The 133,582-nt window shown below is 38.2% G+C and overlaps 2 protein-coding genes across 2 annotated transcripts; both read right to left on the reverse strand.

Moving 5' to 3' along the window:
* Positions 1-17,251: 17,251 nt before the first annotated feature.
* On the reverse strand, positions 17,252-25,035 carry LOC149842650 (DNA-directed RNA polymerase IV subunit 1-like). The gene is made up of 7 exons (XM_090000711.1): positions 25,017-25,035; positions 24,700-24,950; positions 24,436-24,609; positions 24,165-24,302; positions 22,653-22,897; positions 17,340-17,451; positions 17,252-17,275 (listed from the first exon to the last, which is right to left on the reverse strand). Exons 1-7 carry the CDS (start codon positions 25,033-25,035, stop codon positions 17,252-17,254), a joined length of 963 nt encoding a protein of 320 aa, XP_089856837.1.
* Positions 25,036-57,924: 32,889 nt separating this feature from the next.
* Positions 57,925-119,198, reverse strand: LOC149842651 (DNA-directed RNA polymerase IV subunit 1-like). Its single transcript, XM_090000712.1, has 16 exons — positions 119,172-119,198; positions 112,023-112,028; positions 111,883-111,969; positions 106,114-106,253; positions 105,833-105,997; positions 83,656-83,893; positions 82,944-83,067; positions 82,699-82,835; positions 80,643-80,843; positions 79,770-79,886; positions 77,737-79,668; positions 68,170-68,339; positions 68,010-68,085; positions 67,804-67,922; positions 61,246-61,412; positions 57,925-58,103 (listed from the first exon to the last, which is right to left on the reverse strand). The coding sequence occupies exons 1-16, from the start codon at positions 119,196-119,198 to the stop codon at positions 57,925-57,927; spliced, it is 3,885 nt and encodes a 1,294-aa protein (XP_089856838.1).
* Between the last annotated feature and the right edge of the window lie 14,384 nt (positions 119,199-133,582).

Consider the following 133,582-nt stretch of genomic DNA (forward strand, 5'->3'; position numbering starts at 1 on the left):
TTCTTTTCAGTAGTTTCCCCTTTCAGCAGTATTTTTATTCATTTTTTTTGTTTTCTTCTATCAGTAGTTAAAATACATTAGATTCATTGCATTGTCGTCAGTTGATTACTCATTATTTCAATTCAGTCACTTGTTCAATCGAGGTTTCATTGAAACTAAAGAAAAGAACAAACAACACCCACATTTTGGGTGGCTTTTCTTTTTCTTGTTATCATTGCATATCGCACGATCATAAAGGTCGTGCCAACCATTTCCACGAAGTGTTTTGGCAGCTGATCCTCCCACCCTGCATCAAAAGTCTTTTGGCAGCATCAAATCTTTTGAGAAATAAGTAGAGTCCTTATAGTTTCAATAATGTCTATATTTTTGTTCAGTTAAGCCATTTTGTTGAGGGGTTTTGGGACAAGACCTTTGATGAATGATCCCATTACTCTCTATATAGCTTTTAAAATCATTTGAGAGAAATTCACCTCCTGAATCTGTTCTAAAGATTTGTAACTTCCTATTGAATTGGGTTTTTATCATTACATGAAAATTCTTAAAAGTGGAGAAGACTTCATGCTTATTCTTTAAAAAGTATATCCAACTGTATCTCGAATAGTCATCAGCATAAATAACATAATATGAAAAACCTCCCTTAGACACTACAGGTGCGGGTTGTCCTCGTATATTCGAATGCACAATTTCGAAAGGCTTAGTGAAAACATAGATCTTGAACCAAAAGGTAAGCTTATCGTTTTTCCCATAATACAATCATTACAGCTGAAATTTTCTTTACATAATGTTTTAGCAAAATGAATATTAGAAAGCTTGTCAATATTTGGATGCCCAAGGCATTTATATCAAACATTTATATCTTTATGTTGGACAATGTTAGAAAAGGAGGTTTTTGGAATTTGAAGAAACTCCATAAAATCGAGGTCACCCTTCCTAGAGCCTTCCCCAATCAACTTCCCAGACCAGCGATCCTATATCCAATATTTATGTGATGAAAATTTTATATTACATCCATGATCCGAAAGTTGAGAGACGGAAAGCAAGTTCAAATTTAATTTTAGAATAAATCTAACTTTAAAAACAAAAAAAACTTGTTTTTCAAAGTCTCCAATTCCTTTAATTTCAAAAGAAGCCCCATCCGCAGTATAAACAAAGGATGGTGAGAGGTTTTTAGAATAACCGGTCAGTGTAAAAGCATTTGGAATCATATGAAAGGATGCAGCCGAGTCTAATAGCCAAAGAATTTTACCTGGAGGAGAGAAGGACGCAACGGCTCCAGAGATTGATCCCTTGAGGAGTGGTTAAAGAGCTTCAATAATTTGATTTAGAGATAGATTGGTATTGTTAGAGGTAGACAGCGTCTTCTCTTGGAAGGTTGTCGACATGGCCATCATCTTTTTTCATTTGGGACACACGGGTTTTATGTGCTCGGGTTCTTTACAAAAATGACACACGATTTTACTGTAGTCTCTTCTGTAATGAAATATGCGGAAAAGCAAAGAGTGTATTAAGCACTTACAACATCCACTAATGAACAAACAAAAGGGCTAACACCCAAACCCACAAGAGACAACACAACATAAAAATATAAATGTCTCTTATTGAAAAGAGAGAGAACTCTCAAGAGTGAAAAATACAAGAGGGGTTCACCCCTATTTATACACAAAAAGGAGAGGAGGAGTGGCCTTATGGCCTTAAAAGAAGATCCACCTATGGAGTCGTTGGGAGCCCCCTACGGTCACAAATGTGACCGTTGGGGGCCCCATCGACTCCATGGTGGGTCCCCTTTTAGGTGGGCAAAAATATAAAAAAAAGTAAAAAAAGAAAAAAGAATTTACAAAAAATAAAGAAAAGAAACAAGTACCCCTATCGGGTAATTGTGAAATGACTAAAATACCCCTATCGGGTATTTTAGATAATATATATATATATATAAACATATACATATATATGAATTACATATATTTTAACACCCTCCCTCAAGCTTTACGGGGATATAACCGAAAGCTTGTTAAGGAGAAACAAAAAACGAGGAGCAGCAAGGGCCTTAGTGAAGAAGTCCGTCAACTGGTACTCAGATGTGACGTAAGGTAGTGCTATGGTTCCTCTCAGGTATTCATCACGTACGTAATGACAGTCCATCTCAATATGCTTAGTACGCTCATGGAAGGTGTGATTGCTTGCAATATAAATTGCACTTTTGTTGTCACAACACATCTTCGAAGGAGTAGAGATGACAATGCCCATATCACTGAGGAGACTTCTTAGCCATACAAGTTCCATGGTTGTAGTGGCCATAGCACGATATTCCGCTTCCGTTGAGGACAATGATACTTTGTGCTGCTTCTTGCATCTCCAAGAAATCATAGAGTCACCTAAGAAAACACAAAATCCTGTAGTTGAGACTCGGTCATTGGGATTTCCTCCCCAATCAACATCAGTATAAGCAATTAAATCAAGTGATGAGGAGAAGGAAAGAAAAGCTCCCTTAGTTATGGTGTTTTTGATATATCTGACGATCCTTAAGACTGCACTCATGTGCACGGTTGTAGGTACATGTTGAAACTGACTGACAGAGTGGACACCATGAGCTATGTCTGGCTGAGTAATGGATAAGTAGGTTAGAGACCCAACAAGTTGCCGGTAGGGAGTAGGATCCTCGAGAAGTGTTCCATCTTCCAACCTTAACTTTGCATTGATGACTTCAGGGGTTTCTGTCTTCTTATCATCGGAGGTACCAGATTTAGAACAAATGTCAGCAGCCAGTTTCATCTGAGAGAGAATGTACCCTCAACGAGAGTATGCCACTTCAATCCCTAAAAAGTATCTTAAGAAACCAAGATCAGACATGTCAAAATGTTCTTTTAAAACTTTCTTAATATCATAAATTCCTTGCTCATCACTTCCAGTGATGATCATATCATCAACATAAAGTAGTAAAATAACTACTGAAGACCCTGCACTTTTCACAAACAAAGCAGTGTCAGTATAACATAAACGAAAATTCAAACTTGTCATTACATTACTAAATCTATCATGCCAAGCCTTTGGGGCTTGTTTTAAACCCTATAATGCCTTTTTAAGTTTGAGAATTTTATTTTTACCAATACGTACTCCTTGTGGGGGATCCATGTAAACTTTTTCATTTAATTCGCCATTTAGAAATGCATTCTTAACATCTAGTTGATAGATAGGTCATTTTTTCACTGACGCAATGGCAATAAGAGTCCTAACACTAGTCATTCTAGCAACAGGTGCGAAGGTTTCTTCATAATCTATACCATATTCTTGAGCATATCCTTTAGCTACTAATCGTGCTTTATAACGTTCTAATGAACCATCACTCTTAGTTTTAATTTTGAAGACCCATCTACATCCAATTGATTTCTTTCCAGTGGGTAACGAAGTTATTTCCCAAGTTTTTGCTTTTTCAAGGGCACTAAGCTCTAAGTTCATGGCTTCAACCCATTGGAGAATGTTTTTGGCCTCATTATAGTGTGAAGGTTCATGAAATGAGTGCAATGCAATTAGACACGCTCTATATCTTGGAGTTAGGGACTCATAGGAAACAAACCTATTAGGAGGATTGGAGATCCGACTGGATCTCCTTAAAGAGGTTTCTTCTATGTTGGATCCTTGAGAGTATTTTTCTAAGGCGCTCATTTGAGTTTGTTGACCACGCCTAACATAGGTTTGGATTGGTCTATCACTTTCATCTATAACATTGTCAAGAGGAATATCCTCTAGGTCATTCAAAGACTCATTAGAGATTTCCTCTTCTTGAGGAGTCTCATCTTCTTGAGATAGAAGATCAAATAAAAAAGCATATTCACTTTCGTCAATATCTTTAGTTTTCACAAAACCATTTTCATTTTCCAAAAAGGTTACATCTTTGGATACATAGAGTTTGTTATTTTTCAAGTCAAAACATCTAAAACCCTTTTGATTTTCTCCATATCCCAAGAAAACACATTCAATAGCTTTAGGAGATAATTTGTCCCGTTTATGTGTAAGGACAAAACATTTACATCCAAAAATTCTTAATCTATTGAAATTGGGTGTTCTTTCAAATAGTTTTTCATATGGAGATGTATTTTGTAAGGATGAAGATATCATTCTATTTATTAAGTTGATGTTAAGGACGCTTCGGCCCAAAAACTCTTTGGAATTTCTTTGGAAATAAGGAGTGTCCTAGTGGTTTCCATGATGTTGTTAAATTATGTACATAATCATATAATGTAATATATATATATTTTATATATATATGGTAATACATATACATATATTAATATATATGTATATGTATCTACTCAAATATATATATAAAATATATATTTCTATTTGTTTAGTCCTAAGGGTAGTTTAGTCTTTTCCTCTATTTTTGCGCACATTCACTTTATGGATGTGATTGTAATTATTTTTATTTTCTTTCTTTTTGTTTTTTTATTTCTTTTTGTATGTGTACCAAAAAGGTACCTTGGGGGGCCCACCAACATAGACGTTGGGCCCTCTCCAACGGTCACATTTGTGACCGTTGGAGGGGCTCCAACGTCTATGGGTGGAGCCCCTCCAAGGCCCCTCTTGTGGTGTTATAAATAGGGGTTCTCCCCTTTGTATTTCCTCATGGCTTTGAGTCAAAGCCCAAGTTCTCAATAAATTGATTCCATTGTTTTTATGCCTTTGTGCATTTGTGAGTTATTTGTGGGTTGTGCTTTTTGTGCACAAGTGTTCTAAAGTGTTCTTATTGTGCTTTCGTGGTGGGTTCAATATCAAGAATATTAAAGTCTTGATATCAGTATCTTGTTGGAGATACTTTCACATGGTATCAGAGCCTCGTTGGAAGAAAGAAGATCGTGTATCTCGCCTCTTGTGAAGCACCTCGAAAATCGTGCCCTCAAGCTAGTGAAGTTTTTGAGTAAAGCATTTACTCCGGGCAATATTTTAGAAGCAACTTTTGTCAAGAAAAGATTGAAAATCCGTTAAGGTACGCTTTATTTCTCATCTTCTCCTCTCCATAATGGGTGAAAAAGACTCCCACTTCTCCCTTGGTTTTAAACTTAGTGGTTCGAACTACCATGTTTGGGCCGGCAACATGGAAGCCCATATCAAAGGGAAAGGTCTTTGGTGTTATGTTCAAGGTTCCATATCGGAACCCGAACCCAAGCTTTCTATTATAGAGAAAGGGGAAATCAAAATTCTTGAAGGAGAAGATAGACAAAAGGCCTTATAAGAATATTCCAAAAGGCATGATGAGTGGGAAATGAAGAACTTCAAAATATTGTCTTGGATTTTTTCGTCCGTAGAAACCAAGATCAATGCCAACATCATCAAGTTTAAAAGGGCCTCCGAAGCTTGGTTATACCTTGAAAAAATGTATACGTCAAGGGACTTGTCTCACAAATACTACCTCCAAAAGAAAGCCTTGACTCTTCAACAAAATGATTTATCGATTCGGGAATATTTTGCCGAATTATCATCTATTTGGGACGAGCTTGCCATGCTCGAACCAAAATGGAGCGGAGAAGCTATTGAATTAAGGCACAAACAACTAGAGGAAGATTGCTTCTTCAACTTCTTAAATGGTCTTAGACCCGAATTTGAGCAAATTCGGTCCTCCCTTCTATCAGCTTTTACCTCCCCATCTATTGAAGATATCATCACCAAGCTAAGTAGTGAGGAAACACGTATGGGGATTAGTAAAAATAACCCAAGCATTCTTGCTACACCTTCTCAAAATGACTATGAAGTGGTCAATGCCGTGTCAAGACCCGGTAATAATTTGAAGACCTACAAACCGCACCATTTCAAAAATCAAGGGCAAAATGATCGATATGGCAAGAGAGATTATAGCAAATTAACTTGCCATTTTTGTAAAGAACCGGGACATATCAAACCCAATTGTCCCAAATGGAAGAAATTCCTCGCTGCGGCTTTAGCATCCCAATCGGAGGAACGGCCTTCAACATCAAATGAACCTCTTTCGCTTCATCAAATTATGGATGCTCTTCAACCTCTTCTCAAAGGAGGTACTTCTGGAGTCGCCATGTCATCTTCTTCCTCTCTAGGTAAGACATCTTGGCTACTTGATTCTGGTGCTTCGTTTCATATGACTCCAAGTCATTGTTTTCTTTCTAATTATTCTGAAAATCGCCTTCCATCTTTTGTCTCAACCGCGGATGGAACCCCTCTTGAAATTAAAGGAATGGGCAATTTTGAAAAACAAGACTTCTTTATCTCAAAAATTCGTCTTATTCCAAAACTAAACTTAAATTTACTTTCCGTTTCTCAACTCTCGGACTATGGTTGTGATATAAAGTTCTCTTCTAATAAATGTTGGATACAGGATCGCCAGTCCGGGAAATTGATTGGGGAAGGCTCTAGGAGAGGAGACCTCTACTATGTTGATTTTCTTAAAATTCCCAAGAATCAATTTTGTAATGTTGCTCAAAACAAAGATATTCATGTATGGCATAAGAGATTGGGTCATCCCAACATTGTTAAAATCTCTTATTTGCCTTTTATTAAGCATCTTTGTAATGAAAATTTTGTTTGTAATGAATGTATTCTTGGAAAAATGAGAAGTCTTCCTTTTCCTCAAAGATCCATGTTTACAACAAAACCTTTTGAAATCGTTCACTCCGATGTATGGGGTCCAGCTCCGGTGATATCCAAGGGAGGCTTTTCTTACTATGTTATCTTTGTAGATGATTTCACTAGGTTTAGTTGGATATACTTTCTTAAACATAAATATGAAGTTTTTTCAACCTTTAAAACATTTCATATGATGGTTTTAAATCAATTCAATGGAAATTTTAAAATTTTTAGAACCGATTCAGGTGGCGAATACCTTTCCAATGAATTTAAAAGTTATCTTGAAAACTATGGAATTCTTCATCAAAAGTCTTGTCCCAAAACCCCCCAACAAAATGGGTTGGCTGAACGAAAACATAGGCATATTATTGAAACCACACGAACTTTGCTCATTTCTCAAAATATACCGAAAAAACTTTGGGCGGAGGCCGCTCTTACTTCTGTCTATCTCATAAATAGACTTCCATCTAAAAACTTAAACAAGATTTCCCCGTTTGAAAAATTATACGAAAAAGAACCTGATTATAGTAGGTTAAGAGTTTTTGGATGTAAATGTTTTGTCCTTACTGATAAAAATGACAAACTCTCCCCTAAGGCCATTCCTTGTGCCTTTCTTGGTTACTCTGAAACTCATAAAGGTTTTCGCTGTTATAATGTTAAGAGTGATAAACTTTATGTTTCCAGAAATGTAAGCTTCTTGGAAAATGTTAGTGGTTTCGAAAAACTTGAAACTAATGACGAGAATATAGATTATTCTTTCCTGTTTGATTTATTAACTGAAGATGATGATACTAGCGATGATGAAACAAATCAAAATGATGAAACTCATACTGATCAACCCATTAATGAAGAACCAAATAGAGATCCTATAACCTACTCTCATAGAGATAGGAGTACTTTTAGAAGTGCCCTCGAAAGATATGATAGTGAGTCTACTCCTTCAAGTGAAGGAAATCTTCGTAGGACCGAAAGATCAAGAAAACCCCCTTCTAAGTTCATCTCATATGAGTCTTTTTCACCAAAATATAGAGCATGTCTAAGTGCCATTCACTCGTACATAGAACCTAGGGATTTTGAGGAAGCACGAAAATACCCAGAATGGATAGTTGCTATAAATAATGAACTTGAAGTCCTAAAGAAAGCAAAAACCTGGGAGTTTCAAGACCTTCCTAAAGATAAGAAAGCAATAGGGTGTAGATGGGTATTTAAAGTCAAAACTAAGAGTGATGGGTCTCTTGAGAGATATAAGGCCCGCTTAGTTGCAAAAGGATATGGTCAAAAATATGGGATTGATTATGAGGAGACTTTTGCCCCCGTTGCTCGGATGGTCACCGTTTGATGTCTTATAACCGTTGCTTCAATAAATAAATGGAACATCTATCAGATGGATGTTAAGAATGCGTTTTTAAACGGAGATTTAAACGAAGAAGTATATATGGATGCTCCTCCTGGAATGGAGTATCCTAAAGGGAAAGTGCTTCGTCTTCGGAAAGCACTTTATGGTTTAAAACAAGCTCCCAAAGCTTGGTATGATAGGTTTAACTCCGTGATGTTAGATAATGGTTTTTCATCATGCTTTACTGATACTGCTTTGTTTCTTAGAAAGTCTAATGCAGGGATTGTTATTCTGTTGCTATATGTGGATGACATGCTTATTACTGGGAGTGATTCTAAAGGGATTAAAAGCATAAAGTCCATTTTAAAGGATAAGTTTGAAATGTCTGACTTGGGTTTCTTAACTTATTTTTTGGGTATTGAGGTTGCATACTCTCATAGAGGGTATTTTTTGTCTCAAACTAAGCTTGCATCTGAGATTATTGACAGGTCAGGTATTACAGATGATAAGGTTTGTGAAACTCCTGCTATAGTAGGAGCAAAAATGAAGATTGATGATGGTGTTCCTCTCTCCGATCCTACTCCCTACAGGCAACTAGTAGGCTCATTGATGTATCTAAGTATCACCAGACCAGATATCTCACATGCGGTGCATACGGCAAGTCAATTTCAGCATGCACCAACTTCTGTTCACATGGGTGCTATCTTGCGTGTCGTGAGATACCTAAAGCACACTATTAATAAGGGAGTTTTTCTGTCTTCCTCTTCTGAGTTAAAATTAATTGCTTATACTGACTCTGATTGGGGAGGTGACCCAAATAACCGTCACTCCACCACTGGTTTTTGTGTATTCTTAGGAGACTCATTGATCTCATGGAGATGCAAGAAGCAGCAAAAGGTATCTCTATCATCAACTGAAGCTGAATATCGTGCCATGGCGACTACTACCATGGAAATTGTTTGGATTCATCAGTTGCTGGAAGATATGGGAATCAAAATTGAAGGGCCTACCAAGCTTTGCTGTGACAACAAAAGTGCGATTTATATTGCTAAAAATCACACTTTTCATGAGCGGACCAAACATATAGAGATGGACTGTCACTATGTTCGGGAGGCGTATCTCCAAGGAATCATTGACCTTCCATATGTCACGTCCGAGTATCAGTTGGCGGACTTCTTCACTAAAGCCTTGTGTGCTCCGCGCTTCAACTTCCTTCTTAGCAAACTCTCGGTCATCCTGCCCTAAGTTTGAGGAGGGGTGTTAAATTATGTACATAATCATATAATGTAATATATATATATATATATATATATTTTTTATATATATATGGTAATACATATACATATATTAATATATATGTATATGTATCTACTCAAATATATATATAAAATATATATTTCTATTTGTTTAGTCCTAAGGGTAGTTTAGTCTTTTCCTCTATTTTTGCGCACATTCACTTTATGGATGTGATTGTAATTATTTTTATTTTCTTTCTTTTTGTTTTTTTATTTCTTTTTGTATGTGTACCAAAAAGGTACCTTGGGGGGCCCACCAACATAGACGTTGGGCCCTCTCCAACGGTCACATTTGTGACCGTTGGAGGGGCTCCAACGTCTATGGGTGGAGCCCCTCCAAGGCCCCTCTTGTGGTGTTATAAATAGGGGTTCTCCCCTTTGTATTTCCTCATGGCTTTGAGTCAAAGCCCAAGTTCTCAATAAATTGATTCCATTGTTTTTATGCCTTTGTGCATTTGTGAGTTATTTGTGGGTTGTGCTTTTTGTGCACAAGTGTTCTAAAGTGTTCTTATTGTGCTTTCGTGGTGGGTTCAATATCAAGAATATTAAGGTCTTGATATCAGTATCTTGTTGGAGATACTTTCACAGATGTATCTATGCTTTATTTCGGCCAAGCCGTTTTGTTGGGGAGTCCTAGGATTTTTGAAATTCATTTGATAAATATTCTCTACCCGAATCGGATCTAAGAGTAGAGATATTACTTGAAAATTGATTTTTAACTATCATATGAAATTTTTTGAAGAAGTCAAAGACTTCGGATTTTAAATTGAGAAAGTAGATCCATACATACCTAGTGTAGTCATCAATGAAAGTAATGCAATAGGAGTACCCTCCTTTAGACATGACCGGGAAAGGACCCCAAACCTCCGAATGGACTAACTCAAAAGGTCTTTTGGACACAAAAGTTCGGTTTGGAAAAGTAGTAGATTTATTTTGCCAAAAATACAATTCTTGCAAACAAAATGTTTCTCATTACAAAATTTCTTTCCAAATGGAAAGGAGTACATTTTTGAGAAACTTGGATGTCCAAGTCTTTGATGCCAAATTTCAATATTTTTATCTTGGACATGGTTACAAAAAGAGTTAGTGGGGAGTTTCAAGTTGCTCATGTAATAGAGATCTCCCCTCCTATGGCCTTGCCCAATCTGCTTCCCGGACCGGAGATCCTGTATAGAGCAATCCTTAGTTGAGAAGGAGATTTCACATCCATGATCACATATTTGAGCAACAGAGAGGAGATTTAAATTAAGTTGAGGTACAACTCTCACGTTTGGCACAAAGAAATCTTTTGAAAAGTTTAAAGTTCTAAAACTTTTTACTTGTAAAGATGTACCATCGGCAGTTGAAACATAGGAGTTTTTATAATTATTACACAAATCGAAAAGCTCATTTTCAAGTGGGGTCATATGAAAGGAAGCTCCAGAGTCAAGGATCCAAGAAGACATACCTGGAGGAGAGGAAGAAGCTATGGCGGCACCCGAGGTTGATGGTATCTTGAGTAGAGTTTGTAGTGCTTCCGATAGTTGAGCAAGAGAAAAAGATTTCTTCCCTTTGATGGTTTCCTCTTTCTTTTGAGTAGCTTCTTCAACGGAAGCAACCTTATTTTTAGGTGCTTCATTCAACTTAGGGCAATTAGGTCTTATATGACCCGGCTCTTGACAATGATGGCAAATGGCTTTTCTATAGTTGCCATTATAATTATTTTGCCTTCCAAAATGTGGAGGTTTGTAAGCTTTCATATGGATGTCGGGTTTTGATACGACCAAGACATCATCTCCTCCTTTAATCATGCCAAAACGAGTTTCTTCTTGGCATATTTCGGCTATGGCATCTTCCAATGGAAGAGGCTTAGATCTATGTAGGAGGGAGGATCTAACTTGTTCATATTCGGACCTAAGCCCATGTAAAAATTGGAAAAAGTGCTCTTTTTTCCATTTGTTCTCTCCTTAATTTCGCATCCACACTAGAAACCCATTTTGGTTCTAGTAAAGATAGTTCATCCCATAGGGGACCAAGAGTGCTAAAGTAATCCCTTACACTCATTTCTCCTTGCTTGATAGTCCGGATTTTTTCTTGAAGAAAGAATTGACGAGCAAGGTCTTTTTTAGTAAACATACCTTTCATAAAGAACCATGCTTCATTAGCCATCCGAAACTTGACAATGTTGGCGCAAATCTTGAGCTCCACATTGTACATGAACCAAGCAAGAATCTTGGCATGCTTACTTTCCCAATCTTCCACTTTAGATTGGTGATCTTCAATGGCCTTCATGCGGGCATTTCCTTCAAGGGCTTTTTCTTGATCACCATCCATCTTAGTTAGTTGGAGTTGTGGTTCCGGAATGGTGCCCATAACGTATCCCCAGAGTTTTTTACCTTTGAGGTTGTTCTCCATGGCGGCGGCCCACATCATGTAGTTGGAGCCATTGAGCTTGAAGGAGAGATCATCTTTTGTTCCCCTTCCATTTTAATCACTCACAAGAGGATAAATGAAGAGAGATACAACAAGAAAAAAATATAGCTACACAACTAGCTATATTAAGAAGAAGAGCATACACAAGGCTCTGATACCATGTAATGAAACAAACAAAAGGATTAACACCCACTAATGAACAAACAAAAGGGCTAACACCCAAACCCAGAAGAGACAACACAACATAAAAATATAAATGTCTCTTATTGAAAAGAGAGAGAACTCTCAAGAGTGAAAAATACAAGAGGGGTTCACCCCTATTTATACACAAAAAGAAGGAGAGGAGGAGTGGCCTTATGGCCTTAAAAGAAGAGCCACCTAGGAGCTCCCATGGAGTCGTTGGGAGCCCCCAACGGTCACAAATGTGACCGTTGGGGGCCCCATCAACTCCATGGTGGGGCCCGTTTTAGGTGGGCATAAATATAAAAAAGAAAAAGAAAAAAAGAATTTACAAAAATAAAGAAAAGAAACAAGTACCCCTATCGGGTAATTGTGAAATGACTAAAATACCCCTATCGGGTATTTTAGATAATACATATATATATATGTATATAAACATATATATATATATATGAATTACATATATTTTAACATCTTCTTCCATAATGTCCGTTATTTTCTCTTCCTCCTTGATTCTTGTTGAAGTGGGGAGGTTTATAAGATTTGACATTGCTCCCCGGTCTAAATACAGCGTAAGCTCCCTCATCCTCATTTTTAGAGGGGACGGCCAATACATTTTGATTGGTTTTATTCATTCCCAATCTAGTTTCTTCTCCACTTAATTTGGTAAGAACATCTTCTAAAGGTGGAGAAGAAAAAGAAGATAAAAGAGAGGATCTAGACTATTCGAACTCGGGTCTAAGCCCATTCAAGAAATTAAAAAGTATAATTCGGCAAAATTTTCTCTAACCGACATCTCTCCTTGATGAAGAGTCAAAGCCTTCTTTTGAAGGTAATATTTATGAGACAAGTCTCTTGACGTATACATTTGTTCAAGATACTCTCATACTTTATATGCTTTTTTGAATTTCAATATATTGGCATTAATCTTTGTTTCCACCGAAGAGAAAAAACATGAAAGGATTTTGTAGTTTTTCATCTCCCACTCTTAATGCCTTTTATTGTATTCTTCAAAAGCTTTTTCTCTTTCTTCTCTGTCAAGAACCTTAATCTCCCCCTTCTCAAAGATAGTGATTTTAGGTTCGGGTTCAGGAATAGTTCCTTAAACATATCCCCAAAGACCCTTACCTTTGATATGGGCTTTCGTATTCCCGGCCCATATATGATAATTAGATCCATTTAATTTGAAGCCAAGAGAGAAGTGAGAGTCCTTTTCGCCCATTAGAGAGAAGAAAGAGAAGAGATGTGTACCACAAGGAGATATAAGGTCCTACTCGATGTAGGATGCTTCTAAAATATTGAATGAAGAAACTAGTCTTTACCCCGGTCACCAAAACTTGATGGCACACTTTTCGAGGCACCCAATAGAGAGAACAAAATACACAATCTTCTTTTCTCCCAACCTTGCTCTAATAAAGACATACCAAGAACACTTGAATAAAAGTACACAAAGGTACAAAGAGAACACTTGAAATGCAAAAGATTGAATCTATTGAGCACAAAGGCTCCCAAAAGAATAAATTACAATAGTGGGGATACAACCCTATTTATAATACAAGAGGAGACCAAAAGGAGGGGCTCTTACTAGACGTTGGAGCCCCTCCAACGGTTAGAAATTTAACTGTTGGAGGGGGGGTCCAACATCTCCCCCTCCTTTGACTTTTAGTCAAAAAGGAAAAAGGAAGAAAGAGAAAAAGAATAAGGAAAAGAGAACACAACAACAACTACGCCTTCATCCCAAAACAATTGGGGTCGGTGATATGAACCAACAAAGAAAATCATTATGGGTCTTCCACATGAATCATTCCCCTCCATTCATTTCTATCCAATGTCATGTCCTCGGTGAGGTTCAAAGCATTCATATCCTTTCTTATCACCTCCATCCATGTCTTCCTAGGCCTACCCCGACATCTTTTAACTAATATATTAAAAATGAAGAAATGTTACATGCACATTCACAAGTATGAATATGCGTAAAATGGAAAATGACAGAAATGACCCTGGGGCTACATAAAGAATATATATATATACATGATTTGATACAATTTAACAGACTTAGGAACGAATCAGAAAGCATCTCAGAAGCGACCTAGGAAGTGAACCGAAAGCGACCTAGGAAGCGAGGGGAAAGCGAAAAAAGAGAATAAATAAATAAAAATAAAAATATAAAAAATGAAAAAATGGGGGAAGCGAGGGAAAGCGAGGGGGAAGCGTGCTTCCTATAAAAGGAAAACATGTTTCCCATAAAAGGAAAGCACGCTTCCAAAACGTGCTTTGGGGAAGCGCGCTTCCCCACTTACCTAGGTGTTTCCGGTAACTCTCATCCAAACAAAAATTGGAATAATCGATCTTGTTCCAATTGTTTTTGTCTTAGTTTAACATCCTCCGTAGCAACCCATTTTGGCTCTAAAAGAGCCAACTCATCCCATAGTGGGTTTAATGCACTATAGTAATCTTGAATACTTGAATCACCTTGTTTGGTGGTTCTAATTTTTTCTTGCAAAAAATATGCTTTTGCAAGGTCTTTTTGGGTATACATACCCTTTATAAAGAACCAAGCCTCATTGGCTCGGCAAAATTTAGCTATATTTGCACATACCTTGAGTTCAACATTGTTCATGAAACAAACAAGGATCTTGACGTGATTGCTTTCCCAATCTTCAACTTTTCTTTGGTGGTCTTCAATGGCTTTGAGACGAGCATCTCCTTCAAGAGCTTTTTCTTGGTCTCCTTCAATCTTGGAGAGCTCTAATTGAGGTTTCGAAATAGAACCCATTACATAGCCCCAAAGTTTCTTACCTTTGAGCTATGTCACATGGGTGCGGGTGCGGGTGTGACACAGGTGCAGCGCAATTTCAAAAATTTTGGACACGGGGACTCGGCTATATATATATATATATATATATATATATATATATATATATATATATATATATATATATATATATATATAGGTCAAAGTTGTGCCCATTAGGGGACAGGTGATGAGTTGTGAAGCTTGATTCAGGGTTTTTTTCCTTACAGGAGGGGGGGGGGGGGGGGGGTTCCCCCCGGCATGGGTCCCGCTGCGCGCTTAGCGGGCGGGGGTCCAGGGGGGGCCGCCCCTGGCGGGGGGTTATAGGGGGCAGCGCCCCCCCCACCCCAAGATTTTTTTTTTAATATTTTGTAGCCCAATTTTTTTTTAAAAAAAAATATCCAAAAAATGGGCCAAAATGACCATGGGTGCGTTGACCGCACCCAGGGTCGGGTTGGCCGAGTCCGAGCCGCACCCGTGTCGGTGCATGCCGACGCGGGTGCGTCAACCTTGGAGCCGAGTCCGTGTAACATAGCCTTTGAGGTTGTTCTCCATTGCCGATGCCCACATCATGTAGTTCTTTCCATTGAGCTTGAAGGATAGGTCGATTTTGGATTCCATGATGCCACCAAAGTGTGTGAAGAATAGAGACAATGAATGTAAAGATGAATATCACGCCTTTTCTTTTATGAACCGAATGGCTCTGATACCATGCAACGAAGTATGAGAAAAGATAAAAGAATGCTAAAAAGGCATTCACAATGTCCAATAATGGACAAATACACAAAAGGATAATAGCCAAGTCCACTATGGGACAATACATACACAAGCTTTAAGAAAAGCACAAACAAAAATATAAAATCTCTTTATTGAGAGAGAGAGCACTAAGGCTTAGAAAAAATACAAGGGGTTTCACCCCTATTTATACACATAAAGGGATTCAAAAAAGGAAGCCAAAGGGGGGCTCCCAAAAGTAGTTGGGGCCCCCAACGACTCTATTGTGGGCCCCCTCTTTGGCGTGAAATACAAAACAAAAAAACAAAAAAGAAAAACAAAAATAAAATAAAATAAAAAAGAATATAGTTGTTTAATAAAATAACTATGAAAAGACTATAATACCCCTATCGGGTATTATAATATTATATATATATATATATATGTATTAATACATATGATTTAACAATAAATACTTGTAATATAAAAAGCAATAAGTTCTATACCTAGACTTCACCACATAATGGGCGCCTGAGGAATATTTCTCTAGTAGGATAATTGACACATCAAAGAAATGAAGATAATGTAATGATGTTTTATGTGATAGTAAGTGTTTCTCAAATTGAAAGGCTTCTGTGAAACAGGATAAGACCCAAAAGAGCATAATGTAATAAGCATTATGTGGTCGACGCGTACATGTTAATATAAGGCAAAAATAATAATAATGATATGATCAAAACTTAGTACATCAAAAGAAGTTCAAGGTACCACAAAAAGTAGCATCGTCTGAGATCATTGGGCATGTGATACAAAAGCATTAAATATTTGTAAATTATCATGTCCTTTAATTAACTGACTTGTTTCTGAACGTGCATATATTTAACATAGTTTAATTTATTACAGGACCTTCTTATCCTTAACTTTTGGTTTAAACAGGTGTTTCCTTTATTTTTACATAAACAGGTCCAATTCCTGTTAAATTAATGAAGACATTATTTTTACTTCTTTTCTTACAAGATGAATGGTATCAAAAGATGGCCACAACAAGAAGCTTTTTGATGTTCTTAATGCAGTTATTAGGTTATTTAACTCTTCCTTGCATTGGTATATCTGTCTCTTCACATGACCCCGATTAACAAGAGGACTACCCACCATCATCCTCACAAGTTTATCATGGAGGCCTTTTCTCAAGCCATGACTTATAAGGATAAGTCTGTAATTTTAGTGAGGTTTTGAAGGTTTCCATCACTTTATGAACAAAATAATCTTCAGATATCTGAGCAAATATTTTTTGTGATATCATCAGCTATATACCAAAGTCTTGATTGTTTCGTGTTACATGAAGCCTATGATCAAGAATTAATTTCAGTTTGGTCAGTTTCTATGCTTCTAAAGCGGTAGGTGCCCTTTAGTTTTAAGTATTATATTGAAGACAGCTATATGATTAAATATTTTAGCCCACTCAACCGTTAACTTTAAGCATACATGAGCATTTCTACTAATTATCCAGTCCAGCTAAATTGCAATCCAAAATGACAAAGTCCTCAGTATCATGCATTATTGATTTAGTTTTAGCAGGACTTCCTTGTATCTGTTTTTTACTTTTCCTGCCAATTTAGACTCGCCTGACTTATCTGCAAAGTAATTGTAGGTTTGGGCTAGCTTTGAGCCAAGTCTTCATTTGGTGGATAGTAGCATTTAATTCTGATTAATTTCATGTCAAGCATGCTTCAGTTCAGAGTTGTTAATTCTGAGCATTATAGATGACCTCATTTCTTTCAAGTCATCCTTACCTGGTTTTGCACATTTAGAATGGTATATCTTCAATCTTCTTGATTAAATGCTAATGTTCATTGAAAAAAGCATTCTGATTGACTGTGTTATGCTTTACTATTGATAGTTATGAAGTGGTATATTCAGCAGGAAAGTGTTTCACACTTCCATTCTATCACTTCGCTGCAGACAGAAACCAAAACTAAGAAATACAGTCTGAAACAGGCAAAAGTAAAATCATTTTTACCTTGATATCTTTAACTCCAGATCCCTTTTTTTCCCTTTCTCGAGGGTGATATGATAGAGCTTCCAACAAAATGGCTTTATCTTGTTCAGTTACACAGTCTTTTTTTGGATATCTGCAAAACATAAGTAGATCATAACCAGCTTCACATAGCAATCGATAAATATTGGAAAAAAAAAACGCTAAAGGAAGATGTGTCATATTGCACTGTTAAATTATATGTATGTAATTTTTGTTTCTGAGTAGAGTATTTTCGTCTTTTCCCCTTGTAAAATATCCACTAGGGATAACTGTTTTTAGCATTTTTAATTTTTTTTCTTTTCTTTTGTCTTTTATCTAAAGACTAGGGGATCTTTAGGCATTGACCCAAAGAGTCATTGGGAGTACCCAACGGTCACATATATGACCATTGGGAGGTCCCAACGACTCTTTGGAGCTCCCAACAGCCCCTCCTACATGGGTCTTTTTGTGTATAAATAGGGGTTAAAACTCCCTTGTTCTTTAATGCTTTTTGTTAAGCATTAGGTGAATAATATCCTATATTTTTCACTCTTGTTATTTCCTTATTGGCTTATTGGCTTTTGTTTAGTTCCATAGTGACGTGTAAGTGTAATCTTGTAAGCCCTTAGTGGCTAGTATTTGTGCTTCAGTGTATTTCATTACATGCACTTCCCTGAAACAGTAGAAATACCAGAGTTACCGGAAACTTCTTAGATAGGTGGGAAGATCGCTTCCCGGAAACTCGCTTCGGAAGCGCAATACTCCTCGCTTCCGAAACTTGATGAGAACCTCGATTCCCCCACGCTTCTCCTATGCTTTCCACACACTTCATTTATTCATCTTATATGTTCTCTTACTCAACTTTTCATGTTTTTTATGTGTTTTCTCTCACTCTTCTCACTCACTTCCATGTGCTTTCTCTAAATTGGTAATCATCATTTTTATATTTTGTTAAAAATTTACTTCTTACACTAAAAAATCATGAAATTTAATATTAGTCACTTTTATGTTAGTTTTTATTTGTGTTTCATTATGATTCACATTCAATTATTATATTTCTTTTTTTTATTCCTCGATTCCCGCTTCCCATACATTTTAAAATGCATCGCTTCTTGCTTTCGCTTCCTGTATTGTTTCCCGCTTCCGCTTCCTAGTCTGGCAACCTTGAGAAATACAACACTAAAAACACATGATTCAATATCAGTACTGTTATGGATGAGAATATATCCTATTGAAAGAACAATGCAAATAATTCCAAGACAAATCAATAAAAATAATGCAATGAAACACTACTTTGGTCTTTGGTCTTTGGTCTTTGGTCTTTGATGCTTGACTGCATTTCGAGCATACCAAAGTCTGTTTAGCCTAATTGATCCTACCCTAGCATACTAGTGTCCTTCCCCTTTGGCAACCGATGATCCCATAATTTATTATTGATGATTATAATTTTAACTAAGGTTTCTCGGTTTTAAATCCAACAGGGGGCTGTCCCCAGCTTACACATCAGGGAAAAAAGAAGATGAAAAAAAAAACAAATTGCCTAGATAAAAGTACAAAACAAGCCAATAGAGATGCAGCTATCTACCATAAGCAATATCCAGCATTTGTGAGTGAGTTCATGATCCACAAAGCAGAGAAGTAAAAGAAGCAACTATTTATGGACTAATTTTTGATGAATGAATCAAATAAAAGCAGAACTAACAGAAAGCCAGAGGTTCCAAGTCATCTCCCATCCTCCGTTGGGGTTGAGACCAGGCAATGGTCACTAGGGTACTTGTTACCATGTCACTCTGAAAAGTTTCAGTAAATGATACATCACCAGAAAAATCTATCTTCTTTCCTATTCTGTGTCACATGCATCTCATGTGGCACTGCATCACACCTGGTACGCTAAATTGATCATGCATATATTTTAGGGATATTTCATATAAAAATATGCATGATTTCATGAGAAAATGTTTCAAATACTCAATTTTATGTTAGTTCTCGATTAAATGTGTTAAAATAATTTAAAAATAGAAAATGCATGAAAAATAGTTTTATTTTACATTTTTATGCATATTTTAGTTTTTGTTATAGTCATAGTAGTTTAGTTTTAGTTTTCAAGTAAAAATAAAATAAAAAATAAAGAATAGAGAAAATAGTTTTATATTGTTAATAAAATCATTTTAAATGTTTGTTTTTTTTTTAGAAAAGAAAAAAATTCAATAGAAATAAATAGTTAGAATAGTTTTTTTTAGTTTCTTGATAAGTTTTGATTTTAATTTTCGAAAACTTTAGAATAAACTAGGATTACATAGTTTTTGAATTTAAAAAAAAAAAAACTGAAAAAAAATATAAAATAACAAACCGTTTTACACGGTTTGATTTCTTGAAAAAAAAATAAAAAAAAATATATCACAAACCGGTTTAACCGGTTTGCATTTCAAAATAAAGAAAATAATCCGGTGAAACCGGTTTGGATTTTGTTAAAACAAACAGCAAACCGGTTCAAAACCGGTTTGCTTGTTTTTAAAACCCCCAAATCAGAAAAAATAAGGCGTCTTCATCTTTTGCGCCAGAGCCTTCTCCTCTAACCCCTCTTTTCCCTCCACCTTGTTTTCTTACCTTCTTCTTCCACTTCTCCCTCGATCTCTCTTCTTCTTCCCTGTTTCCGGTGGAGGTGCTTCTTCAACGGCGACGGCGTTGACGGTGGAGGCCAGCTTCTTCCCTAACCCCTCAGGTTCACGGTGAGTGCTGAGTACTCTTCTTCTTCTTCTTCTTCTTCTTCTTCTTCTTCTTATCTCATGCATTCTGATTTTGTTTCTGTTGTTTTTATTTCAATTCGATTCTATGCATTTTTCGATCTGTGTTTGTGTTTAATTTTGTGCCTTTGCATCTGATTCACTTAAGCATTTCATCGTTGCATCTTAGAACTCATATTCTTGATTGTGCGTGGTTGATTTCAATCATCATCATCCTAATCAGATTTGCCAGATCCATCCTGTTTGCCAGAAGTTTTTGATTCAGTTAGAATCCCCATCGCATATGTCAAAATTGTCTCAAACCGACTGTAATTCCTCTCCGGTGAGGCAAAATCCTGTTTAGCTGGAATTCTATTGCTTCAACCTGCATCCTCTGGCTGGAGTCACCTGTTCCGCCGAAAGTTTTACCAGTATTTGAACTTCATCGTGTTCCACCAGATTCAATCATTGTACGCTGAATCTACTTCTCAGCCGCTGGATTCCATTGCTTCTTCCGGTAGATCTGCCGGACTGTATTCATTTTGTCTCTTTTTAATTGTGAAACAGAATTTTCACGGTGAAACGCCTTCATCACTGGCAGAGCAGTCACCAGCGATAAATTCTTGCTGTCAGATCCATTTTGCCTCTGCAAAGTATCTTCACCTTGTCATGGAATCGGCCCTTCTACTGGTCGGATTCCTCTATATTGCTGGATACAATTTAACGTCACCTCTATTTGCTCTCACTGGAGTTCCCCAGTCAGGAAACCTTTGCCTGAGGTCCAGTTCACCGACGGTTACCCATCTAGCTGGCAGTTCCTCTTTCTGAGTCACTGTGGGAGCCGATCTCACCTGTGTGAGATCGGGCATTGGGATTCATCTGTGAAAAATCATTTTCACGATAGTGTTTTTTTTTAGTCTGTTGTTTCTAAGTGTTTTTCACAGATGTGTTGATTTTTAAAACAGATTTTCACGTGTGTTTTTAAAGAAGTTTTTCATGGTGTGTGTTGAAAATCAAATTTTTCGGGGCAATTGTTCTTTAAAAGAAGCATTTTACGGATTGTTTTCAAAGCATGTTCACGGCAATCAAATCTTTAGTCTTTGATTTTTTTTTTTTTTTCGGTGATGTTCATTTCTTATTTTAAGTGTTTTACTTTAGTTTTATTTTTACAAGCATTACATTTAAGTTTTTAGACATCACATTTTATGCATATTAAGCATTTTAGATATAATTTTTTTTACGTTTTGCATATCTTTCATTGTGCATATTGTTGTGCATTTCATATTTTTAGTATAGTATAGTGTTAGTTTTTTTTTTCCCGTCTTTCGCTGCTTGTGGTTTCGTGTTGTGTAGGAAAGAGTGGAGTGAGAACAAGCTAGCAATATTTTGTGGCACGTGTCCGACACACGACACGGAAACATGAAGAGTAGAAGCTTATTTTTACTTTTCAGTTTAGAATTAGGAATTTGATTCTGGGTTTGTAAATATTGCACTTTACGCACTCTGCGAAGGGTATTCATTTGTTGTAATAGTTAGTTGTTTTTACTTTTCTTGAAAACTTTACATTTCAATAATTTGGCAATAAAGAATAGTTTAGACTTGTGTGTTTGAATACAACATATTTCCGTTCCCTGAGTTCGACCCGGTCTCATCCACTAGTGAGAACCGGTTTTTATTATTTGATGTCTGGTTTTCACATGTTTTACATTTAAAAATCTTTTCAAAATTACAACGATTTAAAAGAAGACATCATAAATAAAAGGGCTTCCACACAGATTCCATATTTTCATGAACACATCCATAAGCATATCAATGATGTCACCTTGAAAGAGGTACCAAATACAGCTGCCATGGTATGGAAATTGTTGAGCATGGATAAAGTAGACTTGGCTCAATGATGATATGCAAAAAGGTCTGACTAAAATGAACAAATAAATGAATGAACGCATGCATGCATGCAGATGATTATTCTTACAGCACTCTCACATTATACTAGTCATACCCATGTCATGTCACTTCTCAGTGGTTGATGGCGCACATGCAAATGCAACTGTTCAAATTGTTCTACCAAAGAGTATCATGAACATATACCAAACATGTCCTTATCCAGTTCAAATGAAGAAAAAGAAAACTGGGAAGATCAAGGCTTCTTATTCTATGCACAGTTTCAAAAAAAATGAGCCAAGCCATACACCATAGCAGTATTTCATATCCAGATAATGGCCCATACAACCTGTCATTCCATATGTAGTCAACATCATAAATCTGGATTAAGGATCACTATATATATATAGCCATTGAAATAAAAACAAAAGGATAACATATAAACCATTATAAAGCGACTAAAAACCACAAAAGTTTCTTCATTTCAAAAACGAAGACTGAAACAAAGCACAACTACTGTCATCATTCTACAACAATCAGATATGTTATATTCCATTTATTTTGCATTGTTCCTCTCTTTAATATAATAAAATACCATAAAGCAACATGGCATATAGAAATAAGCCCAATCTAATTAAAACCAAGTAAAAAGAAATAATGTAATTTATATCTTAAGTGAAACAGAAATAAGAAGAAAAGAAACTCTTACTTGTGCAACATACTCTGTAATTTCTGAATCAATTGCAGAAGAAGAACCCAGTGATCAAACTTTTTCAAAGCTGAAAGCCCTGGGTACTTAACATTGATATTTTCTTCAAATATTATATCATTAGGTGCAAGTACAGATTTTGATTGTGCACAAAGTTTTGGCTTTAGTATGGAGCGTTTACAAGAAATTGTCTGAGAGTTGCAGAGCATTTCATATATATTGCTGGACTCCACAGAAGGGTCAACCTGCAAAAGAACATAAGTTAGCATACCTAGAAGGCTTTAACATAAACTGTACTCAATCAGATTGACTTCTGGAAAGGAATAGTGAAGGCAAGATTGGAATCTTTATGAGGTCATTCACATGGACAATAATAAGCATTTATACTAGCGCTATAAACAGAACAAAGCACATCCACATGCACACACACACATATACAGGCATGTAGGGATGCACATGCTCACACACAGGTATATAAAAATTACACAAACAAAAAGAAAGCAGCAAAGCATACAGTAGCAATTAGTTAAAGTGAGAGACAACTATGACACTAACTGACTAGCAGGCATAGATATGATCCCATTATTTGATGCACATACAAAAACTCAAGCATATGGAGTTAAAAGGCATCCTATGAGACTCATAAAAGTAAGTGATGGCACGTGTGGGGATTAGGCTCCTAAACTAGTCTAGATAATGTAGCATTAAAGACCTTTTTTCATCTAACTACAACTGCCATCGCTATAGAATTGTTAATGAATAAACACGTGGACGTAATAAACTATACTTAATGACCTTCATTAAAAGCTCATAGCAAACTACTTTTAATATAGGTATAATGTGTAATGAAAAGAGGCGGAAGCACCAATAGAGCGAAAACACTCTTTAAGAGTGACCACAAGAGCGAAGAACACAAACACCAAAGGTGTACACACAAAACTCACAAAAGTAGAAAATGACTTAAAGTCATAAGTTGAATATTATTGAAGAAAGGAAGAGAAGGGTGAAAACCCAATGCTTTACAAGAGGAGAAACCTCCTCTATTTATAGAGGAGGGAGTCATAAGAAGGGGACCACAAGGGGCTCCCATGTAGTCGTTGGGAGCCCCAACGGTCATAAATCTGACCGTTGGGGCCCCAACGACTACATGTGTGGGGCCCTTGTGGTCTTACAAAAAGCTAAAAATAAAAAGGAAAAAGAGGAAAAAGAAAAAAGGAAGAAAAGAAAAAATATAAAAAAGAAAAAGATTACATGTGGTTTTACCAAAATACCCCTATCGGGTATTTTGAGAAAAGAAAGGGAAAAAACTGTATATATATACATATATGTATATATATACTTATATATATACGTATGTATATATATATAAGTATATGTATATATATATATACATAATTTAACATAATGATCCAGCATGTGGTCTAAGAAAAATTATTCGGTTTTAGAACTTTCCGTGACATGCTCCACATATAGTAATTATGAGTACCAAATCAGTACAAAGATAACATGTACCTTCTTTGAGTACAGAATTTCAAAATTACCCCTTGTTCCATATTTCGGATCCTTTCCCCATGCCACAGCATCTAAGGCCCCAGAAAGATCATCCACAATGCCTCTTTTAGCGGCCTTATTGAACCACTGAAGGGGATTCTGCATTAAAATGACAAGATATATCAGCAATGGAACTGAAAAAGAGTATGGAAAGCAGAGAGAGAGAGAGAGAGAGAGAGAGAGAGAGAAAGAGAGAGAGAGAGAGAGAGCAATTGTCAAAAAGAACACATACAGAAAAGCAGGCTTGCATAAAGGGTGATGAAATGGACATCTGATTCCTTTGCTGCTTAATTCCTTTCCCGTTTAAGCCATGAAACTCTCCAGTAACTGAAAGACAATCTGCAGTAATGAACAGATGCTCCTCGTGGATAGTCTTCCCCAAATCACAGAAAATAGACCTTAGACTCTGCATTTGAGTTTTGCGGCATTAAAACATGACACGCTAAACTAAACATCAAGGCACAAGAATTTCAGAACACAGAATATAATTTCTCACATCAACAAAACAGTTCCAAGCAGCATCTACACCAAATCCATGAAAAACATAACCAATATTATCAGGTTGACTGCGTTTCCAATCAATCAAGTCACTAATAGCAGCGCAAGCTTCCTGAAGAGAACTCCACATTTTCTTTGAGCTACAATTTTCAGATACAACCATTAGACAGAGCTCACCAGAATTCCGAAACCTTGGCATCTTAGAATGATCCTTCCACAAAACATCCACCTTCTTAAACTGTGATGATCCTGCACAACACACAAATATAACCAGTGAATATCACAAAAATGAAAATGCCCGCTTGGCAAAGCTACCCATGGTAAACAGTAACATCCCCGCCAAAACTCTTCCAACTATTTCAACCAGTAATAGATCATGCTAAGGTTTATCACTACATGCAAGGAAAAATTGCAGACGTCAATTACAATGATGGAGTAAGATTAGAGATAGTCCATAGAATGAATCACATGTGGAATGTCACAATTCCAAGGACATTTCAACAGCCACAAGAAGCCTCCCATGCTGCCAACTCCATACAAGGGTTAACCATAATAATGGAATGGACAGCAGATGTATGCAGCTCCATGCATATAAAAGCTAAAAATATATGAATAGGTGTGTCAACACTGCCTTTTCTTTCAGTAGCCTTGCAGGCTTTTCTCTATATTTAATGAAATCAAAATGCAAAATAAAATGATAACACTTTTCAAAAGATTTCCCTTTTTCAACTTCAGAAGGTCGCATGCTTTCCTAAATCCAGTTCTCGTGCAGCACTTTGTTAACAATCACAATTCATGATCATATGTTACAAGCATTATATAAAGCCCAATCTGTTGTTTATACAAGTTATGTGTGATTAGTAGAATGACACATAATCAAAGCAAGGTGACACAGAGTTACTACAAGCAGGCATAAGTAACATCCTATAATCACCCAGCTAGGACAGTGATTGTGAGAGATAGGTCTATATATAGACCCTGTTAGATTCTGTCATAGACATTTCTCCCAAGCTGAAGTGTCGGAGTCGGACACTTCCCGACACTGACACTCCTGGACATGGCACTGATATGCCGTTTTTAAAATTAGGAGTGTCCAAAAATTTGGACACCGCATGTCGAGTGTTCGACACCTTAAAATGTGTTTGGACGTGCCGTATCCAGCGAGTGTCTCGAGTGTCCTGTTTCATGCATCATGGACATGGGTGTCCAACTTTGTGGACACTTGTAGTGTTGAGTATATGATTTTGTAACTCTGTTTTGCCTTAGAAGTGTGGTCGATGATTTGTTTTTGTACTTACAATCTTACATGTTCATATTACATCATTGACATTTGTGTAAATCATCAAGGATCATATTACACATGAGAAAGGAATGTGCATTTTATATTTTATTGTTTTGTTTGCATACTTATTTAAAATTCTCTTTTCTCTTATATATATATATATATAGCAAATTCTCTTTTCTCTTATATATATATATATATAGCCATGTCCAAGTGTCTAGTTTTTTAAGATTTGTCGTGTCTATTACTTCTTTCAGTGTCTGACAGCACCGACACCCATGTCAGTGTCCAAATAACATAAGTTAGATTTCACTCAAGCAGCAAAATCAATAGGATACAGCTTAGTTGTCAAAGACGCTAGGCAGAGCCTAGGCGGTGAGCCCCTAGAAAGGCTAGGTGAGGCCTAAGCTGACTAGGCGGTACTCCAAAAAAAAATTTTAAAAGCATACAAAATATGTAAACAAACTACTAAAATTAACAACAAACATGTATACATCATAAAATCAATCAACAATAAGCAATAGACAAATAATATCATGTTGAACACTGTAAAGCAATTATATTACATAAAAATAGTCAAATAGATAACTCATACGCTTATAGATTATATATGAATCAAGTACACAGATATGTATATATAATTATATATACAATATAAACACATAATATTGAAAATTTATAATATATGTTTATGATGTGTTAATATATACAATTACACAGAAAACATATATATGTGTGTGCAACTGCATATCAGACCGAGAAACTACCTCGGCTAGGCCGCCTAGGTGGCACCTAGTGTAACGACCCCAACTCCTACTTTTGCAAAATGCGGAAAAAAAAAAATTTCTAAGAGTTGCGGAAAACTTCCCAGAGACCTGGGGTCCCTACAGTTCCAATTTCAGTTGGATAACCACACACCACAAACGAAGTTGCAATTATTATCCATATCAACCAACTAAAACTCTTTTATTAATGAGTAATAAAATTTCAAAGACAAAGTTTCCTTCAACTGAAAGTAAAGTAACAATTGCAGAATTTAAAAGAACTGAAAGACAAAAGAAAGAGCCACAATATCCTCTACTGAAGCTGACAAGTCCAAGTATAACTCATCCATCCCCAGATGCATGTCCAACTTCACTGTTCACCATTTCCTGTGAAAAACCAACAAAGTAGGGTGTCAGAACCGAAATTCTGAGCACAGCTACTTCTAAAGAAACCAGATGAGAGAAAGAACATGGATAAGATTTCATGCAGTGATTTGAGTGAGCGCAGATATAAAATTTTCAACATCTAAATTTTCATAACTACCAATGATTTCATTTACTCACCAATCAATAACAGTAAACAGTGTCATATATCAACAACTAAATAACCAACCTTTCAGCATGATTTCACGAAGTAAAGCGTATGCAACCACCAAATGATGTCATGATATCAAGAATGATTCAAACATGCATGATCTAATGCATAACAGAAAAATGCATGATTATGTGCAATGCATGATTTCTTCTGTTATCTTTCATTTAAGTTTCATCTTTCCATATGCATGCCCTATTAGATGCACACATCCTTAAGTTCCTCTTTTTAATTACCGTGGCCCGCGGATACACCAAACGGGTACAAACCCCGAGGTCAAGTAGGTTCCCAGGGTAGCTTAACACACAATTTTTATTTTATTACTAGGTTCCAACTTAGCCCTCGACCGATATCAAGAAACAGCACCATCCATCGGAACATTAGACCTCCACATCTAATGTCGGGGACACAAGGGACACCCCACGCCCACAAGTGCCACTTCCTTGGTACCATAAACTCCCAGCTGTGACTAACACATCACTCCCGGGTAAAGTGGTGGGCTCTCCCTAAAACCGTGGCCAGGAGAAGAACCTCAATATCGGGTTCAGGGGCAACAACGCACACGGAGTTTTTTGTATCCTCACAGTCTCCCCAAGACCGGATATCCAAGATTCTCATACTCCAGATGAGATATCCCAGAATGTATATTACACTGTTCTTATTCATTATTTTTATTTAAAGTTCATTCTTTAAGTTTGCCACACATATGCAAAAGTAAAGTGAAAACCCCGCATCCTCCCTTGCAGGGACCCATTCGGGACTCCAGCCCGTATCCACCACTAGAACAGTGTAGTAATGTGCCAAGTGATGCATTTAAAAACATAATTAAAAGAAAACCAAACCCACGGCTCTTCAGGCCGGTGATGGTCCAATTTGGCCATTAGTGCATCACATAATAAAACCAAGTAGTGTTTCATTCATAACACTAGGCCAAAATGCCAAACAACATATATATTCATGCAAATATAAACCCAAACATATGCATGTCATAATTCATTCATATGCATTTTCAATATGTGTGTGTTACCCACATCACATATGGGTCTTAACCAATCCATGGTTTCTTTAAGTGTGAGTGTACATGTACCAATTCACACAATAATCAAGCGTACATGTTCAAGAAGACTTACCAACAATTGAATCATGCTCACACTCATGCGAACCATAGTCATAACAGTCAAGTGAAAGCATAAATCTCCACGACAAGTGTTTCCAAATGCACATCCATATATGCCAATATAACCATGGACATAAAACAACAACATTCACAAGCACGGTTTCAAAGATTCATGTGCAAGGATTCACATATTTATTCCAAAATGTATGTTGTCATTCCTTGATAATTTTTATTATATCACGTGAACACCCATGCATGTAGATTTAAGCAATAAAACATTACTTTCATGATTGCTCATGCCCATGAAAACAACTAGACAACGATATCCAACTCAAGCATATCAAATCAAGTTTAAGCCTATTCACATTTTCATTCACCTGTATGCAAAGAGCCAGATCTAACATGATTAGCTAGTATTCTGAAAACTTAAGGTATTAAGCTAAGCTTCCATATGAGTCATACTATACATGAACAAGGATTCAATGGACCTGTCCTTTGTCCACAAGCATGGACAGGTTAAGGGAATATCATTTATTATATTTTCCTTTGTAAAAATATAATCCAGCACCAGTCGGCTGGGCTTGGCAGGGTACCACACAACCCATGATCTTATGCTCTCTTTCCACTCAATACTTATAACAAAACAACAAGACTAAAATTGTCAAAAACAGCACAATGGTCATGCTAATAGCAAGCCTGAGCGTAACCCATATGGTCTTGAGAACGTCTAATATATGTATCTTTACAAAGAAAAATGCAAGTCATAATTCATAACTCTAGTAAGACCATATCTGCCTAAGATAAAATTTCAATACCTGAGACAGACCATTAACAATTTAAGAGCAAACTTTGAGTCATAACCTAAGAAATGCTCAAATTCCAAAGACAGAGGATGCAACAACTAATAAACCCCCTTTTTATATAAGAAAAATAGAAATCTCACATCCCCTTCAGACAACGTACATATAAGATTAAGAGTGAAATCATACAGCCTGTGGTCCAGTTCTTGTATATATATATATATATCTTAATCAACATTAATTATGCAAAAATCATAAAGAACGTCCAAATAGAAAACACAGATGGGGAATTTGCTCATGCAGTTCATCAAGAAACAGGGTAAATTTTAATATATTAATGCTAACAAAAACTGCAGACTCCATTTCCATTTGTTTCAATGGAGATTTGGTTTTAAGGCTTATCAAATTCAAATCAATGAAATGGGTACATGAAATATCACAGGATCAGTTTTGTATATACAATCTTTCAAACACCTATCCATAAACATCGGTTCACATGGAATCAACAATGCATGTGAATCATCTTAAAACAATCGATGCCTAGCATAAACCAACAACTCATAAAATTATTACCAATTTATTTCCTAAATAAAACTCAAGATTTCTGTAGCAAATAACGTTGAAACTGGGCATCCTGCTGAAACAAAAACTTAATTGAACCAAGATACAAATTCTTCCATATGGTTTAGCACCCAACATAAGCAAACTCCAATTTCCTCTTTCCCTTTAGTATCTAGGTTATTGGGTCCCAAAACAGAAATCCCCCAAAAATTGGGGTTATCCATTTCAAAGAATCGGAAACCCCACGAATGGGGCTAATTCGATACCACAGCCGAACCCCAAATCGTTTGGGCTAGGGATTTTTGCAATGTAGGGTTAGGTAAGAAAATCCCCAAATCGATTTGGGTTGGACTTTGTTTCAGTTTAGGGTTAGGTACAGTAAATCCCCAAATCGATTTGGGTTTTCGAAATGGGGAAACAACCTAATCCCCGAATCCTCCCCACAAACCCACGCATGGAATCGAACCCATGTTCGATCCCTAACCCGAAATCCAAGAGGCACCGTACCTGTTTCGCTGGTTTTCCGGCGATCGGAGGCTGGAGACGTGCAGGCACGGTCGGCTGGTGTCGCTCCACGCTGCTACCGTGAAGAAGGGTGCTTGCTGGAGCTGCGGTGGCTGTCGCAACTTGTCGGCGATCTTCTACCTCCGGTGCGCGCACGCAGACAGGGAGAGAGACGAGGGAGAGAGAAGGACTGAGTGAAAAGGGAGAGGCGAGTGGAGAGGGCTTCCTCTCCACCTCCTTTTATCGACCCGGACTCCCCCTCCTCTGCCGAGATGGGCGCGGGGTCGTTACGCTCTGCGTAACCCCCTGCGCCCCCTTTTGCTTTCTGCTAGGGTTTCATCGGGCAACCCTTATCGGGTTGCCCTTTTCGTTTAACAGGGCTGAAGAATATGGGGTGGGGCTCGGGTCCGAACCCGAGACCCGCAACCCGACCCCAAGTCAAAATGGATCCACAAGTGGATCCAAATGGATCCACTGTGGATCCTCAGATAAATAAAAAAAAACTTAAAAATTTTATTCATTTTAAATCTCGCATTTTATATAAAACCTTAACCCCCACCAAAATGGATCCAAGTGGATCCAACTGTGGATCCTCGAATCCGCTTAATATATATATATATATATATATATATATATATATATATATATATATATATATATATATATATATATATATATATATATATATATATATATATATATATTTCTATAGTATTACAAATATTAATATTATTTATTTATGATTATACACATATATATATATATATTTAGATATATATAAATATATATATGCACATGGATCCAGTATATGGATCCCATACCCATCTACGCACCCCTATTGAATGATTATTCTCCGAATTATTTAGTTAATTACAAATTATTGTACTTATACGTACATATCAAATTTACGAGGTAAATGTATGCGAAAAACCACTTTATGGGTCCTGGATCTGTAATTTGGATCCAGGCCCAATTTGCAAAATTTTATAAAATTTTCGGGTTTTACACCTAGGCTCCACCTTTGACAACTAAACGAAGGGGTGAAAGGAGGAAAAAGAAAAAAATAAGGTAAAAAAGAAAAACAAAAGAAGAAAAAGAGAGAATAAAGAAAAAGATTTTGGGGTGGGAGGAAGAAGAAAAAGAAAAAAAAAAGAAAAGAGAAAAAAAATTATAAAAACATGACAACTATGTCTCTATGGCTTCGTCATGGACAGTCTAGGTAAAAAAACAGGCTCTGCCTAGACCCATAAGCCTAGGCAGTGGCCCTACGCCTAGCCATCTTAGGCGACCTAGGGAGAGCCTAGGCGCAACTTTTGACAACTAAGGGATACATAAAAGATAGATTAAATCATATCAGGTTTAATAGAAGAAGAAAAGAAGACAAAAAATAACAAAAAATGAAAAAGCGACAAGTTAGGTTTAACAAAGTGCTTGCAATTTCAACAAAAACCAAAAGGATGAAAGAAAACACTTCAAACAATGAAATATGAAAGGAAGTTTCAAAATAGAGCGAATGGTCTACTGGTCTTCTATATCTATCTTTCTATAGATTACTCAAGAAGGCGTCAAATATTTTTCCAGAAGATTTGAAAGAGACCAATGTCGTGAAAAGTGACCACGCTTAGGAGCCAGCCCAACACCTAGGCATAGCCAAACTAGGCAACTTATTTTAAGGGATAACTCACCTAAATGCCCAAGTAGCAAATTAACTTGTATATAGGATCCCCACGTGGAAGAGGGCAACAATTCCAAGAGAAGCACCAACCTCAAAGTAAAATGCTTGGATACAACATAATACTTGTTAGAAAAACCAGGGAAGATGCACACCAAAAATTCAGTGTAATACCCGTAATTTTTTGGTGATTATTTAAATAAATAAAGATAATTTTATTATGGATTTTTATTTATTCAATTATGCATTGAGATTAAAATTGATTGTGTATATTAACTTAAAATTTAATCTCACTTGAATTGAAATTTTAATTTAAGTTAAAATGGAATTCGAATTTAACTTAGGGTTAATTTCATGTAAATTAGAATTTAAATGGAATTTGAATTTGAATTTGGGTTTAGTATGTGGAGTTGGATCCAAATTAGGTATGAAATTAATTGGTTTTGAATTTGGTGTGAAATCCAAGGTTTAATATGGATCAAAAATCCAATTTTGAAATTTGAGAATTAAGCTAAATAGATAAAACCTAATTAATTATTTAATTAAGTCAATCCAAGAGGGCAGGACGCCCCCCTAGTTGGGCCATCTCTTGGCTGGAACTTTCTAAAAATTTTGCACTCATTTGAAATCTCATTAGGAAAAAAAAAGAAAAAAGAATTTTTAAAACTTACCAAAATGGAGACAAGCCTTTGGTAAGGAAGCCTTGAATCCAAGTTGGACCCATCTAGCAATCAAGGCAAGTAGGGAGGACCCACATGGGGCGTCCCTACCTACTTGGATAATATAGGAAATTAAAATAAACAAACAGAGAAATGGCAAGTTTTAAGTGGGGGTTTTGGAAAAAAAATGAGAAAGATCAAGGAGAGGGGGGGTGACCCACCATCTTTCCTTAAGTGTGAGGGCAGCCAAGGAAAGCCATTGGCCTTGCCTTAGCTGGACTCACATGGCCTTAAGTAGGGATCCCCAAGAGGGGCATCCCACATGGTCTTGCCATTCTCTCTCCCTCCAATCACAAATCTCGCTTCTTATCTCCTTCCTCCTCCAACAAAGGGTTGGTTCAATAGTCATTGTAGTTGAAGCTTGGAGGTACTTTACTCGAATTCAAAGCTGGGAGATGAAGGGTTTTGCCAGTTCAAAACTACTTACGAGGTAGGTGCATCAAACGCGTATGCGTGGGTCGATCTAAAGATTCTAAACGCATGGGATATGCGTAGGAGTTATTTCAAGATCTGAACCAAGAGTGGATCAGATCTTGGAACAACCAAAAATGGATTTAGTTTTGGCTTTTTAAATCGGTTTTGGTGAATCCATGTCACCCTATTTGATTTTTGAAAATCGATTTGACAAAAAATAATATTTAAAGCCTTAAAGCAAAAATAAGTTTCGGGGAGGATTAGATCTATGATTGAGTGCTAGATCTCAACTATTTTTTAGCATATTTAATGTTTGAATGATGGGTTTATATGTTGCAAGCATAATTTATACGTTCTCAAATTGATTTGGACTTAGATCTATGTTTAAATCAAGCAAAATTGTTTTATCAAGGGATTTAGGCAAAATCGATACGTGGTTTTATGTCTTATGGTTGAATTAGATTGAAATACATGTTAGTGAGTTAAGTTCATGTTAGTCATGTCAATTAGCATGAATAATACCTCTCTAAAACTGTGATGATCATGCTTTGATTGATTTTTAAGTTGTTTGTCAAATAAGTTTATGTTTTGGAATAAAAAATGAAAGAAGCATGAATTCGAAATAATGAATGTAGTTATGTCGATTGTTAATTTCATGAATTCAAAATAATAAATGTAGTTATTTCGATTATTGATTTCATAACAAAGATTTTATATCATAAATGTATTTAAACATCTGAATGTAAGGTTTATCATGTATTTATGGCTTTCTTGATCTTAGTTACTGGATGGATCATGAATATTGCATTCTACTGTTATGTTGTTCTCATTTTTTTACCTAGCCAGTTTCGAAAAAAAATCTATATCTTTCAGAATATAAATCCAATAAATAAAAATAAAAATACTAAAATGTTCTACACATCCAGGGCTTGATTTTAGAATCTTATTTGGTCCCGTTTTAGTCAGTATTGAGGGCAAAACGACTGTTGCAACAGAGCACAATTTTTCTACCCTGTTTGCAAGACTGTTTCGACCAGTTATTTTGAAAAACCTAAGAACCTGTTCAAAACTACTCAAAATAAATTATGAAAAATCTGAGTGGAAGCCAATACATATAAGAAGACTCTGTAAAAAGGATTTTGTCAAAAGAGTTCACAGTAAATCCCAAAAAATTCCCCAATTTGAGAAAATTTTGTGCAGTGACATAATCTGTCCTGTAATTTTTATAGATAGGGGTATGTTGCAGAATTTTTCATGGATTTATGGAGAACGAATTTGGTGTTGAGATTTTGGGGAATTGTTCCTAACATGTTAGGGCAACTCGAGTTCAATTTTGAAGGCCAAAACTAATCTCTATGATTTTTCCAAATCAAATTCAGATTTGGGTCACCTGAACCAGCTTATACCTAGATTTAAATCAAATGGCCAGAACAGACCTGATTCTGTTTTGATCCAAGTCAAATTCATACCCAAATTGACCCAGGTCTCCAGAACTAAATCAGACATGTTTCTGACCCAGGTCTTAATTGGACCTAAGTCCGACCTATAATGATAAAACCCGATAACACCTAGCTGATATCATATGAGAGAGAAAAAAAGAAGCAAGAGAAAAGGGAGGAGACAAAGGAGAGAAAGTCTCGGCGTATACACAACAGAGGAAGATCAGGAGGCGATGGAGGATGCAGCGATGAAAAAGGAGGAGAAGCTAGAAGGAGCAGACAAAAGAGAAGGAAGAAAAGGAGGAGGAGGCAGAACAAGAGAGAGGTACCTGGATATTGGGGCTCGCCGAAAGGGAACACAAGAGGCGAAGCGGTGCAAAGGATGGGGCTGATCCTTTGCCCCTCTTTTCTTCTTCTTCTTCGTTTTCTTAAGAGAGAGAGAGTGTGGGAATGGTCAATCGGTCGGTCGTCGGAAAGTCTTGTTGTGTCGGTGGAAGAGAGGTGGAGAAGGGAAGACGATGCCCTAAACCTTTTTCCTTTTTAATGTTTTTTATAAAAAAAATTAATAACATTAACATGGTCAAATGAGGCCTTTGACCTCATTTGACTACCTTATGTACGAGGTGTGTACCTGTAATGCCTGTTGAAGAAAAAAACTGTGTCGGATACGTGTCAAACACGTGCCTTGCACGTGTCGGACACATGTCAAAGTCGGTCCATCGTGTCGGACCTGGATCCGAGCTGGACCCGGACCCGAGCCCGAACTCGAACCCGGCTTCTCGATCGTTCGAGAAGTCTGTGACTTTAAAAAGTCACAGGCGTCTCGGGCGAGGGGCAAAACCCTCGCCCCTTCTCTCTCCTCTCGTCTCCATCCCTCTCAGCGGCCTCCGTCAGCCGACGGCGGCCTCCGTCAGCCGACGGCGGCCTCCGAGCGTCGGCGACCTTCGAGCACCGCCACCACCTCTTCGCTTCTGCCGCTTCCCCTGGGGCCACCAGCGACCAGAGCAGCTGTCGATCGTGCCTCTGACCTTCGCGCATCGCTCATCCTGTTTGCTGTCGACTGCGCCAGAGCCCCCCAACGTCGAAGCTTTCGTCCCTCTGCAGACCTCCCGGCGACGCAAGCCCACCTCTTCGCCTCCCCCTTGTTATCTCCTGTGTCGCAGGACGTCGGCGATTCGCCGTCGACCACCACCCTTGGCTCGGCTGCTGCAGGCGTCGACAGCAGTCGTCGGCGATCTTCGACAGCCGGCATCCTCGGCCGACGACGACCTCTGTGACCAGCGACCCCCGATGCCAGCGACTCAGCCGCCGACCACCACTGCCCCTTCTGCCGCCATCGACGATCCAGGCTGCCAACAGTTGTGTCAGCGATCTTCACTTGCGGCAACCCTCATCGGAATCCTGCAAGCCCCCCCTTCTCCTGTCCTTTCCCTTGCGTGCGACAATCACCGACGCCGGCACAAAAAAATCCCCTTCACGACACCGGAGCAGTCGAGGTCGGTGGAATCGCTCTCCTTCTCACGATAGCAGCAACCCTCAAACGTGGATTTTTGAGGTACGGGTTCTCTTTTGCTTCAATTAAGAATGGGAGCATAGGTCTGTATCCCATGCGATAGTTTGGTAGGGATTAATGTTGGGAATGTGAGTTGTGTTTCCAATATATTCTGAAAGGAGGTGAAGGAATCATAGTCATCCATGCGTTTGGGTTTTTCCTCTTGCATGTAAAAGGGATGCCTTAATGTGTTGGTTTGTTTTCATCGATACCTATCTGAGTGAGCTTTTGCACGATCTATGTTTTCGGCTCTGATGTCCAACTGAATGAGCATATCTGTTTATTAACTGGCGTATGTATTATGTTTTTCTGGTGAATTCCATCTAGATAAATCTCTGCATGTTTAATAGTCATTCGATGTTGCTTTGAAATCTCTGTAGTCTTAATAAGTATTGGAATAGGCTCAACGCTTGCTATATACCGAAGTCTGGAAATTTTATGGACTAATTTCTGAAAGTACATATTCATTCGTTTGTGTTATGTTTTGAGGTTAATGAACTCTGTGGGAAACAACTAAGATAAATTGCAAACATGCTGAATGGTACACTCTTGTGATCAGATATCAATTATAAAAGCAAATTTTAATTGTTAGTATGTAAATAGGTTTTTGATCCTCGTATGCAGGGGTTGTTGAGAATACCTATTGTACAGGCTCAACATTGGGAGTTTCTTCTCTTGTCTACTGAGATGGTTAATTGAACAGGAAAATAGATAGATAATCTGAGTGGTGTGCTTTAGTTATTAACATGTAAAGTCGTGGTATAAATTTTTAACTCCTGCCAATGAATATAAAACATATGTTTTGAAGCTTTGATATCCAGACCCTTGCAGGAGCTGATTAACAACCCTGCTAGAAATCACATATGTTCTGAATTCTTTTACATCCTCAGATTATTACATGCTCATGGTGTGGGAATAGTACCTATCTAGTGTGGCTTATTAGAGCAGGTATAAATATATAGTTGATTAATGAAATCCTAATCACTATGGCTTTGTTGTGTTCATCGTTCCAAGGTTGTTATGGTGTGTATCAATGATAACCCGCAGGTCAATACCAAAATTTTTCTATTATGTCAAACTTTGGGTTGAAACATGGTTGTCAAACAACTCAAGGGTTTTATCTGCATTATGTTTAGAAAGCCTATTATGGTCGAGATAGGTTTTTGTTTAGCATAGGCAATTTATATTGGAACTGTGAAAAACCAAACATATGAGATTGCTAATGCATCTTTAAATCTGCCTAAAACTCTGCAAATTCCTTGACGTGAAAAGTCTTGTTGTTTCTTTTAAACCCATGGCAATATCTGCCAAGAATGCATAGGATGTGAGCACTGCGCACCCTAATATGATCTGTCTTTTCTGTTATCATGGGTGCATCGATTCTTTTACAAAAAGAGAAATATATATAATATGCAATTTGGAGGGGATCTGTCCAAATTTTCTTTGCTTATGGGAATAAAATATGCCAAGTGTATTAGACTTAATCATATGCATACAAAGGGGTGATATTTCTTATGTGCTTAAACTTGATAAGTAATACTTGTTCGAAATTATTGTTGTAAGCGAGTGTACTTGTGCATATACACATATGGAATTTAGATGCCTTCGTAGGGTCAGAATGGCATGGTTGTTTGCATGTTTTAATTGGAATGATTCATGAATGAACTCTTGCATTTGACATGAGTATGTGCATGGCATGAAAGCATGCATTTAATGTAAGTGTGAATTTATGCTTATGCTTATGAAATTATTGTTTCATGCACAACTTGCATACATGAATGTGCATTAAAAAGCGTGTGAAAAGAATGCATAAGTGGCATACTCTTTATGATTTTTTTTTTGCTTCTGAGGGCATTGATGGTCAATTGGATCATCAGGGGCTGGGTGAGCCTCGAGAACCAGTTGTTCTCTGTTTTAGTTATTTTGATGCATTGCGCAAATCAAAAGTGATATTATGGTTTCCACTGCATTGTTCTTTGTTGCTACGAATTATGGTCCCGTGAAGAGCTTGGCATGCTGTTTTGCAAGCTCATGTTATTAATGTTTGCACGTTGAATTGTAAATGTAAAAGAGATAAATTAATAACAAGACAAAAAAAAGTAAAGAACAGTGTAATTCATTTCTCCTTGATGTACCTGCTGTAGTATGGGAATCTTGGATGTTGCGGTTTGGGGGAAACCGTGAGGATACAAAAACTTCGTGTGCGTGTTGTTGCCCCTGAACCCGATATTAAGGTTCTTCTCCTGGCCACGGTTTTAGGGAGAGTCCACTACTTTTCCTGGGGGTGGTGTGTTTTGACACAGTTGTGGTTGTTTTGGTATACCAATAAAGTGGCGCCAGTGGATAATGTTTTTCATGGTGTCACCGACTTTGGATGCGGTTTTCCAAGGTTCCGATGGATGGTGTTGTTTCCTGATATCGGTCGAGGGCTAAGTTTGGAACCCGATAATAAAATACAAATTGTGTGTTAAGCTACCCCGGGAACCTTACTTGACCTCGGGAACTGTACCTGTTTGGTGTATCCGCGGGCAATGGTAAATTAAAAAGAGGAATTTAAAAATTGTGTGCATTTAATAGGACATGCATATGGAAAGAGGGGAGCTTAAATAAAATATAATAAAGGGTTCATGCATCGCACATAAATCATGCATATTCTTGCTATACATTAGTTCATGCATTTATCTGTTCACTTGGTTGTTATATGTTGATCATTGCATGATGTTGATCTCTTTTGCATTTAATTGTCTTATTGATTAAATTTTGATCAATGTTACTTATTTCGTGTTCCCTCATGCTTAATGTTTAGTTTATTTCTGCATGGATGGTTCATTGTCTTATGAATTGCTTATAACAGTATTCCTCAAAAATATTATATGGATCTTATTTATGCTCTTTTTTTTATTTGATTCATTAGGAGAACCTGTACGCAGAATTCTTCGGATTTCTGACCTTCTCCTTTTATTGGTTTTTCCCAGACACAGGTGATCAATGAAATTGACTTGCTTTTGAGGGGATACGAGGGTCACATTTGCTTCAGATTGCTTCACTTACGGACAAAGTGGTTCTACTTTTGTTTTCTTTTAGTTCTTCTTATTTCCTGCAAGTTGTTATTTCACTTTCGACATTAAGTATGAGACTCTTATTGATTCATTAATAAAAGAGTTTAGTTGGTTGGTTATGGATGATAAATGTAAGTTTGTTTGTGGTGTGTTGTTATCCAACTGAGATTGGAACTGTAAGGACCCCGGGTCTCAGGGAAGTTTTCCGCAACTCTTAGAAAAAAAATATCGCATTTTCAAAGGGGATGAGTTGGGGGTCGTTACAGTACCTCAAGTCAAAAGTGTGCCTCAAGGAGCATGAGGCGCACACCTAATACCCTAAGTGCTTCATAGTTGAGAACCGAGGCATAGAGTGTTGCGCCTCTCTTCGAGGCACGCTTTAAATGCCTTGAAGCACGCTTTTGACAACATTGGAAGAAATGAATTGATGCTTAAGAATTTCTTTATAAGATGTGTGGAGAACTTTACTGGAGTCAACAGGAGCCGAGGCAGAGAGAGAGGGAAAGAGAGAGAGAGAGAGAGAGATCGGCTGAGAAAGAATGTAAACTCGTTATTTGATTAGGGCTAATATCTATGTTAAATAGAGAGAGGCCAATATAAAAAAAATTACATACAAGTCCCTTATTAAACAAGAAATATCAAATAGCCTACTTTTAAGAAAACTTAAACTTAAAACCTCTTAATCTTAACACTCCCCCTCAAGCTGGAGCATAGATATCAATCATGCTCAGCTTGTCACAGCATTTTGAGAAATTTGGTCTAGCAAGAGGCTTTGTAAACATATCTGCAACTTGGTCCTCCGACTTTAGATATTTGGTAGTGATATGACCAGCTTGAACCATATCTCTTATATAGTGGCAATCAACCTCAATATGCTTTGTCCTCTCGTGAAAAACAGGATTGTTCGCTATACATGTGGCAACCTTGTTATCACATATCATGGTCATAGGAGAGGAAACCTTCACCTAAAGATCATTTAGAACCGTACGAACCCACATTAATTCAGCAGTTGTTTGGGCCATAGCCCTATATTCTGATTCTGCACTCGACCTAGCAACTACATTTTGCTTTACTTCTCCATGAAATTAAGTTATCTCCCAAAAACACACAGAATCCTGTGGTAGATTTTCTATCCACTACAAATCCTACATAGTCAGCATCAGAGTAAGCCACTATCTCCAGAGTTCTACCTTTCTTTAATAATAACCCTTTTTCAAGAGAAGATTTTAAATACCTGAGAATCATTATAGTTGCATTCCAGTGTACCTTAGTTGGTTTGTCCATAAATTGGCTAACTTTGCTTATTGCTAAAGCAATATCAGGCCTGGTCATAGTTACATATAGTAACTTACCTACTAGTGAGGTATAGCTTTTGCTATCAACCGGTTTCGACCCTTCTTCAAACAACTGAACTTTATGGTCCATGGGAATATTTGCTGGTTTAGCTCCCAACATTCCAGTTTCCTTTAATAAGTCAAGAACATACTTCCATTGAGATAAAACCATCCCTTCACGGCTCCTGGCAACTTCTATACCCACAAAATAACTAAGTGAACCAAGATCTTTTGTAACAAAGTGTTTTTGAAGATGAGCCTTTGTAGCTTCAATATCTTTCATATCATCTCCTTTAAGAATGATGTCATCCACATATACCACAATAACAACTATGCCTGAGTTAGTGTCTTGATAAATAATATATAATCTGCCATTGACCTATTAAAGCCAAAACTTGACATCACCTCAAACAACTTTTGAAACCATGCACATGAACTTTGTTTCAAGCCATATATCACCTTTCTCAATTTACACACCTTCTGACACTCCCCCTCAACCTCGAATCCAAGAGGTTGTTGCATGTAAATTGTCTCAGATAGATCCCCATATAGAAATGCATTTTTCACGTCTAATTGACACAAACTCCAACCATGATGAACAGCTACTTAGAGAACGAGACGAATGGTGTCCATCCGTACAACAGGAGAAAAAGTTTCAAAGAAATCAATTTCATAAGTCTGAGTATACCCTTTTGCTACTAATCTGGCCTTGTACCTTTCAATAGAACCATCTGATTTGTACTTTATTGTATATACCCATTTGCATCCAACAATGTCAGCATCCACTGAGGAATCAACTAGATCCCATGTATGCTGAGACAATAAAGCATCCATTTCTTCTTGCATAGCCAGCTTCCACCTGTTATCTAACTCTGCCTGTTGATAGTTCAGAGGAATAGTTTCAGCAGATAAGGCTGAAATAAAAGTTTTCATGTGATTTCCAATTCTGACATCGGACACAAAATGAGATATGAGATATAAAGTACATTGTTGTGTCTCCTTTCGTAGAGCGATTGGCCTGTTATCATCATCATAAAGATCACTGTCATCAGTAGTACTTACCTCAGGAGAAGAAGAAGATGAAGGCACTGAGAGAGGTGAAGCTCTACGCACATATACTAATGAAGGATTATTAAATCGTGAAGATGATGAAGTTTGAATCGGCAATGAGGGCACAGATTCCAAAGGAAAATGAGGTATAGGTAATGAAAAAGACTCAGTTGGATCTACTTGCATCTGGGAACCGGTACTAGAGTAATAAGGAATGGATTCCAAGAAAGATACATCCGCACTGACATACTCTCAGCGAGAAATTAGATCATAACATCGATATCCCTTTTGATTTTTTGGATAGCCTATAAATACGCATTTTGTAGCTTGAACAGCTAATTTATCACGGTCAGGGCCAAGTTTGTGTACAAAACAAACACATCCAAATATTTTAGGTGAGAAAGAGAAGAGTGGGGCATTAGGTTTTAGGATATGTAATGGAATTTGATCTCCCACAGAAGATGAAGGCATGCGGTTGATCAGATAACAAGCAGTGATAACTGCATCACCCCAATATAACGCAGGAACATTGGATTGTATCATAAGGGTTTGTGCGACATCAAGTAGGTGCCTGTGTTTTCGCTCAGCCACACCATTTTGTTAAGATGAATAGGCACAAGTAGTTTGGGGTTGAATGCCATGATCTAGGTAAAATTGTAACAGGGGTTTTGATTTAAACTCAAGAGCATTATCAGTGCGAACAATCTTGACAACAGATTCAAACTGAGTTTTTAATTCAAGAATTAAGGATTTTATAATACTTGGAACTTCAGATCTTTCTTTTATTAAAAACACCCATGACAACTTAGAGAAATCATCAACAATAACAAGATAATATCGACACTGAGTCCTAGTAGGGATCTTACTAGGACCCCATACATCTGCATGAAGAAGTTCAAAAACTTTATGACTGGACTGACTCTGACTCGAAGGGAACGAACTTTGATGATGCTTGCCCAACTGACATGCTTCACACTGAAATGATGTAGTAAAAGGAATTTGAGGAAAGACATAACGAAGCTTTGACAATGAAGAATGACCAAGACGACGATGCCACTGAACAGGACTGGATGAGTGTTCCACCGCAGCATAAACATTACCCACTGGATGATGTAGGTAGTAGACTCCATTTTCTTCATAGCCTCCACCAATCTTTTTCCCCGTCAACAAATCCTGAAAATGACAACCCATCGGATCAAATATCACTCTACAGTTTAGTTCTTTGGTAAGACAACTAACAGAGAGTAAACTTTGAGGAAAATTGGGAGCATGAAGAACATTTTTCAACTGTAAGGAGGAGGATATAGAAATATTTCTCTGACCAACAACTGGTGAGGAACTCCCATCTGCTAATGAGACTCCTCGATGAGCAGTAATATCCTTATGATCTAAATAGAAATTAGAATTTCCACACAAATGTCTAGAGGCACCAGAATCAATAATCCACTTACTATCATTTTTATGAAGATGATCCCCTGTTGAGTAGGCAACACCAGCTACAAGAGAAGAAGATGAAGCCCGACGGGCTATCAGTTCATCATATTCTGCTCGACTAAGAGTAATACAGTCGCTGGTAGGAGTAGTTTCATTTGCATTTGCTACCTCTAGAGTTGTAACATTCGCTTTTGGAACATTAGGCTTTGATGAAGAGAAGGTTGGTCGTCCATGTTTGTCCCAGCAACGATCTTCTAAGTGTCCTGATTTTTCACAGAAAGTACATTGAAGTCTACCTCTACCTCCCATACCTCTTCCACGGCCTCGACCTCTAATATTTTGAGTATTTTCACGTCCATAACCTGATGAGACAGCTAGAGCAGATGTCTGAGATATAGGATGAGATTGTGGAAGAGAAAAAACAAGTCTACTTAAGCGATTGTATGCATCAGCAACCGTAGGTATATCAGATCCAGTCAACATTTGAACTTTAGCAACAGAGAATTCTGAAGATAAGCCTGTGAGAAACCGAGCAACCATAGTATGTTCTTGATGATCCTTTTGCTTCGAACAACAAAGAGGCATGTGAGCATTAAGTCTTTCAAATGCTGATTTGACAGAGGCATAGTACTGGGCCAAGGTTTGATCTCCCTGCTGCAAATTATATATCTCTTGTTCAACTTGCAGGATACAACTCACATTAGTCTCTTGAGAGTACGTATCTCGAATATTGTCCCACATCTATTTAGCTGTATTATAGTAAATTAGACCATCTGCAATATGGGGTTCGACACTATTCATAATTGATGACATAACAATGTCATTATCTTCATCCCAAGTGATATATTTTTGTAAAACTCGAAATTTTTATTATAAAATATTTCAAATTATGCAATTTGGGCCTAGATCCACATTACGGATCTAGGACCCATAAAGGGGGTAATTAGGATTAATTGTTTTAAACCTCGATTTAATAATAATAAAAACAATAAATAAATAAAATTTTAAGTTTAAAAAAGAAAATTAATCCGAGGATCCACAGTTGGATCCATTTGGATCCAACTTGTGGATCCATTTTGACTTGGGGCCGGGTTGCGGGTCTCGGGTTCGGACCCGAGCCCCACCCCATATTTTCTGCCCTGTTAAATGAAAAGGGCAACCCGATAAGGGTTGCCCGATAAAACCTAACAGGAAAAAAAGGAAAGGGGGGAAGGGGGGGTTACGCAGGGCGTAACCGACCTCCCCCCATCTTGGCTAAGAAGGAGGGGGCTTGGGGCTAATAAAGGGGGGAGTGGAGAGGGGGTCTCGCCCTCTTCACTCAGTCCCCCATCTCTCTCCACTCAGTCCTTCCCTTCCCCCATCTCTTTTCCCTCGTTTCTCTCTCTCCCTGTCTGCGTGCGCGCACCGGAGGAAGAAGGGGTCGCCGGAAAAAAAGCTGCGGCAACCCACAGCCACCAAAGTCTTCCAGCAAGCTCCCTTCTTCACGGCAGCAGCGGGGAGCGACACCAGCCGTCCGTGCCTGCACGTCTCCAGCCTCCGATCGCCAAAAAAGTCTTCTCGAGGTACGGTGCTTCTTGGATTTTGGGTGGGGGATCGAACCTGAGTTCGATTTCGGGTTGCGATTTGAGAGGTGGGGGTTCTTGGCTGCCGGAAAATCCTTAGGTGGTAAGGGTATCGGGTTTTTCGGTGGTTACGACCCAGATTTGGGGGTTTTCGTGTATAACCCTAACCCGAAGGTGGGGTGGGGGTTATGGCTTCCGAAAACCCCACTGTGTGTGATTTGAGACATTGTCCACAGGAAACCCCATCGATGCATGTATCTTTCGTTTTTAAAAGGGTGGCAAGGGGTTTTCGGTAGTCTAGTAACCGATTTGGAAAGAAAAAAAATGTAGAGTGCAGCCCTAAATCGATACCGTGAACATGCATAAGATGAGAAAAAGAAAGGTGAAATCTCAAGCCGGAGGTTCTTGAATGATTTTAGTAAGTTGGCAGGATATAACTTAAATGGCGGAATTTCTGTTAGCTAAATTGCTTAAATCCATCTATGTAAATCTTTAAATCTTTGGATCGTTGATAGCTATTTACAGACCTGTTGCTACTCGATTATTTCGGGTTGAATCATTACCTGTCTTTCCTATTACTGTTTGTTTATGCACTCACTGTTTTTTTTTGGGACATAGTGTCTATGCCTGTATTTTGAAAGGGGGAAAAAGGGGTTGTCTGATGGCCTGCATATAGGAAATTTTTGTTGATTTCCATTAAATTTGGAATTTGTGCTATCCTTAAAATCGAACGTGTTGCTGGGTATATTTTTGTTAATGAGTTGTAAATCGTTTTATGCATAGAATTCTTTTACATTTGACTACAGTAGGCTAGATCAATGGCTTTATACTAAGTGGCAATATTAAAGAAAAACTATTATGCTTGCATTGCATTTTTGGTTTCTTGCAATACTGTTGCCAACCATGCATCTTTTCTTTTTACAACAAATTAAGTAGTTGTAAAATACACTCTTGGAACTTACTTGGAAGCACACCTCTTATCATACTAAAGTCAAAGTTTCAAAAATATTGTTTATATTCTCTTAAACTTCATTTGAACTTGTTGAAAAAGCTTTCCATCAGTTGAAAAGGGAGAGGAAAGAAATTCAACTGATTTAGGAGTACTAGCTGTGAAGTGTTGTTTGAATTGTGGATGTTTTCTTTTTAACTGTTGTTGATGCAGTAATTTGATTGCTGATCTTTTAATGACAAATGAATTGCTAGCTGAAATGTCTATTTTGACTAGCGTAAGAACTAGTTATCATGACCATTGTGCAGTTTTTGACAATTTTAGTCTTGTTGTTTTGTTATAAGTATTGAGTGGGAGGAGAGCATAAGATCATGGGTTGTGTGGTACCCTGACAAGCCCAGTCGACTGGTGCTGGATTATATTTTTACAAAGGAAAATATAATAAATGCTATTCCCTTAACCTGTCCATGCTTGTGGACAAAGGACAGGTCGATTAAATCCTTGTTCTTGTATAGTATGGCTCATATGGAAGCTTAGCTTAGCACTCTAATTTTTGCAGAATACTAGCTAATCGTGTTAGACCTGGCTATTTGCATACAAGTGAATGAAAATGTTAATATGCTTAGACTTGATTTGTTGTGCTTGATTTTTGATATCGTTGTCTAGTTGTTTTCATGGGCATGAGCAATCATGAAACTAAAGCTTTATTGCTTGAATCTACATGCATGGGTGTTCACATGATAAAATAAAATTAATCAAGGGATGACAACATACATTTTGGTATAAATATGTGAAGCCTTGCCCATGAATCTTTGAAACCATGCTTGTGAGTGTTGTTGTTTCATGTCCATGGTTATGTTGGCATATATGGATGCGCATTTGGAAACACTTGTCGTGGAGGTTTATGCTTTCACTTGACTGTTATGATTATGGTACTCAGGAGTGTGAGCATGATTCAGTTATTTTTCTTGAACATGTATGCTTGATTTATATGTGAAATGGTACATGTACACTCACACTTAAAGAAACCATGGATTGGTTAATACCCATATGTGATGTAGGTAACACACACATATTGAAAATGCATATGAAAGAATTATGACATGCATATGTTTGGGTGTATGATTGCATAAGTGCACATGCTTTTGGTACTATTGGCCTAGTGTTACGAATAAAACACTAATTTGGTTTTATTATGTGGTGCATTGATGGCCTAAATGGACATCATCGGCCTGGAGAGCCGTAGGTTTGGTTTTCTGTTACTTATGTTTTTAAATGCATCACTTGAACCACATAAGATGGTTTGGCACATTACTACACTGTTCTAGGTTTATACGGGCTGGAGTCCCGAATGAGTCCCCGCAAGGGAAGATGCGGGGTTTTCACTTTACTTTTGCATATTGTGTTTGCAAACTTAAAGAATGGAATTAAATAAAAATATAATGAATAAGAACAGTGTAATTTACATTCTGGGATATCTCATCTGGAGTATGAGAATCTTGGATATCCGGTCTTGGGGAGACTGTGAGGATACAAAACTCTGTGTGCGTTGTTGCCCCTGAACCCGATATTGAGGTTCTTCTCCTGGCCATGGTTTTAGGGAGAGTCCGCCACTTTACCCGGGAGTGGTGTGTTAGTCACAGCTGTGAGTTTATGGTACCAAGGAAGTGGCACTTGTGGGCGTGGGGTGTCCCTTGTGTCCCCGACATTAGATGTGGAGGTCTAATGTTCCGATGGATAGTGTTGTTTCCTGATATCGGTCGAGGGCTAAGTTGGAACCCAGTATTAAAATACAAATTGTGTATTAAGCTACCCAGGGAACCTACTTGACCTCGGGGTTTGTACCCGTTTGGTGTATCCGCGGGCCACTGTAATTAAAAAAGAGGAACTTAAGGATGTGTGCATCTAATAGGGCATGCATATGGAAAGATGAAACTTAAATGAAAGATAACAGAAGAAATCATGCATTGCACATAATCATGCATTTTTCTGTTATGCATTAGATCATGCATGTTTGAATCACTCTTGATATCATGACATGATTTGGTATTAGCATATGATTTATTTCTTGAAATCATGCTGCAAGGTTTAATTATTTAGTTCCTGATATATGTATTGTTTTACTATTCTTGACTGGTGAGCACATGCAATTGTTGGTAATTATAGATATTTGAATGTTGCAAACTTTATATCTGCACTCACTCAAATCACTGCATGAAATCTTATCCATGTTCTTTCTCTCACTTGGTTTCTTTAGAAGTAGTTGTGCTCAGAATTTCGGTTCTGACACCCTACTTTGTTGGTTTTTCACAGGAAATGGTGAACAGTGAAGTTGGACATGCATCTGGGGATGGATGAGTTATACTTGGGCTTGTCAGTTTCATTAGAGGACATAGTGGCTCTTTCTTTTGTCTTTTAGTTTTTTTAATTTCTGCAATCATTACTTTACTTTCAGTTGAAGAAAACCTTGTCTTTGAAATTTTCTTACTCATTAATAAAAGAGTTTTAGTTGGTTGATATGGATGATAATTGCAACTTCGTTTGTGGTGGTTGGGCTATCCAATGAAAAGTGGAACTGTGAGGACCCCAGATCTCTGGGAAGGTTTCCGCAACTCTTAGAAAAAAAAATATTCCGCATTTTTAAAGGGTCTGGATTGGGGTCGTTATAATTTTCCCACTTTATCATCTGGTTCAGTTTCCAATAATATGTGTTTTCTACGATGTCCAGATACTGACATCATAAAAGTTCTGGACCACCTGGCATAATTTGTTTCATTCAATTTCACAGACGAGCCATACGAAAAGGGATTTGCAAATGCCTTATATTCTCCAATAGTCTCGTTCTTGGAATCGAGTTTTGAAGTTTCACCCATAATGAAAAACACTAGCCGATAATAATGCTGCAATAAATGACCAAAAAAAAACTTATCCCAGATCCACAAAACAAACAAAAAAAAACACAACCAATGATCAGATCCCCTCTTTAGATAGCTCAGAGTTCAAATCTGAATGTTTTACGACCACACTAAGTTGTTCAACACAGCAGAAACGATGAGGAGTCACGATAGCAGATCTGAAAACAGATCTACCACACTAGATTATTCAATACACAACAGAAAAGATGATGAATCACGGCACCAGATCAAAAACAAAATCGACCACATTAGGTTGTTCAACACACAGCAGAAACAATGATGAGTCACGACAGCAGATCTGAAAACAGATCTGAAAAAGCCAGAACCACTTCAAACATGCCATCTAGGTCCACGACCAAAACAACAACAAAGGTGAAAAGAAGTCATCGTTGGGTCTTGGACCCAAACCCGACCCGATTCATGTATCGGATCGGGTCAAGATCCAAACTTTGTATAATGTATTTTAAAAGGCTTATTAAAGGGTATTTTCGTACCCTAGAATTGTACACTAAATATATATATTATTGAATGAGAGACGCAGACACATTGACGTCTTTTCTTTCTCCAGACTCTTCTCCCGTCTCTTCTTTTCTCTCTTTTGCAAAAGTTTGCGTGAAGGCCCTTTTCTGACATGGTATCAGAGCAGTAAGTTTCTGAGTGTGAAGTTGTTTCCATTTTCCAGCCCTCGTCGACAGGCTGCTTCATCTGCGTGAAGTGCTCAGCCATCGTCGACAGCGTGAACTCGAACCCCTCTCCTCTTCTCTGGACAGCGTGAAGTCTACCCCCCTTCTATTCCTTGTTTCCATTTTCCAGCCCTCGTCGACAGACTACTTCATCTGCGTGAAGTGCTCAGCCATCGTGACAGCGTGGACGTGAACTCCTTTCCTCGTCGACATCGTGAACTCGAACCCCTCTCCTTTTCTCTGGACAGCGTGAAGTCTACCCCCTTCTATTCCTCGTTTCCAGCCCTCGTCGACAGGCTACTCCAGTACCCCATCTTCGGCGACAGGTCCCTCTACTCTAACAGGTCCCTCTACTCATTTTGACTCTTACAAGTTACCCTAATTCCTCCCATCTTAGTCATCTGTCGATAGAACATGAGATTTCTATCAAGACACTCTAACATGAATCTGAAACTCAGTCTTGTCATCTTTAATTTCTTGTTTTGTTTCTGATTAAATTAATGTTGTTAGTTTATACATTCTGTGTTTTCACGCTAAAGCAGAACCGAGTTCTGCTATATACACAGTCCTGAAGTCATAACTTTAATCTCTTGATTTCATTCCTATTTCTTCCCAAATCCACTCCCAAGCATTCAAATGGATTCACATCATCCACAGTCCGGACTTTCTTCCAATTTCCTTGGCCAATTAGTCTCTGAAAAACTGAATAATACCATTTTTTTAACATGGAAGCGACAGATTATACCATTTATAAAGAGTCAGGATCTCTCTGGTCATCTGGATGGATCCGTCACACCTCCTCCAAAATTCACTTCGCAGGAAAGAACGGACGATAAAGGGGCGCAATCTATTGTTCTTCTAAAGAATCCCGAATATGTCACTTGGATGAAAAGGGATCAATCGTTAGTGGCATATATCACTTCAACTCTCTCACAGGAGGTTCTTGTAGCCATTCCTGATGACTGTTCGGCCAAAGAGTTGTGGGATAAGCTAGTTCAAACGTATTCGCAGATATCTGAGGCGAGAATCATGTTTCTCAAGCGAGAATTTCAAATGCTGAAGAAAGACTCCATGTCTATTATGGAATATCTGAACAAAATGAAAAGTATCACGGATCAACTGGCTATTGTGGGGTGTCTCGTCAGTGAAAAGGATAAGGTGCAACAAAACTTGAGTGGGCTGGGACCAGAATATCATGTCATGACGACGACTTTATTATGTTTACCAGAACTTCCGAAGTTTGAAGATCTTCGCGCGAAATTGTTGCAATATGAAATGACTCTGAAAGGATCTTCTGAAGATCTTCATGGACATGCAGGAACCCAAGATGTGCTCGCCACGGGAATGACTTATGGTAGAGGTCGAGGAATTTCCTTTCAAGGAAAGGGAGGCCAAGCAAGAAATACTTTTGGAGGACGTGGTATACTTCCAACGCCCAATATACAAGGACAAAGGCCTATTCCCACCTGTTTTCTATGCAATAAGAAAGGGCATATTAAGGCAAACTGCTGGTTTAACCCTCAAAACAAAGGAAAAGGTCCACAAGCAGAAGCTAGAAAGGATGGAGAAGTAAAAGAGTTGTTGTTGGCAGCATTGGCAGGCTTGAATATGAAGCAAAATGATAAAGGCATTTGGTACGTCGACTCCGAAGCAGCTACCCATGTCACGGGTGATGCGGGTAAACTCTTGACTCTTACTCCTTATGTTGGTAAGAATAGCATAGTCACGGGAGATGGCTCTCATCATTCTATCTCACATATTGGAAATGCCATTATATCCATGTCAAAATCTTCTCTTAATCTTCCAAATGTTATTCATGCTCCTAATATTCAGAAGAACATTGTTTCTGTCTCAAAACTTGTTGATGATGTTAATGCTTCAGTTGAATTTACTCCCTCTTTTGTCTATGTTAAGGATCTTCGCACGAGGACGACATTCGCTGAAGGAAAAAGATGGGGCAACATGTACATTTTTCAAGAAGATCCTTCCTCTGTTCGGTCTGACTATTCATCCTTGAAGCCTCACCAACATCAACTTCCTGTTTCTTCTGAGTCTGTGTTTGCCATTTCTGAATGTAATAAGCCAAGACTTTGGCATAGTCGTCTCGGCCATTGTGGTCATCATTTTATTGAAAAACTTGTCTCAAATAATCTCATTCCTAAGTCCAGTTTGAGTTTGGAAGTCATTGATATGAAGTGTTCTAGTTGCCATTTATGTAAGAGTCATGTTTTGTCATTCAATTCTATTAATAAGAGAGCTTCAAGGCCCTTTGAGGTCATCTGTTCTGATGGCTTGGGTCCTGCCCCAATTATTTCTCTTTCTGGCAGTAAATATTATCTTATTTTCATTGATAGTTATTCTCGCTATACTTGGATATTTTTCATGAAACACAAACCAAAAGTTTTTGGATTGTTTAGGAAATTTCATTCCTTTGTTCAGAATCATTTCTCTACCAACATTCTCAATTTCCAGTGTGATGGAGGAGGTGAATTCTCTTCGAGTGACTTTGTTAATTTTCTTCAACATAATGGGATAAAGAGAAGAGTGTCTTGCCCGCATACACCTCAACAAAATGGGATTGCTGAGAGGAAGCATCGACATATTGTTGAGAGTGCAATGAGCATGATGCACAGGAGCAATCTTCCTGTAGCATTATGGACTGAAGCTTTTCATTCCACAGTTCATGTGATAAATCGACTACCAATGACCATTTTAGAAAATAAGTCACCATATCTCTCTCTATTTGGCATACAACCTGATTATCATGAATTACGTGTATTTGGATCTATTTGCTATGTTCACATTGACAGCTCACTGAGGCATAAGTTTCAAGATAAAGCCTTAAAGTGCAGGTTTGTGGGATATGTTGAAGACTACAAAGGATATAGGTGCTATGATCCATTGACTAAGCGCGTCAAAATATCGAGAAATGTAGTTTTTGATAAAATGAATTTTGATGATCAGCCGCCCAATTCAAACCTCCACGCTGCTCATTCCAGTCCTAACATTGAGGTATATCATCCATGGTTAAATTCAGAACTCTTCTCCAGTGATAAAGAAGACTGCCCAGTAAATTGCAGCCGGAAGGAGATACATGAAGAATCAGCCAGTGAAGTTCAAACGAAGAGATTCTTACTCAAGACTTGGAGCCAACAAGGTATAAGAGCGTTGTATATACCCGGCGAGAGAAAGAGCTCTCATCCATCCCTCGTACAGGTTCGGATCCCCCTGATCCTGCTTCTCAGATGATGGATATCAGAAGATCCTCACGGATGCGACATCCGCTCGACAGGTGGGTAAGTTATAAAAAAATTTCATTGGATTTTCAGTTGTTTTTGACATCCATAAGTAAAGAGGATGAGCCTCTCATGTTCTATCAAGCTGCAAGTTCTAAAAGATGGGTTGAAGCAATGAATAAAGAAATGGAAGCCTTACATGAATGTGGGACATGGGAGATTGTGCCTAGACCACCAAACAGAAATGTCGTTGGGTCAAAATGGGTATACAAGATAAAATATAAACCAGATGGGAGCATCGAAAGATACAAAGCCAGATTAGTAGCCAAGGGATTCACACAAGAACAAGGACAAGACTTTGATGAAACCTTCAGTCCTGTAGTTAAGATGGGAACTATTCGCATTGTGTTGAGTCTAGCCAATGAACATGGATGGACATTGAGCCAGTTGGATGTTAAAAATGTCTTTTTACACGGGGACTTAAAAGAGGAAGTCTACATGGAACAACCCACTGGGTATGCAGAACGAGACGCCAAGCAGTATGTATGCAAGTTGAAGAGGGCACTATATGGATTAAAACAAGCTTCTCGTTCCTGGTTCGACAGTTTTTCCCTAGAGATACAAAAGCATGGCTTCTGTCGATCTTTTCTCGATCACTCGTTATTCATTCACAGTGAACAAAGTGTCACTACTCTTTTATTAATATATGTAGATGACATTATCATCACAGGAAACTGCAAAGATCACATTGAGAAGGTGAAGAAGTTACTAAATCAGAGATTCAAAATGAAAGATTTGGGAGAGCTGCGGTATTTCCTTGGGGTGGAAGTTGATAAAAGATGTGATACACTTACGCTTACTCAACACAAATACACGTTGGACATTCTCAGCAGGGCAGGCATGACAGATTGTAAGCCATTAGCAACTCCAAGTGTCATTCATCAGAAACTGAGTTCTAGAGAAGGGGATATATATGGAGATCCCACTAAGTATCGTAGCATAGTTGGCATGCTGCAATATCTGACTTTTACTAGACCTGACATAGTGTATTCGGTTAATCAGGTGTCTCATTTTATGCATGAACCTCATATGTCGCATATGGAGGCAGTCAAAAGGATACTTCGTTATCTGAAAGGTACAGTTGGTGATGGCCTGGTATATAAGAAAAGAGAATTAGATCCAGGCGGGGGGCATGATATCATCATTTATGCTGATGCAGATTGGGCGGGTGATCCAGATGAACGACGATCAGTATCTGGTTATTGTAGCTTCATTGGACCGAACCTGATATCTTGGAGCAGTAGAAAACAAAAAGCGATTGCTAGGTCAAGCACTGAGGCTGAATACAGATCGATGGCTGCTGCCACTGCTGAGGCTACATGGATAAGACATCTTCTAACAGAAATGGGAGAACCGATTGCTCGATCACTGTTACTGTGTGACAATCAAAGTGTCATCAATATGTCTTTCAATCCTATCCATCATAGTCGAGCAAATCATATTGAGATAGATCAACACTTTATTAGGAAAAAGGTTGAAGAAAAGGAGATTGAGCCCATGTTTGTGCGAACTGAAGAACAAGTTGCTGATATTTTCACCAAAGGGTTGACAAAGGACAAATTTTGGTTTCTGAAAGACAAGTTGTTCATCGTCCAGGACCATGCACAACTTGAGGGAGGCTGAAAAGAAGTCATCGTTGGGTCTTGGACCCAAACCCGACCCGATTCATGTATCGGATCGGGTCAAGATCCAAACTTCGTATAATGTATTTTAAAAGGCTTATTAAAGGGTATTTTCGTACCCTAGAATTGTACACTAAATATATATATTATTGAATGAGAGACGCAGACACATTGACGTCTTTTCTTTCTCCAGACTCTTCTCTCGTCTCTTCTTTTCTCTCTTTTGCAGAAGTCTGCGTGAAGGCCCTTTTCTGACAAAAGGATCATTACGCCTATGATCTGTTATAAGCACATCTCAGATAAGATCTTTTCCACGAAACAGAAATCACAGCAACGGCAAATCAGTTAAAAAAAATCCGCTTATCATAGGATTCACAGCAACCACAGATAGCACAGATATCATCCAGATCCTTAAATATCCAGATCTACGACTGAACAATATACTTTTCTTTCACTTCCACTTCGACCCATGATCAAAAAATTGCTTTTGTACATCACCCATCACTGCCGATACTCGATCTGGTTGACACAAAATTTGTCGTGGCCTTTGGATCTGATTGCAGATTTGTGTCATGACATTTGTCAGACACCAGATCTGTTATCAGATCTATGCAACAACAAAAAAACTCGCACCTTTTTATTTATTTACTCGAGCTTTGGTGCAGACAGAACACGTGACGCACACCTTTGTTGCAGAGAACCTGTGCTCACGTTCCCAAGACCAGCTGCTCTGATACCATGTGGAGAACTTTACTGGAGTCAACAGGAGCCGAGGCAGAGAGAGAGAGAGAGATCGGCTGAGAAAGAATGTAAACTCGTTATTTGATTAGGGCTAATCTCTATGTTAAATAGAGAGAGGCCAATATAAAAAAAATTACATACAAGTCCCTTATTAAACAAGAAATATCAAATAGCCTACTTTTAAGAAAACTTAAACTTAAAACCTCTTAATCTTAACAAGATGCTTATAGATATTTGTCCTGCAAATAGGAAGACATATAATTCTTTTCTTTTTGTTCTTTTCTGTTTTTTATGGTTTCTATTTGGTCAAATACCAAATAGAGTTAATGGGTATTTTTTGACTAGTCAACATAGATTTGACTAGTCAATAGAGTTAGTGGAACAATCCAACAACTATATTTATAGCTATTGGAAGAGTCCAACAGCTCTATTGAGACTGCCTCTTGTATATAAATAGGGGTGAACCCCCTCTTCTTTTATGCTTGTTCTCCAGCACTCTCTCAATAAATTCTTTATATTTTTTATGTTATCTTTCTTGCCCATAAGTGACACTGTGTATGTGATTGTATCTTGACCCATAAGTGGTCTCCATTTGTATATACTTGTTCATAAGAGGCATTTGTTTGTATTTACCATATTTTGTTATGGAGGCTTATACCTTACAGGACCACACTCCATTATGGTGCACATGCTGTAACGACCCCAACTCATACCTTTGAAAAATGCAGAATTTTTTTTTTCTAAGAGTTGCGGAAAACTTCCCAGGGACCTGGGGTCCTTACAGTTTCAATTTCAGTTGGATAACTACACACCACAAACAAACTTACATTTATCATTCATAACCAACCAACTAAACTCTTTATTAATGAATCAATAAGAGTCTCATACTCAATATCCAACGTGAAATAACAACTTGCAGGAAATAAGAACTAAAAGAAAACAAAAGTAAAGTCACTATGTCTGTAAATGAAGTCGTCTGAAACAAATGTGACCCTCGTATCCCCTCAGAAGCGAGTCGATTTCACTGATCACTTGTGTCTGGGAAAAACCAATAAAAGAAGAGGGTCAGAAATCCGAAGAATTCTACGTACAGGTTTCCTTAATGAATCAAATAAGAAAAAGAACATAAATAAGATCCATGTAATATTTTAGAAGGATACAATTATAACCAAATCATAAAGCAATTAACCATTCATGCAAAAATAAAATAAACATTAAGCATGAGGGAACACTAAGTAACAGTGATTATAATTTAATCAATAAAGGCATTTGAATGCAAAAGAGATCAACATCATGCAATGATCAACATAAAACAACCAAGTGAATAGGTAAACATGCATGAACTAATGCATAGCAAGAATACGCATGATTTATGTGTGATGCATGAACACTTATTATCTTTCATTTAAGCTTTCATCTTTCCATATGCATGTCCTATTAAATGCGCGCAATCCTTAAGTTCCTTTTTTTAATTTACCATTGTCCGCGGATACACCAAACGGGTACAGTCCCCGAGGTCAAGTAGGGTTCCCGGGGTAACTTAGCACACAATTTGTATTTATTACCGGGTTCCAAACTTAGCCCTCGACCGATATCAGGAAACAACACCATCCATCGAAACCTTGGAAAACAGCATCCAAAGTCGGTGACACCAGGGAAAACAACATCCACTGGCGCCACTTTATTGGTATACCAAAACAACAACAATTGTGTCAAAACACAACACCCCCAGGAAAAGTGGCGGACTCTCCCTAAAACCGTGGCCAGGAGAAGAACCTCAATATCAGGTTCAGGGGCAACAACACGCACACGGAGTTTTTGTATCCTCACGGTTTCCCCTAAACCGCAACATCCAAGATTCTCACGCTAAAGCAGGGACATCAAGGAGAAAAAATGAATTACACTGTTCTTTACTTTCTTTTATCTTGTTATTAATTCATCTATTTTACATTTGCAAATCAACATGTAAAAATTTTAATAACATAAGCTTGCAAAACAGCATGCCAAGCTCTTCACGAGACCACAACCTGTGGCCACAGAGAACAGTGCGGTAAAACAACAATATCACATTTGATTTGTTGCAATGCATTAAAACAACTAAAACATAGAACAATCTGTTCTCGAGGCTCACCCAGCCTCCTAATGATCTAATTGACCATCAATGCATTCATAAGCAAAAACCATAAAGAGTATGCCACTTATGCATTCTTTTCACATGCTTTTCAATGCGCATTCATGTATGCAAGTTGTTCATGAAACAATAATTTCATAAGCATAAGCATAAATTCACACACCCACATTAAATGCATGTTTTCATGACAGGCACATACTCGTGTCAAATGCAAGAGTTCATTCATGAATCGATCCAATTAAAACACACGAACAACCATGCCATTTTGACCCTGCAAAAGCATCTAAATTCCATATGTGTATATGCACAAGTACACTCACTTACAACAATAATTTTGAACAAGGATTATTTATCAAGTTTAAGCACATAAGAAATATCACCCCTTTGTATGCATATGATTAGGTCTAATACACTTGGCATATTTTATTCCCATGAGCAAAGAAAATTTGGACAGATCCACTCCAAATTTGCATATTATATATATTTCCCTTTTTGTAAAAGAATCGTTGCACCCATGACCTATGAAAATAACTAGGCAATGGTACCTCCATCATGCACAACAAAATAAGCTTAAGCATGTTAGCATTTTCATTCACCTGTATGCGAGGAGCCAAGTCTAACACGATTGGCCACTCTCCTAAAAATTAATGTACTAGGCTGAACTTCCATCCAGTTACAGGCAACTGGCCCATAAATAACTGGAATCGATTCAAATGTGCAGGGGCGAACCATGGTTTATCCTATACCTGGTATACCTAAATACAAATGTATATGGTTGGTTTCTTATAGGTCAGATGTCATGTTCATATATACACACATGAACATTCAGTTACAGGCATGTATATACTGATTCTGGGCATCCCAAATTTGCTACGAGTCTTTTGAGAATAAATTGACATGAAGCATTCAACGGTATGTGCTATTATCGTATAAACAATAAGAAAAACATTAGAATAAAATTCTGGTTTAACATGTCAACGAATGTGCCTAGAAAATGCCTTGTGTAAAATGTCTGCCATAGGCTGCCAAGCTTACCAGCCGATTGGCTGGCCTGGCAGGCCTGTCAGACCTGCAATAGGTCTGCCCATGGTTGGCCTGGCAGGGCCGACAGCTGCCCCAACCGAGCCCAGCTCGGTTGGGCTGCCAGGCACCCCGCTGCGGCCAATAGCCCACATTATAAATATGTTTTTTTTTCCTTTTTCTTTTGTTGCTGACAGCATACCAAAATCCCAAAAAAAAATTCAGAACAGCATGTATGCTTGCATAACTCAAACATAGTCAGGTAAGTTCATAACCAGGTCATGAAACAAATATTAGTCATAACATACGTTTAACCATGTTTTTGGCTTTATTTTCAGATTTACAAGTACTAATAATCCCTAATATGGGTTTTTCATAAGGATCGGAAATACTAGCCTGCACATACATAATAAAATCAATTTATTTTTATTTTTAGTTTTATGGATCAAACCTTCTGTTTTAATGTAAAAGCACCACTACACAAGTATTATTCCGCAATAGCATACAAAAAAAATGAATACACATGGATTTCATCCATGGATCCTAGAGTAAATGCTTGGATTTACTCACCCACATGCTTTTACACTAAAAACTTTATGGAAATCGAATCCATGTTTGTTTTCCTCACTTAACCCAAAAGAAAAAAACGTACCTTTGAATCGGTGTTTGGGGTTGCTGCCGTGAGAGAAAGAGGTCGCCGGTGACAGTAGCTAAGGAGCTGGCTTCGCCGGACGGCGTCGGATGGTTGTCGAGGTACGCCGGATGGAAGGAGGCAAGGGAGACTTCAACATCGGCCAGCGTCGCACGCAGGGAGTGAGAGAGAGAGACGAGGGAAGAGGGTGAGACCCCCTCTTCCACTTCCCTTTTATCGCCGAAACCCCCCTCTTGCCGAGAGGCGCGGGGTTTCGGTTACGGCTGCTGTAACCGACCCCCTTCCTCCTTTCTAGTAATAGCAGGAATCGTGCCCTAGGCACGATTCTTGCCTTTTCCGCTTTTATTTAAAAGCTACAGCCCGATATCGGGTTTTTAAAAACCCTATCGGGTTACGGATCCGGGTCAGGTCCGACCCGGGTCTAAGGGTTTTTCTTGCTTTTAAATTTATTTATTTTTATTTTTTTTTCGTTACCTACCTGCTACAGAGGACGCGACTCGGGTCCGAACCCGGGACCCGGTGCAGATTCGTTGATTATTAGGGTCCACAAGTTTGGACCCGCAACCCAATGCAAAGTGGATCCATAGGCTGGGTCCAAATGGATCCAACTATGGATCCCTTACATATTTTTATTAATCTTTTTATTAATTTATTAAATTACATATATATATATATATATATATATATTTCAAACTATGTCACACGGACTCGGCTAAAGGGTTGCCGCACCCGCGTCGACACGCACGGACTCGGGTGCGGACTCGGGTGCGGCTTTGGACTCGGCCCGGACTCGGTCAACTCCGAGTCGGACTCGGTCAACGAGTCCGGGCCGAGTCCGACCACATTTTGGACTCGGTCAACTTTGACCGAGTCCAAAATTGTCCAGTTCGAGTTTTAAATTTTGTTTTGGATCCGGGTCGGGTCGGGTCCAAACCCGACCCAGATCCAAAAATTTTTTGGCAGCCGAACCCTAAAAGGGGTTTATCGACAGGGAGAGGGGCTTACCCTCTCGATTTTGCCTCTCCCCCTCAGCCCCTGCAGCTTTCTCCTGCAACCACGCCGGCGATCCGAACTCCAGCGACAGGCAGCCACCGTCTCCCCCTCCGTCAGGTATGTCGACCCTGCTCGTAGCCTCCCTCCCTGCACCCTCTGCTTGCAGAGGAGGGGCTCGGCCCCCCTCCCTGCACCCTCTGCTCGCAGGGGAGGGGCTCGGCCCCTCCCTGCACCCTCTGCTCGCAGGGGAGGGGCTCGGCCCCCCTCCCTGCACCCTCTGCTCGCAGGGGAGGGGCTCGGCCCCCCTCCCTGCACCCTTTGCATGCAGAAGAGGGGCTCGGCCCCCATTCCTGCACCCTCTGCTCGCAGGGGAGGGGCTCGGCCCCTCCCTGCACCCTCTGCTGGCAGAGGAGGGGCTCGGCCCCCCTCCCTGCACCCTTTGCACGCAGAAGAGGGGCTCGCCCCCCCTTCCTGCACCCTCTGCTCGCAGGGGAGGGGCTCGGCCCCTCCCTGCACCCTCTGCTCGCAGAGGAGGGGCTCGGCCCCCCTCCCTGTTTATAATATATATTTTTTAATATATATATATATAGCCGAGTCCCCGTGTCCAAATTTTTTGGAATTGCGCCGCACCCGTGTCGCACCCGCACCCGCACCCATGTGACATAGATTTCAAATATCATATAATTTACATATGGATCCTGGATCCGAAAGGTGGATCCCAGGCCCATAACACATAAGTTATAAAAAAAAAAATCGTGGTTATTACACATGCTACAGATAGTAGCATTCTCCAAAACTGAAGATTTGAGCATACTTATATTCAACATGGCCATAATAGTGAACACATTCTTTACAAATTTTCAATCATCATATTCTTCTCACCTACACGCAGTTCAAACCACTAAAACACTTGACTCTAATAAATCTCAAGAATAGCAAGTTAACCAACATGCAACAGACCACTTATATAATTCTGCAAAACTTACAATCTGATAGCATATTCACCCAAATCCAACAAAAGTTAATCAGCTTAAAAAAAGGAGGGATCACACACAAGCTGTTCGTTGGGCCAAAAGACGATTTCGAATGGAAAACACTAGCAATTTTTGCAAACTAGTGAACATGCCTAAATTCGACCTAAACATCAGAAAATGGTAATGAAACCCTTAAAGAAAACTTATTAAAATAGCTCACCACTTTCAAAGAAAGAATCCAAAACTTAGTGCCACAGAGAATCTTCCAATAGTAGGTTATGAGGAACTCGCTTGAGAAATTTGAGCCAAAACTGATGTCAAATGTTGACTGCTGGTGTCAGTGTCAATCATGACATCAGCAAACAGAAATTTGGAAAAAAGAAAAAAGCATAATCGGCAGCTTAATAGATGCAGATAACAATATTGATTTTTCAAACAAAATTACTCCTATTCTAATGCAATGGGAACAAGAGAGAAAAGGAATACTTTGTTCACTAGAATTAAATAATGAGGCCCATTGAGACAGAATAACACATTAGTATCTCATTAATAATGAATCATTGCTACTCCATTAAAATTACACCTTGTGCATAATGAATGAATATCCACTTTATCTCTTATTAACATTAGATTCAAATAAAAGTTGCATGATCACTCATGCATAGCATTTCATAATCTTAGCAAGACAATGAATAATTTCATTAAAGCAGTACCTCTGATCGTTGTTTGTAGAAGCACTGGAATAACCAGAGTCTTCATAACATTTTTTCGATGGGAATTTTCATCTACAACAGTAGCTTCATTCTCAGGACAAACTTCAGCAACCATGATGCAGCAAGTGCGATCATTTTTATCCAAGCACTCACATATAGAAGAATTGCTGCAAAAGAAAGATGGCACCCCATCATTTTACACACAAATTCCGTAAACAATCCAAACAACATATAGGAGCATCTACTGTTAAAACATATGTAATAATATACATCTATATATATATATATAAATATAGATGTATATTCACCATAATACCCGATAGGGGTATTATGGTGATTTCACAAGTACCCAATAGGGGTACTTGTTTTATTTCTTTTATTTTGCTGTTTTTTATTTTTTTGTTTTTTAAAATGCATTTTAGATACCGAAAAGGGGCCCCACAATGGAGTCGTTGGGGCCCCCAACGGTCACAATTGTGACCGTTGGGGGCTCCCAACGACTCTATTGGGAGCCCCTTTGGTCTCCTTTTCTTATAAATAGAGGGAACCCCCCTTGTATGTTGTATTGCTCTTGAGAGCTCCTCTTCAATAATAGTGATATTATTTTTCATGTGTGTAGCCTTTTTATAAGGCCTTTCGTATATCCCTTAGTGGATTTCCTCTCTTATGCTTGTTGCATTTGTCCGTGTGGAACATAGTGAATGCTTTAGCATTCTTGGATTCTTCCGCATATTTCATTACATGGTATCAAAGCCATACGATCTTCTAAGGTAAAATCGTGTATCTCTCTACTTTTTTTTTTCTTTTCTCTCTCACCTCCATTTTGTAGCAATGGAAGTCAAGATCGATCTATCATTCAAGCTCAATGGGAAAAATTACATGATGTGAGCATCCGCAATGGAGAATAATCTCAAAGGGAAGAAGCTTTGGGGTTATGTAATGGGGACCATTCCGGAACCCCAACTTAAGCTCACAAAGATGGAAGAAGATCAAGAGAAAGCACTTGAAGGCGATGCTCGTCTCAAGGCTATTGAAGATTATCATCATCAAATGGAAGATTGGGAGAGTAACCATGCAAAAATCCTAGCATGGTTTATGAATAATGTTGAACTTAAGGTATGTGCAAATATTGCAAAATTCCGCCGGGCAAATGAAGCTTGGTTTTTTATGAAGGGTATGTTTACCCAAAAGGATCTTGCAAGAGCTTATTTTTTGCAAGAAAAAGTGAGAACCACAAAACAAGGTGACATGAGCATACACGACTATTATAGTGTTTTAAATCCTTTATGAGATAAATTGGCTCTTTTAGAGCCTAAATGGGTGTCTATGGAGGATGTGGTACTAAGACAAAAACAAATGGAACAAGATAGATTGTTTCAATTTTTATTTGGGCTTCGTCCCGAATTTGAACAAGTTAGATCCTCACTTCTCCATAGATCCACGTTTCCTCCCTTAGAAGAGGCTATTGCCGAGATTACTCAAGAAGAGACTAGGCATAATATGGGTAAAAGCATTGATGAAGTTCTTGCCGTATCTAAACCCGGCAATCATGTCAAAACATACAAACCACCTCATTTTGGTGAGCAAGGGAGTGGTGGAAGAAAAATGATTATATGTCATCATTGTTATGAGCCGGGACATATTAAACCCGTTTGCCCAAAGCTAAATGGAGCATTCAAGCCAAAGGTGGCTTCCGTTGAAGAATCATCCACCAAAGAAGATGACGGCAAGAACGGGGATCTCAAAGATACTCTTGGACAAATTTCCTTGGCTCTCCAACAAATTCTAAAGGCTACTTCTTCTACCTCCGGTGCCGCAATTGCCTCATCATCACCTCCCGGTACGTACTCTTGGATTTTAGATTCCGGAGCTTCTTTTCACATGATCCCTCATGAAAATGCATTAACCAATGTGCACACCAATTCAAAAATGTCTTGTGTCTCTACGGCCGATGGAACTTTTCTCAAAATAAATGGTGTTGGAACTCTTGATTCTAAAAATGTTCAAAATTTCCTTGTTCCAAAAGTTAGAATAGTTCCAAAATTAAATCTTAACCTCTTTTCCGTTTCTCAAATAGCCGACCATGGATGTGAAATATCTTTCTCATCCCAAGGGTGCTTTGTGCAGGATCTCCGGTCCGGGAAACGGATTGGGCAAGGCCATAGGAAGGGAGACCTTTATTTTATGGATAATTTAATGCTTTCAAATACCTCAGTTTGTACTTATGTCCAAGACAAAAATATTGAAACTTGGCATAAAAGGCTTGGACATCCAAGTTACTCTAAAATGTATCTTTTTCCTTTTGGACACAAGTTTTGTAAAGAAAAAGATATCAATTGCAAAGATTGCATTTTTGGCAAAATGAAGTCTACTCCTTTTCCTATTAGATCCTTTGTGACAACAAGACCTTTTGAAATAGTGCATTCCGATGTTTGGGGGCCATCTCCGGTTCTATCTAAAGGTGGTTATTCATATTATGTTACTTTTATTCATGATTATACTAGATATGTATGGATTTATTTTCTTAACTTTAAATCGGAAGTTTTTAACTTCTTTAAAGAATTTCATGCAAAAGTTCAAAATCAATTTCAAAGTCAAATATCCATTCTTAGATCTGATTCGGGTGGAGAGTACTTATCAAATGATTTTCAATCATATCTAAAACAACATGGCATTTGTCATCAAAAATCTTGCCCAAGAACTCCTCAACAAAACGGTCTAGCGGAAAGAAAACATAGGCATATTTTGGAAACCACTAGATCCTTACTCATTTCTAAAAATATTCCTAAAAATTTTTGGGCCGAAGCCGTGTTAACCTCCACCTATTTAATCAATAGGATGCCATCTTCAAAATTGAACAATATCTCTCCTTATGAAAAACTTTTTAATATGACACTCGACTACAATCGTCTTCGAATTTTTGGGTGTAAATGCTTTGTTCTTTTACATAAAAGAGATAAATTGTCACCTAAAGCAATAGAATGTGTATTTTTAGGATATGGTGAAAATCAAAAAGGCTATAGATGCTTTGATCATAAAAACAATAAGTTATTTGTCTCCAAAGATGTAACCTTTTTAGAAGATGAAAATGGATTTGACATATTGGAAAAATCAAATGAAATTGATTATATGTTTATCAATGATCTTTTAGAAGATTCAAATGATGACTCTTTGAGTCATCCGAAAGTTTTAGAAAATACTCATGATTCTCATGATAATGATGTATCACCAACTAATGGTGACAATCTCCAAGTATACACTCGGCGTGAGGAAGCCCAACCTATTAGTGCTTTAGAAAAATTCTTGCGGCTTAATGAACCCCTAGAAGAGACCTCCCTTAGGCATTCTTCTAGAGAATCAATTCCACCTAATAGGTTTGTCTCATATGAAACTCTCTCACCTAAATATAGAGCTTGTCTAATAGCCTTGCATTCTTACTATGAACCCTCCCATTATAATCAAGCAAAAAGTATACCTCATTGGGTTTAAATAAAGCTAAAACTTGGGAAATAGTTCACCTTCTTCCAAATAAGAAAGCTATAGGATGTCGATGGGTCTACAAAGTCAAAACAAAAAGTGATGGTTCCCTAGAGCGTTATAAAGCTAGATTAGTTGCTAAAGGATACTCACAAGAATATGGCATCGATTATGAGGAGACTTTTGCTCCCGTGGCTCGCATGACAAGCGTTAGAACTTTAATTGCGGTAGCATCATCTAAGAAATGGCCTATATTCCAATTAGATGTTAAAAATGCCTTTCTTAATGGTCAGTTGAATGAAGAAGTATATATGGACCCTCCGCCGGGAATCAGTGTTAACCAAGGTCAAACCCTTCGGTTATTAAAAGCTTTATATGGTCTTAAACAAGCCCCTAAGGCTTGGTATGATAGATTTAGTGCTATCATGTTACAATTGGGATTTTGCTCATGTTATACTGACACTGCTCTTTTTGTTAAACGTGCAGGTAATAGTATCATCATCCTTCTGCTTTATGTTGATGATATGATCATCACTGGCAATGATGAAAGTGGTATTCTTAAAGTTAAAAATATGTTAAAACATAATTTTGATATGTCTGATCTGGGTTTTCTCAGGTACTTTCTTGGTATAGAAGTTGCATACTCTCCTCGAGGGTATATATTGTCACAGATGAAGCTTGCTGCAGACATATGTTCCAAATCTGGGATTTCAGATGATAAAAAGGTGGAGACTCCCGAGGTTATCAATGCTAAACTACGACTGGAAGATGGAGTTCTGCTGGATGATCCTACGTCCTATAGGCAACTCATAGGCTCCCTCACCTATCTGACTATCACCAGGTCGGATATTGCTCATGTTGTGCACTCTGCAAGCCAATTTCAGCATGCTCCTACATCTGTGCATATGAGTGATGTGCTCCGGATCATTCGATATATTAAAAATACTTTGACTAAAGGGCTTTTCCTATCCTCAATCTCTTCCTTAGATTTACTAGCTTATACTGATGCTGACTGGGGAGGAAACCCAAATGATCGAATCTCAACTACTGGCTTTTGTGTTTTCCTAGGAGATTCGCTAATTGCTTGGAGGTGCAAGAAACAGCAGAAAGTCTCATTGTCTTCTACTGAAGCAGAATACAGGGCTATGGCAACTACTACAATGGAGCTGGTGTGGCTTCGAAATCTTCTTCAAGATATGGGAGTCGAAATTACCGGGGCTTCGAAGCTTTGTTGCGACAACAAAAGTGCCATCTACATTGCCAGCAACCACACTTTCCATGAGAGGACTAAACATATTGAAATGGACTGTCATTATGTACGTGATGAATATCTTCGTGGGACAGTTACACTGCCATATGTCACTTCAGAATATCAACTTGCAGATTTCTTCACCAAAGCCCTGCCTGCTCCTCGCTTCTTGTTCCTCCTTGGCAAACTTTCGGTCATTCCCCCGTAAAGTTTGAGGGGGGGTGTTAAAACATATGTAATAATATACATCTATATATATATAAATATAGATGTATATTCACCATAATACCCGATAGGGGTATTATGGTCATTTCACAAGTACCCAATAGGGGTACTTGTTTTATTTCTTTTATTTTGCTATTTTTTATTTTTTATTTTTTTTATTTTTTAAAATGCATTTTAGATACCGAAAAGGGGCCCCACAATGGAATCGTTGGGGCCCCCAACGGTCACAAATTGTGACCGTTGGGGGCTCCCAACGACTCTATTGGGAGCCCCTTTGGTCTCCTTTTCTTATAAATAGGGGGAACCCCCCTTGTATGTTGTATTGCTCTTGAGAGCTCCTCTTCAATAATAGTGATATTATTTTTCATGTGTGTAGCCTTTTTATAAGGCCTTTCGTATATCCCTTAGTGGATTTCCTCTCTTATGCTTGTTGCATTTGTCCGTGTGGGACATAGTGAATGCTTTAGCATTCTTGGATTCTTCTGCATATTTCATTATATCTACATGACCCAAATGCATACAGGGAGGCATACGACCTATGTCACAGGGATTCGGCCAGCCAGGTGCCGCAACTGCGTCGACGCGACGCGACACGGGTGCAGCACCGAGTGCGCTCAAACCGACCCTGGGTGTAGTCAACGCACCCAGGGTCATAAATGTCCATTTTTTGAACTTAAAAAAAAGCCCGATGAAATGGGCTGGGTGGGGGATTAGGGCAAAAAGTTTTTGCCCTCTCCTCCCGACCCCGGCGCTGCGCCATCTTCTCCAACACCCCAATGCGGCGACGAGGTATCACCGTCTCCAACCCACACTCCGGCGACGCCTCCTCTCCGTCTCCAACCCAGGTATGCATTCTCTCTCTCTCAATCTCTCTCCCCTCGTCTCTCTCGCTCTTCTCGGCTATCTCTCTCTCTCAATCTCTTTCCCCTCTGTGTTACTCTCTCTCTCTCTCTCTCTCTCTCTCCAAAATGAAATGCAGTTTGTTATATATGCTTATCAACCTTGTCTTGATTTTTTATTACCTTTGAGACTTTTAAGTAGCTATTTTGGCATAATTTTCATTTAGAGTTGTTTACGTGGTTGGCTTGTAACAATCTGTACTTGTTCAGTTTTCTTCCTCGAGATTGTCTTTGTATTGATGTTAATCATCAATTTGGATTGCTTTGAACAGTTTGGTCCTAGATTGCTTTCGGTCAATATGTCTGATAGTGGACATTAGTGTTACTGGTGTTGACTGTTAAAAACTTAAAATATATATATATATATAATATATATAATTATATATATAGCCTCCCGCACCCCCGCACCCAAGTTCTTTTAAAGTGCCGCATCGCCTCACCTGCACCCGTGCCCGCATCCATGTGACATAGCATAGGACCATACAGCAACATTCTTATAGACAAAAATAACTTACTCTAAAATAAATCTTTACCAACAATTTTAGTAATTTTATGCACAAATTCCATAAACAATCTAAACAAATATAATAGGAGCATCTAAAGGACCAAATTTTGCATCGAGGGAGGCATATGACTATATAGCAATATTCTTATAATGAAAATAACTTGCTCTAAAAAATAATCTTTAACAATTTTAATCATCTTCACCTGCTCAATATATGCAACTGAGGAAGGACAGGCCTTGCCTTTTGCCTATACTTGTCATAATTTGCATACAGTGCATTAATGATAAAGCCAACAGTCATGGCCCTTTTTTGTAGTCTTTCCTGGAAACAAAAAAATCATAGAGTAATCACTAAATAATATTAGAAGATCTTACCAATGCACCAACCTACACCAGCAGCTAATAGTACCTTGCTCAAATGGATATGAACAACCCAGGGGCTATGTCTTTGCTTAGGAAAGATCACATACATGCCTTTGCAGTACCTATAGCAATATAATGGATGATTACTTTGTGGACGTCACACAAGAATGGAAAGGAAAAAAGAAAAAGATTATAAACAAACTCACGAAACAATGGCACTGTCAGCAACATCAGAAAGAATAACTCTTTCAAGATGTTGCTTGATCTCCATTGCTCCATATTCGTAACCATATCTCCACTGTCCAAGTTCCTCCGACAGATAAAGTGTTGCAGTGGATTTCCTGGCCATGTTTTTACCACCACAATCCAGTACCTCCTGTAAATTTGAAAAGGATGGTTCATGTCAAATTTACAAAAACTTTACTCCTATTAACCATTTCTCCTAATAAATAAATGGAAAGTCCTGGTAGACACGGCACCGATTTGGATGTATATGTGAACAGAGGGTCCCAAAATCAAAATTTCTAGCCACTTCAAGAATGAATGGAAATGCAAGAAGTATATACAATATCAACAAACCAGAATATATGAATCTGAATATTGAAAAGTGGAAGGCCCCAACAGTTCAGCTCAGTATTGAGATTCGCAATGCAGACTAATATCCTAACACCTCACTTAGGTAGAAGATGTTTGCCTTGATCAAGTACCTAACATGATGTGAGGATACTAAGAAGAAAACAAGCATGTAACATAAGAGCAATTATCTTCATAATCAAGTCATGTTTACAGGAACGTTCATGAAATAACAGATTTTGATAGAACATCAGGTTATGCATGCATCTGTGTATATGTTTGTGTGTGCATGAACTAACACTCAAATCAAACAAAAAAATTGTACTACAAATGTAACAAAATAGTATATATTTGGAGAACACACATTGATTGTCTGTGCATTAAGATTGCTGACCTCCTTTTTGGGTTTCGTAGAGACTGTTGGTTTACACATCCCACCATAGAATAGCTATGACATTGTTCCTCACCAAAAACAAAGAGATTCATCAAAAGATGTTTGAATGTACTGCATTGGTTGAAATGATTAAAGTGGGAAATAAGGAAAAAAAAACCTTATGGGGATCCTAGATGAACATGGTCCTCTTTCTCAAATGAAGAAATGCCAGCTAAATTGTAAAAAAACACGAGAGATGTTCCCTAGACACTTCAAAGGAACCAGGAGGAAATCTCTTACCCTAGAAAAACTTTGAATAGGGATTGTGCCCTAGAGCAAAGGGCTTTGGACTTTTTGTGCAGCCCTTGTTTTAACAAACTATTTACCCTTGCATAGTCAAACTTGCAAAACATCTCTTCATGTTTTAGCCTATGTCAAGATTTTATGTGCTTAGATTGACTTGTCTACTTTTCTATAGTTTGTAGATTTTTTCTAAAATTGTCACCCCAAAGAAGATCTATGGTCATGTCTAAGGCTGTGACGATTGGGTTGTTCATTCAGGTCTTAAATAAACCAGATAGAGCCTTATAAAAAAGAAAAAAAATATGAACATTTACAGAGCATTTCATATAACTCTATCTAATAACTCAACTTTCATTACAATCTCTAATACAAGTCAAAATACAACTTTAGAACGATTACAATGTCTTCCAAAAATCAAGCTAATAGACTAGTCACTGTATTGTAGGTTAAGACGCTTGACTTTCTTGTTGATATCCTCCTCAAAAAGCCTATGATCATCGCATAAATCCTTGCTACTTCTATCAAAATTCTCACTCTAACACAATAGTAGTCAACTAATGAGCCATAATGCTCAGTAAGCAATTAATTATAATCTTCATAGTTAGATTTGTAGAGTTTTCAAAAAGATTTTGTTGAAAAGAAATTTACAAGAAGTACACACAATAAGTTTTAACTTTTAAACCAATTATGCACATTGAAAATTAAACTACAGAATTTTCTCTTTAAATGCAGTACAGTTACACAATTGAAAAGATATTTGTAAGAAAACAATATATTTTAAATCACTTTTGCAAACTCCATTTGAACTATGAGACCTGCTTTTCAAATGTGATACATGGAAAACAACAGCAAAATAGATCTTAAAATACTTTGTAAATCACTTTTGCAAATTCATGAAACTTGTTTTTCAAATACTGGCAGTTATACAATTTCTTATTTCCTTAAACTTTTAGAGAACATTTTTTTTAGATCCTATTCACATTCCCATCAAATATTTGAACAGCCAATAAATCCTAAATTTTAATTAGGCCAACAAAATTTCTCTATATTTCAAATGGGCCAATTATAATAGCTAGTGGTGTTCACCACCCATCAGATATCTGAAAAAAGCCAAAGATTTCTCATTCCTCTGAGAAATACCAATGAGCCAATAACTGATGAGGATTTTGCCTTTCCTATTCATTACGTCAAAGGGCCACTTGATTTTGCAAGACTAAGTCAACTGGGCCAATAAATCCCAATGACAAGCCAGCCAATTACCCTTAATGAATAAGGGGCTCATACCCCGATAAAGTTGTTGGGGTTCAATATACTATTCGGTTGGGGATCGACTTCATTTATGCAAACAAGCATTTAAAGCCAAATACTTAATTTTAATAAGAACAGCATTCTTTTAGAATCAAAGATTTTCAAATCACTTGAAATAAAATTTCATTTGATTTTCAATATTAAATCTGATTTTCTGACTCAAAGAGGGAATATATCAAAACAAAATAGAAATGTGCATACAATTAAAACAATAATAAAATTCAGAAATTTGAGCTAATTACTTTTTGAAGTAATTGTCAAAATCTAATGGTTTTTGAAAAAGGTCATAAGTACTTCATAATTAATTTAAGAAAAATATATCCTTGATTATAGAATGTTGTAAATACCTACTTATGAAACTAATTTAACAAAAATCTTACTCTAACTATGGAAGATCACAACTAATTACTACTAAGACAAATTTAAAACCTAAATTTTCAATTACTACTAAGACAAATTTAAAATCTAAATTTCAAAACTATAATTAATTAATTACCTATCAGATGTGAAGCACCACAAGTCGCCTTGTTGTCATCACCCTTAGCCCCTCTACCTTCTCTTTTCTTCTCCTTCTCCTAACCCCTTGGGGCATTTATAGAGGAGGTAAGGCAGCAAAAAATAAAGAGCCTAGGTCGGTTGGGCCATGGGTTAAAATTACAATTTTGTCCCTAACCTTTTAACTTATTTACACATAATATCATTTTAGCAGACATTTACTTAAGTTGTTACATGTAAATAAGAAAATACCCCCCTATTTGAACCCATTAAAGTTAGTTAAAAATTTAAACACCTGAAGAATAAAAAAAGTCAGCTCCAAGATTTCAGTACAAATTTCAAAATTTTATGGATGTGTCCAAAATTCTACATATTCAAAGCTTATATTTTTCTTTGGTTTATATTTTTTTAAGTTCTATCTGTACATATCATTACTTTGTTTTAAATGTTCAGGAGAAAAACTCTTATAATTTAATTATTAAAAATTATTTTTGTTTATGGAGATCCGAGACCCTTTACAACATTTGGGCAGATAAGGGCTTCGGTTTGACTTTTATATAAATCGTTATGATTGAAATTGAATTAAAGCCCACAATTAGAGAAAATAGGGTATTATGTTATGGAAATAAACTTCACTTTTCACAAGAATTCTAGGATATCTTCTTGGTCTTTTGGGAAGACTAATGAAAAAATGAAAACACGATGGCATGGTCGTGGTTAAAGGGAAAGGAGTGACCATATATTAATGGAAAGAAGGCAAGCTCGAAATCTCTTGATATCAAAATCAACTATCTGATCATGGGTTATCGCTGAATTCCAATAACATGTATACTAGGAAAAGCAGACTCTTTTATGTGCATTAAACTTATATCTTACTTTCCCCATCTGTCACTTTTAGCAATGCACTGCTTGTCATAGTTCTTTTGATTAGGTAGGACAACCTGTACATTATGGTACTCACTGCCTGAAAATTTTGGGTCATTTAAACTAATCCACATTACTTTCAGGTGTACCCAGGAATTTGCTTTTTGTTGCTTTTGTTTATTCCTTTGCATGAACGACTACCTCATATGCAGGTCCTTCATAGGCATGCTTAGATAGTCTGCCTATGTGTTGTTCAGTTGCCTATAGAAGGAAGCAACCATGATAATATTTGATGTAAAACAAAGAAGAAGAAAAATGTTTGTACACCAAACAAGACAATGTACAGTAACATATGCATTATCAGTTTCTCAAACAATCATAAGGCCCATAAAGAAATAAAAAGTAATACAAATACAAAGTGCCAAGAATAACAAGCAAAGAGCAAGAAATAACTTTGCATTATTTTCCAGCAACAAATTTCCCCTTACTATTATCAAATAAATGAACATAGAAACTGTAATGAAAAGAGGCGGAAGCTCCAATGGAGTAAAAAGCACTCTTTAAGAGTGACCTCAAGAGCCCAGAACACAAACACTAAAAGGGGACACACAAAACTCTCAAAAGTAGAAAATGACTTAAAGTCATAAGTTGGATTGATTGAAGAAAAGAAGAGAAGGGTGAAAACCCAATGCTTACAAGAGGAGAATACCTCCTCTATTTATAGAGGAGGGAGACTCAAAGAAGGGACCACAAGGGGCTCCCTTGTAGTCGTTGGGAGCCCCAACGGTCAGAAATCTAACCGTTGGGGCCCCAACGACTACAAGTGTGGGGCCCTTGTGGTCTTACAAAATGGGGAAAAAAAGAAAAAGAAAAAAGTAAAAAGAAAAAGCGAAAAAGTAAAAAAGAAAAAATACATTGTGGTTTTACAAGAATACCCCTATCGGGTATTTCACTAAAAAGGAAACTGTATATATATACATATATGTATATATATACTTATATATATACGAATGTATATATATAAGTATATGTATATATATACATATTTTAACACACCCCCTCAAACTTTACGGGGAGATGACCGAAAGTTTGCTAAGAAGAAACAGTGGAGTTGGGAGCGCCTTGGTGAAGAAGTCAGCTAGTTGATACTCTGAAGTGACATATGGTAATGAGATAGTCCCTCTGAGATATTTGTCTCGAACATAATGGCAATCCATTTCGATATGCTTGGTTCGCTCATGAAAGGTGTGATTGCTGGCAATGTATATCGCACTTTTGTTATCACAGCAGAGCTTGGTGGGAGTGGAAATGTGGACGCCCATGTCACCAAGGAGACTCCTGAGCCATACGATTTTCATAGTTGTCATTGTCATGGCCCGATATTCAGCTTCAGTGGATGACAGTGAAACCTTCTGCTGCTTCTTGCATCTCCACGAAATGAGGGATTCACCTAAAAAAATACAAAGACCCGTTATTGAGATACAATCATTGGGATTTCCTCCCCAGTCAGCATCAGTAAAAGCAGTTAAGTCAAGAGATGAGGAAAAGGATAAGAAGAGTCCCTTGGATATAGTATTTTTGATATATCGCACAATTCTCATTACGGCCGCCATATGAACCGAAGTAGGTGCATGCTGAAACTGGCTTGCTGCATGAACCGCATGAGCTATATCTGGACGTGTGATGGATAGATAGGTGAGAGATCCGATTAATTGACGGTAGGGGGTTGGATCCTCAAGAAGAACATCATCTCCAAGTCTTAGTTTCGCATTAATAACTTCGGGAGTCTCAACTTTCTTTTCATCAGATATTCCTGATTTGGTACAAATTTCTGCAGCTAATTTCATTTGAGATAGGATGTATCCTCGCGGAGAATAAGCCACTTCAATCCCTAAAAAATATCTCAAATATCCAAGATCAAACATATCAAAAGTTTCTTTTAGCATAGACTTTACATCATTTACTCCCTTTTTGTCATTCCCAGTGATGATCATATCATCAACATACAGTAGAAGCATAATAATGGAGTTACTTGTCCTTTTAACAAAAAGTGCAGTGTTAGTATAGCAGGAGAAAAATCCTAAATTGATTAATACATTACTAAACCTATCATACCAAGCTTTAGGAGCTTGCTTAAGTCCATATAAAGCCTTTTTTAATTTCAAAATTTTTTCATTTAAATTCATACCTGAAGGAGGTTCCATATAAACTTCTTCATTTAAATTACCATTCAAAAAGGCATTTTTGACATCAAGTTGAAAGATTGGCCATTTTTTAACAGAAGCTATAGCAATAAGAGCTCGAACACTAGTCATTCGAGCAACTGGGGCAAAAGTTTCATCATAATCTACCCCATACTCTTGGGCATATCCTTTGGCTACCAACCTAGCCTTATATCTTTCCAATGAACCATCACTCTTAGTTTTAACTTTAAAAACCCATCTACATCCAATGAGTTTCTTGTCATTGGGAGGATCAACGATTTCCCAAGTTTGCGCCCTTTTAAGAGCATTACGTTCTAGGTCCATAGCTTCATTCCAATGAGCATATTGTTTAGCATCATTGTAATGAGATGGTTCATGAAAGGAGTGAAGAGCAAGTAGGCATGCTCTAAAGTTAGGAGAAAAAGAATCATAAGAAACAAATCTATTGGGTATTTTGGAAATCCGATTTGATTTTCTTTGAGAGGTCTCTTCGATTGACTCACTTTGAGAAAAATTTTCAAGGGCACAAGGAGGATTTTTTTCATTCCTTCTAGAGTAGACTTGTATTTGTCTTGAAACATTTTCTTCTAAGTTTTTATCATCATTTGGATGTTCAAAATGATTTTCACCAAGGGGTTCACTAGGATCAATATGATCATCTATGATGTTTTCTTGAGACAATAAGTCAAATAAAAAAGAATAATCAATATTTTCATTTGGTTGGTGCGAAAAACCATTTTCTTCTTCTAGGAATGTGACATCTTTTGAGATATAAAGTTTGTTTTTGAGTATGTCAAAACATCTATAACCTTTTTGTTTTTCGCCATATCCCAAGAAAATACATTCAATAGCCCTAGGAGTAAGTCTCATTTTTGTGAGTTAGAACAAAGCATTTACATCCAAAAATCCTTAGTCTTTTATAATCGGGAGACATATTGTAAAGTTTTTCAAATGGAGAAAGATTTTTCAAAGAGGATGAAGGGGTTCTATTGATAAGATACATTGAGGTTAGAACCGTTTCGGCCCAAAAGGATTTTGGGATATTTTTTGAAATTAATAACGTTCTTGTCGTTTCTATTATGTGTCTATGCTTTCTTTCCGCAAGACCATTTTGTTGCAGAGTGTTGGGACAAGAACGTTGATGACAAATTCCATTTTCTTTTAAATAGCTTTGAAAATCATTGGACATATATTCGCCTCCCGAATCGGACCTAAGAATAGATAGATTTCCCAAAAATTTATTTTTAACCATTGCATGGAATTCTTTAAAGAAGGAGAAAACTTCGGATTTGCGACTTAGGAAGTAAATCCACGTGAATCGAGTGAAGTCATCAATAAAGACCACATAATACGAAAATCCTCCTTTAGACAAAATAGGGGAAGGTCCCCACACATCGGAAAGAACAAGTTCAAATGGCCTAGTGGTAAAGTAACTTCTTTGAGGAAATAGAGTAGCTTTAGATTTCTCAAAAATACAATCTTTACAAGTCATGTGATTGTCTTTACAAGTATTGTTCAAAAACAGAAAAAGAGACATTTTTACAAAATTTGGATGACCAAGTCTCTCATGCCAAATTCCAATACTTTTGTCTTTTACAAGATTGCAAGATGATTTAGATGGAAGAGTCAAAAAGTCCATAAAATAGAGATCACCCCTTCTATGGCCTTGCCCAATCAGCTTCCCTGACTGGAGATCCTGCACGGTGCAATCTTTAGGTGAGAAAGAGACTTGACATCCATGATCGGTGATTTGAGAAACGGAAAAAAGATTTAAATTAATTTTTGGAACGATTCTTGCTTTAGGAACGAAAAAATTTTGAGAATTTTTAAAATCAAGCGCTCCAATACTTTCAATTTTCAATGATGTTCCATCGGCCGTTGAAACATAAGAGGATATGGGTTCGGAAAAAACATTTGAAAGAGAGTTTTTATGAGATGTCATATGAAAAGAAGCACCGGAGTCTAGTATCCACATACCTGAAGGTGATGAAGAATAGGCGATGGCGGCTCCGAATGTTGAGGAAGAAGTCTTGAGAAGATGTTGGAGAACTTCGGAGATATGATTAAGGGTCTCTTTGATATCTCCCTCTTTGGCATTTTCTTCTTCCTTCTTTGGAGAATTTTCTCTAACCGCGGCTACTTTTCCTTTAAGTTTGGGACAAACTGGTCTAATGTGTCCCGGTTCATTACAATAATGGCATATTATTCCCTTTCTAGGCCCATTACTATTTTTGTTAAAGTGAGGAGGTCTATAGACTTTAACATTTAATTCGGGCCTAGTAACGGCCAAAACTTCATCATTTTTAATGCTTAAGCCAAGTCGAGTTTCCTCTTGGCATATTTCGGCGAGGGCATCTTCAATAGGTAGGGCTTTGCTTCTATGAAGAAGAGATGCCCTAACTTGTTCAAATTCCGAGCGAAGACCATGAAGAAATTGAAAGAAGTGCTCATTTTCAATTTGTTCCCTTCTTAATTCATTATCTTCTGGAGCCACCCATTTAGGCTCAAGAAGAGCAAGTTCATCCCAAAGAGGGGTTAGAGAGCTAAAATAGTCTCGGACACTCATATCCATTTGTTTGGTGGAATGGATTTTTTCTTGACAAAAAAATTGTCGAGCAAGATCCTTTTGGGTATACATACCCTTAAAAAAAAATCATGCCTCATTGGCCCTTCTAAATTTGGCAATATTAGCACAATTTTTAAGGTCAACATTGTTCATAAACCATGCCAAAAATTTGGCATGATTACTTTCTCAATCATCAATTTTGAATTGATGGTCATTGATAGCTTTGATGCGCTCATCGTCATCTAAAGCTTTTTCAATCTCATTTTCGATTTTAGTGAGAACAAGAGAGGGTTCGGGAGTAGTTCCCATAACAAAACCCCAAAGTTTCTTACCTCTTAGATGATTTTCCATCGCGGAGGCCCACATGAGATAGTTGGACCCATTTAGCTTAAAAGAAAGCTCCACTTTAGAATCATGTTCCATCGGCACCAAATCCTTCTTAAAATTTGAGAGGCACACGTTCCAAGATAATAAAGAGAAGCCCAATCACCAACCGAGCTTTGATACCATGTAATGAAAAGAGGCGGAAGCTCCAATGGAGTAAAAAGCACTCTTTAAGAGTGACCTCAAGAGCCAAGAACACAAACACTAAAAGTGCACACACAAAACTCTCAAAAGTAGAAAATGACTTAAAGTCATAAGTTGGATTGATTGAAGAAAGGAAGAGAAGGGTGAAAACCCAATGCTTACAAGAGGAGAATACCTCCTCTATTTATAGAGGAGGGAGACTCAAAGAAGGGACCACAAGGGGCTCCCTTGTAGTCGTTGGGAGCCCCAACGACTACAAGTGTGGGGCCCTTGTGGTCTTACAAAAAGGGGAAAAAAAGAAAAAGAAAAAAGTAAAAAGAAAAAGAGAAAAAGTAAAAAAGAAAAAAAGAAAAAATACATTGTGGTTTTACAAGAATACCCCTATCGGGTATTTCACTAAAAAGGAAACTGTATATATATATACTTATATATATATATATATACGAATGTATATATATAAGTATATGTATATATATACATATTTTAACAGAAACAAGGGAACATATAGAAACATAGAACTAGTACAAAACCAGAGAAGTGAAACAAGACCACAAGTTACCTTAAACATTAGCAGTGGTGAACAACTTGTTGAATTGGTTGGCCGATCCAAAGCGCCATATAAAGCTTCTGAAAGTGAACATGCAGCCAATGCACCAACTGGGTGACCACCAATTCTGGCACTCACACATCTCTTTTGTTCTTTAGGAGGTGAAGGATTGAAATCTTTCTCTAGGTAACATACCCCATCATTTTGATGTGGAGTGTACCCATAGTTCTTGTAGGAAAATTGTATCACCTGATTCCCGTATGCACTTCTGACTGTTCCATCATAACAAACAAGAAGATCTCGCATGTAGAACATAAGCTTTCTAGACAGAGTCCCAGGCACATCAGCATTATCACTGAAACTGCCACCACGGATAGATGATGAATGCATAAGGCACTCCAAAGGGTTTAAACCCATAAGAAATGAGCTCCTAACAACAGCAAATGGCGTGTGTTCATGACTGCAATCAATGCGATCTTCAGCACATGGATGCAGCTGAGAAGCCTTCAACAGACTCCACTGACAATCAGGAAGCCCAAATCGAACTCTATATGAAGAAGCATCTCTTATTGATTGCAACCCAAGACAAGCACCCTGTTGAACAAGTTTCTGAATACTCCCATTACTACCAGCTCCTACCATCATCAACATGGAGTTCTTCTTATCAGCATGTTCAAGGATGACTTTTACAATATCATGATACATTCTCTTGAAGGCATGCCCAAAATCTTGACTTAAGCTAGGGAGGTTTCTATTAGAAGTAGCACTTTTAGCAAATACTCTGTATTTAGTATCAGCAATTGCAGTATCACATTCAACTTCAGACTTCGCCATCAAATGTGTAATATAAGAAAGATATTCTGCATCTGCAAGCCCACAACTTACTTCTTCCATCATCTTAAGTCTTGACAGCATATTAGGAGATAGATATACATCTAACAGAGAAACACTTAACCCAGTATCTGATATCCATTGAGAAAGAGCTCCTTGGGCATAAAAAAGATAGTCAAGAATGACAGAGGGCCCACCTTCAAATAAATGAGAAATAAGACTGCTACCAGAATTACGAAGCCAGCCAGAATCTTGTGAAGATATTAGAAGCTCACCATTGGAGATTAAGATACCATTTGTACCATTACTGTATTTTAAATTTGATGGCAGAAGCATGCTGAAGAATTGCTCCCCTGTCCAACAAGAGCCATTTAGTCGGGGTGCTTTCACAATTGCCGGTTCTTCCAAGGGTCCAGGACAATACATGCTCAATTGCTGAATTTGAACCTTATCAAATAAGGTTCCACATTTGATTACCATATGGGCTGCAGTCAGACTATCATTGCTCAAGGAAACAATTGGTTGACCATTTTGTCCATTTACTAACTGCCTGTCCAAAGCCATGAGTTCCTGCAACTCTACCCTAGCATTAATTGACTGTGGAACAAACCCATGAAGACAGTCTCCATCAAAATCTCCAGAAAAAGGTACACAGCAGAGGGGATTTATTGAAACTACAGATTTCAAAGGAAGCACTCTTACTGTGAATGCAATTAAAGAATGTTGATGAACAGATGGAGGTCTGTTCACCAATACCACATCCCCATCTTTAAGACTTCTATATAATGTATCACCTACTTGAAGACTGCTCATGCTATGTACAGGAACTAAATGTCCATTCCTTCGAACATGGAAGTCAGCCTTCTGATGAAGGTAAGTTTCAACGTGTGCCTTCAACAACTTCCAGTTGACTAAATTAACATGTAATGGAACCATGAGCTTTTGAGAAATCTCAGCTGGAATGCCAATCTCATGCAGATGAAGACGTGGGTCACCAATAACAGTCATACGAAATGCAAAATCAGAGCGTTTACCAAGAACAACTTCTTTCATCCACCTCAAACCTGAACTACAAGTACCAGGATCTCGGCTTGAAGATGTTCTGGTGCTTAACTGCAAAGATGCAAATATAATCATAACAAAAGTGTATAGGAAATCCAGGAGAGCAGCAAAGCTTACAAGGAGACCAGCATAAATGAACATATATCCCTTGCCTTGGATGCATTGAAGCAGTCTAGTGCCAAATTTCCTACAACACGTACAATGTCTTCCTTTACATGAGACAAACTTAGCCCACTAACTAGCCTTCTGTAGGTCCTTGTGCGTTCATCCTGTTTCCATCCATATGTCAAAAGCAGAATAAGACATGTGAAACAGGAAAAAACAAAAAATCCAGACAGCTATTCCAGGAAAACAAAACCAAAACTACTACAATAAGCAGAGAATGGTAGGCATAATACAAAGGATACTCACAGTCATTAATGCTGGTCCAACAATGTATGAGTTTGACACCTCCACTATACGGTGACGATTTGGAGTAACAGGAATAGATGATAGAAATAGATATTCTCGGTTTTGAATAAATTTCTGCACGAATGCTGGATCCAGGTCTTTCAATAAACAAAAGGCCTGGATAAACTCAAATACAAACACCATTGGACTAAATGAAAGAGAAGATACATTGGCAACAAGCTTACAAAGAAATATGAACCATGAACTCTGAATTAATTTGCACAACCACCTAAGAGAAAAAGTAACACATCCCTAACAAGCATAAAACCTGAAAAAAAATGGTGCAGTTAATCTACAACTACAACTACAAAACTCCTAATATACATGAAAGAAGGATGCCTACTTAACAGACAAAAATAAAATATTAAAATTAGAGAAAAAAAAAGAACCTTTGTGATGAAAAGGAAGAAAATCAAAACAAGAGTCAAATTATCTTGGCAAATCAAGAATAAATACAATTGAAAGACTTCTACATGATTTCGGATCACTTATAATGTTAATTATAACTGAAAAATAAGGATATTATAATCAATAACACTGATATAACCACTTGAGAGAAGAAATCAAAAAAGTACCTGATAAGGAGAAAGAGACCTTTTAATAAGATTTTTATCATGAATTTCAATGGATGAATCAGCAGGGACAAAATCCCAATAATCATTAGCCAAGATGCCACCTTTCACCTCCATCATGATTCCAATGCATTTCCTTCCATTTATGTCTTTTGAAGTGTACTTAAAGGTAGGAAGCGGATACAGCTGCTTCATACCTTGGTTCTGCAGCAACAACATTTTGGGAACTATATTAAGAGGGACAAAAGTGTGTAGAAATAAAGCCTTTTTCAAAACTTACGTCACAGTATTTGCAACAACAATCACTTGATTTTTCGGCTTCGCTCTTTGTTGAGCCTTTTAGCAATCCCTGGCACATCATAGAAAAAAGGATACCAATAAAATCATCAGAAGGATTGGCATGAAACAAAAGAAAAGATGCTATGACTCAACTGGTGAAATGAACACATCCTTACAACACAAACAAATCTATAAACATATGCACTTTATTCTAAATATTGCAAAAGAAGAAAGTCAGTTTGCCACCTATAGTGCAATCAATGATTCAAAGAAACAAAAGACGTATATAAGGGAATACACTATAAGAGCATAAAAGTAGGATCAAACCAGTCAACTGGACCAAATTTATTTAAATACCATAGTAAGAAAAGAATTTCCATATACTACCAAACCTGAACCTTCTTTTTTTTCCTTTGGTGTAAGAAAAGTTTGTGAATCCAACTAGCTGAGTTGATGAAAATTTCCAATTTCCATTACCTTCGTAACTTTTAGCTCAATCATGTGAAAAATGATGATGAATGCACCAGATGCACCAATTTTCATTCTCGCATCATTTGGGTGGTTTAGATGTTGAGATCAACAAATCAATTACCCGAAGCAACATTTGGAGAATGTATTTAAAAACTGAGTGTTCATCCTCAAAATATTAACTACAGAAGTTTTAGAATATCCATAACAAATTCTCATATATCAACAACTTACACATGTTATAGAGGTGCAAACTATGTCATACAGATACTCCATTTTGACTCCCATTCTATGTCCCTCTGTATGCTAGTCATAACGGAACTTCATAAAAATGGGTCGGTCCCAATATCCGCAGACATATCCATGTGACAAAGTGCAAAAATGCTCTAGATTTGGCCAAATTTGTCCAAACTATTAATAAATTTTCAAAATAAACATGCCTGACTTTTTCATCATTTAAACATCAAAACCTAGAAAACAACACTGAAGGAAATTTTAAGATAACTTATAACATTAATATAGATATTTTCCAGGGAACATTTCTGATACTTGAACTTTCAACTATGTCAGTATAAGAAAAGAGATAAGAAGAGTGTAATGAAGTAAGCGGAAGTACAAGAACAAGAGCCACAAAAGGCATACAAGCACAAATACAATGTGCACAAGCACAAGTCCACTATGAGACAATACAAAGAGCCAACAAAGGTTAATAAGAGAGCACAAGAATATAAAAAATAAGTCTTTTATTGATCAAATGCTTAAGCAAAAAACTTTAAGAAATACGGACAAGAAGTCCCTTTCAAATAGGCTACAAGAGAGGGAAGGGAACTCCCAATAGAGTTGTTGGGAGCTTCCAACAGTCATATTTATGACCGTTGGGACTCCCAACAGCTCTATGGTCCAAATGACCAAAGAGCCCCTTTACAATATGGAAAAAGGAAAAAAATAAATAAATATACAAATCTGTCCTTAGTGGACAACTATTACAATAAATGAAAAGACAAAAACACCCCTGGAGAGCATGACAAATTACAAAACTGCAAAAACTATATATATATATATATATATATATATATATATATATATATATATATATATATATATATATATATATGTATATATATATATATATACATTTTAACAAAGAGGTCTCCACCATAGTTCTATACAAGTACTAGGCAAATAGAAAATCCAAAGCACTCATTGTAAAGACATGATACAGGCCATATGTTCTACAACAACTTATAATATTAGTTTTATTGAGCAAGTGGATGGAAAATCCCAAGCTTGCAATTAATCATAGGGTACTCACCGAAGTACCTTCCGTATTGTCCTTTCTCCTCTTGAGACGCTTACAACTGGGACAAATTTTATTCAGTATCTGCACTATTTCACGAACTGAAGCTGGATGATAGATAGTGGCAGGCAATTGAACGAAGCCATAGTGTCCTAAAATTCATTTACACTCATCATGCAATTATGATGACAGTATGTTATAAAGGCAAATGACAAAGATTAAACTAGTCAAGCATGCTATTAAAGACATGAAAGACTCACCATCACAAAATTTGATGTCAGTCGAGCCACATGTGGTGCATGCAGTGGAAGAAGGATTTGGTACACCTAACTTAGGATCACATACATCATTTGCATCTCTAACTGGTGTGACAGCAAATTTTACCTGAAAGAAGACATCCGAAAAGGATGAACAAAGTGACCAAATATAAAGTCCAGTTATTCCTTAATTCAAGGAAAACAAAATGCAGATTGGCTTACATCATAAAATCTATAGTTTTCTCCATAAAAGCAAGGAAGGACACATCTTCACAAATCCTCATATGTAAAACCAGAATTAAAAAATACTACTGGAAAACACCACAAAAAAGAGTTAAGAAGATCCATATCAAAAAAATTTATTTTGTCTGTTTTTAAACTTTTAGAAACAAATTCTTACATCAAATTTACTCCATCTTCTATGTATGTTAAGGACATCCGAACAAAGAAGATGTTCGTTGAAGGGGAGCGATGTGGGAACATGTTTGTATTCAAAGAAGATCCTTCAGTTGCCTGTGTAAAAACCACTAAAAAAAATTTTGTATCGGACCCGGGCCGGGCCGGGCCGGGCCGGGTCGGGTCCGGACCCGAGCCGAGCCCTTCATCGATAGGATTTTAATAACCCGACTCGAGAAGGGGATTTTTGAGAAAACCCCCTTCCCGAGCGCCGCAACCCTTTCCCCCCTTCGTTTTCGGGTGGATTAGGGAAACCCACCGGGGTTTCCCCTTCCATCGCCCCCCTGAGGCCTTTAAGAACCCTGCAAGAGGGCAAGGGGAGGCACACAGCTCTTCGCTCCCCTTGCGCCGGCCCTCTCCTCCTTCCCTGCGCACGCTGCCGACCTCCTCCTCCCTTGCGCATGCCACCAGCGCCGTTGTCGCTGTGACCCACACCGACGCCGGCCACCGCCGTCGATCTCCTCCCAGGTACGTCGTCGCCACCCCCCTCTTCTCCTCTGTAAAACCCACATTTAAAAAAAAAATTGAACCCGGGCCGGGTCGGGTCCGGACCCGACCTGAGCCCATCGCCATTAGGGTTTTAAAACCCGACACAAGAGAAAGGGTTTTGAGAAAAACCCTTTCCCCTGTGCGCCGCAACCCCCCCTTTTCGACCCGATAAGGATGGAAATCGGGGTTTCCCGATTTCATGCCTCCTCCCCCGAGCTATTTAAGAGCATCAGTGGAGGACAAGGGGAGGCACATCTCCCCCTTGCGTCTCCTTCTTCCCTGCGCACGCCTCCAGAGCCGCCAGCCACCTCGCCTCCTCTCCTTCCAGGTACGCCGTCTCCACCTTCTTCTCCTCCTCCCCCTCCCATCTCTCTCTCTGCCACCTCGCCAGGACGCCGGCAGGCGGCGCACGGCCTCTGCCGCGCCCTCCCACCTCCCTCCACGCCCATCGGAGACCCGACAGGGGGCCTACAAGGCCCCTGTCGTCCCCTTCTCTCTTTTGGGGGGGGGGGGGGGGGGTCGCCGGAGTGCCGGCAGGAGGCCAATGGCCCCTGCGACACCCCCTCGCCCCGATCTCTCTCTCTCTCTCTCTCTCTCTCTCTCTCTCTCTCTCTCTCTCTCTTCGGCAGGGGTTTGTCCCCATGCCATCGTCCTTTCGCCGGACGGCAGGGGCTCGGCCCCTGCCGATTCGCTGTCGTCGGCAGGGGCTCGACCCCTGCCGATTCGCAGTGTTGTCGACAGGGGCGCGACCCCCTGCCGCTTCAGTGTTGTCGGTAGGGGCTAGCCCCCTGCCGATTCGTTGCTGTCGGTAGGGGCTAGTCCCCTGCCAATTCGCTGCCGTCAGCAGGGGTGTGACCCCTGCTGCTTCGCTGCCGTCGGCAGGGGCGCGACCCCTGCCGCTTCGCTGCCGTCGGCAGGGGTGCGACCCCTGTCGCTTCAGTGCTGTCGGCAGGGGCTAGCCCCTGCCGTTTCACTGTCGTCGGCAGGGGTGCAACCCCTGCCGCTTCAGTGCTGTCGGCAGGGCTGCGACCCTTGCCGCTTCAGTGCCGTCGGCAGGGGTGTGACCCCTGCCGCTTCAGTGCTGTCTGCAAGGGCTCGCCCCCTGCTGCCTCGCTATGTTTGACAATGGCTCATTCCCTGCCGCCCCGTTGTCGTCGGCAGTCGGGGGATCACTCTGTGCCGCCTAATCCTACCCTTGCCCCATTGCACCATTAATTATATTAGCATAATTGAATATTTTTTCATACTCTTGCAGATTTACGCAATAGGTCCCGTTCGTGTTCCGCGGCCCGATCCTCGTATTATCCTCACGCATAGGCGTACACAACTACACAACATTCTGAGGTAGGGTAAAGTCGTACAAAGGGCAATTGATGAACGTATTTAAGTTGAAATGATTAAGATGCCATGCTAGATATGCTTAGAGTTACATTGCTTCTGCATTGCGTATTATCATGTTTGTATCATGGTTGCCAGTTCAGGAAGCGGGAGCGGGAAATGATACGGGGAGCGGGAAGCGAGGCACTTTCAAAATTTTAGGAAGCGGGGAAGCGTGGGACCACTTAGGACCGATTCGGGGAGTGTCTCGGAAGCGACCTAGGAAGCGACCTAGGAAGCGTCTCGGAAGCGAGGGGGAAGCGAAAAAAATAAAAATAAAAAATACAAAAAAATTGAAAAAAATAGGGGAAGCGAGGGGATAGCGAGGGGAAGCGTGATGGGAAGCGCGCTTCCCATTAAAGGGAAGTGTGTCCCCCATTAAAGGGAAACGCGCTTCCCAAAAAAGGGGGACGCTTCCCCCCACGCTTCGGAAGCGCGACGTTTCGCGCTTCCGAAACGCGCTTCCCCTTTTAGCTAAGCGCTTCCGGTAAACCTGGTTTGTATGCTCATGGGTCGAGGTACAATTTCATTCTTCGATCATTATTTTGCATAGTTGCTTATGAGTTTGAGGTGTGGTTTCGTACTTCGTGCAATACCTATGCTCTCGTTTTGCTTGCATATATTTTTGCCTGCACGTTTCCTTTGAGTGAGGTACGACTTCGTGTCTCATGTATTACTTATGACCTTTTGTGTCTGCCTATCTAAGTGGTCAAGGTATGGTTTGGCACCTCGTGTGTTACTTATGCGTTTTTCCCTCGATGTGCGGCATCGCAAGTCGAGAATTGTTTGTTGACATGTTATAACCTGCATATGCTCACACTCATGGTAATTATGTACTTACATAAAGGTAGTCTTGTGTCTATCCTGTTATCACTTGTTTTCAAAACACTAGAAGTTGCACTTGTGCGCTATAGTTCTTTTAAAGAGGATTTCCTTCTGCAAACCCAGGGCTCTTCAAAGTGCACAACCTTTGCAAAGTTAAGTTTTAAGTCCTGTCGGATTTCGAAGTCACATATAGGCCCTCCCAGGTCCACACACTTGGGAGAAATATTTTATAACCCCGATTCGAGTTGCGACCCAATTCGAATAACCCCGATCAGGGGCATGAGCATATGAATGAGTGGGGTTCTGTTGAAGGACCCATTCTTTATTTATCAATCTAGTGTCACATGTCGATACTAAGATAAATTTTGGATGTAAGATTAATAGCGTTGTGCCTTGCGTGAATGACTTAATGTGGCATTAGGGATTTTAAGGATGAATCGTGTCAAATGAGCACTCCTTTATTCTTTGGATCATTATGAAGTTGTGTGTTGGGTGTTCCTTTTGAGAAGCTCACACACCTCCCTGGTTCAGTATAGCGTACTTTTAGACATGCACAACATGTTAAGTACTTTGTTGATCGGATGAGAGATCCGAGATGACCTTGCATCATGAAATATGAAAAATGTTGTTGAAGTGAATTCAAGACTTATCTTGCCAAGCTGTGTTGTATTAATTCTTTTGCAAATAATATCTGTAGGGATTCTTTTGGTGGAATCATTTCCCTTTCATCGTAGTCGTACTTTGTACAAGTACGACCGTACTTTTTGACAAGTACGTCTTCTTACATTGCGATGATTGGATGAGTAGGTTGTGGCAACCTCGATGAGTGTAAATAACAAAATGTTGTGATCACCTAAATAAGTGATGTTTTCGCCTTCACCGGCAAGATACTCGAGTTGGTCGAAAGACCAGAGTATGTAGAATGGGTCTTCAGTTAACTACCCCTGATGTACTCATTCGAATCGCTGACTCCTGTCAGGAGAGAGGACAGGAAGGTACAAAACTTCGATGGACAGGCCATTAATGGCAGTTACGAGCAAAAGACTCGGCTTCCTCAGTCATCGGAGTTAGGGGAATGAGACTACCATAATTATCCTAGGTGGTAGCTCTCCATGTTTGGGATGCATCCATTGTTTATGCTGCTTTGGGGATTTCTCTCTTGGTCACCGACCGTCCCCTTAGGTGCGAACTCAGTCAGCTATCCGGGTTATCATAAAATATATAGCATAATAAACCCCCGGATCAGTCTAGGTTGTTTCTAGAGTCGTGCCTTGTGCGTACCCGCTTATCGAAACATAATTTAAATCCGATCACACAATGTGTTCAGTTATGCACGTATGAAAGTTATAGTGTACAACAGGTTCAGTACTTATGGAATTGTGTGTGTGGTTGATGAAACATTGTATTTCTTATGCAGTTCTTTGCTTGTACTAGTTAGCCTACTTGTGCCAGTAAAATGCTTGTAATAATTTTAGCATTGTGCTCATGATAGTTTGCTCCGTGAATCTGTTGAAATTAAATTACTATATAATTGTCTGTCTGCTTGACATATTAAATTATTCTGCTTAATTATGTTTAATATTGTCCTGTCTGTGCACCTACCAGTTTTTAGTGAAACTGACTCATTTTATGGGCAGATTTTGGATAGGTAATACATTCTGCGATGGCACGATGGCGTGATGAGATCAAGATAGAGCTCTTTCCCTGACGTTTCGCTCCTGAGGACATGTTGGTAAATTTGGTATAAAGTGTGTTTCATAATTTCTCTTTTATTAAACCGTGAGTTAATAAAACTGTTTTAATAAGTTTCTTCTTGGTTTCAACAAACGAATTCTCAATTATTGAAACTTCATTTCTAAACCATTTGATTTCAATGGTTGTGCGGGATTTGACAAAGGAAAGTTTACGCTGTAATGCGCTCAAGGTCCATTGACTTGTGGTTTTAAAAATATCATTTTCCGCTGAAGTATTATTTAAACTCTGATTATTGTATGATTTCAAAGCTTTTTAAACTATTCTAAAAGTTTCAAGTCCTGGATTTTTGGGGCGTTACATCCTCCCTCTTCTCCTCTCTGTCACCTCGTCGGGAGGTCGACAGGCGGCGCACAGCCCCTGCCGCGCCCTCCCGCCTCTCATATGCCCATCGGAGGGTCGACAGGGAGCCCTCATGCCCCTGTCACTTTTTCCCCCTTTCTCTTGGGGTTGTCGAAGAGCTGGCAGGGGTCCAGTCACCCCTGCGACACCTTCTTTTTTCCTTCTTTGTTTTGGTGTCGTCGTGACTCGGTCAGGCAGGGGCTGAGACCCCTGCCATTCGTTGGCTCTTCAGGCAAGGGGCCGAGGCCCCTGCCATCCCTTATTTCGTTAGGCAGGAGCTGACGCCCCTGCCATTCCCTATTTATACGAGCAGGGGCCAAGGCCCCTGCCGTTTATAATTATGCCAGGCAGGGGCCGAGACCCCTGTCATTTCTTGTTCGCCATGCAAGGGGCCGAAGCCCTTGCCGTTCTTTGTTCCGCCTGGCAGGGGCTGAAGCCCCTGTTTTTTCTATTAATTTAGTTGGCAGGGGTCGAGCCCCCTGCCATTCAGTGTTGGCAAGCAAGGGGCCGAGGCCCTGCCACCTCATCGCCATCGGCAGGGGCTAGACCCCTATCGTCTCGTGTCTGTCGGCAGGGGCTCAGCCCCTGCCGATTCGATGTTGCCGGTAGGGGCTCAGCCCCTGCCACTTTGTTATTGCCGGCAGGGGCTCAGCTCCTGCCACTTTGTTGTTGCCGGCAGGGGCTCAGCCCCTGCCATTTTGTTGTTGTCGGCAGGGGCTCAGCCCCTGTCGCTTCGTTGCTTTCGGCAGGGGCTGGCCCCCTGTCGTCTCGAGGCTGTCGGCAGGAGCTCAGCCCCTGCCGCTTCGTTGCGATCGGCAAGGGCTGACCCCCCCTGTCGCCTCGGTGTTTTCGACAGGGGGCTCAGCCCCTGTCGCCCCGCTGTTGTCAGCAGGCAGGGGCTCACCCCTTGTCGCTTTTCTGATTTCGGCCAGCAGGGGCACACCCCTGCTGCGTCTCTCTTTTTCGATCGACAGGCCTGGCCTTCTATTCTTCGCATGATAATTAGCGTAGCGCTGAATACTCACACTTTTGCAGACTTCGCATCGAACCCCGCTCTGGCTCTGCGGCCTGAGTCTCGTATCATCTACACTCGTAGACGCACGCAGCTGCACGACATCCCGAGGTAGGGGAAAGTCGCACGAGGATTTTGGATGAATAAAATAAAATAAGACTCCTGAGATAAAATAGTTATTTTACATACCTGCTTATCTGAAGAAGTATTTAATTTATGAATTGCTAGTTAGTGTTTTACTCATTCTGATTCTTTTGAGACTACATGTTTAGGGTAAACTCTATGGGTAGACTCATTCTAGAGAGAATCAAGTAGTTTAATTGGTATACCTGTTTACCTGTAGGACTTCTTGACTTGTGGTTGTCTTTCCTGCATGCTTATCCTTTTGAAATTTCATACTTAATGAATAGACTCATTTCTGGAGAGAAACCCACTGCAATTACTATTATAACTGAACCTTAAGACAGGTATGGTATAAATTTGACGAGAGGTCATGGAGTACCTTGAAGTGGGAACTCAACACTTTATTGATATAGATGAGATAATGGCGGCCTCCACAGGCCAATTGCTCAAAGAGCAATACATGTCATGTATGAACCAAAACAATCATAAAACATTATGTTGCCCTCTCATCGTAGTTGTACCTCTAGGAAGGTACGATCGTACTTTTAGACAAGTATGTCCCATGTGGGTTACGATGGTTGGATGATGAGGTTGTAGCAACCTCGATGCGTGCATTTAGCACAATGCTGAGATCACATAAATGGTGACCATTCGCCTTCACAGGCAAGATGCTCGAGTGGGTCTAATAGACCAGAGCATATAGGATGGGGCGGCGGTTAAGAAACCCCCGTCGTACCCATTCGACCTTCACGGTTCATCAAGGGAGAGGATGGATGGTAAAAAACTCTGATGGACAGGTTGTTAACAACCACCCCACGGGCAAAAGACTCGACTTCCCCAGTCATCGGAGTTAGGGGAATTGGGATTACCATAAATTATCCTAGGTGGTAACTCCCAGGTACTTCTGCAGAAGTTGGATGCATCCATGGGCCACGAATGCCTTTGGGGATTTACTCTCTTGGTCGCTGACCGTCCCCTTAGGAGCGGACTCAGTCAGCCATCCGGGTTAATGAAAACACCTGACATAATAAACCCTCGGATCGGTCTCGGCTGTTTCTACGTTTCGCGTCTGTGCGTACCCACAGGCCAGTTAATATCAGAACTTAAAGAATATCTTCTTGAATAGTTGTAGATGATTGAGACTTACTCTGCTTGAAATGCTTCAACTAACAACTCTTTGTACATATTACACTTATTAGAATAGATTACAATTGTATTGATTGTTTAAATATCATATATGCTTATCTCATAAATGTCCTGCTTTATTTTCATTCTACTTATCTGTTCGTGCACCTACTGGTTTGTTATGAAACTGACCCATTTCATGGGCAGGTGAGGAGTAGGACTGCACAGGCGGCCGATGGCGTGGTGCAATATGAATCAAGATTTATCTTCTTTCTGCTGGCGGCTTGGCTCTGAGTCTTTTTGAGTTTTCTTTAGATTATTGAACTTTGGAACAAAATGCTCATTTTGAAATAAACTGCAGATTTTTAATCTATTGCCTTATTTCTTCAATTCCTTTAAGTTATTGTTTATGTGAATGATGGTTTTTCAGCTAACGTACCAAGGATTGTTGACTTGTGCTCCTTTCTAAATATCTTCCGCTGTCGTTTTTAAAAGTTAAAACTTTAAATCTTTGAAAGGTTTTTCGATAAGGTTTTTGAAATCACAAGTCAAAATTTTGGGGCATTACAGCCTGTGCTCAATTGGACCAGAATTCGAAGCTTGAGTCAGCATCTTGTCTAATTCCAATAAGTTAGAAGTTTGGCAGTCATTTGTGTCATTGTAGTTATATCTTTATTAAAAGATTGGTATCTAGTGGTCTATTGTGCAAGTCAAGTTTGAGTCAAAAGTCAAACAGTCATATTTATCCAAGTTGTCAATTATGCAAGAGTCATACATTCTTTCAATTCTTATAATAAAATAACTTTATAACCTTTTGACTGAAATGAAATGGAGATCTTTGAAACACGAGCTTAGATTCAGAAGGGCAAGTGTCAAGAATGATACTAAAGCATAACCCTTAAAAAGGGTATAACTGGAAACAAAATAAAAATAAAAATGTATTCTTTATTGATATGAAAAACCAATTGCTTAAGAAGCATTGGAATAAATACAAGAGGGGTTGCACCCCTTTATATACACAGCTGAAAGAGGACTCAATAGAGTTGTTGGACTGTGTCAGTCCAACAGCTCTATTGCTAGTCAAGTCTAGATAGGACTTGACTAGCAACAGTCATTCTAGTTCAAACTGAACTAGATGACATAAAGAAAAAATAAAGGAAAAAATATACAAAAAAGAAAGAAATGAAAAATATATTTATATATAATAATAATATAATATTATATATATGTACAGTTTTACATTTTAACACTCCCCCTCAAACTTACAGTACAATGAGCGAAAGTTTGTCTAAAAAAAAGTGAAATCGGGGAGCAACGAAAGGCGAGGCTTTGTAAAGAAGTCTGCTAACTGATATTCTAAAGTGACATATGGCAGATCAATTATCCTGTGTAGATATTCCTCTCTGACGTAGTGACAATCCATTTCGATGTGTTTGGTGCGTTCATGGAATGTTCTGTTACTGGCAATGTAGATCGTACTTTTGTTGTCACAACACATTTGTGAAGTCTTTGTTGCTTCAGCTCCCATGTCAGCAAGCAGTCGTCGGAGCCAAACTACTTCCATGGTCGTGGTTGACATGGCTCTGTATTTAGCTTCAGTGGATGATAGAGATATAATCTGCTGTTTTTTACACCTCCACGAGATCAATGATTCCCCTAAAAAGATACAAAAGTCAGTGGTTGAGTATCTGTTATTGGGATCACCTCCCCAATCAGCATCAGTATATGCAATTAAATCAAGATAAGAGGAGGAAGATAAGAAAAGTCCCCGTGAAAGAGAGGACTTGATGTATCTGATAATACGCATGATTGCTCCTATATGAACAGAAGTAGGAGCATCTTAAAATTGACTTGTTGTGTGAACAACATGTGTTATATCTGGTCTGCTAATGGATAGATAGGAAAGTGCCCCGACAAGCTGTCTGTAAGGAGTAGGGTCTACAAGGAGTTCCCCATCATCAATTTTCATTTTAACATTAACAACTTCTGGAGTGTCGACTTTCTTAGCATCAGTAATACCAGACATAAAAACAATATCAAAAGCAAATTTAGTCTGAGATAATAAATATCCTCTAGGAGAATAGGCAACTTCAATGCCTAAAAAATATCTCAACAAGCCCAAATCAGTCATTTCAAAATGAGATTTAAGAAGTGTTTTGATTGTTTCAACTCCCTGTTTATCGCTTCCGGTGATAATCATATCATCCACATAGAGAAGAATCACAATGATCCCAACATCAGAATTCTTAATAAACAAAGCAGTGTCAGTTAAACAGAATTGAAAACCAATATCAATAATAACACGACTAAACCTATCATATCAAGCTTTTGGTGCTTGTTTAAGTCCATAAAGAGCTTTTTCTAAGCGAAATACTTTATCCTTAGGAATACTTAGACCAGGAGGGGGTTCCATGTATACTTCTTCAACTAGCTTTCCATTTAAAAAAACATTTTTGACATCCATTTAAAAAATAGACCATTTTTTGATAGAAGCTAAGGCAATTAAGGTTCGGACAGTTATCATACGAGCCACCAGAGAAAAGGTTTTTTCATAATCAATCCCATATTCTTGGGCATAACCTTTGGCTACTAAACGGGCTTTATATCTTTCAAGAGTACCATCACTCTTGGTTTTAATTTTATAAACCCATCAACATTCTATAGTTTTCTTCCCTGGAGGAAGATCTTGAATATTCCATGTAGAAGCCTTTTCAAGTGCATCTAATTCAGCTTTCATGGCTTCTATCCATTTGATATCAGTTTTTGCTTGAAAATGTGAATGGTTCTTCATATGAGTGAATTAATGCAATAATTGCCCTATATGTGGGTGAGAAAGACTCGTATGATACAAACTTTCCTGGAGGCCTCGAGACTCGGGATGATTGTCTAGTTGGAATGTTAGAATATTTTTCAAGTGCACATGGAGCATTAGACTCTTGTCGCCTGAAATATTGAATACTAGTATCTCTATGAACTTCTTCATTTTCAACATTAAGATCAATAATTCTTTGTTCATCATCAAAGTTACAATCAAGGTCATATTCATCAGATGTTGATGTTAGATCTAGCAAAAAGGAGTACTCAGTGACGTCTTTTAATTTTCTAAAATCAAATAAGCTCTCCTTTTCAAGAAAGGAAACATTTCTAGACACATATAGTCTATTATTTTTGAAGTCAAAACATCTATAACCTTTCTGTTTTTCAGCATATCCTAAAAAGGCACAAGGAATCGCACGAGGGGAAAGTTTATCATTTTTGTCAATAAATATGAAACATTTGCACCCAAATATTCTTAGTCTAGAGTAGTATGGAGAAATGTTCATAAGTTTTTCAATGGGAGTGATATTTTGTAACGAAGAAGATGGCATCTTATTAATGAGAAAGGTGGCAGTTAAGGCAGCTTCTGCCCAAAAGTCTTTCGTGACTTGATTTGCTATTAATAAAGTCCTAGTGGTTTCTATAATATGGCGATGTTTTCGTTCTGCCAGTCCATTTTGCTGAGGTGTATAAGGACAAGATCTTTGATGTGTGATGCCATGCAATTTAAGATAATTTTGAAAATCTGTAGATAAAATCTCTCCCCCTGAATCTGTGTGAAAAATAGTAATATCATTTTGAAACTTGTTTTTAACCATATTATGAAAAGTTTGAAAGTATGAAAATACTTCAGACTTATGTTTGAGAAAGTACATTCACGTATGTCGGGAGAAATCATCGACAAAAATAGCATAGTAAACAAAAATCCTCCTTTAGAAATTACTGGTGCAGGACCCCAAACATCCGAGTGTATTAATTCAAGTGGTCTTGAAGAGAGAAAGGTTTTGTTCTGAAATGTCAATCTTTTCATTCTGCCGAGAATACAATCTTTACAATCAAATGATTCAGACTTACAAAATTTTCCTAGATTTGGAAAATGTTAGATTTTGGCTATATGTGGGTGACCAAGTCTCTTATGCCACAGTTTCAACTCTATTTTTTGAATATTATAACAAAAAACTTTCTTCAGCATTTCCAAAAAATCCATGTAATAGAGTCCTCATTCTCCATGTCCTTCCCCAATCAGCTTGCCTGACTAGCGATCATGTACCCAACAACCATGAGAAGAAAAGGAAATATTACACCCATAATCAGAAATTTGAGATACAGATAAAAGATTTAAATTTAATTTGGGAACATGTCTAATTTCTGGAATATAAAATTTCTTTGTTTTATAAATTTTTTCAAAATTTCCTATTACTTCTATTTTAAGAGAAGTCCCATCAGCAGTAAAGACCTTTGACACACTTGTTTTATTTTTAACACATTTGGATAGACTTTGATTATTTGGGGTCATATGAAAAGATGCACCAGAGTCAAGGGGCCAAGAAATTTTACCTGGATCAGAAAAAGATGAGGTTGATGCGCCAGTTGAAGCTTCAGATGAGGAAGAGGCACTTTTGATGAGAGGCTGAAGAATCTCCATCAATTGGGCCAGGAAAACTGGTGCATCCTGATCTTTAGGCTCCGATCCAGCAATTGCAGCTCTTTTTTCTCTCAGCTCCTTAAGTTTGGGACATTGTGGCCTATAGTGTCTCGGTTCAGTGATGACAAATAACTTTCTTCTTATCATAGTCACAATTTTGTCGGTTAAAGTGAGGAGGCCTATATGATCGAACATGATTCCCTAGTCTAGACACGGCTAAAACGGAATCATCTTCAATTTTTAAAGAACCTTTCCGAAGATGATTTTCTTCCATTGTTAACTCTTCAATAGTTTCAATAATAGAAGGAATTTTTCCTCGGTGAAGTAGGGTCGATTTAGTGGTTTCAAATTCCGGCCTTAATCCAGTGATAAACTGGTAAAAATGTTCAGCATCGAGTTGTTTTTGACGAAGCTCGATGTCTTTGGCATAATGCCACTTTGGTTCTAAAAGGAAAAGTTCTTCCCAAAGTTCGGACAACCCATTGTAATATTCACGAATAGTTTTCTCTCCTTGTGTCATCATTCGAACTTTTTTTTTGAGGTTGCACACGTGTGCAATATCTTTAGGGGAATACATATTCTTAAGGTATTCTCATGCCTTATCGGCATGATCAAATTTGGCAAGACTTGAGCATTTTTTAATGTCAACGCTATTGATAAGTCATGACATTATCTTCGCATGAGATATTCTCCATTCTTTCCATTTCTTCTCGTATGAGGCAATAGCCTTGATTTTCTCTTCTTCCGATAGAGGGACCTCTTTATCTCCCTCCTTTTTAGTAAGAGATAGCTTAGGTTCCGAATCGGAACCATCCACAATCCCCCATAAGCCTTTTCCCCATATATGGTGCTTCATGATTGAAGCCCATGTTACATAGTTCGTATCGCTTAGTTTCATAGGCATGATGGTGAACTTTATCATTGTCATCCATCGATTACAAGGAGAGAAAGAATAAGGATAGAAGAAAAACAAGAAGGAAAATGAAAAAGAAAGAAGAAAAAACAATACAACAAGATGTGAAATCTTCCCCAATGAAGTGATAAAACACTTCTCTTCAAGTGGCAAACACTTTTGCAAACAGGCACGAAAACCGAGGCTGCTTTTCCTCAAGATTTAGTACTTCCGCGGCTCTGATACCATGAAATGAAATGGGGAGCTTCGAAACACGAGCTTAGATTCACAAGGGCAAGTGTCAAGAATGACACTAAAGCATAACCCTTAAAAAGGGTATAACTGGAAACAAAATAAAAATAAAAATGTATTCTTTATTGATATGAAAAACCAATTGCTTAAGAAGCATTGGAATAAAATACAAGAAGGGTTGCACCCCTTTATATACACAGCTGAAAGAGGACTCAATAGAGTTGTTGGACACAGTCCAACAGCTCTATTGCTAGTCAAGTCTGGACAGGACTTGACTAGCAAGAGTCATTCTAGTTCAAACTGAACTAGATGACATAAAGACAAAAAATAAAAATAAAGAAAAAAAATCACAGAAAAGAAAGAAATGAAAAATATATTTATATATATATAATATTATTATATATATGTACAGTTTTATATTTTAACATTGACATCATTCATTCTGCCGCTTGGGGGACTGCCCTTGTTTTTTCCTTTTCAGAAAGTCGATATTATGTTACTCTCCCTGATGATTATTCCCGATTTACATGGATTTATTTTATGAAATAAAAGTCTGAGGTATTTAATTTGTTTCATAGGTTCCATGCCTTTATCCAAATCAGTTCTCTTCTAGTATCAAATATCCATCAAAAGAATTTATTGATTACCTTCAAAATAATGCAAGTAACCATAGAATTTCTTGCCCGTGAACACCACAGCAAAACGACGTGCCTTAAAAGAAGCATCACCATATTGTTGAGAGTGGTTTGTGTAATACCCAAAAGAAATAGGTATATTTAATCGAATTGGATCTAGGACCCGATATTCGGATCCATGAAGGAATCAATAAATGGGTGTTAAACTATGCTTATTATAATAATTTTTAAGTGAGTAAATAATTAAGTATTAGAAAAAAAGTCTTTGGTCTTAGGGTCGGACCCACAGTTGGACCCGCAAGGATCCAACTGAGGATCCGTTAGTTCAGGAAGACCCGGATCCATGCATATGTTGGATTGGGTATTGCGGGTCGTGGGGTTTGGACCCAGACCCGAGTACGAGTCTTAATGTTAATAAGAACAAGAATCGTGCCTTAAGCACGATTCTTGCATTCAAGAACTAGAGAGGGAGAAAGGGGGGTTACGCAGAGCGTAACCAACCCCTCATTTCTCGGAAGGAGGAGGAAAGGGGGAGCTCGGCATAAAAGGGGGGGGGATCCCCTCAGTCAGGCTTTTATTTTCTCCCACTCAATCTCCCTCCCTCTCACGATTGGTGCGCACATTGGAGGAAGGAGCCCTTCAACAGCAGAACTTTGGCCATCCGCACCTATCAAGGGTCTTGCGAGTGTCTCCCTTCACGGCAGTAGGGGGGAAGAGCCATTAGCCTGCATCTCTTCGCGACGGAAGCCTTCAGCCACCGGAAAATCACAGTAAAAAGGTACGGCTATTCTTGGATATGGGTGAGGGATCGAACATGGGTTCGATCTTGTATGAGGGTTTGAGAAAAGAAAGGTTGGGAATAGGATTTTAGGTTATTACTCGTGTTTTTCAAGAAATCAGGGGGAAAGGGGTGTAGGGGTAGCGATCTTCGCTGGGAAACGATGTCGGTCCAACCCTAAACCCTAAGGTTCCCAAGTTAGGCCGACATGGGATCAGTGAAGGGTGAAGACAACCGATTACGGAAGCCCAGTTCTTGCTTGGAATACCCCGAACTTGGGGGTTCTCTAGCTGGAAATCGATGAACACCGGCTGGGTGTGTATGGGGTGTTTTGAACTGGAGATTTTGTTGAACTCTTGTACCCTGATTAGTAGTAGATTTCGGTATACATCAGGGTTACCGGAAGCGCCTAGCTAAAAGGGGAAGCGCGCTTCCCCGAAGCGCGCTTCGGAAGCGCGGAACGTCGCGCTTCCGAAGCGTGGGGGGAAGCGTCCCCCTTTTTTGGGAAGCGCGTCCCCCTTTTTTGGGAAGCGCGCTTCCCTTTAATGGGGGACGTGTTTCCCTTTAATGGGGAGCGCGCTTCCCCCTCGCTTCCCCTGTTTTTTCAATTTTTTTGTATTTTGTATTTTTTATTTTTATTTTTTTCGCTTCCCCCTCGCTTCCGAGACGCTTCCGAGACACTTCCCGAATCGCTCCTAAGTGGTCCCACGCTTCCCCGCTTCCTAAAATTTTGAAAGTGTCTCGCTTCTCGCTCCCGCTTCCCGTATCGCTTCCCGCTCCCGCTTCCTCAACTGGCAACCATGGTATACATACCATGATATTTCTCTTGTTTGTCTAAAATTGTTTGTTTTTTAATATAACGTGGAAATGGTAGTTTAAAATCAGGGAAACTCGATGATCTTGCGTGTGGATTTAGATCTTGATTCTTGCTATTCACCTGAAAAAGAAAATGTGGTTGTGGGATTGAATCTTGTTATTGCTACATGTATGAAATTTTTTGTTGTTTCTGAATTTAAATATTGAATTCTTGAAATCAGAGAACCAATGAAAGATTTTGGTTGTTGTTCCAATCTGTGTATCATATTGTAGAAAAAGTTAGGTGCAGGGGCTGCACAAATATTGTAGCAGGCATAACGGCAGACTGACTCGTTGGATACATTCACTGAGTACCGATGGTTGCCATTATCAGCATTATTCATAAATGTTGTTATTGTTACTCCATAATCGGTTGTTAATGGTGTATTTCTTTTGTTGTATAGACCATCAGTCGTAGGGGAATAGACTGTTTGTTTCTTTTCTCTCTTTTTTTATGGTGTGTGCAGTAACATGATCGGTGGATGTGTTGGATGATCCATTCTAGCTAATCCAGCCAGCAGTCTAAGTAGTATGGACTATTTAGACAGTAGGACGAAAGGCCCGGGATTGGCAAGCCCGACCACTCCTCCTAGTAGGTGCTGGGATTTACACAATTGCCGGTGAATGGATGAATGATAACATTGCATTTCATGATACTTAAATGTGAGCATGATTAGAATATTGATGTTCGTGTTAATCATGAATGTTTGTTGAAACATGTGGAATGTTACAGGGAGGCATGTATTGGTTAATGTCCTCATGTGCATATATGGATCAATGTGGATTTAAAATGTGATATCATGCATGGATTGTTCTTATGAATTTATGAACGATGGATGAATGCATAAGAGGTAGGGGGTGTCATGGAAACACTTGTACATGGATGGTACATGCATATGGGTGTGATAACTCATGCACTTTGTTAAGAAAGTTGGTTTTTTTTCGACATTGACTGCATCACTTACACAACGTAAGATGGAATGGCACACTACTGTAAAATTGTCTATGAAAAGACAATACACATACGAGCACAAAGAATATGAAAAAGGATGTGCACGAAGGCACTCTCACAATACTTCAACAAATACGCAAAAGCGTAAAAATAATAAACATGCACAATGGCATGTATTTTATAGAAGGAACCGAATGCTTGAGACTCTCAAGCTTAACAATATACAAGGGGGAACACCCCTATTTATACAAGAAGTGGGAGGTGCTTGGGGGCTCCCCAAAGGAGTCGTTGGGGAGCTCCCAACGGTCACAATTGTGACCGTTGGGGGCTCCCCAACGACTCTATTGGGGAGACCCCCAAGGCACCTTTTTGAAAAAGCAAAAAAGGAAAAAAATAAAAATAAAAGAAATTAAAAAATAAAGAAAAAATTACAACATATTCCAAATGGAATATGCGCAAAAGTGTAAAAGGACTAAAATACCCTTTTCGGGTAAAAAGGGGGAAAATGTGTAAATATATATACTTATATATAGAGATACGTATACATATAACATATGTATACGTATCTCTAGGTATATAAGTATATATATTTATACTTACAATAATGTTTTTGAGTATACATTTTAACACCCCCCCTCAAACTTATGGTGTGATAACCGCAAGTTTGTTAAGAAGGAAATGAAATCTAGGCGAACAAAGTGCTTTTGTGAAAAAGTCCGCAAGTTGATACTCAGACGTCACGTATGGCAGATCAATGACCTTCTTCAAGTATTCTTCCCTGACATAATGGCAGTCCATCTCTATATGCTTTGTTCGCTCGTGAAATGTGTGGTTCTTGGCAATGTAGATTGCACTTTTATTGTCACAGCAAAGCTTGGTTGGTTCTTTGACAACTACTCCCATATCTTCCAAGAGGCTTCTAATCCATACTATTTCCATGGTGGTAGATGCCATGGCTCTATATTCGGCTTCAGTGGATGACAGGGAGACCTTTTGTTGTTTTTTGCATCGCCACGAGATCAAGGACTCACCTAAGAAAACACAGAAACCAGTGGTGGAGTGACGGTTACTAGGGTCACCTCCCCAATCTGAGTCAGTATAAGCAAGCAATTTCAATTCAGAGGAAGAGGATAGAAATACTCCCTTATTTACCGTTCCCTTCAAATATCTGATGATGCGGAGCACAGCACTCATATGAATGGTTGTAGGAGCATGCTGAAACTGACTGGCGATGTGTATAGCATGTGACAAGTCGGGTCGAGTAATGCTAAGATACATTAAAGACCCTACCAACTGCCTGTAAGGGGTAGGATCGGTTAGATGCACACCGTCGTCAATCTTCATTTTTGCTCCCACAACTTCAGGAGTTTCGCATACTTTGTCATCAGAAATACCTGACCTATCAATAATCTCGCAGGCAAGTTTAGATTGAGATAGAAAATAACCACGTTGCGAATAGGCAACCTCAATTCCAAGAAAATATGTCAGAAAACTTAAGTCTGACATCTCAAATTTTGAAGTCAAGACGGACTTAATACCCTTGACTCCTTGAACATCATCACCTGTTATTAACATGTCATCAACGTAAAGTAATAGAATTACAATCCCTGCATTAGATTTTCTAGTAAACAAAGCAGTGTCAGTATAACATGATGAAAAACCATTTTCCAACATTACACTGGTAAATCTATCATACCAGGCTTTGGGGGCCTGCTTTAAGCCATAGAGAGCCTTACGAAGACGAAGAACTTTATCCTTAGGAATTATCATACCTGGTGGGGCATCCATATATACTTCTTCGTTAAGATCACCATTTAAAAAAGCATTTTTAACATCCATTTGAAAAATGTTCCAATTTTTAATAGATGCAATAGTAATAAGACACCTAACGGTAACCATCCGAGCTACAGGGGCAAAGGTTTCTTCGTAATCAATTCCATACTCTTGCCCATACCCTTTAGCAACTAACCGAGCTTTATACCTTTCTAAAGAACCATCACTCTTAGTTTTAACTTTAAAGACCCATCGACAGCCTATAGTTTTCTTTCCTATAGGTAGAGTTTGAAAATCCCAAGTTCCTGCCCTTTTAAGAGCGTTAAGTTCACTTTGCATGGCATTTTGCCATTCTATACATTTATTAGCTTCTGCAAATTTCTTGGTTCGAAATAAGAGTGAATAGCACTAAGACAAGCCCTATATCGGGGTGAAAAAGAATCAAACGATACAAAGCGGGTTGGAGGTCTTCTATTTCTTTCAGATCTTCTATGGTCAAGAGGAGTGGAAAGCTCACTATATTGATCAATAGCACTTCTAAAGGTGTCTTGGTTTCTACGAGAGTAGGTAATAGGCTCACTTGGAACTCTACTTTCTGGATCATTATGTTCACCAATATCTTCATCATTTTCCTCATCATGGTTTAATGATACATCATCATCACTGGATATGTCATCATTACTAGATAACAAGTCAAATAAGGAGTAATCAAAATTTTCTTGTTGAGAAACATTTTTTTCAAAACCACTCTCATTTTCTAAAAAAGTTACATTTCTAGAGACATATAGCTTATCTTCTCGAAGATCGTAACAACGAAACCCTTTTTGAGTTTCGGAATAACAAAGAAAAGCACAAGGGATAGCCTTGGGTGAAAGCTTGTCATTCTTATCCGTAAGTATGAAACACTTACATCCGAAGACCCTTAACCTATTATAATCAGGTTCAAGCTTATGTAGAATCTGAAAAGGAGATATTTTGCCTAATAACCTAGATGGTAGACGATTTATTAAATAAACAGAAGCAAGGGCTGCTTCGGCCCAAAAGTTTTTAAGAATATTTTGAGATATAAGAAGAGTCCTAGTGGTCTCAATAATGTGCCTATGTTTCCTTTCAGCCAACCCATTCTGTTGAGGTGTTTTAGGACAAGACCTTTGGTGAATAATACCGTGATCCTCAAGGTATACCTTAAAGTGATTGGAGAGATACTCTCCCCCAGAGTCACTTCTAAAAATCTTTATGTTGCTATTGAATTGATTCTTAATCATTGAGTGAAAATTTTTAAAACATGAAAACACTTCATGTTTAAACTTAAGAAAATATATCCACGAGTAACGAGAAAAGTCATCCACAAATATTACATAATAAGAAAAACCTCCTTTTGAAACCACAGGTGCGGGTCCCCAAACATTTGAGTGAACAATTTCGAAAGTTTTGGAAGAGAACATAGTTCTTTGCTCAAAAGGTAAGCTGCGCATTTTTCCGAGAATGCAGTCTTTACAAGAAAAAGAGCTTTTACATAGGTCTTTTGCAAAATGTAAATATGATAACTTGGTGATATTAGGATGACCAAGTCTTTTGTACCATACATTTATATCTTTATGTCGGGCAACATTACACAAAACTTTTGGAACTTGAAGAGATTCCATATAGTAGAGATCTCCTCTTCTAAAGCCTTCCCCAATCAACTTCCCGGACTGGCGATCCTGTATTAAGCATTTGTCACAAGAGAATTTAATATCACAGCCATGGTCCGTGAGTTGAGAAACAGAGAGGAGGTTTAAGTTAAGTTTAGGTATAAATCTGATTTTTGGAATAGAAAACTCTTGAGTTTCAAAATTACCTATTCCTTTAATTTCAAGAGAGGTTCCATCAGCAGTGGAGACATAAGATGGGGAACGATTTTTCAAATAATCGGAAAGTGACAAAAAGTTTGGGGACATATGAAAAGATGCACCAGAGTCCAAAAGCCAAGAGATTTTACCTGGAGGAGAAGACATGGATACGGCCGCACCGGAGGTAGATCCCTTGAGGAGAGGTTGAAGGGCTTCCACTATTTGATTTATAGAAAGGGTCCCACTTGAAGATGCTTCATCCTTCTGTGGTACCCCAGTAGTAGCCATAGCAAGAAGTCTCTTCCATTTAGGACATACGGGTTTGATGTGTCCCGGTTCTTTACAAAAATGACAAATAGTTTTGCTATAGTCCCTTCTTCCTCTTTGACCACCATTTTCACCTTGATTTTGGAATTTAAAATGAGGGGGACGATAGGTTTTTACATTGTTTCCGGGTCTTGATACGGCATTGACCTCACTATGTTCTTCAATATTACAAGGGACCGCAAGAACATTTGGTCCTTGTTTACATAAATTCATACGAGTCTCTTCACCACTTAACTTGGTGAGAACATCTTCAAGAGAAGGGGGAGTGAAAGAGGAGAGAAGAGATGACCTTATTTGCTCAAATTCGGGCCTTAGCCCATTTAAGAAGTTGAAGAACCGATCTTCTTCAAGTTGCTTATGACGGAGCTCAATTGCCTCTCCACTCCATTTAGGTTCAAGCATTGCAAGCTCATCCCAAATAGAGGAAAGATCGGCAAAGTATTCCCTAATCGTCATTTCACCTTGGGAGAGAGAGATAGCCTTCTTTTGAAGGTAATACTTGTGAGAGAGATCCCTTGAGGTGTACATTTTTTCAAGATAATGCCAAGCTTCCGATGCCTTTTTGAATTTAATAATGTTGGCATTAATCTTGGTTTCTACGGATGAGAAAAACCAAGAGAGAATCTTGAAATTCTTCATTTCCCATTCATCGTGTTTCTTGGAGTATTCTTCAAGAGCTTTGGTTCTTTCTTCTCCCTCAAGAATCTTGACTTCGCCTTCTTTAACTATGGTAATCTTGGGTTCCGGTTCCGGAATAGTGCCAAGAACATATCCCCATAGGCCTTTCCCTTTTATATGAGCCTCCATATTTCCGGCCCAAACATGATAGTTGGACCCATTTAATTTGAAACCAAGAGCAAAATGGGACTCTTTTTCACCCATTAGAGAGAAGAGAGATAGAGAAAAAAGCGTACCAACACAATATTTCCAACACCAAATTTGCACAAGATCCTTCTAAAATATTTGAGAAGAAAGATCCACCACTTCAATCTCTAAGAATCGGAAGGCACGTTTTTCGAGGCACTCGAAAAACGGAGAATCCCACGATCTTCAATAATCAACCTTGCTCTGATACCATGTAAAATTGTCTATGAAAAGACAATACACATACGAGCACAAAGAATATGAAAAAGGATGTGCACGAAGGCACTCTCACAATACTTGAACAAATACGCAAAAGCGTAAAAATAATAAACATGCACAATGGCATGTATTTTATAGAAGGAACCGAATGCTTGAGACTCTCAAGCTTAACAATATACAAGGGGGAACACCCCTATTTATACAAGAAGTGGGAGGTGCTTGGGGGCTCCCCAAAGGAGTCGTTGGGGAGCTCCCAACGGTCACAATGTGACCGTTGGGGGCTCCCCAACGACTCTATTGGGGAGACCCCCAAGGCACCTTTTTGAAAAAGGAAAAAAGGAAAAAAATAAAAATAAAAGAAATTAAAAAATAAAGAAAAAGTTACAACATATTCCAAATGGAATATGCGCAAAAGTGTAAAAGGACTAAAATACCCTTTTCGGGTAAAAAGGGGAAAAATGTGTAAATATATATACTTATATATAGAGATACGTATACATATAACATATGTATACGTATCTCTAGGTATATAAGTATATATATTTATACTTACAATAATGTTTTTGAGTATACATTTTAACAACTACTACACTGTTCATATGGTATTCGTGGGCGGGAGTCCCATACGAGTTCTCGCAGGGGTGTATGCGAGCTTTACACTTCACTTTTGTATAGGGTGTTGCAAATTTAAGAACTGAATTTAATAAAAACATAATAAAAGAACAGTGTAACTTTTGATCTGAGGTCTTCCATCTGGAGAATGAAGATCTTAGAATTCCAGTCCTGGGGAGGCTGTGAGGATACAAAAAACTCTGTGTGCGTGAATTTGGTCTCCAGAACCCGATATAGAGGTTCTTTCTCCTGGCCACGGTTTTAGGGAGAGTCTGTCACTTTACCCGGGAGTGGTGGTGTTGGTCACAGTTGTGAGTTTGTTTGGTACCAAGAAAGTGGCACTTGTGGGCGTGGGGTGTCCCTTGTGTCCCCGACATTAAATGTGGAGGTCTAATATTCCGAGGGTGACTCGGTCGAAGGCTATGTTGGAACCCAGCAATAAAATACAAATTGTGTGCTATGCTACCCTGGGAACCTACTTGATCTCGGGGATTTTACCCGTTTGGTGTATCTGCGGGCGATGGAAATTAAAAAGAAAAACTTAAAGATGTATGCATTAAATAAGGGCATGCATATATAAAGAAAAATCAAACTTAAAGGTAAGATAATAAGGAAATCATACATTTTCCTTCTTTGCACTAGGTCATGCATAATTTGAAATGATATCTAGTTCATGATATGGTAAAGGTATGCAATTCATTTCTTAAAAGCATGTTAAAAGGTTTTGTTATTGCTATGTATTACTGTCTTACTGTTCTTTAGCTGTGAGTATACACAATCTGTCACATATATGCATGGTCAGATGTTGCACGTTTGTTGTATCTGCACTCACTCAAATCAACATATGAAATCTTAGTCATGTTATTTGTCTCACCTAATTTCCTTGAAATAGCAGTGCTCAGAATTTTGTTCTGACCCTTCTACTTCGTTGGTTTTACAGGAAATGGTGAGCAGTGAGGGATGGGTTGTTCACTGAGGATGGACGAGGGTCACATTTTGGGTTAGACAGTTTCGGCAGTGGCAGAGTGGTGTTGTTTTTGTTGTCCTTGGCTCCATTGTTATCTTCAGTTCTTGCATGGTCAGATGTTGCACGTTTGTTGTATCTGCACTCACTCAAATCAACATATGAAATCTTAGTCATATTCTTTGTCTCACCTAATTTCCTTGAAATAGCAGTGCTCAGAATTTTGTTTTGACCCTTCTACTTCGTTGGTTTTACAGGAAATGGTGAGCAGTGAGGGATGGGTTGTTCACTGAGGATGGACGAGGGTCACATTTTGGGTTAGACAGTTTCGGCAGTGGCAGAGTGGTGTTGTTTTTATTGTCCTTGGCTCCATTGTTATCTTTAGTTCTTGTACTCTTTAGTTGTATAAAGCATGATAATAACAATTTACTTCGGTTTATAAATAAAGGGTTGGTGTTACTACTCATGGATGGTGGTTGTCAGTATAATTGTGGTGATGGGCTATCCAATGGAAAGTGGAACTGTGAGGACCCCAGATCCTTGGGAAGGTTTCTGCATATGAAAAAAAAAATTGCATTTTAAAAGGGGAAGGAGTTGGGGTAGTTACAGTTTGTCCATGATTCATGTTGGTAATATCCCAATTAAGCTTTGAACAAAATCCTTTCATACAACAGTGCATGTTATAAATAGGCTGCCCGTGAGAATCCTTGAAAATAAATCTCACTTCTTTACCTTTTTTGGGAAACACCCAAATTATGATGGCTTGTAGGCCTTTGGCTGTGTTTGTTATGTTCATGTTGATAGCACATTGAGAAACAAGTCTGAGAACAAAGCTTGGGTTTGCAGATTTGTTGGATATGCAGACAATAAATGTTTTAGATGTTATAATCCCAAGATGAGAGAAATCAAAATATCAAGGAATGTTATATTTGATGAAAATAATTTTTTAAGTGTTTTCGGTGATCATTTGTTGCAGGGCAGCAAAGATGTTGAAACGTACCAACCATGGTTGAGCACTGATCTTTTGGAATCCATAAGTCATGAAGACTTAAGTCAAAATGTTTCTTTGCCTACTATCGAAGAAATTGTTCAATATCAGCAACAATAAGAGAATCATCGGCAGAATGAGGCAAGTGGTACAAGAGACAAGCCTGGGAGATTCAAGGAAGGATGTGTTTACCCTAGAAGGGGTAGAGAAGCTCACAACAATAATGAACAACCACAAACCAGAGAAGAAAATTAGCATCAATTACTGCAGATAAGAAGATCCAGCAGAGTGAGACACCCCATTGAAAGAAGGGTGAGCTATGAGAAATTTAGTGTTGATTTCAGATGTTCTTGACCCAAATTGAGAAGCAAGAAGAGCCCAAAACGTTTCACCAGACGATGAACAGATGGATTGAGGCTATGATCGAAGAGATGGAGGCCTTGCAAGAATGTCAAACTTGGGAGATAGTTAAGCGACCATCTGATAAGAATGTTGTGGGGTCAAAATGGGTTTATAAAATAAAGTATAAATCAAATGGGAGCCTATGTAACACGGACTCTTCTAAAAGGACACTGCACCTGCGTCGCACCCGCATGGGGCGGGTGCGACACTTGGAGAGGGCTTCTTTGTGTTAGGTCAAGTCAATCACACTGAGATCCATTTTTGTCCAAAAGTAAATTCCCTAATCGAATCTAGTTTTATCTATATATATACACACATACATGTACTATTAATAGGGGTGGCAAAACCTGACACGACCCGCCAACCCGCCTCTTAGGCGGGTTCGGGTTTGGCAAAAACGAACCCGTTTAATAAACGGGTCGACCCGCCTAACACGTTTATTAAACGGATATGGTTCGTGTTAGGGCTATGCCAACCCGGCTGACCCGTTTAATAAACGGGTTAGGCGGGCGGGTCAACCCCCCAACCCGTTTACCCGACCCAACCCGTTTATTAAGCGGGTTGGCGGGTCGTGTCGGGTTACCGGTTTAATAAATAGGTCGGGTTCGTGTTTGCCACAGCCGACCCATTTAATAAATGGGTCGGGTTCGGATTGAGGTATGCTGACCTGCCAACCCGACCCGTTTGCCACCCCTAACTATTAACTTAAAATTGTTAATACACATATATATACCTTCCCTGCACCACCGCACCCAAGCTAAGTCACACGGACTCGGCTAAAAGGTCGACGCACCTGCATCGACACGCCCCGACATGGGTGCGGACAAGGGTGCGACTTCGGACACGGGGCGGACACAGGGCGAACACGGTCAACTAAGTGTCAGACTTGGTCAACGCAACGGGTCCGAGTCCGTCCACATTTTGGACTCGATCAACTTTGACCGAGTCTATTTTTGTCCAACAACAACAACAACAACTACGCCTTCATCCCAAAACAATTGGGGTCAGCGATATGAACCAAAAAAGAAATTCATTTTGGGTCTTCCACATGAATCCTTTTCTTCCAATCATTTCTATCCAACGCCATGTCCTCGGTGAGGTTCAAAGCATTCATATCCTTTCCTATCATCTCCATCCAAGTCTTCCTAGGCCTACCCCGACCTCTTTTAACTAATATATTTTCCCATTTCTCCAACCTTCTAACTGGAGCATCATTAGGCCTTCGCCGAATATGTCCAAACCACCGTAAACGATTCTCTCGCATCTTATTTTCAATGGGTGCAACACCTACCTTCTTACGTATCTCTTCGTTCCGAATCTTATCTTTTATTGTATTTCCACACATCCATCTAAGCATCCGCATCTCAGCTACACTCATTTTTTGAATATGATGTCTCTTGGCAGCCCAACATTCCGTACCATATAGTAAAGCGGGTCTAATAGTCGTCCTATAAAACTTTCCCTTCAACCGCAATGGCATTCTACGATCGCACAGCACTCCAGTAGCACTTTTCCATTTCATCCACCCAACCTTTATCCTATGATTTACATCTCCATCAATTTCTCCATACTTTTGAATGATGGATCCCAAATATTTGAAATAATCATTCACCGGTATATCTTGCTCACCAAACTTCACTACACTCCCATCCCTACTTCGTTGCTTACTAAACCGACATTCCATATATTCAGTCTTACTCTTACTCAACTTAAAACCTCTAGCTTCCAATGTCTGTCTCCATAATTCTAACTTAGCATTAACCCCAGCTCTAGACTCATCAATCAAAACAATATCATCAGCAAACAACATACACCACGGTACATTTTCTTGAATTGATCTCGTAAGCTCATCCATCACTATCGCAAATAGGAAAGGGCTTAAAGCAGATCCTTGATGTAACCCAACCGTTATCGGAAAATTGGTTGTCACCCCTCCACAAGTGCGGACATTGGTTACTACTCCTTCATACATATCTTTAATTATACTAATGTACTTGAGAGAAACACCTTTCTTCATCATTGTCCACCAGAGAACGTCCCTAGGTACTCTATCGTATGCCTTCTCTAAATCAATAAAAACCATTTATTAAAATTAATTTGGACTTGGGTCGACCTGACCCGGATCCAAGACAATATCTAGGTCAGATCTTATTATTATTATATATATATATATGTTTTTTTTTTAAATATATATATATATATAGTTGTGTCCCCATGTCCAAAAATTTTTAAATTGCTATGCAGCCATGTCGCACCTGTACCCGTACTCGCACCCATGTGACATAGCACCCAAGTTTTTTTAAAGTGTCGCATAACCACATCCGCACCTATGTGACATAGATGGGAGCATTGAAAGCTATAAGGTCAGGTTAGTTGTTAAATGTTTCACTCAAGAATATGAGCAAAATTAAGAGACATTTAGTCCAGTTGTGAAAATGGGCACATTTGAGAACATTTTGTCATTGATTGTTGATCATCGGTGGAAGTTGAGCCAAGTTAGATGTTAAAAACTCCTTAAGGAGCTGAAAGAAGAGGTATATATGAAGCAACCATTAAGCTACAATAAGAACAATCCAAGAACAAGTGTGCTGATTGAAAAGAGCTACACAAGGGCTGAAACAAGTTTTTTGCTCATGGTTTGAAAGCGTCTCCTTAGAGATTCAGAGGTATGGATTCTATTGTTTTCCTTTGGACTACTCACTTTTCATTTCTAAGGGAGAAGATTTTATTACTCTGCTCCTTATTTTTGTGGATAATATAATCATCACAACGAGTACTGATCATCATGTTGATGATGTGAAAGACTTTTTAAACAAAAGATTCAAGGTGGAGGGTCTTGGTAAATTGGGATATTTTCTTGCGGTTAGGTAGATAGAAATGATGAAGATATCATATTAATTCAACATAAATACACAGTTGGCCTCCTTGCCAAGACAGGAATAAGAGATTCCAAATCAGTCCTTACCCTCAGTCCTATACGTCAGAGGCTCAGTGCAAATGATGGAGAGCTTTATGAAGGTCCCACTGGATACCGAAGTGTGGTTGGTATGTTGTAATATCTTATATTCACTTGACCGAACATTGTCTTTGTTGTTAATCAAGTATCGCAGTTCCTGCATGAGCCTAAGTCTACTCCCATGGAAGCAGTAAAGAGAATTTTGAGATATTTGGAAGGGACCATAGATGCTCGTTTTGTTATAAGAAAAGGTCAAAGAAAGAATATTTTTTTACTATTGTAGCACATTCTGATGTAGATTGGGCAAGGGATCCAGATGAGAGAAGGTCAATAACTGGTTATTGCGTTTTTATTATAAAAAATTTAGTATCATGGAGCAGCAAAAAGAAAAGAGCAGTGGCTAGGTCTAGTGCAGAGGCTAAGTATCAATCAATGGTTGGTGTGACTGCTAAAATTTTACATGGATCAGATACCTTTTGAATGATTTGGGTGAAGTGGTTCCACGGTCCATTCTTCTTTGTGATAATTAGAGTGCGATCAAAATATCCCTAAATCTTATTCATCATGGGAATACTAAACACAATGAATAGACCAGCATTTCATTAGAAGAAAGATTGAAGATCAAGAGTTGGAGGCCAAATTTGTCAGAACATAACACCAGCTAGTCGATCTCTTTACAAAGGGATTGACTAAACAGAGATTCTGGTTTATAAAAGGCAAATTGTCCATGGTAAAGGACCATGTACAACTAGAGGGAGGCTATTGGGATGTTACCTGATTTGAGTCTGGGTCAGATTATCCGATTCATGCCTACATTATGGATCCATGTTTGTATTATTTGTTTTTACGTTATGTACCCTTATATGTAAAGTTCTGTATATGTATGAGCAGGGATATTATTGTCTTCAGCTTTCAGTATATAATGGAAAGGAATAGAGCATGACCCACATTGGGAATCATGCCATCATACAGCCCTAATATCCCCGTGTAGACTTCCTCTATTCTGCTGAATATTTCTAGTAAATCATTAAATCTCACAAAATCTAGCTTTGGTACACGTCATTTTGTTTTGTTTGGTGACCGTCCATCATACCTTGCATATCTTCATGCTCATAACAGAATTGCATTTTTGATTGGGTTAAAATAAAAAAAAGGAAAACAAGGATAAGCTATCCAGTGCTGAAGCAAAAAGAGACACAATTCTTATGTGCTGCATCACCCAAACTTTTTGAACAGCACAAGTGGCAAGTCTCCAGCTCAAGAAAAATACTAATAAAGAAAGATGATGAAAAACAACCCAGTAATAATTCAGCAATTTCTTGGACTGAACAGCATGAATATCTTTCATATAGCAAAAAAAACAAAACCCCAATATGAAGATAACTTTACAGAAAACAGAGCTAGTATTCCACTTGTTTGAAAAACTAACAATGTTCACATCCAGAGAAACTCTGTGCAACAGATGCAACAAAACACCCAGTACAAACTCCTAAACAATATTCCAGACGGTGTAGTTTGCAAAATGCAGTATTATGGATATCAATGACAAAATACTAAAAAAAAAAACCATGGATAGAAACATATCCACCACTTAGAACAAAAATATCATGAGATACAGTAATTATTTATGTCATTAGCAATAACATATCTGTCACTAATCACAGCATTAACTTCTTACCATATCATCCTCTGTCAACATTTCAAATCCAATACAGGCCAAGTGTCCCATTGGTGCCAATAACTCCACCACCTTTTCAGCATCCATCTAGCACAAAATTCAAGACAATGCACTATGACAAGACATCAAATTCGAAGAACCTCCAACTGCATGAAGAACAAAAGAAAAAGAGAATTAAAATGGATGAAGGAAAAAATTATGAGCCTCAGCAATCAACAAAAAGAACATAAAGTAATAAAAGACCATGAGAACTCAGTTACAATTTAGAAAGGATGAAAGCATAAGATTAAAATATAATGTGGGGCGTTGCTTAATGATTTTTTACTCAAGTTATTCATTACCATAGGGTTGTTTGATGATTGTTCTTTTCTTTACATGTAATGCTTTGGAGCCCCATCAGTGTTTTAAAGATTTCTTAAGATTGAAACCAGATTGTGTAACGACCCCAATTCATACCCTTTAAAAATGCGGAATATTTTTTTTTTAATGCGAAAACCTTCCCAGAGATCTGGTGTCCTCACAGTTCCACTTTCCATTGGATAGCCCAACCACCACAAACGAAGTTGCAATCATCATCCATAAGAACCAACTAAAACTCTTTTATTAATGAACCAATAAGAGTCTCATACACAACTCAAAAGTGAAGTAATCAACTGCAGAAAGTAAAAAGAACTAAAAGAAGCAAAAATAGAGCCACTATGTCCCCTGCTGAAACTGACAAGCGCAAGTATGACTTTCATCCATCCCCAGTAGCCAGTCCAGCCTCACTGTTCACCATGTCCTGTGAAAAACCAACAAAGTAGGGTGTCAGAACCGAAATTCTGAGCACAGCTACTTCTAAAGAAACCATGTGAGAGAAAGAACATGTATAAGATTTCATGCAGTGATTTGAGTGAGTTCAGATATAAAATTTGCAACATTCAAATATCCATAACTACCAACAATTGCGTATGTTCACCAGTCAAGAACAGTAAAACAGTACCATATATCAGGAACTAAATAGTCAAACCTTGCAGCATGATTTCAAGAAGTAAATCATATGCTACCACCAAATCATGTCATGATATCAAAAATGATTCAAACATGCATGATCTAATGCATAACAGAAAAATGCATGATTATGTGCAATGCATGATTTCTTCTGTTATCTTTCATTTAAGTTCCATCTTTCCATATGCATGCCCTATTAGATGCACACAACCTTAAGTTCCTCTTTTTAATTACTGTTGTCCGCGGATACACCAAACAGGTACAAACCCCGAGGTCAACTAGGTTCCCAGGGTAGTTTAACACACAATTTGTATTTTATTACTGGGTTCCAACTTAGCCCTCGATCGAATCACCTTCGGAACATTAGACCTCCACATCTAATGTCGGGGACACAAGGGACACCCCACGCCCACAAGTGCAACTTCCTTGGTACCATAAACAACAGTTGTGTCAAACACACCACTCCCGGGTAAAGTGGCGGACTCTCCCTAAAACCGTGGTGAGGAGAAAGAACCTCAATATCGGGTTCAGGGGACCAAATTACAGCACACGGAGTTTTTGTATCCTCACAGTCTCCCCAAGACCGGATATCTAAGATTCTCTTACTCCATATGAAATATCCCAGAATGTATATTGCATTGTTTTTATTATATTTTTATTAAAGTTAATTCTTTAAGTTTGCAACACCATATGCAAAAGTAAAGTGAAAACCCGCATCCTCCCTTGCGGGGACCCATTCGGGACTCCAGCCCGTATAAACCACTAGAACAGTGTAGTAATGTGTCAAACCATCTTATGTGGTTTAAGTGATGCATTTAAAAACATAAATAAAAGAAAACCAAACCCACGGCTCTCCAGGCCGATGATGGTCCATTTAGGCCAACGAGGCATCACATCTCAAAACAAAAGTAGTGTTTTATTTATAACACTAAGCCAAAGTGCCAAAAGCATGTGCACTTATGAAATCATAAACCCAAATATATGCATGTCATTACTCATTCATATGTATTTCTACTATGTGTGTGTTACCTACATCACATACGGGTATTAACCAATCCATGGTTTCTTTAAGTGTGTGAGTGTACACATGCAATACAGGTTCTCATCAAGCGTACATGCTCACCAAACTATCAATAACCGATCCATGATCACATTCACGATTAAACAACCAGCAAAATGATATGCTAAGATAAGACTTCACATATTCACCGGGTAGAAATGTAAGTTTTCTGCATATGCTAGGGAAGTTGGTCGGGCTTACCAATCCCAGACCCGTCAACCTCCTAGCTAGAAACATAGTCAATTCAGTCCAGCGAGTAATACTCTCAATGTCACTTTATATTGAACTTCATATTAGAAAGCATATAACCCCATCGGCTATTCATATGATAACCAAATGAATATACCTTAGTCAAATCATAAGTGAAAGGAAAACAAGCCCACACAGATGCTGTTTCATGATAGGATTATCAATTTCAGTTCAACATTGAAACAACCCTCACATATGCAGTTTTAAATAACAATCGAATTCCTTCTTACATCGAAATGATTCTTTTATATGAAATTTACACTTACACATTCTGAAATTTACACTTACAGCTAAAATTTATAAATCTAGCAATGACAATAATAACCAAGACATTATTTATATATACATACATAGTCAGTTGGAACAAATATTGACTTTAATTCTAATCCAAAACATTGCATAGTGTTGCATCATCAAACACATCTACTCCATGTTTCGGTATACACGACAGTGTTCCATTTTGAGGATAGCAAGATTTCAAAAATAAAGTAAATTAATAAAAAAAATTGCCTATATGCAGATCATCGCAGAGTCCCTTTTTCTTTGTTCACTATAGGCAAGCAAAAGCAAGTCATTCTTCAATTGTATGCATCCTTTAGGAAGTGAAGTGCATCATGTGATATTGATCCTTTATAACTAATTATGAAAGCAAAACAGGGCATTGTTCTGCATATAACTAAACACCTAAAATACAACAAACAGTAAATTATATACCCACAAAATGTTTGGGAAACTCTTGATTTGCTAACCAGCAACTCACATCTTATAACTTTAGTAAGACCATATCTACCTAAGATAAAAATTCCAATGCCTGAGACAATCCATTAACAACTTAAGAGCAAACTTTGAGTCGTAACCTAACAAATGCTCAAGCTCCAAAGACAGAGGATGCAGCAACCAATAAGCTGACAATAACCCAGTCAGCTATACAATTTAAGTGAAAAAAATTGTTCATCACTCTTTGAAAGTTGGCTCAGAGAAACAACCTACTACTTTAATAAACATTTGCTTAGAGCTTGCCTCAACACGTTGAAGTTTGCTAAACATAATCAACCTAATGAGTCGAGGAAGAGAATTAATGCACATACTTTAGTTATAACAACTCAATCCACCAGATTCCCTACACATCCATCATATCTACAGTTAACAAAAACATCATTCATAACAAATTTATAACTCGAACGGGCCATTATCACCAATAGAAGTCTAAAGAGTTGCACAAATAAGAAAAACCCCTTTATATAAGAAAAATCAAAATCGCACATCCCCTTCATAAAGGAAATCCGAAACCCCCAAATCATAAATTTGGGTTTTCGGGTTAGGGTTGATGGAAACCCCCAAAACGAAATTTGAAACTAACTAGCAACCAAGATTTCAACGAGAGAGACAGTCAGTTCTCTTTTTGTAAATTAGTTTACATACCCTGAAATTTCCTTTTCCAGCCAAATAGGAACAACAATTTAGGCTACCAAAAGAGGGGAAAAAATCTGGCCATGGCAAACAATCCATGGTTCGCCCCCATGGTTCTTGCAGAAATCAACCATCCTGAGGGTTCCCATGGACCCTCATCTCAAAGGATTACACAGGATCGAACCCATGTTCGATCCCTCACCTAGATTCGAGAGGAGCATCGTACCTGTTTCCGATGGGTTTCCCGGCGATCGAAGGTTGGAGGCACGTAGGCACGGTCGGTTGGTGTCGCTCCACGCTGCTGCCGTGAAGAAGGGTGCTCGCTGGATGCCTTCGATGGCAGCAGGTAGCCGACGACGAACTTGTTGTTTGCCGCAGGTTTTTCGGCGATCTCCTATCCTTCGGCACACGCACAGAGAGAGAGAGAGAGAAAGACGGAGAGAGACCGAGTGAAGAGGGCAAGAACCCCCTCTCCACTCCCCCTTTATCGGCCCCAAGCCCCTCCTCTACCGAGATGCAGGGGTCGGTTACGCCCTGCGTAACCCCCCCCCCCCCCCCCCTTTCCCCCTTTCTTGATTCTGTTATGCTTTATCAGGCAACCCTTATCGGGTTGCCCTTTTTTTCTTTAAAAGGGTTGTTACATGGGTGCGGCTCGGGTCCGGACCCGAGACCCGTAATTCGACCCCAACGAGATGGATCCAATTGTGGATCCTCGGATTAACTTTTTTAAAAAATTAAAAATTTTATTTATTTAAGATTATACATGTATATATATATATATATTAAAATATATATAGGTACATGGATCCGATATGTGGATCCCAGACCCATCTACGCTCCTCTTTTAAATAAGTATTCCCTGAATTATTTAATTAATTAAAATTTATTGTACTTATACGTACATATCAAATTTACGAGGTAAATTTATTCGGAAAACCCCTTTATGGGTCCTGGATCTAGGCCCAATTTGTATATTTTAAAATATTTTGTAACAAAAATTTTCAGGTTTTACAGATTGCCTACTGATTTTGTTGCATACAAGATGGATTTTGAGAGAAATATTTCAATCATTAGGGTGCACGGGACATACAAGATGGATTTTAAACTTTGAAATGCTTGAAATTAAATTATGTTTTTTAGTGCTTAAATGCACAATTTGTTTTGTGTATTTAAAAATTTAACCATATCTCCATGTAATATTTTAGTTTATTGATTTTTCTATCTTGCAGATATCACAACCTCAAATAAAAGTCATTTGATTCATTTCTTAAAAAAGGTACGCTTAATCAAATTTATTAGTTTTCTTGATATATTATTTATTAAATGCTTGCAGCAGGATGCATTTGTTAAATGGTTGTAACAGGAATTTGAATTATGAATTTTTCTTGATGTATTATTTCTTAAATGCTTGCAACATGATGCATTTGTTAAATGGTTGCAACAAAAACATGAATTATGAATTTTTCTTGAGGTACTATTTATTAAATTCTTGCAACAGGATACATTTGTTAAATGGTTGTAACTTGCAACTCGAATATGAATTATGAATTTTTCTTGATGTATTATCTATTAAATGCTTGCAATATAATGCATTTGTTAAATGGTTGCAACAAGAATATGAATTATGAATTTTTCTTGATGAATTATTTATTAAATGCTTGCAACATGATGCATTTGTTAAATGGTTGCAACTTATAACTGAATATGAATTATGAATTTTTCTTGTATTATTTATTAAATGCTTGCAACAAGATGCATTTGTTAAATGGTTACAACAAGAATATGAATTATGAATTTTTGCTTGATTATTATTCATTAAATGCTAGCAACATGATGTAATGAAGTATGCAGAAATATAACCCAAGAATGCAAACACATTTACAAAGTCAAATAATGGACAAACACGATGGCATGAGAGAAATATAAGTAAGAAGTCCACAATGGGACAATACAAAAGCCTTAAAAAAGTAACACAAGCAAGTAAAAAATAAAATCTTTATTAAAGAGAGCTTGAGAACAATTAAAAGTGAAGGGGGAATACCCCTATTTATATATAAGAAAGAGAAGGCGGAGCCATTGAAAGCTCCCCACTCTTGGAGTCGTTGGGGAGCTCCCAATGGTCATATTTATGACCGTTGGGGCCCCCAATGACTCCAAATGTGGGGCCCCAATGCTCAAAAGACAAAGCAAAAAAAGAATAAAAAGAAAATAAGAAAATAAATAAGTTGTTTCTAATAAACAACTTATTATACAAGTAAAAAAACTAAAATGCCCCTATCGGGCAATACAAAGAAATTATATATTTTATTTATATATATACATTTTTAATACATGATGCATTTGTTAAATGGTTGCACTTGCATATATGATTCAATTTTGAGATTAATAGATCAACTTTAGCAATACAAAGAAATTATATATTTTATTTATATATATACATTTTTAATACATGATGCATTTGTTAAATGGTTGCACTTGCATATATGATTCAATTTTGAGATTAATAGATCAACTTTAATGTTATATATTCATGTTTTATTTTGTCAATGATAACACAAATCTTATATTTTGGTAAATTAGGAAAAAATATAATTATATTTTTGCTTCCCTTTCGATTTTTATTCGCTTCTCACTCAAATCCTAGGTTGTTTCCCTCTTTGTTTTCTCTTTTAATCATGGTTCGTTTCCGGTTCAATTCTTAGGTCGTTTCTTGTTCACTTCTCTTCTCGCTTTCAAGACGATTCCTAGTTCGCTTCTAAGTCATTTTGCATTTTCTGCTTCCTAAAATTTTAGAAGTGTTTTGCTTCCCGTTTTCGCATCCTGGATCGCTTCCTACTTCCGCTTCCTGAATCGCTTCCCGCTCTCACTTCTTTGACTGGCAAATCGGGTACACAACCTAACTTGGCTTCCATAATATGAGCAACCCCTCTAGTTTCTTCCCATAGCCCTCTCCCCAACAAACCTTAGCGGACATCCATCATGTAATGTAATAACCCTAGTTTTTTTTTTCTTTTATTTAATTGGAATTTTTATAGATATAATGTGTAAATGGTTTGATTTAGGCCTGAGATCCAAATCTCGAATCCAGGATCCATAAAGGGATCGATATAGGTGATAAATATTATAGCTATTGAAAAAAAAAAGATATATATATATATATATAAATAAAATGGCAATATAATAATAATAATATTAAAAATATAAAGGGGGAAGTTAACAAATGGATCCACAGTTGGATCCACATGGATCCAACCTGTAGATCCATAATCCAGATGAATTACGAATCCGAATCACGGATCCTAATAAGCATTTCAGACACGGTTGGTTCGCGGGTCTCAGGCCCGACCCGTGCCCCGTGTAACAAAAAAAAAAGAGGTTGTGCGTAAGAAGCCGATATAGGCTTACCCGATAAATTGGGTGTTAGGGTTCTAATCGAGAACCCAAAATGATGGAAAGAGGGCGAAGCGCAGCCGCCGGGGAGAGTTCCTCCCTTTTCCGGCATCCTCCTACAAGAGGGGGGTCCCCGAATCCCTTCCTCCCACTCTCTCGATCGACCTCGCTTCCTCCCGTTTTGGCATACCTCGACGTCGGCCGCCACCGTCGACATCCTCGCACGACAGCCGACCCCGCCCTCTTTCCAGGTATGCCCTCCTTCTCTCTCCTTCTTTGTTTTCCCCTTGCTGCCAGAAGGTCGGCGGCCCCTGTCGTGCTTTCCCCTCTCCCTCTATCTGCTGGGAAGTCGGCAGGAGGCCGGTGGCCCCCTGTCGTGCTCTCTCTCCCCTCTTCTCTCTGTCTCCCTGTTCCTCTCCCTCTCAAACCCCCTTCGCGACGCCGAAGCAGCCAAGGTCGGGAAAGCGACCTTCCTTTCGCTGCAGCAACCTCCTCTCGCCGGTTAAGGTAGGATTATGTTTTCTTTTTCTTTTGGGTATTCTATGGGTCGAGCATGGGCTGAGGGTTTGCCGAAAATCCATAGTAAAAGAAGGTTTGGGGGTTTGAAATGCTGGGGAAGCCCCAAATCGTGAACTGCTAACAGTAGAGTGATATTGTGTAGTGGGTTGTTGTTATGAACCCCAAGTCAACCGATTTGGGGATTTCCCCAAATCAAGCTTCTTATTGGTTTCGGATTTCTGTTGAGAAGGAATTTGTTTTGGGGTTAAGGTGCCAGAAATCCCAAATCTTCGATTTGGGGATTTCGGATTTCCGACGGTGGGGTCACTATGTGTTGCAGATATGTGGCTTCAAGAATTGCTTTGAGGTGTCTTTCAGAAACAATTCCATTTTGGAGAATATCTTATTCTCTCTTGTGGGATGTATGGTGTTAATCATGCATCGGTGGTTGTGGTTCGACTGACCCTATCGTGTACACAGACCAATAGTGTTTTGTAGTATGCAACATCTCGATTCTAGGTTTTGATGCAACGTGGGGGTTTTGAGGGAAATACAACATTTTGTCTTCGTGATATTTTTGTACATCGAGTTTGGTTTTATCTGCTACCTTTCTGTTTTCTGCTGGCAGGGGGCTTACCCCTGCCACCCTTCTATTACAACAAGCAGGATCGACATGTAACCATGTCCAAAACCCTTGGTGTCTGGCTCGATTACCCTGTTGTCCCTCCCTTTTTCGCTATTAATTGTATAGCATTTTAAGTGTTTTCACCTTTGGCAGTTCTCGCGACGGATCTCACTCGTGCCCCGCGTCCCAAGCGTCGGTTCTGAAGTACAGGTTCTTTCTTTTGAATCATGTGAGAAATCGAATACCGATTCGATTTCCATGCAATATTTAGTGCAAATCCATGGTTAAAGAGTGATTCTATGTGCTCACTCTAGATTACATGGATGAGGATCCATAGATCCTCTTTTATAAGGGTGTTTTCGGTTCTTTACACAAAAATTTTGTGTATGGGGTTTTTATATAAAAACAGACTCATATTGGGTTATGATCGAGATTTATTTATGTTTGTTATGATCAAAATTTATGCTTGTATATATATACCTTAATCTGCGTTTTCAGTTCTTGAATTGGGTTCATGCTGGATATAGTTTGAATGACTTGATCGATGCTTATAAAACTGATTTTTTTTAGACACAGTTAAGATCAATGCTTAGATGATGATTAGGTTTGCAAAAAAATTGTTTTCAAGTTCATTGACTGAGCGAATTACATATGGCTATATACAGATTCTCGTGAAAAGTGTTCATGTTATCCCTGGTTTACATGTGTTAAAGATTTAGTTTTTCTTTTTACGCATGTGAATGTATGGACATGTGCATGTACTGAAAACATGGATCATGAAAGTTTATTGTTATTGCACTCGCATGCTTATATACTTGTATGCATGTTTTGCTAGAGGTGAATCAAGGAAAGAATGATATTTCTCTTGTGCTTAGAATCGACATGTTATGCTTGATTAAGACATTAGTGCAAGGTTGCTTGCATATGCATGTGCAAACATGGAATTGATGTATTTTGGCACGTACCTCATGGCGTGCGTGTTCACATATTTTAATTAGAACTGGTTCATGAATAAAAGTATGCATTTGACTTGAGTATGCATCCGAATTGAACAAAGACATGCTTATGAATATTTTTGTGGCATACACATGATACATGTTTGCATTTCTGAATGTGCATATAAATTTTCAGAAGGCGTGGTGTGCATGTATTTTGGTTCTCGAGACATGTCAAGATTTGGAATTTATTTATATGCTTTGACTTGATATGACGTGCTTAAGCATCATCCTATATGAAGTTTGTTTCAAATGCATGTGCATACATGCATTGATGTGTGTTTCGCATGTACATAAATGCATGAGTTGTTCACTTGTCCCAATTGAGATGATTCATGAGTGAATTAGGGGTGGCAATCGTGTCGGGTTGGCGGGTCGACCCGACGGGTTGGCGGGTTAGCATACCTCAACCCGAACCCGACCCATTTATTAAACGGGTCGGTTGTGGCAAACATGAACCCGACCCGTTTAATAAACGGGTAACCCGACACGACCCGCCAACCCATTTAATAAATGGGTTGGGTCGGGTAAACGGGTTCTCAGGTTCGCGGGTCGGGTTGGTGGGTTGGCAGACGGGTTGGCGGGTTGACCCACCCGCCTAACCCGTTTATTAAACGGGTCAGCCGGGTTGGCGGGTTGGCATACCCCCAACCCGAACCCGACCTGTTTAATAAACGGGTTACGCGGGTCGACCCGTTTATTAAACGGGTTGGCTTAAGCCCAACCTGAACCCGCCTAAGAGGCGGGTTGGCGGGTCGTGTCAGAAATTGCCACCCCTAGAGTGAATGCATCTATGTGGAATGTTTTCGTAAAGGCAGATGCATATGAATGGTGAACACATGCATATGAATGTCACATATCATGCACATGGTTAAATTGACATATATAAATATGCATTTGGAAGCGTGTTGACCTCATTGCATATATTGCAGGTTGTTAAGGTTTTTGCGTATGATGCATCAATGGTTTAAATGAATTATCACAGGCCTTGAGAGCCTTGAGCTTTGGTTGTTCTTTCTTTAATTGTTTAAATGCATCACAAAAATCATATTTATATTATGGTTTTAATTGCGATGTTTTATTTTTGCCATGGGTGGTAGACCTTAAAAAGTTGTGCATGCTGATTTGTGAGCTTATGGTTGCATGTTGATTTGCAAACTTATATTATTAATTTTGCATGTTGATTTGCAAATGTAAAAGAGATGAATTAATAACAAGATAAAAAAAAAAGTAAAGAACAGTGTAATTTATGTTTTCTGGATGTCCCTTCTTTAGTGTGGAAATCTTGGATGTTGCGGTTTGGGGAAACCGTGAGGATATAAAAACTTTGTGTGCGTTGTTGTTGCCCCTGAACCCGATATTGAGGTTCTTCTCCTGGCCACGGTTTTAGGGAGAGTCCGTCACTTGTCTGGGGGTGGTGTGTTTGACACAGCTATTGTTGCTTTGGTATAACAAGAAAGTGGCACCAGTGGATGCTATTTTTCATGGTGTCCCCGACATTGAATGTTGTTTTTCAATGTTATGATGGATAGTGTTGTTTCCTGATAGCGGTCGAGGGCTAAGTTTGAAACCCAGTAATAAAATACAAATTATGTGTTAAGCTACCCTGGGGACCTAACTTGACCTCGGGGATTTTACCCGTTTGGTGTATCCGCGGGCAACAGTAATTAAAAAGAGGAACTTAAATTGTATCATTTAATAGGGCATGCATATGGAAAGGGAAACTTTAATAAAAGATAATGAAATGTTTATGCATTGCACATAAATCATGCATATTCTTGCTATGCATTAGAACATGCATATTTTACCTGTTCCTTTAATTATTACATGTTGGTGGATGCATAATGTTTAGATTTTAATGCATGTTAAATGTCTTGCTTACTTAAATTGTGATCTCTGCTATTGCTTAATGATTCTTCATGCTTAGAAATTGTCCCTTGTTGCATGAATGTTTAATTGTATTATGAAATTGTCATAATTGTTTTCTTCTAAATTATTGCATAAAATCTTATTTGTATTCGTTATGCTCACTTGTTTCATTAGAAGTACCTGTGCTTAGGATTTCGGTTCTGATACCCTACTTCTATGGTTTTTCGCAGTCGCAGGTGATCAGTGAAGCGACTGGTTTCTCGGAGAGTTACGAGTGTCACATTCTTGTTGGACGGTTCACAGAGTGATAGTGTGGCTCAGTTTATCGTTATTTACTTTTATGTCATTTAAATAACTCTGATATGTCTCTTGCAATTATTGCTTAAAGATTCTATATTACAAATAAATGAATAATAGTTTGGTTTGGTATAGATGATAAGTGTAAGTTCTATTGTGGTGTGTGTGGTTATCCGATTGGGAGTGGAACTGTAAAGGCCTCGGATCTCTGAAAATATTTTCGCATTTGTTTTAAAAAAAAAAATCCAAATTTTCAAGGGCTATGAATTGGGGTCGTTACATGTAACATGTGTTTCATTGTGAAATGCTTTGTTGTGCAAATTGATGGAGAAAAAAATAAGACCCCTTGCTGATTTGATCTCACATATGACACATTGATTACATATCACTCATGCTATCTACAAAGCATGATATTATGTAAGTGTAGCTCTACTCACACAATAATTACACATATGAGGGTGGTTTCATGTTGTTTAATAACAGATAACAGAGAAAAAATATATATCTACAAAGAAAAGGTGATGGAGCGAAGTTCAACATACTAATTGAAGAACATGACATAAAGGTGAAACTTCCTTAAGCATATTAGAGGACAACGGTATAGCTTGTCTAATCCAATTTATCGTGCAAGAAATAAGCACATTAAAGTAGTTTATCATTCTATCCAAGAATAGAATGAGTTGAAGTCAATTTGTACTACAAAAAATTTCAGGAACAACGTGTGGATAACTTCAAGGTCATGTATAGATACAATGCAATGAAAATTCAGAGATCACAGATAAGTTTGGAATGTCCTTGATATTTTTTCCGCTAACCTGCAATCCTCTTTTACACCATGAGTTCTACTTGCTACTTAATCCAAGAACATGCATGTGTCAATGCATTTGATCAGGCTAATCTCGTTTTTTTATTTCTTCATTTATAGACAGCCAGGTACTTTAGGAAATAAGTTATCCTTCTTTTAGTTCCCGAACTATGCTAGTTGTTTTCCACTTTATTTTTCTTCAGCAAAGCTGAAACATGCAAATGAATGCTTGAATATTTTACAACCCCTAATTGACAACTAGGTGTGCCCTTGATATTAAGCATTCCCGAAGTAAAGAAAGAAACAGAACCATGTAGGATATTCTAACTGCATAGCATCTGAATGGTCATCAAGAAAAAGCAAATTCCAAGACTCCAAGCAAATGTTTGCAATAAAACGGTGAACCTGAAATCCCTCTCAATGTAAGTACGCTCGCACACCTAGGGGTCTCAACGACTATATGTGGGACCCCCAATGCATATAAAAAAAGGTATTTTAAAAGAAAAAAAAAAGTAAAAATAAACTACCTATTAAAATAGTTGTTTCTAGAAACAACTATGTAAAATAACCAAAAATACCCCTATCAAGTATTGTACATATATTTTAACACCTCCCCCCCTCAATCTTTACAGGAAGATGACCGAAAGTTTGCTAAGAAGAAAAGTAAAATGGGGAGCAGAAAGATCTTTAGTGAAAAAGTCTGCCAACTGATACTCTGCTGTAACATATGGCAGGGTAACCGTTCCTCTCAGATATTCATCACGTACATAGTGCCAGTCAATCTTTATATATTTGGTGCGCTCATGGAAGATGTGATTGCTGGCAATATAAATTGCACTTTTGTTATCGCAGCATAGCTTCGAAGGACCGAAGATGACTACACCCGTATCTTTGAGAAGACTTCGTAACCAAATGAGTTCCATAGTGGTAGTTGTCATAGCCCGATATTCGGTTTCAGTAGAGAATAGTGAGACTTTGTTCTGCTTTTGCATCTCCAAGCAATCAGAGAATCTCCTAAGAAGACACAAAAACCAATAGTTGAAATTTTATCATTAGGGTTTCCTCCCCAATCAGCATCAGCAAGGATAGAAATAACCCTTTAGTGATGGTACGATTCTTAGCATAGCACTCTTGTGAACAATTGTAGGAGCATGCAGAAACTGGCTAGCAAAGTGAACGGCATGAGCAATATCTGGTCTGGTAATAGACAGATAGGTGAAAAAGCCAATGAGTTATTTGTAGGGTGTGGGATCTTCTAGAAGAGTCTCATCCTCAAGTCTTAATTTAGCATTGATCACTTCAGGAGTTTTCACATTCTTATCACCCGAAATTTCAGTTTTAGTACATATATATGCAGCAAGTTTCATTTGAGAAAGTATATATCCTCGGATAGAGTATGCAATTTCAATTCTTAAAAAATATCTTAAGCATTCTAAGTCAGACATCAAAATTATCTTTTAAGATATTTTTAACATTACGAACACCAATTTGATCATTCCCTATTATAATCATATCATCTACATAGAGTAGAAGAATACCAATACTAGTTTTTGCATTTTTCACAAAAAGAGCAATGTCAATATAGCATGAACAAAAACCCAAACTAGTCATGACATCACTAAATCTATCATACCAAGTTTTAGGGGTCTGCTGAAGACCATACAATGCTTTTAAAAGTTTAAGAGTTTTTCCTTGTTCAATGTTAAATCCCAACGGAGGATCCATATAGACTTCTGCATTTAGTTTTTCATTAAGAAAGGCATTTTTAACATCCAATTGATATATAGATCATTTTTTAATTGATGCCACAACTATTAAGGTCCCAACACTAGTCATTCTAACCACGGGTGCAAAGGTTTTCTCATAGTCAATACCATATTCTTATGAGTATCCTTTAGCTACTAATCTTGCTTTATATCATTCTAAAGTTTCATCACTTTTAGTTTTAACTTTAAAAATCCACTGGCATCCAATAGGTTTCTTGTTGGGAGGAAGTTTAACTATGTCTCAAGTGTTAGCTTTCTTAAGAGCATCTAGTTCTATATTCATGGCTTCAATCTAATGTGGTATATTTTTGCCTTGATTATAATGTGTGGGCGCATAATGGGAGTGTAAAGTTATTAAGCAAGCCCTATAATTAGGTGTTAGTGTTTCATAGGACACAAACCTATTTGGTGGAAAGGATTCTCTAGTAGATTTGTCTAAGAGAAGTTTCTTCTAGAGACTCATTGTTTTAAGAAAAAATTTCTAAGGCACTAATAGGTTTATTTTGCTCACGTCGAGTATAAACTTGAAGGTTTTTATCAATGATGTCATTACTACTGGGTGATGTTTCAATATTAGAGTTTTTATGATGTGTGTAATCTATTATTTCAAAATGATTCAATGACTCATCACTAGAATGCATATCTTTCGTTAGAGAAAGATCATACAAAAACATAGTCAATTTCATCTTTCTTATCAAGACTTTCAAAACCATTTTCATCTTCTAAGAATGTCACATCTTTGAAAACATAAAGTTTGTTATTTTTTAAATCAAAGCATCTATATCCTTTTTTATTTTCACAATATTCAAGAAAAACACACTCAATTGCTTTTAGAGACAACTTATCTCTTTTTTGTAAAAATACAAAGCATTTGCAACCAAAAACACGTAAGCGGTTGAAGTCGGGTGTCATGTTGAGAAGTTTTTCATAAGAAGAGATTTTTCAAAGTGAATGATGGTATACGATTTACTAAATAAGTTGGGGTTAAAATGGCTTCAACCCAAAAACTTTTGGGGATATTTTTATAAATAAGTAATATTCTAGCGGTTTCTACAATATGCCTATGTTTTCTTTCTGCTAGCCCATTTTGTCAAGGTGTTTTAGGACACGATCTTTGATGACAAATTTTATTTATCTTTAGGTAATTTTGGAAATCATTAGATAGATATTCTCCACCAGAATCGGATCTAAGAATAGATATATGGCTTTGAAGTTGATTTTTAACTTTTATGTAAAACTCTTTAAAAAAGAAGAAAACTTTCGATTTAAAATTAAGAAAATAGATTCATATATACATAGTAAAGTCATCAATGAATGTTACATAATATGAATAATCACCCTTAGACATAACCGAAGATGGACCCCATACATCCGAGTGCACCAATTCAGAAGGTCTTGTTGAAACAAAGGTTCTAGTTGAAAATGGAATAGATTTCATTTTTCCAATAATACAATCTTTGCAATTCATATATTTTTCTTTACAAAATTTATTCCTAAAAAGAAAAAGATACATTTTTTATTAGCTTGGATGTTCAAATCTTTTATGTCAAGTTTCAATGCTCTTGTCTTGGACATTTGTACAAAATGAGTTTGAAGGAAGAGTCAACTAATCCATAAAGTAAAGGTCTCCATTCTTATAGCCTTGCCAGATCCACTTCCCGGATTGGAGATCCTGCACAAAGCAACCATTAGATGAGAAAGATATTTCACATTCATGGTCGGCAATTTGAGAAACCGAAAAAAGATTTAAGTTTAGTTTTGGAACAACTCTAACTTTTGGGACAAAAAAAAATTGAGAATTTTTGGGATCTAATGTTCTTATACTTTTTATTTTTAAAAAGGTTTCATCGATCGTAAATACACAAGATATTTTTCAATTGGTGCATACATTGGTTAAAACATTTTCATAGAGAGTCATATGAAAAGATGCTCCCGAATCTAAAATCCAAGAATACACACCGGGCAGTGATGTAAAGACAATGACGACACCCGATGTAGAGGAGATAGCTTTGAGAATTTGTTGAAGAACCATGAAAATTTATCTAAGTGTATCTTTAAGATCTACACTCTTGCCTTCATCTTCCTTTTTGGTAGTTGATTCTTCAACGGAAGCAACATTAAGCTTGAAAGTTTCATTCAATTTTGGGCAAACGGGTTTAATGAGACCCGAACCATAACAATGATGACAAACAATCATCTTTCTACCTCCACCATAGTTATTATTGTTGATATAGTTACCTTGCCTCCCACAATGTGGGGATTTATATGTTTTAACATTATTGTCGGGTTTAGACACGACTAAGACCTCATCAACACTCTTACTCAAGCCAAGCCGAGTTTCTTCTTGAATAATTTCGGCAATAGCATTCTCCAAAGGAGGAAAAGTAGATCTATGTAAAATGAAGGATCTAACTTGCTCAAACTTGAAACAAAGCCCAAATAGAAATTGAAAAAACCTTTCTTGTTCCATTTGTTTTTTCCTAAGTTCCATATCCTCAATGGCAACCCACTTAGGCTCTAAGAGTGCTAATTCATCCCATAGAGGATTTACAGCACTATAATAATCTTGAATGTTTAAATCACCTTGTTTGGTAGTTCTTACTTTTTCTTGCAAAAAATAAGCTCTTGCAAGATCTTCTTGGGTATACATATCCTTCATAAAGAACCAAGCCTCATTGACTTTACGAAATTTCGCAATGTTAGCACATACCTTGAGTTCTATATTGTTCATGAATCATGCAAGAATCTTTGCATGATTGCTCTCCCAATCTTCCACCCTTTTTTAATGTTCTTCAATGGCATTGAGGCGAGCATCTCCTCCAAGAGCTTTCTCTTGACCTCCTTTTTTATTGGTGAGCTTTAGTTGAGGTTCGGGAATATAACTCATTACATAACCCAAAAAAAATTTTCCTTTGAGATTATTCTCCACTGCGGATGCCCACATCATGTAATTTTTGCCAGTGAGCTTGATGAAGAGATCAATCTTGGATTCCATTGTACGGACAAAAGAGAAGAGAGAGAGCGTTGTCAAGACTTCAACTCCAAGAACCGTATGGCTCTGATACTATGTAATGAAGTATGCGGAAATGTAATACAAGAATGCTAATGCATTCGCAATGTCCAATAATAGACAAGCACAAAGGCAGAAGAGAAAGATAGGAGAGAAGTCCACTATGAGACAATACAAAAAGCCTTTAAAAAGGCTATACATATAAAAAAAAGTAAAGAACTTTACTAAAAAGGAGCTCACTAGCCTAAGAATACAAAGGAGAAAACCCTTATTTATATACAATAAAAGAGGAGAAAAAGGGGAACCATTGGGGGCTCCCACATGGTATCGTTGGGGGTCCCAACGACTCTATGTGGGACCCCCAATGCATATAAAAAACGTATTTTAAAAGAAAAGAAAAAAAGTAAAAATAAATTACCTATTAAAATAATTGTTTCTAGAAACAACTATGTAAAATGACCAAAATACCCCTATCGAGTATTGTACATATATTTTAACACTAGGTTGGGCATAAAGGGCACAGGCCGACCCGATAACTAGGATGGGCCTAAAGGGTGCAACCCGACTCAAGCCCGAATGTAATAGAGTCGGGCTGGCTCAGGCCTCAATATATGTCAGGCCCTAATCGAGCCGGGCCCGATGTCCACCCCTACGCACACCCAGATGTAAGAAGTTCAGCCAGCACACTAGACCATGTATCACCATCACATCGAGCCATAAAGTATCCATCATCCACAATTCAAGTAAGTATATTGTCAATAAGTATTTTATTCCTAGCCACATGCCCTATAAAAGTGAGCCTTTTGTCATGAATTTTGTGAACACAGTGCTAGTATTCAAGTGATTCATAATTGTGAAAGCTTCTCGCAATTGGGGCAGCAAGAGCTCAACTTTGTGTTGCATCAGTAGAATATAAGTAAAACCGGTATAAACCAGCACTTAATTCCTCTAAGCACTGTATTGAACCATTCTTTCAGAGCTGAGATCATTTTCTTGATGTCTGTTTCTTGCTGAGCCAAGTTATCCATTTACTATGGCAATATGTTCTCCCATCCTTGAATTTATGTGCCTGTCAGGGATTCGGGTTTTCTTTAAAATGCTATTACGTTGCTGGCACAAGGATCTATAAATTCTTAATTGGGCAAAAGCACTTATTAAATAGAAATAGGGATGTAGGTTGGCTGCTTATCATGATTCCTGCCCACCTCATCTGCTTCCTCCAAACACCTCCATTGCCTGTTTATAAGTTTCCACTTTGCATAGCTCATGTTGCTTCACTTTCCACATCACTTTGCAATTTCACATTACAGCTATTGAGTTGGGAATTCATTGTATTCTTGTAGGTTGTCAAATTAGATAACCAAGTGGCTTGCATGGCTCAAAAAGGTGATGTTTGTATCAGTCACAGGTTGTTGCATTTTGAGATTAATCAACAGATGTTGAAGAAATAGCTCCACGGTTTAAGTTGGTTCCATTCTTGAAATGATCTTGGTGCTGGTGCTAACAGTGAAACCAGTTGAACAATGCTTTATCAAGCTGGATTTATGGGAGAGAGCCAAATAAAGCAGTTCTTCCGAGCAATAAGGAGCCAGGTGCCAGGTAACCAGAAGCGCCATTCTTACTTCATAATTGTGCTTCCCATCTCTAATGAAGTATGCGGAAATATAACTCAAGAATGCACAAGCATTCACGAAGTCCAATAATGGACAGACACTAAGGCACAAGAGAAATACAAGTAAGGGGTCTACAAGGGACAATACAAAAGCCTAAAAAGGCTACACAAGCATGAAAAGAAATAAGATCTTTATTAGAGAAAGCCTTGTAATGCAATACAAATACAAGGGGTGAAGTTCCCTATATACACGAAAAGAGAGAAGTGAGAGGCCGTTGGGGTCTCCCACATAGAGTCGTTGGGAGCCCACAACGGTCATATTTATGACTGTTGAGGGCCCCAACAACTCTATGTTGGGACCCCCAATGCATATTGAAAAAAGAAAAATAAATATAAAATAAAGGAAAAAAATACAAAAAGAATCTACCTAATTAAAATAGTTGTTTCTAGAAACAACTATGTAAAAAGACTAAAAATACCCCTATCGGGTATATATATATATATATATATATATATATATATATATATATATATATATATATATATATATATATATTAACACACTCCCTCAAACTTTACGGAGAGATAACCAAACATTTGTTAAGAAGAAAAATAAAATGAGGAGCAGGAAGAGATTTGGTGAAGAAGTCCGCCAACTGGTACTGATGTGACATACGGCAATGTAATAGTTTCTCTCAGATATTCGTCACGTACAAAGTGACAGTCCATCTCAATATGCTTAATACGCTCGTGGAAGGTATGGTTGCTTGTAATGTAAATTGCACTTTTGTTATCACAGCTCATCTTCGAAGGTGTTGAGATGTCTATGCGCATATCACTGAGAAGACTTTGAAGCCACACGAGCTCCACGATCGTAGTGGCCATTGCACGATATTCGGCTTCAGTTGAGGATAGCGATACTTTGTGTTGTTTTTTGCATCTCCATGAGATCATTGAGTCACCTAAAAACACACAAAAACCTTTAGTTGAGACTATCAATGGGATTTTCTCCCCAATGAGCATCACTATAAGCAAACAAATCAATTGAAGAGGATGAGAAAAAAAACTCCCTTGGTTATGGTATTTTTTATGTATCTAATAATTTTTAAGACACCACTTGTGTGCAAAGTGGTAGGAGCATGTTGAAATCAACTGACTAAATGAACTACATGAGTTATGTCTAGCCGAGTGATGGATAAATATCTAAAAGATCTAGCAAGTTGACGATAAGGGGTAGGATCTTCGAGTAGAGTCTCATCTTTCAGTCTCAATTTGGCATTAATGACTTCAGGGGTTTCTATCTTCTTATCATCTGAAATATCAGACTTAGTACAAATGTCAGTTGTAAGTTTCATTTGAGAAAGAATATACCCTCTGGAAGAGTACATAGATCAGACATATCAAAATTTTCTTTTAAGATTTCCTTAATGTCATTGATTCCTTGCTTATTACTTCCAATGTTAATCATATCATCTACATAAAGTAGAAGAATAACCACTATATAACTTGTACTTTTCACAAAAAGAACAGTGTCAGTATAACACGAATGAAAACCTAGATGAGTCATCACATTACTAAATTTATCATGCTAAGCATTTGAGGCGTGTTTTAGACCAAATAAGGCTTTTTTAAGTTTAAGAATTTTATTGTTCCCAATGCAAACCCTCGGCGAAGGATCCATGTAAACTACCTCACTTAATTCACCATTCAAAAAGGCATTTTTTATATCTAGTTGATAAATGAGTCATTGTTTGATAGATGCAACAGCTATGAAGGTCCTAACACTAGTCATTCTGGCAACGGGGGCAAATGTTTCTTCCTAGTCAATACCATATTCTTGAGAATATCTCTTAGCCACTAATCTAGCTTTGTAATGTTCTAAAGACCCGTCACACTTAGTCTTAACTTTGAAAACCCATCTACATCATGTAGATTGCTTTCCTATGGGTAACGAAGTTATCTCCCAAGTTTTAGCTTTTTCAAGAGCACTAAGTTCTAAATTCATAGCTTCAACTCATTGGGGAAGATTTTTTACTTCGTTAGAATGAGATGGTTCATGAAATGAATGTAATGCAATTAAGCATGACCTATATTTTGGTGCTAATGTGTCGTATGATACGAACCTATTTGGGAGATTGGAAATACAATTTGATCTCCTAAGAGAAGTTTCCTCTAGGTTTGAACCTTGGGAATATTTTTCCAAAGCATTTATAGGATTTCTTTGATCATGCCGGATATAAGTTTGTATAAGTCTATTAACAATGTCATCACTTATATGTATTCTTTCCTCAATATTTTCATTATCATTTTCATTGATATTTAGGGGAATATCCCCTTCATCATTCAAACAATTATCACTAAAGATTAACTCTTCTTGTGATAAAAGATCAAATAAAAAGGTATATTCAACGTCGTTGTTGTCTTTGGTCTTCTCAAAACCATTTTCATTTTCTAAAAAGGTTACATATTTAGAAACATATAGTTTGTTATTTTTTGGATCAAAACATCTATATCCTTTTTTGTTTTCTCCGTAACCTAAGAATACGCATTCAATAGCTTTGGGAGACAATTTATCTCTTTTATGAAAAAGCACAAAGCACTTACAACCAAAAATTCTTAATCTATTGAAATTGGGTGTTCTTTTAAATAATTTTTCATAAGGAGATATATTTTGCAAAGATGATGAGGTCATTCTATTTATCAAATAAGTTGATGTTAGAGCTACTTTGGCCCAAAAACTTTTTGGAATTTTCTTATAAATAAATAGTGTCCTAGTAGTTTTCAAAATGTGTCTATGTTTCCTTTCGGCTAATCCATTTTATTGGAGAGTTCTAGGACATGATCTTTGATGACAAATTTCATTTGTTTCTAAATAATTTTAAAACTCATTTGATAAATACTTACCACCCAAATCGAATCTAAAGATAGAGATATTGCATGAAAAATGATTTTTGACAATCATATGAAATTTTTTAAAGAATGAGAAGACATCGGATTTTAAACTAAGAAAGTATATCCATACATATCTAGTAAAATCATCAATAAACGTCACATAATATGATTATGCTCCTTTTGATATGACAGGAGAAGGTCCTCAAACATCTGAATGAACTAATTCAAAAGG

The sequence above is a fragment of the Nuphar pumila genome, chromosome 3, assembly GCF_984573655.1.
Source record: "Nuphar pumila chromosome 3, dmNupPumi1.hap1.1, whole genome shotgun sequence".
Classification (NCBI taxonomy): domain Eukaryota; kingdom Viridiplantae; phylum Streptophyta; class Magnoliopsida; order Nymphaeales; family Nymphaeaceae; genus Nuphar; species Nuphar pumila.

Excerpts from the sequence above, each read along its gene's own strand:
- LOC149842651 (XM_090000712.1), bottom strand. The coding sequence starts at position 119,198 with ATGTCGACGGTGGCGGCCGACGTCGAG. Across the intron at positions 83,894-105,832 it reads CTCACTGCTCACCATTTCCT|AGGAGAAGAGGGGGGTGGCG; the intron begins GTAAAACCAACG and ends TGGGTTTTACAG. Across the intron at positions 67,923-68,009 it reads TTCATATCCATTTGAGCAAG|GAAAGACTACAAAAAAGGGC; the intron begins GTACTATTAGCT and ends TTTTGTTTCCAG.
- LOC149842650 (XM_090000711.1), bottom strand. Across the intron at positions 24,303-24,435 it reads TTATGCAAGCCTGCTTTTCT|AATCCCCTTCAGTGGTTCAA; the intron begins GTATGTGTTCTT and ends ATTTTAATGCAG. Across the intron at positions 17,452-22,652 it reads TTACAGAGTATGTTGCACAA|ATATCCAAAAAAAGACTGTG; the intron begins GTAAGAGTTTCT and ends TATGTTTTGCAG.